At 43.7% G+C, this 144179-nt stretch overlaps 3 protein-coding genes across 3 annotated transcripts; 1 reads left to right on the top strand and 2 right to left on the bottom strand.

The window, feature by feature from the left end:
• Positions 1–28621: 28621 nt before the first annotated feature.
• Positions 28622–45776, bottom strand: LOC307238615 (sperm-associated antigen 6-like; the record flags this gene model as incomplete). The annotated part of the gene is made up of 11 exons (XM_080011676.1): positions 28622–28685; positions 29091–29236; positions 31959–32075; positions 32235–32426; positions 32921–33073; positions 33172–33345; positions 33756–33961; positions 34405–34588; positions 35035–35201; positions 45229–45324; positions 45752–45776. The coding sequence occupies 11 exons, from the start codon at positions 45774–45776 to the stop codon at positions 28622–28624; spliced, it is 1524 nt and encodes a 507-aa protein (XP_079867802.1).
• A 3280-nt stretch (positions 45777–49056) lies between these two features.
• amph (amphiphysin) lies at positions 49057–111114 on the bottom strand (the record flags this gene model as incomplete). Its single annotated transcript, XM_080010551.1, has 22 exons — positions 49057–49270; positions 54244–54345; positions 54462–54647; positions 56589–56642; positions 56993–57034; positions 57214–57249; positions 57428–57574; positions 65048–65671; positions 67098–67121; positions 84667–84693; positions 87232–87315; positions 87860–87979; positions 88819–88957; positions 90800–90882; positions 91056–91131; positions 91863–91948; positions 92281–92388; positions 92476–92571; positions 92925–93019; positions 93140–93194; positions 94162–94242; positions 111046–111114. 22 exons carry the CDS (start codon positions 111112–111114, stop codon positions 49166–49168), a joined length of 2439 nt encoding a protein of 812 aa, XP_079866677.1. The 3' UTR covers positions 49057–49165.
• Positions 111115–125954: 14840 nt separating this feature from the next.
• Positions 125955–133604, top strand: inhbab (inhibin subunit beta Ab; the record flags this gene model as incomplete). The annotated part of the gene is made up of 2 exons (XM_080010550.1): positions 125955–126396; positions 132820–133604. The coding sequence occupies 2 exons, from the start codon at positions 125955–125957 to the stop codon at positions 133602–133604; spliced, it is 1227 nt and encodes a 408-aa protein (XP_079866676.1).
• Between the last annotated feature and the right edge of the window lie 10575 nt (positions 133605–144179).

Here is a 144179-nt window from a genome sequence, read left to right as displayed (position 1 = left end):
TATTCTTTAACCCAAATGGGATAACTACAAAACATGAACCTAACACTCTACCTAACATAATACGGGATTGGAGAATCTTGATAACGTGCGACGGCCCGTGCATTACCTTTGGTCCCCTATACCAAACTGCCCATGCTGGCCAGGGGGGAACATAGGAAAAGTACTCACCAATACATACCAGGCTACCCAAACTGGGTAGACGGGATCATCAATACAGTACTCACCCAACCTAATCTAGCCTGTGCCTCGGAAAGCAGATTCTCCTTATAACCCATTATATGTATTATCTAACCAAATCTCCCTCCCCTTTCTTTCCTCCTCTTAAAGGCATTGACATGGCGCAAGATAAGGTGTACAACAACTTCCAACTATTGCTTAGAGTCTATTCTCATAAATTAACAACTATACAAAATAACTTAGCTTACAATTTTTTTTATTTTTTTTTTTTTTTTATTTTTTATTTTTTTTTTTTTTTTCATTCTTTTTCTCACTCTCTTCCCCTTCTCTCAGGAAACTGAGAGAGCTGGGACGGTAGAGAATAGCCCGAACAGGCAGGAGGAGAATTCAGTCCGAACAGACGGCTCTCCTTCCCTCTACCTCCCTTCTACATCTACTTCTCCTCCACTTCCCTCTCCTCTCCAAACCTATCCTAAAACCCTGACCCTAACCCTAACTTTAGCTCTAAACCTAACCCTAACCCTAATGTTAACCCTAAGACTTAACCCTAAACCTAACCCTAGACCTAACCCTTAGCCCAACCCTAAACCTAACCCTAGCCCTGGTTCTAAACCTAACCCTAACCCTAACGTTAACCCTAAGACCTAGCCCCAAACCTAACCCCAAACCTAACCCTAAACCTAACCCTTATCCTAACCCTAAAACCAAATCCTAACCCTAACGATTGACAAATAGAGGTCGTACCCAAACTCAACAAAATCCAAGAACAAAAATATCCCACTGACAAATAGAGGTCGTACCCAAACACTACAAAATCCAATTGAAAATGGAAGAAGTTTACCAATGACAAACAGAGATGGAACTTACCTATAGTCAACAAAATCTAAGAACATAGATATCCCACAGACAAATAGAGGTCGTACCCAAACTCAACAAAATCCAACCAACAAGAGTAGAAATATTTCCTAAAATAAACCAATTGACCGGGGGACACACACCAGGGTCTTGACGAAGCCCAGGTGGCCTGCCTCAAGGAGAGGGTGTATAGTTTGTTTAAAAGGCTGAAACACTCAATGATCCTGAGGTACACTACTGATGAATGTGTCCTAAATTTCTAAAAGTAATCATATAGAAATGCGGAGAAAGAACAAATAAGGTGTTCTTAACCACTCTTAACAACTGGAAACAAAAAAACAAACAGGGTATTCTCAACCACTCTTAACAACTGAATACAAAAAACAAATAAGGTGTTCTTAACCACTCTTAAAGAAAACAACTACGTCTACCAACGACTAATAAAGCATCTAAACAACAAATATAAGACAAATTACTCTGGACCTATACTACTAAGAGGAAACAAGCATCCTTTTAAATGTAAGTCACCTTAAACCCTGGTTAGCGGACTTCTCCTTGAAGCCAGAATATGCCTATATTCTTTAACCCAAATGGGATAACTACAAAACATGAACCTAACACTCTACCTAACATAATACGGGATTGGAGAATCTTGATAACGTGCGACGGCCCGTGCATTACCTTTGGTCCCCTATACCAAACTGCCCATGCTGGCCAGGGGGGAACATAGGAAAAGTACTCACCAATACATACCAGGCTACCCAAACTGGGTAGACGGGATCATCAATACAGTACTCACCCAACCTAATCTAGCCTGTGCCTCGGAAAGCAGATTCTCCTTATAACCCATTATATGTATTATCTAACCAAATCTCCCTCCCCTTTCTTTCCTCCTCTTAAAGGCATTGACATGGCGCAAGATAAGGTGTACAACAACTTCCAACTATTGCTTAGAGTCTATTCTCATAAATTAACAACTATACAAAATAACTTAGCTTACAATTTTTTTTATTTTTTTTTTTTTTTTATTTTTTATTTTTTTTTTTTTTTTCATTCTTTTTCTCACTCTCTTCCCCTTCTCTCAGGAAACTGAGAGAGCTGGGACGGTAGAGAATAGCCCGAACAGGCAGGAGGAGAATTCAGTCCGAACAGACGGCTCTCCTTCCCTCTACCTCCCTTCTACATCTACTTCTCCTCCACTTCCCTCTCCTCTCCAAACCTATCCTAAAACCCTGACCCTAACCCTAACTTTAGCTCTAAACCTAACCCTAACCCTAATGTTAACCCTAAGACTTAACCCTAAACCTAACCCTAGACCTAACCCTTAGCCCAACCCTAAACCTAACCCTAGCCCTGGTTCTAAACCTAACCCTAACCCTAACGTTAACCCTAAGACCTAGCCCCAAACCTAACCCCAAACCTAACCCTAAACCTAACCCTTATCCTAACCCTAAAACCAAATCCTAACCCTAACGATTGACAAATAGAGGTCGTACCCAAACTCAACAAAATCCAAGAACAAAAATATCCCACTGACAAATAGAGGTCGTACCCAAACACTACAAAATCCAATTGAAAATGGAAGAAGTTTACCAATGACAAACAGAGATGGAACTTACCTATAGTCAACAAAATCTAAGAACATAGATATCCCACAGACAAATAGAGGTCGTACCCAAACTCAACAAAATCCAACCAACAAGAGTAGAAATATTTCCTAAAATAAACCAATTGACCGGGGGACACACACCAGGGTCTTGACGAAGCCCAGGTGGCCTGCCTCAAGGAGAGGGTGTATAGTTTGTTTAAAAGGCTGAAACACTCAATGATCCTGAGGTACACTACTGATGAATGTGTCCTAAATTTCTAAAAGTAATCATATAGAAATGCGGAGAAAGAACAAATAAGGTGTTCTTAACCACTCTTAACAACTGGAAACAAAAAAACAAACAGGGTATTCTCAACCACTCTTAACAACTGAATACAAAAAACAAATAAGGTGTTCTTAACCACTCTTAAAGAAAACAACTACGTCTACCAACGACTAATAAAGCATCTAAACAACAAATATAAGACAAATTACTCTGGACCTATACTACTAAGAGGAAACAAGCATCCTTTTAAATGTAAGTCACCTTAAACCCTGGTTAGCGGACTTCTCCTTGAAGCCAGAATATGCCTATATTCTTTAACCCAAATGGGATAACTACAAAACATGAACCTAACACTCTACCTAACATAATACGGGATTGGAGAATCTTGATAACGTGCGACGGCCCGTGCATTACCTTTGGTCCCCTATACCAAACTGCCCATGCTGGCCAGGGGGGAACATAGGAAAAGTACTCACCAATACATACCAGGCTACCCAAACTGGGTAGACGGGATCATCAATACAGTACTCACCCAACCTAATCTAGCCTGTGCCTCGGAAAGCAGATTCTCCTTATAACCCATTATATGTATTATCTAACCAAATCTCCCTCCCCTTTCTTTCCTCCTCTTAAAGGCATTGACATGGCGCAAGATAAGGTGTACAACAACTTCCAACTATTGCTTAGAGTCTATTCTCATAAATTAACAACTATACAAAATAACTTAGCTTACAATTTTTTTTATTTTTTTTTTTTTTTTATTTTTTATTTTTTTTTTTTTTTTCATTCTTTTTCTCACTCTCTTCCCCTTCTCTCAGGAAACTGAGAGAGCTGGGACGGTAGAGAATAGCCCGAACAGGCAGGAGGAGAATTCAGTCCGAACAGACGGCTCTCCTTCCCTCTACCTCCCTTCTACATCTACTTCTCCTCCACTTCCCTCTCCTCTCCAAACCTATCCTAAAACCCTGACCCTAACCCTAACTTTAGCTCTAAACCTAACCCTAACCCTAATGTTAACCCTAAGACTTAACCCTAAACCTAACCCTAGACCTAACCCTTAGCCCAACCCTAAACCTAACCCTAGCCCTGGTTCTAAACCTAACCCTAACCCTAACGTTAACCCTAAGACCTAGCCCCAAACCTAACCCCAAACCTAACCCTAAACCTAACCCTTATCCTAACCCTAAAACCAAATCCTAACCCTAACGATTGACAAATAGAGGTCGTACCCAAACTCAACAAAATCCAAGAACAAAAATATCCCACTGACAAATAGAGGTCGTACCCAAACACTACAAAATCCAATTGAAAATGGAAGAAGTTTACCAATGACAAACAGAGATGGAACTTACCTATAGTCAACAAAATCTAAGAACATAGATATCCCACAGACAAATAGAGGTCGTACCCAAACTCAACAAAATCCAACCAACAAGAGTAGAAATATTTCCTAAAATAAACCAATTGACCGGGGGACACACACCAGGGTCTTGACGAAGCCCAGGTGGCCTGCCTCAAGGAGAGGGTGTATAGTTTGTTTAAAAGGCTGAAACACTCAATGATCCTGAGGTACACTACTGATGAATGTGTCCTAAATTTCTAAAAGTAATCATATAGAAATGCGGAGAAAGAACAAATAAGGTGTTCTTAACCACTCTTAACAACTGGAAACAAAAAAACAAACAGGGTATTCTCAACCACTCTTAACAACTGAATACAAAAAACAAATAAGGTGTTCTTAACCACTCTTAAAGAAAACAACTACGTCTACCAACGACTAATAAAGCATCTAAACAACAAATATAAGACAAATTACTCTGGACCTATACTACTAAGAGGAAACAAGCATCCTTTTAAATGTAAGTCACCTTAAACCCTGGTTAGCGGACTTCTCCTTGAAGCCAGAATATGCCTATATTCTTTAACCCAAATGGGATAACTACAAAACATGAACCTAACACTCTACCTAACATAATACGGGATTGGAGAATCTTGATAACGTGCGACGGCCCGTGCATTACCTTTGGTCCCCTATACCAAACTGCCCATGCTGGCCAGGGGGGAACATAGGAAAAGTACTCACCAATACATACCAGGCTACCCAAACTGGGTAGACGGGATCATCAATACAGTACTCACCCAACCTAATCTAGCCTGTGCCTCGGAAAGCAGATTCTCCTTATAACCCATTATATGTATTATCTAACCAAATCTCCCTCCCCTTTCTTTCCTCCTCTTAAAGGCATTGACATGGCGCAAGATAAGGTGTACAACAACTTCCAACTATTGCTTAGAGTCTATTCTCATAAATTAACAACTATACAAAATAACTTAGCTTACAATTTTTTTTATTTTTTTTTTTTTTTTATTTTTTATTTTTTTTTTTTTTTTCATTCTTTTTCTCACTCTCTTCCCCTTCTCTCAGGAAACTGAGAGAGCTGGGACGGTAGAGAATAGCCCGAACAGGCAGGAGGAGAATTCAGTCCGAACAGACGGCTCTCCTTCCCTCTACCTCCCTTCTACATCTACTTCTCCTCCACTTCCCTCTCCTCTCCAAACCTATCCTAAAACCCTGACCCTAACCCTAACTTTAGCTCTAAACCTAACCCTAACCCTAATGTTAACCCTAAGACTTAACCCTAAACCTAACCCTAGACCTAACCCTTAGCCCAACCCTAAACCTAACCCTAGCCCTGGTTCTAAACCTAACCCTAACCCTAACGTTAACCCTAAGACCTAGCCCCAAACCTAACCCCAAACCTAACCCTAAACCTAACCCTTATCCTAACCCTAAAACCAAATCCTAACCCTAACGATTGACAAATAGAGGTCGTACCCAAACTCAACAAAATCCAAGAACAAAAATATCCCACTGACAAATAGAGGTCGTACCCAAACACTACAAAATCCAATTGAAAATGGAAGAAGTTTACCAATGACAAACAGAGATGGAACTTACCTATAGTCAACAAAATCTAAGAACATAGATATCCCACAGACAAATAGAGGTCGTACCCAAACTCAACAAAATCCAACCAACAAGAGTAGAAATATTTCCTAAAATAAACCAATTGACCGGGGGACACACACCAGGGTCTTGACGAAGCCCAGGTGGCCTGCCTCAAGGAGAGGGTGTATAGTTTGTTTAAAAGGCTGAAACACTCAATGATCCTGAGGTACACTACTGATGAATGTGTCCTAAATTTCTAAAAGTAATCATATAGAAATGCGGAGAAAGAACAAATAAGGTGTTCTTAACCACTCTTAACAACTGGAAACAAAAAAACAAACAGGGTATTCTCAACCACTCTTAACAACTGAATACAAAAAACAAATAAGGTGTTCTTAACCACTCTTAAAGAAAACAACTACGTCTACCAACGACTAATAAAGCATCTAAACAACAAATATAAGACAAATTACTCTGGACCTATACTACTAAGAGGAAACAAGCATCCTTTTAAATGTAAGTCACCTTAAACCCTGGTTAGCGGACTTCTCCTTGAAGCCAGAATATGCCTATATTCTTTAACCCAAATGGGATAACTACAAAACATGAACCTAACACTCTACCTAACATAATACGGGATTGGAGAATCTTGATAACGTGCGACGGCCCGTGCATTACCTTTGGTCCCCTATACCAAACTGCCCATGCTGGCCAGGGGGGAACATAGGAAAAGTACTCACCAATACATACCAGGCTACCCAAACTGGGTAGACGGGATCATCAATACAGTACTCACCCAACCTAATCTAGCCTGTGCCTCGGAAAGCAGATTCTCCTTATAACCCATTATATGTATTATCTAACCAAATCTCCCTCCCCTTTCTTTCCTCCTCTTAAAGGCATTGACATGGCGCAAGATAAGGTGTACAACAACTTCCAACTATTGCTTAGAGTCTATTCTCATAAATTAACAACTATACAAAATAACTTAGCTTACAATTTTTTTTATTTTTTTTTTTTTTTTATTTTTTATTTTTTTTTTTTTTTTCATTCTTTTTCTCACTCTCTTCCCCTTCTCTCAGGAAACTGAGAGAGCTGGGACGGTAGAGAATAGCCCGAACAGGCAGGAGGAGAATTCAGTCCGAACAGACGGCTCTCCTTCCCTCTACCTCCCTTCTACATCTACTTCTCCTCCACTTCCCTCTCCTCTCCAAACCTATCCTAAAACCCTGACCCTAACCCTAACTTTAGCTCTAAACCTAACCCTAACCCTAATGTTAACCCTAAGACTTAACCCTAAACCTAACCCTAGACCTAACCCTTAGCCCAACCCTAAACCTAACCCTAGCCCTGGTTCTAAACCTAACCCTAACCCTAACGTTAACCCTAAGACCTAGCCCCAAACCTAACCCCAAACCTAACCCTAAACCTAACCCTTATCCTAACCCTAAAACCAAATCCTAACCCTAACGATTGACAAATAGAGGTCGTACCCAAACTCAACAAAATCCAAGAACAAAAATATCCCACTGACAAATAGAGGTCGTACCCAAACACTACAAAATCCAATTGAAAATGGAAGAAGTTTACCAATGACAAACAGAGATGGAACTTACCTATAGTCAACAAAATCTAAGAACATAGATATCCCACAGACAAATAGAGGTCGTACCCAAACTCAACAAAATCCAACCAACAAGAGTAGAAATATTTCCTAAAATAAACCAATTGACCGGGGGACACACACCAGGGTCTTGACGAAGCCCAGGTGGCCTGCCTCAAGGAGAGGGTGTATAGTTTGTTTAAAAGGCTGAAACACTCAATGATCCTGAGGTACACTACTGATGAATGTGTCCTAAATTTCTAAAAGTAATCATATAGAAATGCGGAGAAAGAACAAATAAGGTGTTCTTAACCACTCTTAACAACTGGAAACAAAAAAACAAACAGGGTATTCTCAACCACTCTTAACAACTGAATACAAAAAACAAATAAGGTGTTCTTAACCACTCTTAAAGAAAACAACTACGTCTACCAACGACTAATAAAGCATCTAAACAACAAATATAAGACAAATTACTCTGGACCTATACTACTAAGAGGAAACAAGCATCCTTTTAAATGTAAGTCACCTTAAACCCTGGTTAGCGGACTTCTCCTTGAAGCCAGAATATGCCTATATTCTTTAACCCAAATGGGATAACTACAAAACATGAACCTAACACTCTACCTAACATAATACGGGATTGGAGAATCTTGATAACGTGCGACGGCCCGTGCATTACCTTTGGTCCCCTATACCAAACTGCCCATGCTGGCCAGGGGGGAACATAGGAAAAGTACTCACCAATACATACCAGGCTACCCAAACTGGGTAGACGGGATCATCAATACAGTACTCACCCAACCTAATCTAGCCTGTGCCTCGGAAAGCAGATTCTCCTTATAACCCATTATATGTATTATCTAACCAAATCTCCCTCCCCTTTCTTTCCTCCTCTTAAAGGCATTGACATGGCGCAAGATAAGGTGTACAACAACTTCCAACTATTGCTTAGAGTCTATTCTCATAAATTAACAACTATACAAAATAACTTAGCTTACAATTTTTTTTATTTTTTTTTTTTTTTTATTTTTTATTTTTTTTTTTTTTTTCATTCTTTTTCTCACTCTCTTCCCCTTCTCTCAGGAAACTGAGAGAGCTGGGACGGTAGAGAATAGCCCGAACAGGCAGGAGGAGAATTCAGTCCGAACAGACGGCTCTCCTTCCCTCTACCTCCCTTCTACATCTACTTCTCCTCCACTTCCCTCTCCTCTCCAAACCTATCCTAAAACCCTGACCCTAACCCTAACTTTAGCTCTAAACCTAACCCTAACCCTAATGTTAACCCTAAGACTTAACCCTAAACCTAACCCTAGACCTAACCCTTAGCCCAACCCTAAACCTAACCCTAGCCCTGGTTCTAAACCTAACCCTAACCCTAACGTTAACCCTAAGACCTAGCCCCAAACCTAACCCCAAACCTAACCCTAAACCTAACCCTTATCCTAACCCTAAAACCAAATCCTAACCCTAACGATTGACAAATAGAGGTCGTACCCAAACTCAACAAAATCCAAGAACAAAAATATCCCACTGACAAATAGAGGTCGTACCCAAACACTACAAAATCCAATTGAAAATGGAAGAAGTTTACCAATGACAAACAGAGATGGAACTTACCTATAGTCAACAAAATCTAAGAACATAGATATCCCACAGACAAATAGAGGTCGTACCCAAACTCAACAAAATCCAACCAACAAGAGTAGAAATATTTCCTAAAATAAACCAATTGACCGGGGGACACACACCAGGGTCTTGACGAAGCCCAGGTGGCCTGCCTCAAGGAGAGGGTGTATAGTTTGTTTAAAAGGCTGAAACACTCAATGATCCTGAGGTACACTACTGATGAATGTGTCCTAAATTTCTAAAAGTAATCATATAGAAATGCGGAGAAAGAACAAATAAGGTGTTCTTAACCACTCTTAACAACTGGAAACAAAAAAACAAACAGGGTATTCTCAACCACTCTTAACAACTGAATACAAAAAACAAATAAGGTGTTCTTAACCACTCTTAAAGAAAACAACTACGTCTACCAACGACTAATAAAGCATCTAAACAACAAATATAAGACAAATTACTCTGGACCTATACTACTAAGAGGAAACAAGCATCCTTTTAAATGTAAGTCACCTTAAACCCTGGTTAGCGGACTTCTCCTTGAAGCCAGAATATGCCTATATTCTTTAACCCAAATGGGATAACTACAAAACATGAACCTAACACTCTACCTAACATAATACGGGATTGGAGAATCTTGATAACGTGCGACGGCCCGTGCATTACCTTTGGTCCCCTATACCAAACTGCCCATGCTGGCCAGGGGGGAACATAGGAAAAGTACTCACCAATACATACCAGGCTACCCAAACTGGGTAGACGGGATCATCAATACAGTACTCACCCAACATAGGAAAAGTACTCACCAATACATACCAGGCTACCCAAACTGGGTAGACGGGATCATCAATACAGTACTCACCCAACCCTAACCCTAACCCTAACCCTAACCCTAACCCTAACCCTAACCCTAACCCTAACCCTAACCCTAACCCTAACCCTAACCCTAACCCTAACCCTAACCCTAACCCTAACCCTAACCCTAACCCTAACCCTAACCCTAACCCTAACCCTAACCCTAACCCTAACCCTAACCCTAACCCTCTAACCCTAACCCTAACCCTAACCCTCTAACCCTAACCCTAACCCTAACCCTAACCCTAACCCTAACCCTAACCCTAACCCTAACCCTAACCCTAACCCTAACCCTAACCCTAACCCTAACCCCTAACCCCTAACCCCTAACCCCTAACCCTAACCCTAACCCCTAACCCTAACCCTAACCCCTAACCCTAACCCTAACCCTAACCCTAACCCTAACCCTAACCCTAACCCTAACCCCTAACCCCTAACCCCTAACCCCTAACCCTAACCCTAACCCTAACCCTAACCCTAACCCTAACCCGGAGTCTATCCCAATATACTTGGTAAACCCTCAACACATTCCTAACCCTAACCCTAACCCCTAACCCTAACCCTTAACATATTCCCAACCCTAACCCTAACCCTAACCCAAACCCTAACCCTAACCCTAACCCAAACCCTAAACCCTAACCCTAACCCTTAACACGAGTCCTTGAATCCAAACCTAACCCTAACCCTAACCCCTACCCTTAACACATTCCTAACCCTAACCCTAACCCTAACCCTATTAACCCTTACCCAATCCTGAATCCGGACCTAAACCCTAAACTTAACCCCTACCCTCAACACATTCCCAACCCTAACCCTAACCCCAACCCCAACCTTAAGCTTAACTAACCCCAACCTAACTCTGAATCTAAACCTAACCCCAACCCCTACCCTAACCATATTCCCCACCCTAACCCTAACCCTAACCCCTAACCCCTAACCCTAACCCTAACCCTAACCTAGCCCTAAACCTAACCCTAAAACTAACCCTAGCCCTGGTTCTAAACCTAACCCTAACGTTAACCCTAAGACCTAGCCCTAAACCCGACCCTAAACCTAACCCTAGCGCTTAACCTAACCCTAAACCTAACCCTAAACTTAACCCTCAATCCAACCCTAAACTTAACCCTCAATCTAACCCTAAACTTAACCCTCAATCTAACCCTAAACCTAACCCTAAACCTAACCCTAAACCTAACCCTAAACCTAGCCCTGAGCCTAACCTTAGACCTAACCCTAACCCTAACCCTAACCCTAACCCTAACCCTAACCCTAACCCTAACCCTAACCCTAACCCTAACCAACCCTAACCCTAACCCTAACCCTAACCCTAACCCTAACCCTAACCCTAACCCTTTTTCTCACTCTCTTCCCCTTCTCTCAGGAAAATGAGAGAGCTGGGACGGTAGAGAATAGCCCGAACAGGCAGGAGGAGAATGCAGTCCGAACAGACGGCTCTCCTTCCCTCTACCTCCCTTCTACATCTACTTCTCCTCCACTTCCCTCTCCTCTCCAACCCTAATCCTAAAACCCTGACCCTAACCCTAACCCTAACTCTAGCTCTAAACCTAACCCTAACCCTAACGTTAACCCTAAGACTTAACCCTAAACCTAACCCTAGACCTAACCCTTAGCCTAACCCTAAACCTAAGCCTAGCCCTGGTTCTAAACCTAACCCTAACGTTAACCCTAAGACCTAGCCCTAAACCTAACCCCAAACCTAACCCTAAACCTAACCCTTATCCTAACCCTAAAACCAAATCCTAACCCTAACCATTGACGAATAGAGGTCGTACCCAAACTCAACAAAATCCAAGAACAAAAATATCCCACTGACAAATAGAGGTCGTACCCAAACTCTACAAAATCCAATTGAAAATGGAAGAAGTTTCCCAATGACAAACAGAGACGGAACTTTCCTATACTCAACAAAATCTAAGAACATAGATATCCCACGGACAAATAGAGGTCGTACCCAAAATCAACAAAATCCAACCAACAAGAGTAGAAATATTTCCTAAAATAAACCAATTGACCGGGGGACACACACCAGGGTCTTGACGAAGCCCAGGTGGCCTGCCTCAAGGAGAGGGTGTATAGTTTGTTTAAAAGGCTGAAACACTCAATGATCCTGAGGTACACTACTGATGAATGTGTCCTAAATTTCTAAAAGTAATCATATAGAAATGCGGAGAAAGAACAAATAAGTTGTTCTTAACCACTCTTAACAGGAAACAAAAAAACAAACAGGGTATTCTCAACCACTCTTAACAACTTGAAACAAAAAACAAATAAGGTGTTCTTAACCACTCTTAAAGAAAACAACTACGTCTACCAACGACTAATAAAGCATCTAAACAACAAATATAAGACAAATTACTCTGGACCTATACTACTAAGAGGAAACAAGCATCCTTTTAAATGTAAGTCACCTTAAACCCTGGTTAGCGGACTTCTCCTTGAAGCCAGAATATGCCTATATTCTTTAACCCAAATGGGATAACTACAAAACATGAACCTAACACTCTACCTAACATAATACGGGATTGGAGAATCTTGATAACGTGCGACGGCCCGTGCATTACCTTTGGTCCCCTATACCAAACTGCCCATGCTGGCCAGGGGGGAACATAGGAAAAGTACTCACCAATACATACCAGGCTACCCAAACTGGGTAGACGGGATCATCAATACAGTACTCACCCACCCTAACCCTAACCCTAACCCTAACCCTAACCCTAACCCTAACCCTAACCCCTAACCCCTAACCCTAACCCTAACCCTAACCCTAACCCTAACCCTAACCCTAAAAAAAAAAAAACATAGATATATTGGACAATTCCTGGAGTTGTGCGGTGTACGGGACACAGGAATTGTTCCTTTAAAAGTAGAATGCTGTTTTTACAGCAATTTAAATTTTCACACCCTTATTTCCTCATCCCCTGGTCCAAACTTAGGGACCAGGCCGTGGATGCACCGGGACCTAGACCTTTTAGAACTAACTACCTATCTCCATCCTTTAACCCAACCTGTATAATAATACCTAGGAGATAACAGTAACCACTTACTCTACTAGGTCTAATTTATCCTTACTCCCAAGACATACCCGTAATCAGATCTTATTATCCATTATAACCGAAGTAACCAAACTATCATCAAACAGACGATAGCTTACCCAAGAAAATAACCAAAACCCGACCAACTTGAATAACGTTAGAACAACGGTATTTCAATTTAGCCAAACTCGACTATCTCGTCTAACAACAGCAGAAATGTACCTGGGATAAATTAAAAGGCAACGTATCCAAGCTCAACAAAGTCCAACCAATAATACCGGAGGCACCTTAAGAAAAAATAGTGATACAAACTTACCCAAACTCAACAGAATCCTAGGACAGAAATATCTTACCGACAAAGAAAGACCGTACCCAAACTCAACAAAATCCGAATGACCATAGTAAGAACTACCCAATGACAAAGACAGAACCTAACCAAAAAAAAAAAAAAAAAAAAAAAAAAAAAAAAAAAACTCAAAGTCTAAGAAAAAGAATATCCTACCAACGTATAAAGGTCGTACCCAAATGCAACGAAATCCAACGAACAAATTTTTTAAATAAAACCAATTGACCGGGGGACACACACCAGGGTCTTGATCAAACCCAGGTGGCCTGCCTCAAGGAGAGGGTGTATAGTTTGTTTAAAAGGCTGAAACACTCAATGATCCTGAGGTACACTACTGATGAATGTGTCCTAAATTCCTAAAAGTAATCATATGGAAATTCAGAGAAAGAAGAAACAGGGTGCGCTTAACCATCCGTAACAACTTGAATCAAAAAACAATAAGGTGTACCTAACCACGCTTAAACTCGTAATAAAAAACAAACAAGGTTTTCTTACCATCCGTAACAACTTTAAACAAGAAACTAACAAGGTGTACTTAACCACGCTTAAACCCGTAATAAGGAACAAACAAGGTGTTCCGAACCAATCCGTAAAAACTTGAAACAGAAACAAATAAGGTGTACCTAACCACGCTTAAACCCGTAACCAAAAAAACAAACAAGGTGATCTTAACCATCCGTAACAACTTTAAACAAGAAACTAACAAGGTGTACTTAACCACGCTTAAACCCGTAATAAGGAACAAACAAGGTGTTCTGAACCAATCCGTAAAAACTTGAAACAGAAACAAATAAGGTGTACCTAACCACGCTTAAACCCGTAACCAAAAAAACAAACAAGGTGATCTTAACCATTCGTAACAACTTGAAACAAAAACAAACAAGGTTTATTTAACCACTCTTAAACCCATAACAAATGAACACCCAAATAAAACAAATAGGGTGTTCTTAACCATCCATAAACAACTGGAAACAAAAACAAACAAGGTGTATTTAACCACGTTTACACCCAGAACAAAAAACAAACAAAACGTTCTTAACCATCCGCAACAACTTGAACAGGAACCTAACTCTCTACCTAACATAATACGGGATTGGAGAATCTTGATAACGTGCGACGGCCCGTGCATTACCTTTGGTCCCCTATACCAAACTGCCCTTGCTGGCCAGGGGGGAACATAGGAAAAGTACTCACCAATACATACCAGGCTACCCAAACTGGGTAGACGGGATCATCAATACAGTACTCAACCAACCTAATAATAAAAAACAAACAAGGTTTTCTTACCATCCGTAACAACTTTAAACAAGAAACTAACAAGGTGTACTTAACCACGCTTAAACCCGTAATAAGGAACAAACAAGGTGTTCTGAACCAATCCGTAAAAACTTGAAACAGAAACAAATAAGGTGTACCTAACCACGCTTAAACCCGTAACCAAAAAAACAAACAAGGTGATCTTAACCATCCGTAACAACTTTAAACAAGAAACTAACAAGGTGTACTTAACCACGCTTAAACCCGTAATAAGGAACAAACAAGGTGTTCTGAACCAATCCGTAAAAACTTGAAACAGAAACAAATAAGGTGTACCTAACCACGCTTAAACCCGTAACCAAAAAAACAAACAAGGTGATCTTAACCATTCGTAACAACTTGAAACAAAAACAAACAAGGTTTATTTAACCACTCTTAAACCCATAACAAATGAACACCCAAATAAAACAAATAGGGTGTTCTTAACCATCCATAAACAACTGGAAACAAAAACAAACAAGGTGTATTTAACCACGTTTACACCCAGAACAAAATACAAACAAAACGTTCTTAACCATCCGCAACAACTTGAACAGGAACCTAACTCTCTACCTAACATAATACGGGATTGGAGAATCTTGATAACGTGCGACGGCCCGTGCATTACCTTTGGTCCCCTATACCAAACTGCCCTTGCTGGCCAGGGGGGAACATAGGAAAAGTACTCACCAATACATACCAGGCTACCCAAACTGGGTAGACGGGATCATCAATACAGTACTCAACCAACCTAACCCTAACCCTAACGTTAACCCTAAGACCTAGCCCCAAACCTAACCCCAAACCTAACCCTAAACCTAACCCTTATCCTAACCCTAAAACCAAATCCTAACCCTAACGATTGACAAATAGAGGTCGTACCCAAACTCAACAAAATCCAAGAACAAAAATATCCCACTGACAAATAGAGGTCGTACCCAAACACTACAAAATCCAATTGAAAATGGAAGAAGTTTACCAATGACAAACAGAGATGGAACTTACCTATAGTCAACAAAATCTAAGAACATAGATATCCCACAGACAAATAGAGGTCGTACCCAAACTCAACAAAATCCAACCAACAAGAGTAGAAATATTTCCTAAAATAAACCAATTGACCGGGGGACACACACCAGGGTCTTGACGAAGCCCAGGTGGCCTGCCTCAAGGAGAGGGTGTATAGTTTGTTTAAAAGGCTGAAACACTCAATGATCCTGAGGTACACTACTGATGAATGTGTCCTAAATTTCTAAAAGTAATCATATAGAAATGCGGAGAAAGAACAAATAAGGTGTTCTTAACCACTCTTAACAACTGGAAACAAAAAAACAAACAGGGTATTCTCAACCACTCTTAACAACTTGAAACAAAAAACAAATAAGGTGTTCTTAACCACTCTTAAAGAAAACAACTACGTCTACCAACGACTAATAAAGCATCTAAACAACAAATATAAGACAAATTACTCTGGACCTATACTACTAAGAGGAAACAAGCATCCTTTTAAATGTAAGTCACCTTAAACCCTGGTTAGCGGACTTCTCCTTGAAGCCAGAATATGCCTATATTCTTTAACCCAAATGGGATAACTACAAAACATGAACCTAACACTCTACCTAACATAATACGGGATTGGAGAATCTTGATAACGTGCGACGGCCCGTGCATTACCTTTGGTCCCCTATACCAAACTGCCCATGCTGGCCAGGGGGGAACATAGGAAAAGTACTCACCAATACATACCAGGCTACCCAAACTGGGTAGACGGGATCATCAATACAGTACTCACCCAACCTAATCTAGCCTGTGCCTCGGAAAGCAGATTCTCCTTATAACCCATTATATGTATTATCTAACCAAATCTCCCTCCCCTTTCTTTCCTCCTCTTAAAGGCATTGACATGGCGCAAGATAAGGTGTACAACAACTTCCAACTATTGTTTAGAGTCTATTCTCATAAATTAACAACTATACAAAATAACTTAGCTTACAATTTTTTTTTTTTTTTTTTTTTTTTTTTTTTTTTTTTCTTTTTTCATTCTTTTTCTCACTCTCTTCCCCTTCTCTCAGGAAACTGAGAGAGCTGGGACGGTAGAGAATAGCCCGAACAGGCAGGAGGAGAATTCAGTCCGAACAGACGGCTCTCCTTCCCTCTACCTCCCTTCTACATCTACTTCTCCTCCACTTCCCTCTCCTCTCCAAACCTATCCTAAAACCCTGACCCTAACCCTAACTTTAGCTCTAAACCTAACCCTAACCCTAATGTTAACCCTAAGACTTAACCCTAAACCTAACCCTAGACCTAACCCTTAGCCCAACCCTAAACCTAACCCTAGCCCTGGTTCTAAACCTAACCCTAACCCTAACGTTAACCCTAAGACCTAGCCCCAAACCTAACCCCAAACCTAACCCTAAACCTAACCCTTATCCTAACCCTAAAACCAAATCCTAACCCTAACGATTGACAAATAGAGGTCGTACCCAAACTCAACAAAATCCAAGAACAAAAATATCCCACTGACAAATAGAGGTCGTACCCAAACACTACAAAATCCAATTGAAAATGGAAGAAGTTTACCAATGACAAACAGAGATGGAACTTACCTATAGTCAACAAAATCTAAGAACATAGATATCCCACAGACAAATAGAGGTCGTACCCAAACTCAACAAAATCCAACCAACAAGAGTAGAAATATTTCCTAAAATAAACCAATTGACCGGGGGACACACACCAGGGTCTTGACGAAGCCCAGGTGGCCTGCCTCAAGGAGAGGGTGTATAGTTTGTTTAAAAGGCTGAAACACTCAATGATCCTGAGGTACACTACTGATGAATGTGTCCTAAATTTCTAAAAGTAATCATATAGAAATGCGGAGAAAGAACAAATAAGGTGTTCTTAACCACTCTTAACAACTGGAAACAAAAAAACAAACAGGGTATTCTCAACCACTCTTAACAACTTGAAACAAAAAACAAATAAGGTGTTCTTAACCACTCTTAAAGAAAACAACTACGTCTACCAACGACTAATAAAGCATCTAAACAACAAATATAAGACAAATTACTCTGGACCTATACTACTAAGAGGAAACAAGCATCCTTTTAAATGTAAGTCACCTTAAACCCTGGTTAGCGGACTTCTCCTTGAAGCCAGAATATGCCTATATTCTTTAACCCAAATGGGATAACTACAAAACATGAACCTAACACTCTACCTAACATAATACGGGATTGGAGAATCTTGATAACGTGCGACGGCCCGTGCATTACCTTTGGTCCCCTATACCAAACTGCCCATGCTGGCCAGGGGGGAACATAGGAAAAGTACTCACCAATACATACCAGGCTACCCAAACTGGGTAGACGGGATCATCAATACAGTACTCACCCAACCTAATCTAGCCTGTGCCTCGGAAAGCAGATTCTCCTTATAACCCATTATATGTATTATCTAACCAAATCTCCCTCCCCTTTCTTTCCTCCTCTTAAAGGCATTGACATGGCGCAAGATAAGGTGTACAACAACTTCCAACTATTGCTTAGAGTCTATTCTCATAAATTAACAACTATACAAAATAACTTAGCTTACAATTTTTTTTATTTTTTTTTTTTTTTTTTTTTTTTTTTTTTTTTTTTTTTTTTTTTCATTCTTTTTCTCACTCTCTTCCCCTTCTCTCAGGAAACTGAGAGAGCTGGGACGGTAGAGAATAGCCCGAACAGGCAGGAGGAGAATTCAGTCCGAACAGACGGCTCTCCTTCCCTCTACCTCCCTTCTACATCTACTTCTCCTCCACTTCCCTCTCCTCTCCAAACCTATCCTAAAACCCTGACCCTAACCCTAACTTTAGCTCTAAACCTAACCCTAACCCTAATGTTAACCCTAAGACTTAACCCTAAACCTAACCCTAGACCTAACCCTTAGCCCAACCCTAAACCTAACCCTAGCCCTGGTTCTAAACCTAACCCTAACCCTAACGTTAACCCTAAGACCTAGCCCCAAACCTAACCCCAAACCTAACCCTAAACCTAACCCTTATCCTAACCCTAAAACCAAATCCTAACCCTAACGATTGACAAATAGAGGTCGTACCCAAACTCAACAAAATCCAAGAACAAAAATATCCCACTGACAAATAGAGGTCGTACCCAAACACTACAAAATCCAATTGAAAATGGAAGAAGTTTACCAATGACAAACAGAAATGGAACTTACCTATAGTCAACAAAATCTAAGAACATAGATATCCCACAGACAAATAGAGGTCGTACCCAAACTCAACAAAATCCAACCAACAAGAGTAGAAATATTTCCTAAAATAAACCAATTGACCGGGGGACACACACCAGGGTCTTGACGAAGCCCAGGTGGCCTGCCTCAAGGAGAGGGTGTATAGTTTGTTTAAAAGGCTGAAACACTCAATGATCCTGAGGTACACTACTGATGAATGTGTCCTAAATTTCTAAAAGTAATCATATAGAAATGCGGAGAAAGAACAAATAAGGTGTTCTTAACCACTCTTAACAACTGGAAACAAAAAAACAAACAGGGTATTCTCAACCACTCTTAACAACTTGAAACAAAAAACAAATAAGGTGTTCTTAACCACTCTTAAAGAAAACAACTACGTCTACCAACGACTAATAAAGCATCTAAACAACAAATATAAGACAAATTACTCTGGACCTATACTACTAAGAGGAAACAAGCATCCTTTTAAATGTAAGTCACCTTAAACCCTGGTTAGCGGACTTCTCCTTGAAGCCAGAATATGCCTATATTCTTTAACCCAAATGGGATAACTACAAAACATGAACCTAACACTCTACCTAACATAATACGGGATTGGAGAATCTTGATAACGTGCGACGGCCCGTGCATTACCTTTGGTCCCCTATACCAAACTGCCCATGCTGGCCAGGGGGGAACATAGGAAAAGTACTCACCAATACATACCAGGCTACCCAAACTGGGTAGACGGGATCATCAATACAGTACTCACCCAACCTAATCTAGCCTGTGCCTCGGAAAGCAGATTCTCCTTATAACCCATTATATGTATTATCTAACCAAATCTCCCTCCCCTTTCTTTCCTCCTCTTAAAGGCATTGACATGGCGCAAGATAAGGTGTACAACAACTTCCAACTATTGCTTAGAGTCTATTCTCATAAATTAACAACTATACAAAATAACTTAGCTTACAATTTTTTTTATTTATTTTTTTTTTTTTTTATTATTTTTTTTTTCTTTTCTTTTTTCATTCTTTTTCTCACTCTCTTCCCCTTCTCTCAGGAAACTGAGAGAGCTGGGACGGTAGAGAATAGCCCGAACAGGCAGGAGGAGAATTCAGTCCGAACAGACGGCTCTCCTTCCCTCTACCTCCCTTCTACATCTACTTCTCCTCCACTTCCCTCTCCTCTCCAAACCTATCCTAAAACCCTGACCCTAACCCTAACTTTAGCTCTAAACCTAACCCTAACCCTAATGTTAACCCTAAGACTTAACCCTAAACCTAACCCTAGACCTAACCCTTAGCCCAACCCTAAACCTAACCCTAGCCCTGGTTCTAAACCTAACCCTAACCCTAACGTTAACCCTAAGACCTAGCCCCAAACCTAACCCCAAACCTAACCCTAAACCTAACCCTTATCCTAACCCTAAAACCAAATCCTAACCCTAACGATTGACAAATAGAGGTCGTACCCAAACTCAACAAAATCCAAGAACAAAAATATCCCACTGACAAATAGAGGTCGTACCCAAACACTACAAAATCCAATTGAAAATGGAAGAAGTTTACCAATGACAAACAGAGATGGAACTTACCTATAGTCAACAAAATCTAAGAACATAGATATCCCACAGACAAATAGAGGTCGTACCCAAACTCAACAAAATCCAACCAACAAGAGTAGAAATATTTCCTAAAATAAACCAATTGACCGGGGGACACACACCAGGGTCTTGACGAAGCCCAGGTGGCCTGCCTCAAGGAGAGGGTGTATAGTTTGTTTAAAAGGCTGAAACACTCAATGATCCTGAGGTACACTACTGATGAATGTGTCCTAAATTTCTAAAAGTAATCATATAGAAATGCGGAGAAAGAACAAATAAGGTGTTCTTAACCACTCTTAACAACTGGAAACAAAAAAACAAACAGGGTATTCTCAACCACTCTTAACAACTTGAAACAAAAAACAAATAAGGTGTTCTTAACCACTCTTAAAGAAAACAACTACGTCTACCAACGACTAATAAAGCATCTAAACAACAAATATAAGACAAATTACTCTGGACCTATACTACTAAGAGGAAACAAGCATCCTTTTAAATGTAAGTCACCTTAAACCCTGGTTAGCGGACTTCTCCTTGAAGCCAGAATATGCCTATATTCTTTAACCCAAATGGGATAACTACAAAACATGAACCTAACACTCTACCTAACATAATACGGGATTGGAGAATCTTGATAACGTGCGACGGCCCGTGCATTACCTTTGGTCCCCTATACCAAACTGCCCATGCTGGCCAGGGGGGAACATAGGAAAAGTACTCACCAATACATACCAGGCTACCCAAACTGGGTAGACGGGATCATCAATACAGTACTCACCCAACCTAACCCTAACCCTAACCCTAACCCTAACCCTAACCCTAACCCTAACCCCTAACCCTAACCCTAACCCTAACCCTAACCCTAACCCTAACCCTAACCCCTAACCCTAACCCTAACCCTAACCCTAACCCTTTGTTTAAAAGGCTGAAACACTCAATGATCCTGAGGTACACTACTGATGAATGTGTCCTAAATTCCTAAAAGTAATCATATGGAAATTCAGAGAAAGAAGAAACTGGGTGCGCTTAACCATCCGTAACAACTTGAATCAAAAAAAATAAGGTGTACCTAACCACGCTTAAACCCGTAATAAAAAACAAACAAGGTTTTCTTACCATCCGTAACAACTTTAAACAAGAAACTAACAAGGTGTACTTAACCACGCTTAAACCCGTAATAAGGAACAAACAAGGTGTTCTGAACCAATCCGTAAAAACTTGAAACAGAAACAAATAAGGTGTACCTAACCACGCTTAAACCCGTAACCAAAAAAACAAACAAGGTGATCTTAACCATCCGTAACAACTTTAAACAAGAAACTAACAAGGTGTACTTAACCACGCTTAAACCCGTAATAAGGAACAAACAAGGTGTTCTGAACCAATCCGTAAAAACTTGAAACAGAAACAAATAAGGTGTACCTAACCACGCTTAAACCCGTAACCAAAAAAACAAACAAGGTGATCTTAACCATCCGTAACAACTTTAAACAAGAAACTAACAAGGTGTACTTAACCACGCTTAAACCCGTAATAAGGAACAAACAAGGTGTTCTGAACCAATCCGTAAAAACTTGAAACAGAAACAAATAAGGTGTACCTAACCACGCTTAAACCCGTAACCAAAAAAACAAACAAGGTGATCTTAACCATCCGTAACAACTTTAAACAAGAAACTAACAAGGTGTACTTAACCACGCTTAAACCCGTAATAAGGAACAAACAAGGTGTTCTGAACCAATCCGTAAAAACTTGAAACAGAAACAAATAAGGTGTACCTAACCACGCTTAAACCCGTAACCAAAAAAACAAACAAGGTGATCTTAACCATTCGTAACAACTTGAAACAAAAACAAACAAGGTTTATTTAACCACGCTTAAACCCATAACAAATGAACACCCAAATAAAACAAATAGGGTGTTCTTAACCATCCATAAACAACTGGAAACAAAAACAAACAAGGTGTATTTAACCACGTTTACACCCAGAACAAAAAACAAACAAAACGTTCTTAACCATCCGCAACAACTTGAACAGGAACCTTACTCTCTACCTAACATAATACGGGATTGGAGAATCTTGATAACGTGCGACGGCCCGTGCATTACCTTTGGTCCCCTATACCAAACTGCCCTTGCTGGCCAGGGGGGAACATAGGAAAAGTACTCACCAATACATACCAGGCTACCCAAACTGGGTAGACGGGATCATCAATACAGTACTCAACCAACCCTAACCCTAACCCTAACCCTAACCCTAACCCTAACCCTAACCCTAACGGCCCGTGCATTACCTTTGGTCCCCTATACCAAACTGCCCATGCTGGCCAGGGGGGAACATAGGAAAAGTACTCACCAATACATACCAGGCTACCCAAACTGGGTAGACGGGATCATCAATACAGTACTCACCCAACCTAATCTAGCCTGTGCCTCGGAAAGCAGATTCTCCTTATAACCCATTATATGTATTATCTAACCAAATCTCTCTCCCCTTTCTTTCCACCTCTTAAAGGCATTGACATGGCGCAAGATAAGGTGTACAACAACTTCCAACTATTGATTAGAGTCTATTCTCATAAATTAACAACTATACAAAATAACTTAGCTTACAATTTTTTTTCTTTTTTCATTCTTTTTCTCACTCTCTTCCCCTTCTCTCAGGAAACTGAGAGAGCTGGGACGGTAGAGAATAGCCCGAACAGGCAGGAGGAGAATGCAGTCCGAACAGACGGCTCTCCTTCCCTCTACCTCCCTTCTACATATACTTCTCCTCCACTTCCCTCTCCTCTCCAACCCTAATCCTAAAACCCTGACCCTAACCCTAACCCTAACTCTAGCTCTAAACCTAACCCTAACCCTAACGTTAACCCTAAGACTTAACCCTAAACCTAACCCTAGACCTAACCCTTAGCCTAACCCTAAACCTAAGCCTAGCCCTGGTTCTAAACCTAACCCTAACGTTAACCCTAAGACCTAGCCCTAAACCTAACCCCAAACCTAACCCTAAACCTAACCCTTATCCTAACCCTAAAACCAAATCCTAACCCTAACCATTGACGAATAGAGGTCGTACCCAAACTCAACAAAATCCAAGGAAAAAAAAGATCCCACTGACAAATAGAGGTCGTACCCAAACTCTACAATATCCAATTGAAGATGGAAGAAGTTTCCCAATGACAACCAGAGACGGAGCTTACCTATACTCAACAAAATCTAAGAACATAGATATCCCACGGACAAATAGAGGTCGTACCCAAACTAAACAAAATCCAACCAACAAGAGTAGAAATATTTCCTAAAATAAACCAATTGACCGGGGGACACACACCAGGGTCTTGACGAAGCCCAGGTGGCCTGCCTCAAGGAGAGGGTGTATAGTTTGTTTAAAAGGCTGAAACACTCAATGATCCTGAGGTACACTACTGATGAATGTGTCCTAAATTTCTAAAAGTAATCATATAGAAATGCGGAGAAAGAACAAATAAGGTGTTCTTAACCACTCTTAACAACAGGAAACAAAAAAACAAACAGGGTATTCTCAACCACTCTTAACAACTTGAAACAAAAAACAAATAAGGTGTTCTTAACCACTCTTAAAGAAAACAACTACGTCTACCAACGACTAATATAGCATCTAAACAACAAATATAAGACAAATTACTCTGGACCTATACTACTAAGAGGAAACAAGCATCCTTTTAAATGTAAGTCACCTTAAACCCTGGTTAGCGGACTTCTCCTTGAAGCCAGAATATGCCTATATTCTTCAACCCAAATGGGATAACTACAAAACATGAACCTAACACTCTACCTAACATAATACGGGATTGGAGAATCTTGATAACGTGCGACGGCCCGTGCATTACCTTTGGTCCCCTATACCAAACTGCCCATGCTGGCCAGGGGGGAACATAGGAAAAGTACTCACCAATACATACCAGGCTACCCAAACTGGGTAGACGGGATCATCAATACAGTACTCACCCAACCTAATCTAGCCTGTGCCTCGGAAAGCAGATTCTCCTTATAACCCATTATATGTATTATCTAACCAAATCTCTCTCCCCTTTCTTTCCACCTCTTAAAGGCATTGACATGGCGCAAGATAAGGTGTACAACAACTTCCAACTATTGATTAGAGTCTATTCTCATAAATTAACAACTATACAAAATAACTTAGCTTACAATTTTTTTTCTTTTTTCATTCTTTTTCTCACTCTCTTCCCCTTCTCTCAGGAAACTGAGAGAGCTGGGACGGTAGAGAATAGCCCGAACAGGCAGGAGGAGAATGCAGTCCGAACAGACGGCTCTCCTTCCCTCTACCTCCCTTCTACATATACTTCTCCTCCACTTCCCTCTCCTCTCCAACCCTAATCCTAAAACCCTGACCCTAACCCTAACCCTAACTCTAGCTCTAAACCTAACCCTAACCCTAACGTTAACCCTAAGACTTAACCCTAAACCTAACCCTAGACCTAACCCTTAGCCTAACCCTAAACCTAAGCCTAGCCCTGGTTCTAAACCTAACCCTAACGTTAACCCTAAGACCTAGCCCTAAACCTAACCCCAAACCTAACCCTAAACCTAACCCTTATCCTAACCCTAAAACCAAATCCTAACCCTAACCATTGACGAATAGAGGTCGTACCCAAACTCAACAAAATCCAAGAAAAAAAAAAAAAAAATATATATATATATATCCCACTGACAAATAGAGGTCGTACCCAAACTCTACAATATCCAATTGAAGATGGAAGAAGTTTCCCAATGACAAACTGAGACGGAACTTACCTATACTCAACAAAATCTAAGAACATAGATATCCCACTGACAAATCGAGGTCGTACCCAAACTCTACAAAATCCAATTGAAAATGGAAGAAGTTTCCCAATGACAACCAGAGACGGAGCTTACCTATACTCAACAAAATCTAAGAACATTGATATCCCACGGACAAATAGAGGTCGTACCCAAACTAAACAAAATCCAACCAACAAGAGTAGAAATATTTCCTAAAATAAACCAATTGACCGGGGAACACACACCAGGGTCTTGACGAAGCCCAGGTGGCCTGCCTCAAGGAGAGGGTGTATAGTTTGTTTAAAAGGCTGAAACACTCAATGATCCTGAGGTACACTACTGATGAATGTGTCCTAAATTTCTAAAAGTAATCATATAGAAATGCGGAGAAAGAACAAATAAGGTGTTCTTAACCACTCTTAACAACAGGAAACAAAAAAACAAACAGGGTATTCTCAACCACTCTTAACTTGAAACAAAAAACAAATAAGGTGTTCTTAACCACTCTTAACAACTGGAAACAAAAAAACAAACAGGGTATTCTCAACCACAAATATAAGACAAATTACTCTGGACCTATGCTACTAAGAGGAAACAAGCATCCTTTTAAATCACCTTTAACCCTCGTTAGGGGACTTCTCCTTGAAGCCAGAATATGCCAATATTCTTTAACCCAAATGGGATAACTACAAAACATGAACCTGACACTCTACCTAACATAATACGGGATTGGAGAATCTTGATAACGTGCGACGGCCCGTGCATTACCTTTGGTCCCCTATACCAAACTGACCATGCTGGCCAGGGGGGAACATAGGAAAAGTACTCACCAATACATACCAGGCTACCCAAACTGGGTAGACTGGATCATCAATACAGTACTCACCCAACCCCAACCCCAACCCCAACCCCTTACCCCTTACCCCTTACCCCTTACCCTAACCCAGTACATACCAGGCTACCCAAACTGGGTAGACGGGATCATCAATACAGTACTCACCCAACCTACCCCTAACCCCTAACCCCTAACCTCTAAACCCTAACCCCTAACCCCTAACCCCTAATCCCCAACCCCAACCCCAACCCCTAACCCTAACCCCTACCCCTAACCCTTACAATTGTACGGTCCATATCAGGAATAACAACTACGGGCGCTCCATTATGGAGCGTCCCTCGGCACCGAGCGATTGAATCCCAAATGGCTTCACGCACGGGTTATATAACGAAATATATAACAGCTTATATCACGTCTCGGGCTCATTCAAGACACTAAAATCATTTTTTTAAATATGGAAAACTTTGTAATGACAATTTCTCGCCGACTTCCTGTGGGTTGTGGACATCACATGCCCGGGAGTTGCGCCCTGCCGCCAGGTTTTCCGGGAGGCTGTGGCGGTCGGTTCGGGTTGGACATGGCCGGCGATGTTGCGATGCAGTCGGGGTTCGCCGGTCTGGAGGGGTGGCCGCGGTGGCCCCGTTGCCGGGTGCCCTCGGGCGCCGGGACCGGGGACTGCCGGGCGCTTCTCTCCGCGATGCAGATAATCAACTAAACTCTCTGGAATAAATACGACAGCCACCATCACCCTATTACACCGCATGCCACTCTCGCTCGCGTTCCTAATATATATAATTTTAAAAAACACGGAAGTCCAACTCCGACTTAACACCGTAGCGACGTAAACATTTTTGATACCAACGTTCTAGAAAATTAAAATCCTTTTGGTTTAAAATACCCATCTAAAAATAACGATTTACCAAGAATTTCACGAATCATGGGAAAATTGTTGGGGACCAACCTGTTAATCAGCGCTACGATAGATGCACCTCTGTGGAAATAGCGATCTCGCCGATTGAGAACGCTATGAACCATTGGAATTAATTTTTCCATGTCTTTTTTACGATTAATAAAGACCATTAGGGGAAAGTTCAAGCCACCACTTTATCACATAAAGGCATATGTTTGTGGGTTTATATGGGTTTGTGGTGGGCATATGTGCTTGCTCACGCGTGTGTGTGGGGGGGTTTAGACGTCTATTTACACATCTATTTGTGTGAGGTTGTGTATATTTATACATGTATGAATTTATGTTAAGGCTTTTACATGTGCACAAAGGGATAGTCGGCTATAAATACGTTTATGTTAGAATTGGGGGTTATGAATGGGTGTGACTATGGCTGGAGGTTGGTGTACATGTATGCAGGTTTTTTTCTCCATATATAGACATGTTGGAATATAGTTATAAATGGGTAGATATGAGTATGTACAAGTATCATATGTGCATGTGGATATACACATATTTTTGCAGTTAAACATGTACATGCCACCAATCCCCGAAAACTGCGGGTAAATTATTCAACACCCCGCCCACATGATTAAAATGCGTACATTTTTCTGAAACCGAGGGTACTGGGAATGACCCGAATAGTCTACTTGAGGGATTCAAATGTAAAAATAATGAAGACCATGCTGAATTAAGGTTTATCTAATATAATGTTATTTATAACTAATAACAAATATATTGAACAATTCCTGGGGTTGTGCGGTGTACGGGACACAGGAATTGTCTCTTTAAAAATAGAATGCTGTTTTTACAGCAGGTAAGGGCTGAGTCCCTGGGTCAGTAGAAGCTTCAGGGGAGATGCGTGGTCCCGGCCCATTCTCCTCCCCGCTGATCTAGTTGCCCCAGCCACTACCATAGATCCCTTTATAACCTCCAGAATTTCTATGCGATCTCCAGGCGATCTTACTTCTGACAGCATAAGAACAAGCCATACGGAATTAAAAAAAACAAAACAATAAAAACCCATCGAAAAACCCACCGAAAAAACAGTTTAAAGGCTCACCACTCTTCACAGGTCAGAATAGCACAAAAAGGGGGCCTTCACTGCAAACCCCTTGGGGTTCCTTTCTGGCTTAGCAGTTACTAAGCCAGAAATGCAATTGGCCACATTGCTTGCTTCAAGGAGGAGATAGACCACTATCTCCACAATTCCTACAGCGATGCAGTGAGGGAAGAATATTTGGGGCAATGCAGGGCCCTGACAGACCCAGGCAGTGGATTCGGGAGTGACTTATGTTCAAAAAAATAGGAGACGTCTGAATCGCTTCCCTTATGAGGCCACTTGACAATCAACCAATATCACACAAGAGAGTACATGATATCAGCAGTACAATGGCACCCTCTATAGTCATACAATATGTACAGTTTATAAATACACATACAACAGATGTACTGAATACTGGCTCAGCATTAAACAAAGGACAGTGTTTGAACATCTCTAGGTTGGAACTATTTTAATACACTGACAAGATATTCTCAATTCTACTATGAAATGTAGGCTGGCGGTCAGGATGGCTGGTATTTCTCCATCCGCTCTAGTAAGACCTCTGAGTAGCCGGGTGAGTAGTACCTGGAACCAAAGCAGAACATCTTCATGTAACACTCATTTTAATTATCTGGATGATGTAGAATGTTCTTGTCAGCTCGTTTCCAAAGATAAAACAGTTCACAAAACAATATTGTCAATCAATTAAACATTCTTTCACTTTCAGGCTCACGTCTTAGCGTTAATTGGGGTATTTCCATGTTTGTCATAAAATAATTGAACAATAATCACACACACACACACACACAATATCTACAGATCACAAAGAAATGAAACCTAATCTTGCATACATTTTAAGTGCAAGATTTATACTGTAATATAAAGGCACAAGTGGAAAATTTAGACCACATCTTCACTGATGACTATGTTCAGAAACATCCAAGCAATGTTTTCCTGATGAATCCTGTCCTAATCTGGAGTGTGTCTAACCGGACTATCTCTTCAGGGTAACAGTTGTTGATGGAGGTGATGTACTCCTGCAGTTCAGAGCCAGCTTCAGCCTGGATCTCCTGCACCTTTTTCAGCCCACCACTGGTCACAAAGAGGCGTCGTGCCTTACTATCATGGGGCAAAACCTATAGGAAGAAAGTCATGACCTCATAACCTTGTGGTTCAACAAAGAACCTTGGTAAACTAGATTGTATAAAGTAGTGCATGCCGTCAAAAGTGACGCGGTTTAATTAAATGTAAGGACAACTTCGCAATAAGTACCAAATATGAAAATCTGGGCATATTGGAACTCAGGAGGATCAGTTAGGCTCCCGGTTTCTGCTGTCAATGATTCAGTCGTGTTTATGCGGACTGTAAATCCTATCTCGTTGGCACCTTTTCATAAACATGCTGAGAAAGTAGCACTTTTGTCTCTTCATCTTGAGCAAGAATTTTGAAGCCTGCTTGATCTGCCAACCATGCTTGCCACCACGTCCTGCAGAACCAACCATGTTTAATGTAGCGGACAGTGTCTCAGAATACTGGACTTCGTACCGGTATCAAGGATTAACGCATCTCACATTTGCAAGGATGAGAAATCTGAATCACTGAGCAGCAGGATCTATATCCTTGTGGTCCCACAAACTGGCCTTCTCGGCCAACAAACAAAAAGACATGTATAAAGACAATTAACAGATAGATGTGAAACCACTCAGCTGATACCTCAACTCTATGAAAACTATACTCCTCTTCTCCGTCTCATGCTGATGAACATTCAAATACCCCATTAAAGACACCACGTTAGACACTGAGGCTGAAGACTTCCTGACACTCCCAGGCCTTTCAATTGTCTCCCACCAAAGTAGCACAAAGGTGTGAATTTTCTCGGAATTCCATGCCATAAACTGATAACACACCCAAAGGTCCTCTCTGGAATCATTGACCGATTAAATTCATAACTCAGGTTGGTACTGTTTTTGTATAAAAACAATCTGTAACCAACTATGCTTCAGCTCCAAGTGTTTCCATTCAAGTGGATTGAAGTCCTGTCCTTCTACACCAAGTAATGGCAGAGATATAGTATCTATGCCAGGACCTCAAGGGATTTCTGGGCCACATGTCATGGCAAAGCAGGATCACACTGGAGACTGCAGATGCTGGAGAGTGAATGGGAAGATGTGGGTCCAGTTTAGTCGCAACAATTCTTTCTCCTCTCGGAGTTATGCTGGTATCGTTCTGTGGAAAAGCACCAAGATAACACATCTTGGGACTACCGACACAAATGACAGTTTTCCTGGTTCCCATGAAACACAGCATCAATTGAATCATTCGATGCAGATCCTGTATGGACCAACCGACACACCAATGGAGTCCAGATTCCAGTACAGTGCGCATCGTGTCCTAAGTCAATTGTCCCCCAGAGCAACAGCCTGCACATCTATTATTGGATGATGTCACAAAGCACCCCTCTACACCACCCCCGGGTACCTTCATTTGACTGGTGCACAGAGCTGAGCAGAGTTATGCTTGTTGTTTATTAATTTGACATGTGTCGTATGTCCAAATTTCACCAAATTCGACACTGCACGTCCTTGGGTCCCCAGTGATCCAGTCACCATGTGTGAAGTAGATTGGATGAGAGGTTGTTGAGATTATCAAATGACAAAGATTCCTTCCTTAATAGTTGCATTTGATTAGCATAGATATCACTATAAGACTGTTACAATGTAGGGCCAATAATAATAATAGAGGGGTGAATTCACAAAGAATGGATTGAGGTCGCTGATAGCATCATGAATTGTAAATAATTTGTGGTAGCTATCTGCACCATCTTAGAGTCTGATGCAATGATCCATATGGAATAGTAAATAATCTGTGTGTCAACGGGGAGAGGGGCTCTCCATTAGAGAATCATTACTCATTTACACCACTGCTCTACATTAGTCTGTTTTACAGTCTTAAATCAATATGAAAGTAAAAATTGTAAGACAGTAGTTATTTTGATTTAAGTGTTGATGTCAAATCACCAGGTGTCATGACATTTCACTGCACATGTATGACCGTATGTATATGTGACAAATAATCACTTGAACTTGAAGGAAATCCATGGAGGGGCTGCATCGGTGCTGTGCCAAATCCTGATGGGGGGTATTGGAAAACAATGAAAATTGTCCGGTGCCCCGGGTATCTAACCGCGCAGGCTCCTCGGAGCTGTCCCTGGTCCAATGAGGTTTCAACTGTGGTTCAATGGCAATGTTGACCACTTTATCGAAGTATGGAACTATTTTTGTTGATATTTGTAACGCCTTACTTGTAAAATAATTCCAAGTGTCAATAAGTTGCTTTTGGAATGCATTTTAAAAACCACCACAGACTGCCCAGTTTCAAGGCATCGCTACCTTTGGATGCTGTGACAATAATAATTATAATAATGTGAAAATATTGGGCGTGGCACCACTTATAAATGCATTGCACAAGCTCTTTGAATGTTATGATTGTGCAGCGCTGCCTTTTTAAAATGTATTTTGTGGTCTGCGCAGCTACCACCAGGTCTCTACAGATGATAATTAGTTCACGCTAACTGCATGTGGCTATTAGCGCTGGTGTTTGTGAATTCGATGTGTTTTGCAACGAGGCATTTGGATAGAAAGGGGCCAATTTTGCCCCCAATTTATGAATAATACAGAATTTAAATACGAGCAAATAGCTCCGACACAGTGCTATTTGCGGGGCAATCCTTTTGTGAATTCTCACGAAAGTCTGCCTTCAATTTTGTCATTATTGTGCAGGTAATGACCACCAGAGACGCTAAAAATCACATTTCATTTTCTGTGCAGTTGATTAAAAGTTAATTAAAATGTGAGGTACCTTGCTAAACTGGCACACCACATGCTTGAGGATGTTGCTGGGAGCTTGGTAGAGGAGCGGCTCCAGGGCCAGAAGGTGGGTGCACTTCTGCAGGACACTTTTCAAGGCCCTCTTACACTGAAAGAACAGGGACATGGGGGGGAAGGGGGTTCATCAGTGGGAAGTGGTGGAACAGGTACATAGGGTACAGAGTATACACCTCTCTTTCTCTGACAGTATACTCACTATTGCCCCCCTTTCCATTACTCAATTAGGTTGAAGCTTGTTTCTACTCACCTTGACCTGCAGGTCCTCTGAACTGTTGGAATCCAGGTAGAGTTCCAGCAGCCTGGGCAGTAGGTCAGCCATGCCCACAGCTCGGGCATGCTCTGGGGTGTGGCGCCCTATCTGTCCGATTGCCCAAGCTGTTGCCGCCTTGATGTGATCCTCAGGCTCCTCAGACAGGCACAGGGCCAGCTGGGACACCCCCTGGAGGGTGCGAGTACACACAGCATGATGGCTTTAGTATAATGTGCTGTAAATGACAAGCTAGGCCTGGATGAGGGTCCTGCCCCGAGAAGACATTTTGATTTAGGCTGGTCTTTATTGAAAGAGTTAATGTCACGTTGTCTGGTGGTAGGACAACTAGGGAGGAGGTATGTGGTGTGGGCATGGTGTGGTGAGCAGCCACACCTGACCTGGATCTAGATGATTGGAATCAGGGTGGCTGCATACCTGTTGCTCGTTGGTTGGTCTAACGAGCAACAGGTTAAAGCCCCCATTCCCGCACACACTCAGGATAGGAGCCTGTGTCATGACATAATCAATCTGCTCCAGGGATAATTCCAGCTAGTCCACTCGCTACAATAAACTGGTGTTTACAACCCCCTGTCATCTGTGTCTCTGTGCCGGAGGGCCCTGAAAATGCCACTTGGATGGCGTGTGGTGGCGAAACTGCCACAACGGAATAAACACAAACATACCTTGGTTACAATAACTGCCATGGCCAGGTTCTCAGCTTGAGCTGCCACATATCCCAGCATCATGATCCCTGGCAAGCGGACATTTCCCCTGCAGTCACCTAGGTAGTCCACCACTGCCGCCAATCCACCGGAGTTTACAATCAGTTGGGCCAGCTAGTCAAACACACAGCAGTACAATGGGTAGTAGGGAACAGGGAGCGCTTCACATAAGCTGCTTCTGAATCAATTTCCATGCATCTGGCAGCAGATACCTCGGGCGAGTGTTTGACAACCTCTCGCATCAGGGTGGTGACGTTCTTCTTGACAAACTCGTCGGGGTCCCTGATGCAGGCCAGGGCGACGGGGAAGATGTCCGCCTCCACCACCATCTCCGCCAGGCTGACGGAGTGCTTGCTGATCTGGCAGAGGGCAGATAGCACCTGCCTCTGGGTTTGGAGTGTACCAAGAAAAATGTTTGGGTTATTATGTAGGGATCCAGCTCAAACTTGTTTCTAGTTATTGGCGCTTAGTAGATAGTTATTTCTATCACTATTAAAATTACTGCATTTATGATTTAGATATGAGAAATATCATTTAGTTTACCCACCTTTTAGGGGTGGATAAACCTACATCTAAACCTAGACTGGCTGAAAGAAAATAGACTGGACTATTTTAGGACTTCTTCATCCGCACATTCCTGTTTAGGTTTGAGAGGGGAAGGAGTGAATCTCGATGAAGAAGTGAACCTCGATATTTAATGAATATATTTGAGCAAGTATTAGGTTTTTCAAAGATTAAGAAGGACTGAAATTAAAATGTCAAACTTGTATAAAAATATTGCCAATTCAGGTCTTACCTTGAGCTTAGCATCGGGGTTCAGAATCATCTGGGCCAGGTGAGCGATGGCGCCAGCATCCACCACAGTATGTGCCAGCTCCGGGGTGTGCTTGGAGATGTCGCTCAGTGTGGAGGCTGCAATGCGCTTGACGGCGACCTCGGGTTCCTGGAGGCAGAGGACCAGCAGGGGAACTGCTCCAGCATCCACCACCGCCTGGGACAACTCTACAGAGATTTATAAAAACAGCAAAAACTTCACCAATGCAGCATTGGGGGTGCATGTGGTCATTAGGATTAGATTTGATTTATTAATGCATGGAGGGAAATTCAGGCATTACAGTAGCAAAAAAACAGAAAGAGTAACAAATTAAAATGAGAAAGAAATGACATGTACACTTACTATCTCACCCTAACACTATCTAACTAACTAACCTTATCAACACTAAGTTAAGATGTAGTAGCGCTGTGCTGGCAGCACTAGTGTCAGTAAGTCTACAGCAAGTACAAACCACAGTATTGCGGCAGTTACCATAATGGAAAAAGTAGCGTACAGTAATTGTAGTTAATGTGCGACATTTCTATGGAAACAGATGGGCGGACAGATAAGGAGCGAGAGAGACAGAGAGAGAGAGGGGGAGATGCAAACCCTGAACGTCTTTCATCCTTACGTGCATTGTGTCGTGCGATGTAGCCCAAAGCAAAGGTTGCTGCCTCCTTCACGCCGGGGTCCAGCTCCTCCAGGGAGAGGACCAGGGCATCCACACCCCCACAGGCCACCACTGCCTGAGCCAGGCCGGGGGAATGCTTGGCCACCGCTCGCAGCACAAATGCTGCTGCCTTCTTATAAAACCTCTGCAGTCACATGGACACAAACACAGACAGCAATATGTCAGTTCTGGTGAAGGCGGCTGGAGGGAGCTGAGCAAATATCAGGGGGGTTTTGGTGAAATTGTATCCTTAAGATTCCAGTAAAGATGACTGTTGGGAGCTTAAGGGTTGGAACTAAACTGAAAAAAACCTGACTCTGTTGTCTTATTTTAGCCTCCAGGTACTTAACCTTCTCTCAAGTGCACCTCAGGAACTCTGACACCACTGAGTGCAGTGGTAGGGACATGAGGGATGGAGTGCTTAGTTTCTGAAGTAGCCCAAAACACACCCAGTCATTCAGGAGCTGGACCCCCACGGACCCTGGTCTGACTCACCACCCTGCTCTCCACATATGACACAAGTCACTAAACTGCAGCCGGCACAAACCGTTCACTAAAATCTGACTTTAGTAACTGAACTACCAAACCCACATTCTGGGCCTCCATGGAGAACAGCAGCTGAGGAAGGAGTCCCCCCTTCACCACGGCCTCCGCCAGCTCATCACTATGGTCTGCCAGGCGGCCCAACGCAAGCGCTGCATTCTGCTGGATGGTAGGAACCACATCCAGCAGCAGGGGGCGCAGCAAGGACATCACACCTGGGAAGAGGGTGGAGAGGAGATTGGAGGATCAAATGCTGTTTTTACACAAGTCCCGATCAACAAGGTCTAAATAACCCTAACCTCTGCAATATCTGTCTGACTACCTACTAATATCTATCTAACCCCAATGCGTAACAGACATTTTGACCAGGAAGGGACCTAAGCCCATAAATCACATTGTATGGGTTCTAGTGATATTCAGACCTTAATCGAGAAGAACAGTAAATTACCAGACTAAAAACAAAAAACAAAATGTAAAAAACACCTTGTGCAAATACAAAAATATGAATGTACTGTGTCTGAAAGGGAGGAATTGGTACACACTTACACGCTGTTGAGTTAATAAATACCATAGTATATATACTGTATATAGCCAGTTCAGGTCTATATATATACAGTATATTCTAAGTCTATTGGTTGGGTCATAATATTTTACATTATTTGCTATCCAAATGGTCCTTTTCCTTAATATGTTTCATGGATGTGTATGCTTTTATATGCATTACCCTACACCTCCATGCTGTGATTCAGTTACAATAAGATAAGTGAACAATACAGAATATAGAGACCTATAAAATCCAATGAGTGCTTTTTTATTCTCATAAACTTTGATCCAACAAGGCTTACATGAGGTTTCCAACAGAATTAGTCATCTAAAATCACGCCCAAAAGATTATTTTCAAATGTAACATGAAATACAAATATATTTTGTGATTTCCAAACAGCCCAATTTTGTTTTTATTCAAATTTAGAGATGACTACTTTCATGCCTTCTGGCTCTGCCCACCTGTCCTAGCATTCTGGACCAACATCACCAAGAAGCTATCAACCCTTCTGGGTCGCAGCATTTCAGTCTCCCCTTCTGTATGTCTTCTCAGTGACCTCTCCTTAGTGGACCCACCACTGAAACACCACCAACCCACTTTGATCGCCTTAACAATGGCCAAGAAAACAATATTACTCAATTGGAAAAAGAGAGAATCTCACCACATCCCAATGGTTGCAGTTATTAATAGATTACATCTCAATGGAAAAACTATTGGCAACATCCCTAAACAATGTTGATTAATTTAATGAAATATGGGCTACTTTTATCACTGACATAACTCCTCATTTATTACTTGAGTCTTCCTAACTCAGTGCAATGTCGTGCTTTGGGGAATGTGTGGGTCCTACTGGTCTGCCGGGGCTCCGCGGTTGGGTGGATGCCTGGGCGGCTCTGGGGACATCCGTGGTGCATGGGCCTGTGTTCTTAGGGGATCCCCACAGGGGAGTTGGGTAGTCTGGGTGGTGGCGCCCGCTCCATTACCTGAGTAAAGCTGGCCTGTCTCCGGGGGGGGTGTGCTCCCGCGGAGTACCTGCAGCTGGCGTGCGTGTGTTGGTTCTGGGCGTGGTTGTGTGGGTCACTGGTTCAGGTCTCGGGCCCCGTGGTAGGTGGGTCAGCGCGCCGCTGGGGTCGCCCGCCCCATGAGTGGGATGGCTGGGCTTGTGTGTCCTTCGGGGTCCCGTGGGGGGTGGCCCGTCGTGCCGGGGCTGGTTAGGCATTCCGTCTGGTCCTGTCAACCTGAGTCCTGAACCTGGCTGGCTGTGCTAGGCACGGGGCTCACCATGTGGCTTGCTTCGTGGAACGTGGTCTCCTGTCATCATACCAGGCTGCCGGGGTACCTGCCGTCTGACGCTCTCGGTGCGCGAGGTGCTCGTAACTGGGGGGTCGGGCTGTGGGTGGGGGTGCCGTCTGCCGCCCTCTGTTCTATAGTCCACATGCTCGGCGGCTGGGGTCTGACCAGGGGCCTGATGGGGGCGCGGAGTTGCCTGACATGGCAGAGGTGCATGGCAGAGGTGCATGGCAGAGGCGCATGGCGGACGCTCTGCGCCCTTGGCTGATCGCTGTAGGTTGGCTACCACCAGGTACGGGAGGTGTTGGCCTTTTGCTTCTGCAGCGTAGCTTCTCTGCGGCGGGCGCACCGGGTGGCGGAGGGCCTGTACACCTGGCGGCATCGCTGGGGGGGATGTAACATCGAAGTGCCCTGCGCTGGGCACACGCTGCTACGTGTATGGCCACTTGGCACTCATGCTGGCCGGGGCATCTGGTCGGCTGCGTGGGGCGGGCCTCCCCCTTGTGCAGGGCATGGGTGGGCAGGGGGTGCTGCTGACTCGCCCGTGGGGTGGGTGGGTCAGACAGGGTGTCGGTCTGTTGCCGTGGGCTAGCAATCCGTGCCTTGTGCCCATGTCCGGGTTCTGTGTCGGCGGCTGCGTCTTGTGCCTGCACCCAGGGGTTGGTTGTATGTGTGCGCCCCTGGTGTGCGGGGTCTCCTCGTGCTCCCTGGGACTGGGGTTGCTCCACGGCCCTCTGGCTTCTCTGGGGGCCCCGGGGGCTTCTGTGGCCGCAGGGCAGGGTACCTGGGGCTTTCCTGCAACCATAGGGTGTCCATGGGGCTGTGGAGATCGGGGGGGGCTTCGGGGGCCCCTTCCGCTGCTTGGAGGCGCCATGACATATTACCGACCTTCTACACCAGTACCAATGGGGATAAGTCATGTACACTCACCGGTGGACATCTTACACACACACACACACACACATACACACACACACACGCACACACACACGCACACACACACGCAAACACACACACACACACACACACACTACCACACCTGCTTTAATTGTGCCCCAGCACCCTCCTGGTTGCATTCCTCTCCTTTCCTCCCTCATTTACTGCCATAATAATGACAGGAAGAGGCCACGTGACCAGTTGTAGTTCCAGTTTTCCTGGACCTAATTCATTGTTTTTTAATACACAATGTCATTCAATGTTCATGTTTTTGTGTAAATGTTGTTTTTTTTATGTTATATCCACACAAAGGTTGGTGCATATTCAATTTTGTACAAATTGGGTTAGTGTTAGGGTTAGGGTTAGGGCTAACCCTAACCCTTTCTAAATAGCTTCTTAACCAATTTAACACAACCCTTCTAAAACCGAACCTTTACATTGTCCTGAGTAATACATTGTGATCGATAGTGTCAAATTTATCAACACTCCAACTGTGTACTTATTTCTGTCAATACTATAAGGTATTTCTTCTATCAACTCCATTTGTACCAGCACTGTTGATCTGTTTGTCCTGAATCCATAGAGCGACTATAGATTCAGGACAAACAGATCTGCCAACAATTTGTGTGTATTGATAAAGTTATGTAATCTTACACCTTGGTGAACTGACAAAGTATATTGTAATTGTTAACCAGTTAGGAATGACAACTTGCAAATACTGTACAGGCAAATGGCTTTACAATAAAATCAAGACCATAATTGTCAGGTAAATTGCATTGCACTCAGTGGATGCTTTATTCTTGAAGGACCATTGAGTTTCTTTTCACAGTGCTCTCTCCCGTGCCTCCTTCTACATTTTCAAAAATCTGTCCTACGTACTCTCTATTATTTATGCTCTTATTTATGCTCTTATTGTCAACAAAGTACAGAGGCCAATTTGAGTTTCTTCAGACATTTCTCAGGATTGTGTCAAGCACCTTCTATATTCCATATGATGATGTTTTTGTGGTCCTCCAGTGTATTGTCATATTCGTTCTTACATTTCCTCAAGATAGTGAATTTGTTTTTATATCTTTTATATTTCTTGGCAGCAATCTAGCCACTGGGGGTTCACAAGCCAGTGTATCATCAGTGCTGGTCCCAAGCCCAGATGAATAGAGAGGGTTGCATCAGAAAGGGCATCGGCCATAAAAACCATGCCAAATCAAACATGTGGACAACAAATCTTATTTCTATGCCGGATTGGTGGAGGCCCGGGTTAACAACAACCGCCACTGGTGCCGTCAGCTAACAGGGTGCCAGTTGAAATTGTACTACCGTCGGCTGAGGAAGAAGAAGAGGGGGAAGGCATGTCTGGAGTCAGAGGAAGAAGGGTAGGAGAGTGGAGTTGAGAGTAGGAACTTTGAACGTTGGCACTATGAAGGGTAAAGAGAGAGAGCTGGCTGGCATGATGGAGAGAAGGAAGGTAGATGGTCTGGTCTCTTGTATACATAGTACTATACAAGAGACCAGGTGGAAGGGGATTAAGGCCAGGAGTAGCGGAGCCGGGTACAAACTGTTCTACCATGCAATGTCAATAGTGTTTTGGAGGTGATGAGCGTGTCGGACAGAGTGATGAGCATGAAGCTGGAAATTGATGGGGTGATAATGAATGTGGTCAGTGCATATGCTCCCAAAGTTGGGTGTGAGATAGAAAAGAAAGAATAATTTTTTAGGAGTTGGATGTAGTGGTGGAGAGCATCCCCAACAGAGAGAGAGTGGTTGTTGGAGCAGATCTCAATGGGCATGTTGGCAAAGGGATCAGAAACATAGGTGACGAGAAGGTGATGGGTAGGTATGGTGTCAAGGAGAGGAATGTGGAAGGACAGATGGTGGTGGATTTCACCAAAAGGATGGAATTGGCTGTTGTGAATAGGTATTTCAAGAAGAGGGAGGAACACGGTAACATTCAAGAGTGGACTACATCTTACGCAGGAGGTGCAATCTGAAAGCCTGCAAAGTGGTGGTAGGGGAATGTGTTGCTAGGCCGCATCGGATGGTGGTCTTTAAGATTACTCTGGAGGCCAAGAAGAGGAAGAGAGTGAAAGAGGAGCCAAAGATAAAATGGTGGAAGTTGAAAAAGGAGGAGTGCTGCATGAGATTTCTGGAAGAGGTAAGGCAGGCAATAGGTGGGAATGAACCGTTACCAGATGACTTGGATGAAGTTGGCGAAGAAGAAATGGGAAAGTCAGAGAGATGAAGAAAGTAGACAGGAGCACAAGCTGATGCGGCGCAATGCGAAAAGAGAAGTGACAAAGGCAAAGGAAAAGGCATACGATGAGTTGTATGAGAAGTTGGACAGTAAGAAAGGAGAAAAGGACTTTTTCCAATTGGCAAGACAAAGGCACCAAGCTGGGAAGGATGTACAGCAGGTTAGGGTGATGACGAATAATGATGAGAATGTGCTGACTAGTGAGGAGAGTGCATTGAGAAGGTGGAAGGAGTACTTTGAGGAGTTGATGAATGAAGAAAATGAGAGATAGAAGAGTGGATGATGTGGGGATAGTGGATCAAGAAGTGCAGCAAATTAGCCAGGAAAGAGTACTACAGATGCAATGTTTGCTTTAAGAATGCTGATGGAAAAGTACAGAGAAGGCCAGAGGGGGTTTCACTGCGTCTCTGTGGATTTAGAGAAAGCGTATGATAGGGTGCCGAGTGAGAAAGTGTGGTATTGCATGAGGAAGTCGGGGGTGGCAGAGAAGTACGTAAGAGCGGTACAGGATATGTGAGGGTAACATTGTGATCTGTAGTGAGAGTAGGGAGCAGGTTGAGGCGAGGCTGGAGAAGTGGAGGCATGCATTAGAGAGAAGAGGAATGAAAGTCAGCAGGAGTAAGACAGAATACATGTGCCTGAATGGGAGGGAAGGCAGCGAAAAGCTGAGAATGCAAGGGGTGGAGGTGGAGAAGGCAGATGAGTTCAAGTACATTGGGTCAACCATCCAAAGCAGCGAGAAGAGAGTACAGGCAGGGTGGAGTGGGTGGAGAAGAGTGACAGTAAGGTTCCAGCAAACGTGAAGGGGAAGGTGTACAGGACGGTAGTGAGAGCAGCTATGTTGTACGGTTTAGAGGAGGTGGCACTGACAAAAAGGCAGGTAGATGAAGTGGAGGTGGCAGAGTTGAGGATGTTGAGGTTTTCATTGGGAGTGACAAGGATGGACAGGATTAAGAATGAGGACATTAGAGGGACAGCTCAGGTTGGACAGTTTGGTGGAAAAGTGAGAGAGGCCAGATTGAGATGGTTTGGACACGTGTGTAGGAGATGAGTTACATTGGGAGAAGGATGCTGAGGATGGAGCTGCCAGGCAAGAAGAAAAGAGGAAGGCCAATGAAGACGTTTATGGATGTGGTGAGGGAGGACATGCAGGCAGTTGGTGTAAAGGAGGAAGATGCGCAGAACAGAAGTTATTAGAGGCAGATGATCCACTGTGGCGACACCGAACGGGAGCGGCTGAAGAAAGATCTTCAGCCGAAGAAAGAAATTTCTTTACAGCATCTACAGTTCTAATCTTTTAATCCTCTATGTAAAGTCCATTTTGCTTGCCACTGTACTTATTCAACAGTTTGTATCATACAGTACTTTAATTGTACTTAAAAATGTGTTATGTGCTTTGTCAATATCTTACTTAATTATGTCTTCCCAGTCTTGTGTTAGCAAGTCTCTTCTAATTGCATTAACGGTTTCTTCTGTTTGAACACAAATATATTCAGACATGACTTCCTTGAACCTCTTATAAGGGTTTGGTTAGCCCTAACCATAACACTAACCCTTAGTCATATACTACAAAAACAGGGAACTGATCGCTGATGTCATTATGTGTGTGACAGTGAGTTGTTACTCTACTTGGTCTTATAATAATTGGATAAAAAGTACAAATAGAGGAAATAACCCTAACCCAACTTGATAGGAATAGAAATATCTCAGAGAACACCTGGGAGAAGAGGAACTCCTGATTGGGATTATCAATCAATATCTGGTTCACAATTTTAACTAAAAACAGACTGAATCGACCTAGTAAACTATGATGTTGGATTGCATAAGATTCAGAATTGATTCCATTGATTCCGTATCAAGTAATGCTTGATACATATAATATGGAGAAATTGACTTTTGCTTTAAGACTAGAACAGATACATTTTACGGATGGATAGGATGGATTGAATAGAATTTGGAAAAACTGGATTGATTTATCACCAAATAGATCAGACTTTGCATGATAGAGATGATATTTAAAAGTGTAAATTAAGATTCCCAGTTCAATATTTACTACAGAATTTATGCCTAAACGGATATAATTTTCAGGTTATCAAGTTCCACCCGCCAAACACCATTTCGGCCTTTTTGAGACCCTAACCCTAACCCTCCGACAGAGACAAAGGAAGAGATGTTGCAAACATACTAGTTTATTTTTGTAGACAGATGGGAGCCAGGATGGGAGTGTAGACAGATGGGACAAGCCGGGAGCAGATGAATACTAGTTATGACAGAGGCTCCTCCCCTGTGTGTGTGGGGGGGGGGTGCAGGTTTTACCTGTTTGTTGATTTTGCTCTGACAAGCAATAGGCATACAGCGACCCCTGATCCTGGGCCCAATTGCCTAGACCCAGGACAGGTGTGGCTGCTCAAACCACACTATCCCCACACAAGAGGTCAAATGTGGATATTGATATATAACTGTAAAATGGGGAATTCAGAATGTTTTTTTGTTTTAGTTTTTTGTTTATTTTTGGATTTTTTTATTTTAATAAAAGACTTAGAATGGCTAGATATATGTATATATACATAGTTATGTATGGGGAGAAGTATGGATAGGTAAAGATGTGTAGAAAGCATATGTTGTATATATAATTGTATATGTATATATACACAAGTATTTATATATTAAGATTGGTCATTATTATTTTTATTTATAAAAAAGGTTCCACCACTATAAGTATTGCTGGAAATGTACATCGATCAGCCACAACATTAAAAGCACCACTGATAACCAACAATTCCGTTTTCACATTCATTCTGTTTGACCCAGGTTTTTTAAACCTGGGTCAATTACGCGTAAAATAGGCGATTGATGCCTTTCCATTTGCCAGTAGCAATGCGGTTGAATAAAACATTTTTCCTGGCGCAGCATGGATTCGTTACGAAGATGCCGGAAAAGGGGCATGTCATGGTGTTGGGAATAAAACAGTAGAGACAGCAACTTAAACAATGATATAAAACTGTAAAACTAGTATTTTTAAAAAGTATTTTGAGCCATTCAAAAGAATCAGATCGTTCATGAATGACCCAGTAGAAGCACCATGGATCCATGGATCATGGATTGGGGTGGTGCTGGAGTGGCTTGGAGCCCAGCATTGTGTGGGGGTTCCCAACTGTGGTCCCCATGGTGTGATGCCCACACTCACAATATTTCATGGTCCCCCATGTGGGAAAAAAATAAAGAAAAAATCTATTACTTCTGATTTTGATTTTGGATTCTAAATGGGATATGAAATGATGGAATGAGACATGGATATTCCTGTCTATTAATGTGCCAACATCCGGAACCTCAACATGCATTGCATCGCACAGGTAATGGGTCGATCCAGGTGACCTATTTTCCTCAGATCTGATCGGAGGTGGAGCCGATAAAAACCTACTGCCGGGTCATTTTTTCCTTTCCCACTGATGAAATGCTGATGGTAGTGGGTGTTACCATTTTTTGGTGTAGTTGGAAAGGGGTATAAGGCATGGACTCCACAAGACCTATGAAGGTGTCCTGTGGCATCTGGCACCAAGACGTTAGCAGCAAATCCTTTAAGTCCTGGAAGTTGGAGATGGGGCCCCCTTGGATCGGGCTTGTTGTTCTAGCACATCCAACAGATGCTCCATGGGATCGGACCCTAACCCCGGCCATCTGCACGATGTAGAAGAAAATTTCATTGTCCTTTCTTGGAGCACTTTTGGTAGGTACAAACCACTGCGTAGCGGGAACACCCACACGACCTGGCAATTTGGAGATGCTCTGACCCAGTCGTCTAGCATCACAATGTTGTCCTTGTCAAAGTGGCTCAGATCCGTTCGTTTTTAATGTTGTGGCTAGTCGGTGTATGTTTATATGCACCATATGTGTATATACACACACAATAAATACATATATACATACATATATATATACATATACACACATTTATATATATATATATATATATATATATATATATATATATATATATATATATATATATATATAAGGTTTCAATAAAAAATAATTTAGAAAAATAAATAGATAAGATAAACCTTTATTAGTCCCACATCGGGGAAAAGGGCAGGAGAGATGTCTAAAGGGAACCAACCTGAACCTTGCTTGTTTTAACAAATCAATGTCAAAGTGATCTTATTCAATTCCTCAAGTCTTATCTTATCCTCCTTTGTTCTGCCTAAGACACTAATACTGTGTTTTATACAAACAGCCATGGCCAGAGTGGGACTCATTTTCAGCCCGGGAGTTTCATGTTGCCCACCAGCCCACTTCCGGTGAGGAATTACAATATTTCATCGTTCAGCAGCAGAACCACGCCATTCCCCGCTTGGGACAGTTACATCAGTGCCTCCCTTGCTATGCTGTCCTCCATCACCTCTTTCTATATTATTTATTGAGCCATAGCATGCATCACTGGTATTTGTCCATTTCTGTTTTCTCCTTAATTACCATCACTCTCACTTTATCTGGCAACCTGTTCACCTTTATGAACACCTTGCTGTTGGTTTTCCACGTCGATTGAATCTTATTCAGCTTTCTGATAATCCGTCAACGTTGTTCTTTGTCTGGTGCCGGTTAGGGTTAGGGTTAGGGGTAGGGGTTAGGGGTTAGGGGTTAGGGTTAGGGTTAGGGCCAGGTTCCCCATAGACATCTCTCCTGCCCTTTTTGTTTTCTGTTAACAAAGAAAATTCAAATTGCAGGTTTCTGGCCGTGATGCTTTCGTGGTGTGACACACCTCCATGTCCTGACTATCCATAGTTACTCACACTGGTGAAGAATAAGACCACCTGCTGCTCCAAAATCCAATGGGTGGACTTCCGTCTGAGGAGGGTTCACTGCCGTCACTTGCTCCTACAGTGGCCCTGACAGGGCTTAAAACAGCTGACAATCCGTTCCTTGTTCCTGGAATTTTGTTACTGATCGGCCACTCTGGTCTCCAACAGACAACCCTCCTCTACTTCTCGTTGGTTGGTTTCTTCTCAGATCAGCGCCATCATCCACATCTGCTGTGTGTCAAAATAGTTTCGATTTCTTCGGACAGTTAAGATCTCCTGATGTCCTTCACCTACTTACGCAACTTTTCTTTGGTTCTTTGTGATGGTTTAATGCAATTTGTTGTCATAAAGGATTCTCCTGCGAGTCGAAAGAAAACAGTACCGCAGCAAACAAACCCAGAGGAAGACCGCCTGCTTCTTACCTGCATTCTGGAGGGTCTCTATGTTTTGAGGTTTGCTTGCCAGCTCAGCCATGGTCTGCACAAACTGCATCCTGGACTTCTGATACTGCTCGAACACTGCACAAGGTTCACATCAAACTCTTAGGGTGCTTTCACACCTTCCCTGTTTGGTGCATTCAAATAGAACCATGGTGTGTTTACTCCGTTAGTCTGGTTCGTTTGGACAAGTGAGAAAAAACGCATTCAAAGTCTGGTGCTTATCAAATAATTAAACCATGGTTCTCCTGAAAATTCGGGACTCGGTCCGGTTCCAAGTGAACGACAATCTGGTTAGTTGCATGAGACCTTAATATAGAAAGAAAACCAAAATACAATGCATTGTGGGTTGAAAACGGGTCAACATCAGTTTAGCAAGTAGCAACTTGCTCTTGAATCGGACCAAATCTAGCAAACTATAGGACCAAACTGTAGGTGTGGAAGCGCCCTTATTTCCACTCTGACACAGAGGCTCATGTGGAGAAATGTGAACAAAGCATCAGCTTACCTTGTAAAACCTGCCTCTGACTCATGAGTGCAGATTACTACTAAAACAGGAATATTGTTTCAAAAAAATAAATACAGCGATGGCTTATTTTACATCTTTGCGTCGTCGGTCAGCATGTGACAGCTGCTAGCGGGCATTAAAACCCAACCCACATATCTCTCACCCTTTATAGAGAGAGTTGTGATGTCACAAACACATGACATGATGATGCTCCGAGGGGTGGGGCAGTATAGGGAAACCCCCGTATATGTTTACACGTGTTTACATGATGACTGGGTTTGTGACAGACAGATAGATGCTGACGTATGCAATGTCAGCAATCAGTTCTCAAAAAAAAAATTGTGTCTGAAGGTCTTCAGTGTGCAAAGAAAGACGGAAGCCATTCAGCCATTGTGGCACAGGAATGAGGTGAACTTCAACAGTTATGGACACGCATGTGTTTGGGATTTCAAGATGAAATATTGTATAGAGTGTGTGATCAATCCTGCCGTGACGTTTCCTAAATATGCACCCTGCAAATGCTTGTATTGTTAGAATTTCAGCAGTGCATTCAGAAAAGTAGATAGGTTATATCTGTTAATGTTTTGACACGGAAATCACGAGTGGAAACAGCTAAAGCCACGCTTCAATCCAAATTGGTACCAGCAGGGGGCACTGTACCTCAATTCCAAGTGATATATAATTTAGATCAAGTGATAATAATAATGTGATGATTGAACATTTTGTAATCATGATATTGTAGTATCTAAAATAATCTGATAAGCGGAAATGCAACCCAGGGTTCCGGCTGGACAGGAATTTAGAGAAATATTTTTATTTCTTTTTTTATTGTATTGATCTTCTTTCTTTCTTGTATGAAAGAAGAAAAACGTTAACATAACTGATATCGTGTTCACACCAAAATGATCAGGTTGACCCTAAAAATAGGCCATTGACACCCAGGAGAAATGCTGTTTTTTTGTGGTGAGTCATGTTTGATGTCATGGACAGGTGGGGAACGGAGCGTGTCACGGTTCCACTCTGATTGGGAACAAAACAGTAGAGGAGACAGCAAATTAAACAAACAACCACCTAAAACTGGTTTGGGGTTAGTATCTGTCTAATCAGACAGTGCTAGGCCGTATGTAACCTGAAGGTTGCCGGTTCCATTCCTAGCTCCTCCTGCTAGTGTGCTGTTGTGTCCTTAAGCAATAAACTTAACCCTTAATTGCTCCTGATGGCTGCAACCATCTGTGTACGAATAAAGGTTGCACAATTTCACAACTGAGTTGATTTGTGGAACTCTATGTTTGAAGAGGGATGACTTGGGGACCAAGAGGGATTCATCCCTCTTGGTACTTGCTGATAGAGTTGAGGACTCAGTAGTGTGGCTGATGGGGGCTGGCTTTGTGTCCTTGGTTTCACACAATTTGGTTGTGTTAAGGTCAAATTTAATGTGGTCCTACATGATTTATCCACACTCCACCTCTCACCAAGCTCCTAGAGTGTCCCTGTCCAAAGACCAGTCCTGGGGAACTTGGATGATTCCAATTTGGGTTCTCAAGGTTCTTCAGTTTTTCATTTTTCAGCTACATGGAAAGGCATTGGGAATGTTAACTCTGCTGAGCTGCTTCTCTCTAGGTTCTGTTACAGAAATTAAAGGGTCGCTTTAACCTGCAGTTTTTCAGTCGATGGTTTTAAATAAAGAGGCAGACAGACGCTGATTTTTACTTGTACAAGGGTCGGGTCAGAGATGTGCTCTCAAGCAGCTCTCTGAGACGAACAGTTTATTTTTGAGGAGTCAGAGAATATATGGTCAGTTTGGCATCACAGATTCATACGTATTCAAGATAAGTTAAACTCTGTGACACACAAAGGATAATGAGGTTTTGTTCCTGCTCTTGCAGCTGCATCACGGGGAGGCCAAAAACAATGATAGCAGCAGCTAGACTCCCAAGGTTAGAATGTCTGGGAACTAACACTGCTGGAATAAAAATATGTGACTCAGGATATATGAGGTTGTGTTCTTCATTATGTGTGCGCACATATGTGGGGATGGTAGCTCAAGAGGTAGAGTTGGTCGTCTAGTAATCTAAAGGTTCGATCCCAGGCTCCTCCTGCTAGCATGCTGTAGTGTCCTTGAGCAAGACACTTAACCCCTAATTGCTCCTGATGGCTGCGTCTGTCGGTGTTTGAATAATTGTAAGTCGCTTTGGATAAAAGCGTCTGCTAAATGCAATGTAATGTAATATATATGTTTATGTGATTACATCGATTTAGATATATTGTTACAGTTCCTTATCGAGCAGGGTTAGCCCTAACCCCGAAAAATGACAACCTTTAAATTGTGAATCCTTTATTTGTCTTTAGGGAAAAATGTATGGGAATGTACATCACATAATAATGTCTTACAGTCGCAAAGTACTGAGCACTACAGGAAGTGACATCATATCCATTGATCTACTAGACAGTTGGAGAACTGAAACTGTATTCAGTCATTTGCATATCCGTCTCGTTACTCCAACGCCTTCCGTCATTACAGAATTAAAAATATAATGGTTATTCTAATTTATCGGAGCGTAGAAGTGCATTTACAAATAAATATCTTCTGCTGGTTGATTGATTATAATATTTTTGGGACAGAGGTTAAAAACATATCATGATTTATTTAAGGAAGATAGATCTTTCCATTTCCTTTTCAGACAGCTTCATAAAGGACTGTTTTGCTTTCAGTTTCATGCTAAAACAAAAAGCTCTAGATGTTCATTCCACTGCTCATTTGATTTGGATTAAATCGCAGCAAAACTTTATGAAGAATGCTGTCACCACATATGCCAAAAATAATGAGCACTACAGCCACACCATTCAGCCATGACGCTACGAGATTACACGGTTAATGGTGCAGAAGAACCGACAATGTAACACCCACAACAGCTCAATAAGTCACAGCAATAAAGAGAAACAGAGCTAATACCATAGACAGAGAGAGGGAGTAACATGTTGCTTCAATAAAGAACACAACTTTATTTTCGTTGTTTGTTACAGGTTCATTTCTCAGGAGGGTTTACTGCACTACAGCGTCATGCTTAGGATCAAAAACTATTATGTGTCATCATTTGGGGAAAACTTTTTCCTTTACCCTTAGAGAGTGCAGTGACAGTTCCAACCACAGCCATGTTTGGAGGGAGAGCCTGGAGCAAGTCCTGGAGCAGGTCCTGGAGCAGGTCCTAAAGCAGTTCCTGGAGCATGGAGCAGGACCCGGTGAAGGTTCTGGGGCATGGAGCTGGTCCAGGAGCATAGGGCAGGTCCTGAAGCATGAGACAGGTCCTGGAGCACGGAGCAGGTCCTGGCGCATGGAGCAGGACCTGGAGCAGGTCCTGGAACATGGGCAGGTCCTGGAGCATTGAGCAGGTCCTGCTCATGTCCTCCAGCTCTTCACTCTGTTCGTTGAGTGAAGTTTTCTGGGAAAAGTCCTTTTTGGGCTGAAGCGCCGAGAGCGAACCAGTCGCTCTGTTTGATCCCAGTGAGCCAGCCAGCATCCTGTGGAGACAGGAGACCCCAAACATGTTAACACAACACACTAACACAACATGTTAACACAACATGTTAACACACCATGTGAACACACCATGTGAACACACCATGTGAACACAACATGTTAACACAACACACTAACACAACATGTTAACACATCATGTTAACACAACATGTTAACACATGTTAACACAACACACAAACAACAAGTTAACAGGGGCTAACCATAACAGGGGCGGGGCTTGTTTCTAAAACGATTAACGTTTTTCCCTGCAATCTTCCCAAACCAAGACCCAGGTCCCTAACCCTAAACCCAAACCTGGGTCCCGGTCAGGTCCCTAACCCTAAACCCAAACCTGGGTCCCAGTCAGGTCCCTAACCCTAACCCCAAACCTGGGCCCCGGTCAGGTCCCTAACCCTAAACCCAAACCTGGGTCCCGGTCAGGTCCCTAACCCTAAACCCAAACGTGGGTCCCGGTCAGGTCCCTAACCCTAACCCCAGAAGCTACTCATCTGCTGGCCTTCCCTTGGACCCGACTCTAGAAACCACCTTTGGTTTTAAAAGACAAATACACTTCTCTTTGTGATCAGACCTTTCTTTTTCTCTCTCTTCCTCTCCCATTTCACCTTCTCTCCTCCTCTCACTCAGTGTCTCCCTCCTTGATGCAAGATTTGTCTGTAGGGAACACATCTTTTAATTCCTGTCTGAATCTGGAGTGACTTAAAGGAAGTCCTCCCCCTCTTCTTGTCCTCCGTCTGGCAGACGCCTCCAAAGGTGGAACCTTTAACAGGGCGAACCTTAAAAAGCTTTGCCTAATTTCCACCAACACATCACGTGTGCCACCAGGGGAGATAGAACTCTGGACCATTGCTACACACCTTACAAGAACGGATACAAGACCGTCTCACTACCTGCTTTCGGGAAATCTGACCACGCCACGATCTCGCTGGTTCCAGTTTACAGGCCTCTGAGCGTGCGAGAACTGGTGGTGACGAGGGAAGTGAAACGGTGGACGGACCAATCAGAGGCTGCGCTTCAGGACGCTTTGACTGACGTAGACTGGGACATGTTCCAAACAAGTTCAAGTGACGTCAGCGAGTTTACAGAGGTGGCAGTAAGTTTTGTGACTACGCTAGCAGATAATATCATTCCCACGGTGAAAGTTTGGATATTTCCAAACCAGAAACCGTGGGTTGATAAATCCATCCGCTGCACTCTGAATGCTCGCACGGCCACTTACAACGACGGTCTTGTATCTGGAAATATGGACAATTACAAAGCGGCGTCATACAATCTGCGGAGGGCGGTTAGGGACGCCAAACGGGCGTACAGAGAGACCGTGGAGCTACAGATGGAGCGGGGGACACGAGACGATTGTGGGAGGGGCTACGGATGAACACGAACTACAAGAGCAGCCCCTCCCCAGCCACGAGTGTGGACGCCTCCCTAGCCAACGAACTGAACTCCTTTTATGCGCGGTTCGAGTCTGGCAACAGCACCACTAGCTCGCCGGCTAATTGGAGTTACACCGCTGGGGATGAGCGTGCACTCTCAGTGTCCGTGCACAAGGTCAGGAGGGCTCTGATGCGGGTGAACACCAGTAAGCTGCGGGCCCAGACGGCATATCTGGGCGAGTTCTGAAGACCTAACCAGCTAGCCCCGGTGTTCACCACAATATTCTCCCTGGCTGAATCAGTGGTCCCGTCCTGCTTCAAGAGGTCCACCGTCGTTCCTGTCTTGAAGATCGCCTCTCCAGCCTGCCTGAATGACTACCTTCCGGTGGCCCTCACCTCGGTGGTCATGAAGTGTTTCGAGAGGTTGATTAAGGATTACATCTGCGCCTCCCTCCCCCGCACCTTGGACCCATTGCAGTTCGCGTACCAGCAGAACAGATCCACGGATGACGCGGTTTCCCAGGTACTGCACACCACGCTTAGCACCAGTCTGGTGGGGACACCATAGTCCCCACCAGACTGGCTGTCAAGCTGAAGGAGCTCGGACTGAATGCTCCGCTGTGCGCCTGGATCCTGGACTTCCTCACAGCCCGCCCCCAGGTGGTCAGGGTGGGGAAGCACACGTCAAGCATCCTCACCCTCAATACAGGATCCTCCCAGGGTTGCGTCCTCAGCCCCCTACTGTACTCCCTGTACACACATGACTGTGTGGACAGGTCCAGCTCCAACACCATCATCAAGCTGACGACACCGTTGTTGCGGGCCTGATCACTGACTGCGACGAAAAGGCCTACCGCGAGGAGGTGGCTGACCTGTCACTCTGGTGCCAGGACAACAGCCTCCACCTGAACGTCAGCAAAACTAAGGAGCTGATTGTGGACTTCAGGCGAGGAACACAATCGAGGACGCACGTGCCTTTGGTGATTAACGGGATTTCTGTTGACAGGGTGAGCAGCTTCAAATACCTGGGAGTCCACATCACAGAGGACTTAACATGGACTTTACAAACAGACACTTTGGTGAGGAAGGCGAGGCAGCGTCTTTACCACCTCAGGCAGCTGAGGAAATTCCGGGTCTCGGTGAGGATCCTCAAGTCCTTCTACTCTGGAGCAGTGGAGAGCATCCTGACAGGCAACATCACTGCCTGGTTTGGGAACTGTACTGCTCAGGACAGGAGGGCCCTGCAGAGGGTGGTGCGTTCAGCTGAACGTACCACTGGAACTACCCTCCCCCTCTTGCAGGAGTTATACACCAGGAGGTGTAGTAGCAGAGCCCGTAGGATCATGAAGGATCCTCATCACCCCAACAACGGACTGTTTCAGCTGCTGCGGTCAGGCAAGCGCCTCCGCAGTCACACAGCGAGAACAGAGAGACTAAGACTGAGTTTTTTCCCGCAAGCCATTAGAACTGTCAATGCTGACCTCACCAGGGGTCCTAACTGAGCCATGCACTAGGCTCCACTACCTACTGTACTGTATGTAGCATACTGTACCGCATACTGTATCACTGTTCAGGGTTGTTCGTGATGTATACTGTGCTGTATTAACCCAAGCACTACCTCACTTTATCCACATGCCACTTATATGCACATCTCTGTATATACATAATTACCTATTCCATATACATAAGCATATTCATTCTATCTATTCCATTTTATCTCATTTTATTTTATTGTATTTTATTTTATTCTATATATTTTTACTTTACTTTACTTTCTATAAGTATTCGACTGACTGTATTATGTTTTAGGAGTCAGTTAGTTGGTCTATTAGAAAGAAATTTTTCCTAGGACATATTGTGTGTTATCGCCAGGTGCGTTGCATTACATTTCACTGCATATATGTATGAAAGTATGTATATGTATGTGATGAATAAACCTCTTGAATCTTGAATCTTGAATCCTTCAGGAAGTCCTCCCCATCTTCTTGTCCTCCATCCTTCAGGAAGTCCTCCCTCTCTTCTTGTCTTCCATCCTCCAGGAAGTTCTCCCTCTCTTCTAGACCTCCCTCTCTTCTTGTCCTCCATCCTTCAGGAAGTCCTCCCTCTCTTCTTGTCCTCCATCCTTCAGGAAGTTCTCCCTCTCTTCTAGTCCTCCATCCTTCAGGAAGACATCCCTCTCTTCCTGTCCTCTGTCCTTCAGGAAGTCCTCCCTCTCTTTTAGTCCTCCATCCTTCAGGAAGACCTCCCTCTCTTCCTGTCCCCCATCCTTCAGGAAGACCTCCCTCTCTTCCTGTCCCCCATCCTTCAGGAAGACCTCCCTCTCTTCCTGTCCCCCATCCTTCAGGAAGTCCTCCCTCTCTTCGTGTCCTCCATCCTTCAGGAAGTCCTCCCTCTCTTCCTGTCCTCCATCCTTCAGTAAGTCCTCCCTCTCTTCTTGTCCTCTGTCCTTCAGGAAGTCCTCCCTGACTCATCATGCATTACACCAACTGAACTAAATCGAAACACCTTTTACTAAACGACCCATCAGGAACGAATCTCAAAAAATTGTTGAACATTCTATCACTACTCCATCGCTTCTTCCACCGATCAGTTCCACTCCGTGATTCATATTTATTTATGAAATTTATTATTTGAATTGTAAACATTAATTTATCCTCAAAATACTTTTGACATGTAATCAAACAATGTATTTTTTTTTCCAATGGAAACGACTCACACAAAAGCTGTTGACCTAAAAACCAAAAAAGATTTTTGCCTCATGAACGAATAATCGACTATTCGGACCCCCGGACTCACAACCTTAAACCTCTGTTGTGTACTCAGTTTTGGAATGACCACCTATTAAGCAAATTACACAAAGATCTGAGAGAGAATTAATTTGAAATGAGGTCACCCTGGATCTGTTCCCCACAGACAAACAATGGCAAAGAAACAAAAAAAGAAATTGGACGGCAATTTAGCGGAAGCAACAGGGAAATACATATAGAAAAGATTGTATCTGACATACAGTTTGGATTAGTTATAGTTTAAGTGAGTGTTAGTTACTGGTAAGTGAGGGTTAGTTTCCAGATTAGTTATAGTTCAAGTGAGTGTTAGTTACTGGTTAGTGGGGGTTAGTTTCCGGATTAGTTATAGTTTTGATTAGGTAACTTACTGGTTAGTTACAGTTGGGTTCAGTTATAGTTTATGTGACTGTTAGTTACTGGTTAGTGAGGGTTAGGTAATTGTTAGTTATAGTTGTAATGAGGGTTAGTTACTGGTTAGTTAGAGTTGTAGTGTGGGTAATTCACTGGTTAGTTAGAGTTGTAGTGAGGGTTAGTTACTAATTAGTTTTGGTTGTAGTGAGGGTTAATTACTGGTTAATTATAGTTCTAGTGTGGGTTAGTTAGTGGTTATTTATAGTTGTAGTGAGGGTAAGTTACTGGTTATTTATGGTTGTAGTGAGGGTTAATAACTGGTTAATTATAATTCCAGTGTGAGTACGTTTGTGGTAAGTTATAGTTATAGTGAGGGTAAGTTACTGGTTAGTTATAGTTGTAGTGTGAGTTAGGTACTGGTTAGTTATAGTTAGGGTATTTTCAAACCTGATCCTCTGCTAAAGCTGTGGGAACGACCAGGACAATGTCTCCTCGTTTCAGCTCCAGCTCGTCTGAGTTTGCAGCTTCAAAGTCATGCATTGTCTCCACCTGCACCAAAATATATATATATGAATAGTATTTATTTTATATGTATATACTGTATATTACATGGTTAAAATATAAAAAACATAACATTTTATGGGCTAGTTAAGATTATGGCTGACCTTGTACAGGAAGCCCTCTGGCAGGGTGGAAGCCCCTCCAGGTGGAGGATCCTTGGCCTCCTGGTTTTCTAGGATCACACCATTGTCGCTGATATTGGTTGGAGAGATGATGTCAGTGTCACGGTCGTCGTCGCCCTCATTGCTGGACGCGGGTTCAATAACCACAGAGGGAATCGCCATCTTCTCCTGGAAAACACAACAATTAATTATCAGAGAGCTGGTGCAACTGAAGCGCCAGACCGTCCAGTGATCTGTAAATAATATTTTCACATTAGTTCAAGTTCAAGTTCAAGAGATTATTTGTCACATACATATACATACGGTCATACATATATGCAGTGAAATGTCATGACACCCGGTGATATTATAATCAGTGCTTAATTTGTAAATCAGGAGGTGCCGGAATACAGAGAGGTTGCTTATCCAGCATGTTGGGGGGAGAAAAAAAGTCACGGAAAGTATGCACAAAATGCACGAGGGGGAGGTGAAGGTGCCATGCGTGATGCGGCGCGTGATGCGGCACAGAACGCACAGGTGTTTATGTTTTGTTAAATTAGGAAGCGTGAATAAAAAATAATATGGCTGCTCTCTGAAAGTTGACAAGTCGATCCATCAGCCGGAAACCCATCAGCCGACTGAGATTCTTCAAGCTGAGAAGTGGTTTTGTTTTTTTGTCAGTCAGTGTTTATTACAATAAGAGGGTAAATCAGATAAAAGCTTCCAAAGTGCATAGGGATAAGATTTCAATGAGGAATTATAAATAAGTAGTTTAAATCAGTAGTGTCAACTTGTTATACTGGTCACCAGTGTCAACTTGTTATAATGGATAGCAGTGTCAACTTGTTATAATGGATAGCAGGGTCAACTTGTTATAATGGTCAGCATTGTCAACTTATAATACTGGTCAGTAGTGTCAATTGTTATAGATTCAAGATTCAAGATTCAAGATTTTTATTTGTCACATACATATACATACTTCCATACATATATGCAGTGAAATGTAATGCAACGCACCCGGTGATAGCACACAATAAGTCCTAGGAAAAAGTACAAAAATAAAATAAAAATAAAAAGTAGAAAATTCCTTTCTAATAGACCGACTAACTGACTCCTAAAACGTAATACAGTAAGTGGAATACTTATAGAATAAGATAAAAAATATATAGAATAAAAATACAATAAAAAAATAAATTGATATAAAATGGAATAGGTTGAAGGAATATGCCTATGTATATACAGATATGTGCATTTAAAGTGGCATGTGAATTAAAGTGGCATGTGAATGTGAATAGTGTGAGGTAGTGTTGGGATAATACAGCACAGTATACAACAGTACGGCGCAGCAATACGGCATCACGAACAACCCTGAACAGTGATACAGTATGCGGTACAGTATGCTACATACAGTACAGTAGGTAGTGGAGCCTAGTGCATGGCTCAGTTAGGACCCCTGGTGAGGTCAGCATTGAGGTCAGCATATAACGGTCAGCAGTGTCATCTTGTTTTAATGGTCAGTAGTGTCAACTTGTTATAATGGTCAGCAGTGTCAACTTGCTCTATCTGTCAGCACTGTCAACTTGTTATAATGGTCAGCAGTGTCAACTTGTTATAGTGTTCAGCACTGTCAACTTGTTATACTGGTCAGTAGTGTCAACTCCTTATAATGGTCAGTCGTGTCAACTTGTTACACTGGTCAGCAGTGTCAACCTGATATAATGTTCAGCAGTTTCAACTTGTTATTATGGTCAGTAGTCTCAACTTGTTATAATGGTATATAATATACATACATAATATTAATTTCTTGCACTGCACCGTTACTTTTATGACTTGATTTTATTTATATATATATATATATATATATATATATATATATATATATATATATATATATATATATACACACACATATATATATATATATATATATATATATATATATATATATATATATATATATATATATATATATATATATATACATATATATACTTGTTTTGATTATTAGGTTTGGGGGACTTTCAGTTTCCCGACATGCTCAACTTTTCACCACACAATGTCACATATTGTATATAATATATTATTTATAGAATGTTAATGAATGGAATATTAATCATGGAGTATATTTACGGAGGTCTCATCCACAGGACTTTCTCTTTGCTCCTCTGGAGTAGTCACTGATTCCTAAGCAGAAAATAGATTTTAAATTAACGTTATTACATGTTACATGAATAATACCCAATGATTTCCAAACAGAAAGACTAATTATATTCGTATTCATAAACAAACATGTCTTGTTTGTATTAACACTATAATCATTTATATAAAATAAGGAATCATAGCTATGGCATGAAGACATGGAAACTAATTTCAAAGAAATACATTGACTTTTGCACATACGAACTAATGTAATTCCTGTATTTTTCAACTCCATATAAAACTGTAAAATCCTATAAATAGTTCATTTTATAAAGTATTCATATATAAAATAGATTATTGACGTAATGTAAAGTTGGATGTGGTATCAGCTTTACCTGTAGCACTGTTTGGCTTTTCTCTTCTTCAGCAACGTGTCTCTGCACAAAACAAGGAAAGACTTACAGACAGACAGACAGAGTACAGGCAGAGTACAGACAGACAGATTATGGACAGACAGATGGGGATACAGACAGACAGACAGACAGATGGGGTACAGACAGACAGACAGACAGACAGAGTACAGACAGATAGACAGAGAATGGACAGACAGACAGACCTCAGAGGGCTCCGGCTCTGCTCCTTCCTCTGTGAACTGAAGAACATTTGAAACTTAAGTCGTAAAAAAGTAAAAGTTGAGTTGTTGAGTTGTTTTCTTATCACATTGTGAGAAAACATTTGATGTTTCTATTGATGTAAGGGTTAATAAGTGGATTGTGTTAATATGATAGAACGTATCATATCTAATGATATGGTTTCCATGGTGATCTCACTTGGGGCTCCTCCTCCTCCGGCGTCTGCCTGGTAACAGCTGCAGTCTCAGCCTGGCCAGGAGGGGGCATCGCTGCTTCCTCCCCTATGGGCTGCCCTGGGCTACCAGGGGGGCAGGAGGCTTCCACCTCTTCAGCGCTGGTGTCCTTCTTGAGACAGATAGAAAGATACAGGACAGACAGACAGACTGTCCCTCTCCCTCTCCCACCCCTGTCTGTGTGTGTGTATGTGTGGCGGGCGTGGCTGCATTCTCTGGCTCTCTCCTGACGATGTCAGTCACCACACCTGCTCCGCCTACTCACCTGTGGTCCATCAGTTCATCACCGTGCACCAGGTCGGGGGAGCCTGGGTTTCGCTTACTTTTTTTAAGTTTATGGGCAGTGACTATAAAAGATTTTAGTAATATAAGTAAATCCATAATAAAACATACTCTTCCCACGCAGTTCATTTATTACATGAATAAAAGTGTATATATTACAATTTTTACTTAGGAAATTCTAGTTCTCACTGAATCTTAATATTATAATGTACAAATGACTTATAAAAGTTCAAAGTCAGGTACTCCTCACTTAACGAGTGAGTTGCGTTCCTACAACCAGGTCGTTAAGACAATTGGTCGACAAGCGAGGGCACACCCCATTACCGATGTTTCAGTCTTGGAGATTGTGAACACTAGTCTAGTAAATACTGACAGACTGCAGGAATGACACTGAGACTGAGAACAGTGATGAGATGAGATGTATAGAGTGTATATATGATATATAGTATTTACAGTATATATACTGTATATACTATATATAGTATATAAAGTATATATCGAATATTTAGTGTATATAGTATATATAGCATATATAGTGTATATAGTGTATCTAGTATATATAGTATATATATAGTATATATAGTGAATAGAGTATATAGTGTGTATATACAGTAAAGTGTTCTGTATATAGTATATATATTATATATATAGTATATTAATGATGATGATATGCTTGGTATTGTACACAGTGTACAATACAGACTGGTCAGAGAGCTGGTCCTAAGTCTAAACGGTCGTTAAACAGGAAGGTGGTTTAGTGAGCAGTACCTGTATTTTGCTCTACAAAGTTCGCTGCACCCAAAAGGCCGGGGCCTGCGGCTATCTTCATGGTTCTGCAGGTTCAATGCCATCTGTGGTTCAATGCTAATTTTGACCACTTTATCGCTATTCCCTATAACTTTTAGTTGTTTTTTCAATATCTCTTGAGTTTAATAGGAATTATGGAAATGTTTTTGTCAACAATTGTAACGCCTTATTTGTTCAATAAATGATTCCTTTTCAACAAGTTACTTTTGGATTGCATTTTGAAAGCCACCACAAACTGATGCGTGTTCCACAACCTACAGATTCCGTAACATAATAATAATAATAATAATAATAATAATAATAATGTCAAAATATTATTGACGGATCACTGAAAAGTCTTATAAATGCGCTTCAGTTACACCAGCTCTCTGAAGACGATGCCTTTTTGTGGTCTCGCACAGTTACCACCAGGTCTCTGCGGGCGGTAATTGCGTCACTCTAACCGCGTTGACCTTTTATCGCCGGTGTTTGTGAATTGGACGCGATTTGCAACAAGGCTGATTTGTGTAGAAGGGAGCCAATTTTACACCAAATTAATGCATAATACAGAATTAAAATATGACCAAATAGCACCGGCACAAAGCACCAAGATGCTATTTGCATCGCAGTGCAGTTGGCGGAGCATTTTACTGTTTTCTGTGCTTCGTGAATTAGACACTCCCCTTTTCTGTTATTTGGGCTTGCGTGGATTTGGATTTGGGCAAATCCACGCAATGGAATTTGCCCTTCAGTGTTTTATTCCTGAGACTTATTAAAATATTTCCCTGTTGTCCCAGTTACCAACTCTCCAGTTCCCTACCCGTCTGCCTACCAGTCCTGCCTGACCTACTTGGCCTATCTACCTGCCTGCCTGACCTTCCCTGCCTGCTTGCCTTCCAGACCTTCCCTGTCTGTATTGCGGCCAAGTTGGCCACTATTTTTCCGCCTGCCCAGTCCTCCTGATAAAATTTCCGGCTCGTCAGTAGTGGGAGAAGTACTGACGAGCCAAGAAGTCTGTTCTTCCTTCTCTTGTGCCTAGCTCGATGACACCCTCTTATGGTGCACCCAGTCCTTGCCCCTCTTGACCATTATTGACTCTGGAGCAGATGAGAGCTTCATAGACTACAGTGTGGCCATACAAATGGAGATTTAAACTGAGCCCCTAGCACATGGCGGTTCCTTTAACTCTCTTGCTTTCTGGCAACCATTAAGAGTTAATAAGCTTATGCATCATTGATTGTCCACACACACCACAGGTACGGTGTTACCCCTGGTTACAGACCCACAAACCTCAAGTGAACTGGACTTCGGGCAACATAACCTCCTAGAGCACATTCTGTCATTCCCACTGCTTGCTTTCTGCCCCTGCCAGAGCCGCCTCACCTGTCCTCTGTTCCGGAGGGTTATCATGAACTCGCCTCGGTGCAAACATCACGGCGTGTCCCTGCCACGTCACCGCCCCTATTTTTGTGCCATCGACCTCATGGATTCCTCTCTCATCCAGAATTTAAATTGGGAACATCCGACCGATCACAGACGTGTGCCAGGTGGCGCCCTCCACTTTCACCTCCTCTTCCAACTCGCCTGCAGCCAGTCTCTCTCTCTCTCTCTCTCTCCCTCTCTCTCCCATCTGTGTGTGCGTGTGTGTGTGTGCGGTGGGCATAGCTGCATTTTTCCGGCACTCTCCTTGATGACGTCATTCAGAGAGAGGCGGAGCTTGTGCTGTAGGTGGAGAGTCTGACTCCGACTGGTGGGGGTCGAACAATGAAGAATTTCACAGATTTATTTCTCTATGAGAGTATGTTCATTGCATACTGAATGAAAACTATATACAATACTGCAATCAAGTAACTTTAAAGGGACAACTTCACAATTTATAACTTTGAAGTGCTTCCTTCTGAAAAGCAGATAATAAAATAATGGAAAATAATTAATGAAGAACAAAAAATACACACTAACATTTCTTTGTTAGTGGTTAGGGTTAGGGTTTTTGTACTATTAAACATTACTATTAAACTACTTTTAAATTACTATCAAACGTTGCCTGATCTGTGGGGCAATGCCAGGGTTATTTAAATTGCTCGCATGTTGATTTGTCTTCATATAGCTTTTAACATGGGTTGATCAGTAGTTGAGCATTCATTTTGTGAAGGACAGATCATTTTCTGCAATGACCGTGCATAAACTTATTGGTGTCGGTCAAACGCAGGCAGGAGCTTTGTGACTGAGATCAAACTGATGGCGGATGAGGACTTTCTTTAGATAAAAAAGAATTCCGTTATTCTCATACCATAGGTGAAATACTGCTTTGCCTCACTGAACATGATTGTATAAACCGCATTCAAAACAAAACTCCACATGGAGTGAGTATTTCTTTTTTTTTCCCGCTCAAAAATAGTTTGTGAATCTAAAACGGCCATACACCGGTAATGAAGTGTGCTGGAGAACTTTAAGCGCTTGATTTCAACTCCCACCTCCGGAGGATCTTCTGCCACATCCAGAAGAAGGCTGAGTACATGGAGTCTGAATGGATCATGTTCAAAGCCACCATCGTGGAAGCAGCTGCAAAGAGCTGTGGTCAGAAGGTCGCTGGTGCCCGTTATGGTGGCAATTCAAGGACCCGCTTGTGGACACCAGCGGTGAGGGAGTTGCTAAAAAGGGAGTCCTTCTAGGCTTCTTTAGAATGGGGGACTGCCGATTTGGCAGACCTCAGTTGAGGTGGTTCGGGCACCTGAAAAGGAAGACCCCTGTTTGTCTCCCTTTGCAGGTGTACCAGGCACGACCAACTAAGAGGAGACCCTAGGGCCGACCCATGAGCCGCTAGAAAAATTATATCTCCCAGCTACATGGGAGCGCCTCGGAATCCCCCAAGAAGTGCTGAGGTAGTTGCTCGGGAAAAGGATGTCTGGGACACCCTGTTAAGCTGTTAAGACCCAGACCCAGATAAGCGGCTTGAAAATGGATAGATGGATGGACTGCACTGTATATACTACCGGGTAAACTCACCATTTTTTCGAAATCGGCAAAAAAAGTTGGAGCAGATGAATCCTTCAGTGCATGTTTAAGAATACAGAAAGAAAAAGAAAAGTTAGAATTGATTTACAATTTGCACAAAAATTCCAAAAGAAAGGTGGTTAACACATTGTATTATTGAGTGATATAGAAGGAAATAACTGCATTTCACATTCTAATTATTCAGCAGCAGATTGATATGAAGTGTTGCTGTATATATAATACATCATACATGTGTAATAAGGGTTAGTGAGTGAGTGGTGCTGGTATTATATAGTGCATATTATATTTGTTATATAGTGGTTGTATAGTGCATGCATGTGGGTTATATAGTGGATAGTATATAGGTTATATAGTGGATAGCATATACTGTAGGCTATATAGTGGTTATATAGTGCACAGCATATAGGTTATATAGTGTTTGTACAGTGCATAATATATAGCTTATATAGTGCATAGTATATAGGTTATATAGTGGTAATATACTGTAGTGCATAGTATATAGATTATATAGTGGTTATATGGTACATAGTATATAGTTTATATAGTATATAGTTTTAGGGTGATTATATAGTGCATAGCATTTAGGTTATGTAGTGGTTGTATAGTGCATAGCACATAGGTTATATAGTGGATAGTATATAGGTTATATAGTGGTTATACAGTGCATAGCTTGTGGGTTATATAGTGCATTGTATATAGATTATATAGTGGATAGGACAGTATATAGGTTATAGAGCGGTTATATACTGTAGTACATAGTATATAGGTTATATAGTACATAGAATATAGGTCATATAGTGGATAGTACATCGGTTATATAGTGGTTACATACTGCATAGTACTGTATAGGTTATACAGTGCATAGTATATAGGTTATATAATGGATAGTATATAGGTAATATGGTGGTTATACACTGTAGTGTATAGTATACAGATCACATAGTGGTTATATAGTACATAGTATATATGTTATATAGTGCATAGCATATAGGTTAAATAGTGGATAGTATATAGGTTATATAGTGATTGTATACTGCATAGTATATAGGTTATGAAGTGGATAGTATATCGTTTAAATGGTGGATAGTATATAGGTTATAAAGTGCACACTATATAGGTTAAATAGTGGATAGTATAAAGGTTATATAGTGATTGTATAGTGCATAGTATATAGGTTATATAGTGCATAGTATAAATGTTGTATAGTGGTTATATAGTACATAGTATATAGGTAAACTTGTGGATGGTATATAGGTTATATAGTGGTTATATAGTGCATAGTATATATGTTATATAGTGCATAGTATATAGGTTACATATTGCATAGTATACTATATATGTTATATATTGCATAGTATATAGGTTATATAGTGCAAAGTATATAGGTTATATAGTAAACTGTATATAGGTTATAAAGTGGTTATATACTGTTGTGCATATTACATAGGTTATATAGTGAATTGTATATGGGTCATACAGCGGTTATATACTGTCGTGCATAGTATATAGGTTATACAGTGCATAGTATATATGTTATATAGCGCATAGTATATAGGTTATATAGTGCATAGTGAATAGTATATAGGTCATATAGTGGTTATATACTGTCGCGCATCGTGCATAGGTTATATAGTGGATAGTACAGTATTTAGGTTTTATAGTGGTTATATAGTGCATAGTATATAGGTTATATAGTGCATAGTACATAGGTTATAAGCTGCTGATTCCACTGGAATTCTCAATTAGATAAAAGATTGATTGACACTGTATTGGATGTGATTACAAACATTGTCTTATTATCAAAGTCAATGGTCTTCAACTTTTTCCAAATAGGACCCTTGGTGGATGAAGAAACAGAGCTAGATTTGTTTTTGAATTTAAGCCTGGCCTATGACATCATCTTTATAATGCTTTATCAACCTATTAATTTACTCAGTTATGATGCAAACAGGTCCTGTCTGTTTTGATTTTAGATATAGATTTATTTAGTCACACAGCCTCAATGGTCTGTGTGAAAGAAATACAGTGAAATCCACCTTTTTCTTGTTTTCACACAAAGAATAAAGGTTTCACAAATAAAGTGGTGTTTAGGCTTTTTATTATAAACTTGTCCAGGTTTGACTACTATCAGTACAGTAATTTTTTAAATCTAGGCCTGGTCTTAAATGGCTTAAATGGGTTTTACATGGTTTGTATTATTATAGTTATGTCACAATATGTTACTGGAAAATTCTTTGGTTTTTGAACGTTACTCTAAAATCCAAGGTTTTTGAACGCACCATAACTCCAGAAGCTGCAATTCGGTTTTCAGTCGATCACTGAAATAAAAAACGCTCCTGTTCTAGTGTTAATGGAAGGAGTTTACTCAATATAATTTTTTTGTCTGAAAGGCATTTAAATCTTTTTCACAAAAATCACATTGAGAAAAATTGGTGGACCTCGTACAGTACCCACGGTTGAAGACCACTGATCTAAAGGGTTCAGAGATTATGTTTGTGGGGATAGGAAGTACCTGAGGAAATCCATTGAATGCATTGGTGGCCTAAATCAAATCAGAGACACAAATTAACAGCTGAAGGTTTTCTGTAAAAAACAATTTGATATTAATTTACATTTTACGAGCAATAATGTGAAATGAGCAAGCGTGAGGAGAGGTAAAGGAAGCGGAGGAATTGGCGGAGGAGAGGATCCAGGGAGGGGTGCAGGACAGCGTAGTTTATCTCTTCAGTCTGAGGTGGGAATAAAGGGGCGGGGTCTAACACCTTCTATTCTACTCTGTTCTAATGGAGAAAAGGGAGTGAAGTACCTCTTCCTTTTCTTTATCTAGCTCTTGGTACAACATTCCATATCGCCGATTAGCAGCCTCATCTTCGGACATGTCTGAATTTTCAGGCTCTTTATGAATTTTAGATGCGTGTCCTTTGATTGCTCCTGTCCCAGGAAAGGAGGAGCTTTGGTGGCCACTACTGGAGCCCACTTCCTCCCAGACCCCGGGCTCAATCGCAGCATCTCCAGTCTCTGGAAAACTGTTAGCAAACGGGTCAGCTGCCCACCCGGAAACTCCTTCGCTGAGATCTGAGATTCCACCAAACTGATACATTTCAAAGAAGCAACCTCCATCTTCAAGCTGTGTATTTTTAGAGAGATCTGTTTGGACTGTTCTCTCAACACTAGCCTCCCAGCTTTGCCCATGGGATAGAGAAAAAAGATTTGATGGAAATCCATCTTCTTCCTGCGTTTCAGCAAAAGGATCTGATGTAAATCCACTTTTTTCTTTATTCTGATTATCAGCAAAAGGATCTTTCTCAAAAAACTCTCCCCTTTGAATGTCCCCAAAAGATCCAAAACTAAATCCTTTGGCGGGAGTTTCTGCAACAAGACCAGATGTGAAACCCCCAATGGAAGTTTCTGTTTCAGTCAGTTGCTCTGCTGCCATCTCTTGGAGGTCCTGCTCATATGTCTGAGACCAGTTTGCTGTGAAGGCATCAATTCCAAAACCCACAGAGCTTTTACGAACTGAAGAAGTTTCTGAATGAGAAAAACTGTCTTCATATGCAAGGTCATCATCAGCACTGGCCAGGCCACCACCTTGGCCCACATCTCCCCATTCCTCAGCAGTCTCATACTCAGAGCCAGAGCCATCTGGAGATCTGGACAGAGAAGAGCCTTTCTCCTGGGTGGAGTCTTCAATCTGCTCGCCATGCTCATTGGTGAAGATCAGCCCTGGAGTAGATTGTCGCCGACCCTCCAGCTCCACCTCGCCATTCTCTAAATCTGCCTGCCCTGCGTCATCTCTCTTTACCTCTACGCCCTCATCCACCGCCCCAGATGAAAAATGGTCCTGCACCTGTTTGGCTGCATTAGTTTGGGAGCCCCAGCTGCTAACCTCTCCAGCGGCTGCTGCTGGCTGGCTGTCCTGTGGTTCCTGAACTTCCCCCTGACCTGCCGGGGCCACAGTGCCATCTCCTGCAGGGGCGACAGCGCTATCTCCTGCAGGGGCAACAGCGCTATCTCCTGCAGGGGCAACAGCGCTATCTCCTCCAGGGGCCATGGAGGGACCATCTCCATTTGCTGCTGCTGAGCCAAAGTCAGCAGACCAGTCTGCCACGAAGCCAGCATCTGAGGTCTGCTTTGAGAAATGTTGGAATAAAGGGTTAAAGATGGCCACCGCAGGAGTCAAAGTCAGACTCGGAGGACATGGATGTAAGATGAATCAAAGAGTTTAATGTGAAACAAAGAGGGCACATTGACAAGAATCACAGAAGTATAGTGAAAAAAGTATTTTAAAAGGAAGGCTTTTAATGTAACTTTTACTATGTATGTGATGTGCCCAGCTATCTTAAAGTTGAACCCCGAGCTCCTTGTCTAAATAAACACACAGTACAACACAGGTTTTACATTTACAAGCAGTAACACACCCTCACCAGAAGGGGGCGTCTTGAAGCACACTACCCTAACACCAAATCCATCTGCCTACTGTAGTTTCTTAATGAATTTGATGTGTTGATGAAGAAGGAGTGACCGCTGACGCTGACTTGAGTAAAATAATAGATTTATTACAAAAGAACAGCAGACCAGACTTGCCATGGACGGTCTGGGAGAGAACCAAGCCAGAAGGATTCTCTGTCGAATGCAACTTGGACGGGTCTTTCATACTGGCCCAAAGACAACATTAACCATTTGGTTCCCCTACATAGGTCACAGTTCACATTCACTTCCCTTATCACCAGGACCCCTGGTGATGTGCTCTCTCTCTAGGGACCCCGGCACCGTCTCTTAGTAATTATCTTATACGATGGGGCCGTCTTGGGACGCCACACATTCCAAGACACCTCATATTTCCCCCCTTCCAGACTACACAAAGTCTCGACAAAGATAAGAGTCATTGAACTTACAACGTTAATTGGCTTGATAGAAATCACCTACTAACAAACAAAATGATTATATTACACCCTTCTGAACATGCTGAGTCGTAGCAATACAATAAGTTTGTGGAGTGTGAGAGCGAAAAACCCATCTGGCAGCTTCCTTTCTTAGTTCTTTCAACAAACAATCAAGACAGGAAAATTCTGTCACGGTTCCTCTGCCCCAGGCAACCACCTATTGCACTCTAAATCAATTAACCACAAAGAAGAAGGGTTTAGACAACTATACAGGATGTTACATGTAAATGCATACACTCAGAACCTCAGAAATAAATAAAAATTCCAATGGACCTATCCCTGCCTATCATCAATGTCCCTCAAAACCTCGCAAAAAATACAAAACAACTGAGGTCCCAATATATATCCATTTCACCCTGTACCCAGAACTAACCGGAAACACACTCTCTACAACAGTATATACACAAATCTCCTTGCAACAAAGCTGTGAATCCACAGAACCACTGGAAATTTATTTGATTTTCAATTGATTATAAATCTTCGAATCGAACGTAGTGCTGATAAGACTCATAAGAAGAATGTGAAGAAGTTGATATGGAACATTCTAAATTCCAAATTAAACTGTATAAGAAACCATGTATTCTTAGATTTGGATGTTTCTGTACTTACAGATTCTGTTGGCTGCGTGTTTCCCTGCAACAAAGATCAGAAGATATTGACTTTCATCGTTTCAGTTCATATGCACACATGCATGTACACACATCATAAACACACATCATACACAGGGAGTGGAGCAGTATGTGAAGGCCCTGAAGAAGAACTGTATTGCTCCTTTAATGATTGTCTGCATTGAGCCCATCCTAGGTGCAGCAGTTCCACATTTAGATCATTTTGCTTTGTGTTATGACTCCTAATAGCCCAATATGACTCCTACCCCTTTTCCACCAAGGCATTTCAAGGGTAGATTCAGAGCCGGCACCTAATCTGGAACTGGTTCTTCGCGTTTCGACAGCAAAAGAACTGGCTCTGGAACCCGAAAACGGGTTCCAGAGCCAACCCGAAAACGGGTTCCAGAGCGACACCACTTCAAAACTGCTCATCGAGCTCCACTGGTTACCTGTAGCCGCCCGCATCAAGTTCAAGTCTCTGATGCTGGCCTACAGAGTGATTGCTGGGAATGCTCCCGCCTACTTAAATGCTCTTGTAAGAGCACATGTTGCCCCCCAGATGCTGCGCTCGTCAAATGAGCGTCGCCTGGCTCTGCCGGCCATACAGCCACGGCAATCCAGGTTATTCTCATTTGTAGTTCCACGTTGGTGGAACGAGCTGCCAAAAATGACCAGAGCAGGGACCTCCCTCTCTGTCTTTAGGAAGCACTTGAAGACCCAGCTCTTCAGTGAGTACCTCCTGTCCTAACCTACAATTACTTAGCACCACCTTGCAGTATTTATTGTTACACGAATGTTGTTGTTACACTAATCTCTGTCGCAATGTAGCTTGAATGTTATTCTCCCTTGTAAGTCGCTTTGGATAAAAGCGTCTGCTAAATGACTTAATGTAAATGTAAATGTAAAACTGGAAAAGAACCAAAAACTGCTTACGTCAGGGCTTAGGGTGGGGACAAGCAAGCTTGTGACAGCCGTTATTTTTAACCGCTTCAGCAGTGCAAAATTAATTCAACCCATCCGAAAAATGCCAATGAGAAAAGTAACAAAAATCCCAACAACAACAATAGCAACAACACCTAATTATACTTGTTTTCAGTGCTCACATAGATGTTCATCATGTTCTGCCCATCTCATTACCTAACCCAATAAAAAAAAAACTATCGGTCGCGCACGGTGTAAATACTGACATAAAAGATCATATTAAGATGGCCAAACATAAGCGATAATAAGAATAACCATAATTCTTTATTATAATAATAATAATAAATATATCTGCAGGCAGCAATACACCTGGTTCAGTTTATTAATTTTAGGTACGTATTCATTTTTTGGTTTCTGTCAAATGCATCACAAGTTACAAAAGTTACAAACATCATAGACTTACATCTGGACCAATCAACATGGACTTAGGGGCCAAGAAAGGAGCGTCCACGTCGCGGCCCTGGGAGTATTGACGAGATCGACAAGATCGACTAGATCTACAAGATACTGCTACTCCTATCACCACTACAAGCAACAGTTACAAGCCACAAGCTACGCTGAAAGCTGCAAGCTACAAGCCACAAAGCTACATAACACAAGAGAAAACATCATGCAAAGATTGTGCTGGACCCTTTTCCATCAAGCCAACACCGTCCCATTGGGATCCAAATTAATGCAGCTGTAGTCCCAACTATGTGCCCTTTAAAAGGCGTTTCAACTACAAGAAAGCAGACTGGAAAGGCTTCACCAACGAGCTGGATGAGAAAATCAAAAATATAATACCAGTTAGCAAGAACTACGACCAATTTGCCAACCTGGTGTTGAAAACTGCTCGGAAACACATCCCACGAGGCTGTAGAGTTGAATATACAGTGGGGCAAAAAAGTATTTAGTCAGCCACCAATTGTGCAAGTTCTTCCACTTAATAAGATGAGAGAGGCCTGTTATTTTCATCATAGGTTAGGGTTATGGCTTTCCCATACTGAGTATGCCTGCCCAGTATGGGAGCAAGCTGCCCATGCCAAGAAGTTGGACCCCGCCCTCAATGCTAGGTTCCTCAACTATGAGAGACAAAATGAGAAAAAAAATCCAGAAAATCACATTGTCTGATTTTTAAAGAATTTATTTGCAAATTATGGTGGAAAATAAGTATTTGGTCAATAACAAAAGTTTATCTCAATACTTTGTTATATACCCTTTGTTTGCAATGACAGAGGTCAAACGTTTTCTGTAAGTCTTCACAAGGTTTTCACACACTGTTGCTGGTATTTTGGCCCATTCCTCCATGCAGATCTCCTCTAGAGCAGTGATGTTTTGGGGCTGTCGCTCGGCAACACGGACCTTCAACTCCCTCCAAAGATTTTCTATGGGGTTGAGATCTGGAGACTGGCTAGGCCACTCCAGGACCTTGAAATGCTTCTCACGAAGCCACTCCTTCGTTGCCCGGGCCGTGTGTTTGGGATCATTGTCATGCTGAAAGACCCAGCCACGTTTCATCTTCAATGCCCTTGCTGATGGAAGGAGGCTTTCACTCAAAATCTGACGATACATGGCCCCATTCATTCTTTCCTTTACACGGATCAGTCGTCCTGGTCCCTTTGCGGAAAAACAGCCCCAAAGCATGATGTTTCCACCCCCATGCTTCACAGTAGGTATGGTGTTCTTTGGATGCAACTCAGCTTTCTTTCTCCTCCAAACAGGACAAGTTGAGTTTTTACCAAAAAGTTCTATTTTGGTTTCATCTGACCATATGACATTCTCCCAATCCTCTTCTGGATCATCCAAATGCTCTCTAGCAAACGTCAGACGGGCCTGGAGATGTACTGGCTTAAGCAGGGGGACACGTCTGGCACTGCAGGATTTGACTCCCTGGCGGCGTAGTGTGTTACTGATGGTAGCTTTTGTTACTTTGGTCCCAGCTCTCTGCAGGTCATTCACTAGGTCCCCCCGTGTGGTTCTGGGATGTTTGCTCACCGTTCTTGTGATCATTTTGACCCCACAGGTTGTGGACAGGTGTCTTTTATACTGATAACGAGTTCAAACAGGTGCCATTAATACAGGTAACGAGTGGAGGACAGAGGAGCCTCTTAAAGAAAAAGTTACAGGTCTGTGAAAGCCAGAAATCTTGCTTGTTTGTAGGTGACCAAATACTTATTTTACAGAGGAATTTACCAATTAATTCATTAAAAATCCTACAATGTGATTTCCTGGATTATTTCCCCCCATTCTTCTCTCATAGTCGAAGTGTACCTATGATGAAAATTACAGGCCTCTCTCATCTTTTTCAGTGGGAGAACTTGCACAATTGGTGGCTGACTAAATACTTTTTTGCCCCACTGTATACCTGGGCTTTCAAAGGACTGTGCAGGACTCTATGACAACTATGTCAGCATGTTTGAAGCAGATCCCTTCTCAGATGAAACATCTGCCAAAGCTGAGAAGGTGATGGAAAACATTGCCCAAGAGCGAAGCAAGACCTGGAATGCTCTTATTGAGTCCACAGACATGTCAAAAAACAGCAAGAAAGCATGGACACTTATTCACAAGCTAGGGGGTGATCCTAAAGCAGCTCCTCAACACCCAAAAGTCACTGCCAACCAAGTTGCCAACCAATTGCTCTTGAATGGAAAGAGTGGAAAGAGAGGGAAAAAGACCAAGCTGAACCGCAAGAAATACATCGAGGACCCTGCTTTTACAAGACAGCTTACTATGGAAGAGCTGGAAGGGGGAATCTCTACCCTCAAACCAGGAAAGGCAATCGGATCGGATAACATCGCAACCGAACAGATCAGGCACTTCGGTCACAAGGCAAAGACATGGCTTCTACAGCTTTACAATGAGTCCTTAACAACACACAAACTCCCTAACATCTGGAAGAAAGCCCACATTATAGCACTGCTGAAACCTGGGAAAGATCCATCCGCTCCCAAGAACTTCAGACCAATCGCACTTTTGAATCATACCTACAAGCTTTTCGCACATCTGATCCTCAACAGAATTGGCACCTTTGTTGACAAACACCTCATCCCTGAACAAGCAGGTTTCCGCCCTGGCAAGTCGACAACTAGCCAAGTACTCAACCTCACTCAGTACATCTAAGACGGCTATGAGGAAGGGATGGTAACTGGTGTGGTGTTTGTCGACCTCTCAGCTGCTTATGACACAGTTAACCACAGACGTCTCCTCAGCAAGATCCTGGAGACCACAAGGGACATCCGTCTGACAGAACTGATCGAAAGCATGCTTGAAAACAGGAACTTTTTTGTTGAGCTTGGAGGAAAGAAAAGCAGGTGGCGAAGACTCAAGAATGGCCTTCCACAGGGAAGTGTGCTTGCACCACTTCTCTTTAACATCTACACCAACGACCAACCAAAAAGTGCAGACACCCGCCGCTTCATCTATGCAGACGACCTTGGCATAGGTGCACAAGCCACTGACTTCAAAGTTGTGGAAGACAGACTCTCCAATGCTCTGGCAGAGCTAACACCTTACTATGAAGAGAGCCACCTACGTGCAAATCCATCTAAGACACAGGTGTGTGCCTTCCACCTGAGAAATCGTGAAGCCAAGCGCCAACTGAAGGTCAGGAACCTCCCTCGAACACTGTGAGCACCCGGTCTACCTAGGGGTAACCCTGGACAGATGCCTCTCTTTTAAGACCCACATTGAGAAGACCAAGTGTAAAGTGAGTGCGAGGAACATCATCATCCGCAAGCTCACTGGAACAACCTGGGGTGCTAACTCACAGACTCTGAAAGCAACTGCACTGGCTCTCTGCTACTCAGCTGCCGAGTATGCCTGCCCAGTATGGGAGCAAGCTGCCCATGCCAAGAAGTTGGACCCCGCCCTCAATGCTAGCTGCCGCCTTATCACTGGCTGCCTGAAACCAACACCTACAGACCGGCTATACATCCTACATCACTCCCCTGTACATTAAAGTGGATTCGACTCAACATGGTCATGAGTTTTTGTGGATTGTTATTTAATTAATCCGGCAAAGTAATGTGGACCAAAGAGATACAATATCAATCAAACGGATCCACAGACATCTACCAGGTAAGAAAGTACTTAAAATATACACATGAACATATAGTTTTAAATGTCTAACCACTGCATAGCGAGAGTCAGAGTCAGAGTCTACACCACAGACTGGACAGGGTCCAATGTACATTCTCAATCAGAATCTGTACATTTATAGTAAATAGTATGATGACTCCACAAACAGTCTTACTGTAAATCTAATTTGGTTCATTTTGTTTAAGAATGGTGGTGTGTCAGTCAAGCACGACATGCTGAATACTTGGGATCAAATATGGTCGGTCCTTCACTAATTTTTGCTCCGTATGTGGATCGATTTGGATGAAAGTTGGACTACGAGATGTTTGTGACATACCAATCAAATAAGACGTCAACCATGTTCATAGCTTCTGCCGTTCTTCCATTTCAAATAGTTTGAGATTTTAAAATTCTGAGAATTTTTCACAAACAATAATGGAACGTAGCATTAGTTTGTGCTCCTCTTTATATCAGCATTACGTATAAAATGAGTAAAAATCTTCAGTTTCCTTTGGAGCATCGGCTGATGTAATGACGTGGAGACTCGAGTTTTCTGAGTCCTGGTGACATGCAGAATTGCAAATATAAGGATCCACTTGTTGCTTTATGACTTCATCCTAAAAATTAGTAGGTGGCTGTGTACCACCTGTAAGGCAAGGTAAGGCAAGTTTATTTGTATAGCACATTTCAACAACAGGCAATTGAAAGTGCTTTACATAAAACATCAAAAGCCTTACGACAAAGTGCAAAGAAACACATTATAAAAGCACATAGAATGCATAAAGTTGAAGAATAGAATACATAGAATGCATAAAAGTTACAGTGCAGTGCAAGAAATGAATCAAAGAAACCTTGTTTTACTCTTTGTTCACAGTTATTTTGCCTATTCCCAGAATAGCGTTTTTCCTCGTTAAGGTGACATCCAACCCCAGAGAACTAGTCTGGAGATATTTAAGTTATCATAGAACGCATAGAATTAAGTCATTAATCTGACAGTGCAATGCAAGAAATTAATATTTGGTATAGTAAAAGGCAGCTGCAAACAGAACATCTTCATCCTTGATTTGATTTGAATTACTCTGTTGCTCTAGTTTTGTTGCCCTGTGCTCTGGTTGAGTAACTCTGTGCTCTAGTTAAGTAACTCTGGTGGAGCGACTCAGCTGCTCTAGTTGAGTTGCTCTGTGCTCTTGTTGAGTTGCTGTGTGCTCTAGTCAATTTGCTCTATTTGAGTTGCTCTATGCTTTCGTTGAGTTGCTCTGTTGCTCTAGTTTAGTTGCTCCATTTCTCTAGTTTAGCTGCCCTGTGCTCTAGTTGAGGTGTTCTGTTGATCTAGTTGAGTTGCTTTGTTGCAGAAGACTTGAAGTTTTCTGGGATTTTGTTCAAGATATGTGGTGCATTAAAAGTAAGCGCTGTTTCTCTATGTTTAGTTTTGACTCTGGAGACAGCAAACAGACCTGTCCCAGACGACCTGAGAGCTCTGGATGCTTCAAAATATAACAGAAGATCAGAAATGTATTTTGGCCCTAAACCATTCATTGCTTTATAACCCAACAAAGAATTTCAAAATTAATTATTTGACGGACAGGAAGCCAGTGTAAAGACGTGAGAACTGGAGTGATATGATCCACTTTCTTGGTCTTAGTGAGGACTTGAGCAGCAGCGTTCTGAATCAACTGCAGCTGTCTGATCCGTCTTTTACGGAGACCTGTAAAGACACCGTTACAGTAGTCTAGTCTACTAAAGACAAATGCATGGACAAGTTTTTCAAAATTCTGCTGAAGACATAAGTCCTTTAATTCTGATATATTGTTAAGGTGATAATAGGCCGACATGTAATTGTTTTAATGTGGCTGTTGAAATTTTAGTCCGAGTCCATGACAGCACCAAGATTTCTGTATTGGTTTGTGCTTATTAACATAAACCATTGAAGCTGATCGCTGACTTTTAGTCGCTCTTCCTTTTAGTCATTCTTCCTTTTAGTCGTTCTTCCTTTTTTTGTTTTTGTTTGACTGGAGAAAATTCTGGCACATCCCATCATTGATTTGTTCAATGCACTTGCTCAGTGATTGTATTGGACCATAGTCCCCTGGTGATATGGTAACGGTACGAGCCACTTGAAGTGGTCACTTCCAGGTGGCTGACAGCCGAATTGCAGCCAAGTTCCAGCCGGTTTTCCAGCCAACCACCATGCGCTTCCCAGTCGGTTGCTATTTGGCTGCATCCCCCCCTCCTTCTCATGTGTCTTAACAGGGCGTGTTTTAATTTGACTGTAAACAGGCCCATTTTTTCAATTGCAGTGTGTCACCATGAGATAGCGCTAACTTGAAAAAAAACACAATCACATTCCAGGGAGAGATTTCAGATTTTCACCCCTAACCCTGACTCATTACCTGAGATATTGTCTAATGGGGGCTGTGTTTGTTTTTACATTTTTTAAACTACGAAGTTCAATTGCTTTGAAATGAGATCACTCAAACTTGGTCTATGTAATTATAGTTTAAATTTATTGTCAAATACTTGATAACAATGCAAGCATCATTACCAGTAATGACATTCTTAGTCTCAGACCCAACTCAACTTTACAAAATATATAAAATAAGGGCATAGTATTTATTAAAATAAAACAATATTCAATTATTAAGAGTTCAATTCATTCATTAAGAGTATTTAAACAGGTTTTTTTTAAACAACATTTTGAAATCTAAAATGGAAAGAAGTGAAGTAAAAGAAATATAAAAGTATTTATCTAAAATAAAGACAAAATAAAATGCAGACAATAATGACTTGTATCCAGAAATATGGACAACTACAAAGCGGCGTCGTACAATCTGCGGGGGCAGTGAAGGACGCTAAACGGACGTACAGAGAGACTGTGGAGCTACAGATGGAGCAATGGGACATCAGACGGCTATGGCAGGGGCTGCGGACTATTACAAACTATAAGAGCAGCTCCTCCCCAGCCACGAGTGTGGACGACTCCCTAGTCAACGAACTGAACTCCTTTTATGCGCGGTTTGAGTCTGGCAACACCACTGCTAGCTCGCCGGCTAAATGGAGTTACACCGTTGGGGATGAGCGCACACTCTCAGGGATTGAGCCTGACATCAGGAGGGCTCTGATGCGGGTGAACACCAGGAAAGCTTCGAGCCCAGATGGCATATCTGGGCGAGTACTGAAGACCTGTGCTAACCAGCTAGCCCCAGTGCTCACTACAATATTCAATATCTCCCTGGCCGAATCAGTGGTCCTGTCCTGCTTCAAGAGGTCCACCATCATTCCTGTCCCGAAGATCGCCTCTCCTGCCTGCCTGAATGACTACCGTCCGGTGGCCCTCCCCTCAGTGGTCATGAAGTGTTTCGAGAGGCTGATTAAGGATTACATCTGCGCCTCCCTCCCCCGCGCCTTGGACCCGTTGCAGCCCGCCCCCAGGTGGTCAGGGTGGGGAAGCACACGTCAAGCTCCCTCACTCTGAACACAGGATCCCCCCAGGGCTGCATCCTCAGCCCCCTACTGTACTCCCTGCACACACATGACTGTGTGGCCAGGTCCAGCTCCAACACCATCATCAAGTTTGCTGACGACACCACTGTGGTGGGCCTGATCACCGCCGGCGATGAGAAGGCCTACCGCGAGGAGGTGATGGACCTGTCACTCTGGTGCCAGGACAATAGCCTCCACCTGAACATCAGCAAAACTAAGGAGCTGATTGTGGACTTTAGGCGTGGATTACAACCGAGGATGCACGTGCCTTTGGTGATTAATGGGACTTCTGTTGACAGGGTGAGCAGCTTCAAGTACCTGGGAGTCCACATCACAGAGGATTTAACATGGACTTTACAAACAGACCCTCTGGTGAGTAAGGCGAGGCAGCGTCTTTACCACCTCAGGCAGCTGAGGAAATTGCGGGTCTCGGTGAGGATCCTCAAGTCCTTCTACTCTCGAGCAGTGGAGAGCATCCTGACAGGCAACATCATGGCCTGGTTTGGAAACTGTACTGTTCAGGACAGGCGGGCCTTGCAGAGGGTGGTGCGTTCAGATGAACGTACCACTGGAACTATCCTCCCCTCCCTGCAGGACTTATACACCAGGAAGTGTAGTAGCAGAGCCCGTACAATCATGAAGGATCCTCACCACCCCAACAACAGACTGTTCCAGCTGCTGCGGTCAGGCAAGCGCCTCCGCAGTCACACAGCGAGAACAGAGAGACTGAGACGGAGTATCTTCCCGAAGCCATAAGAACTGTCAATGCTGTTTTAAGGAAGCTATTGTGTTCAGTCTAGAAGATTCAAGATTCATAGTTCCAGTGGTACGTTCAGCTGAACGCACCACCCTCTGCAGGGCCCGCCTGTCCTGGGCAGTACAGTTCCCAAACCAGGCAGTGATGTTGCCTGTCAGGATGCTCTCCACTGCTCCAGAGTAGAAGGACTTGAGGATCCTCACCGAGACCCGGAATTTCCTCAGCTGCCTGAGGTGGTAGAGACGCTGCCATACTGTGTGTAATCACCAGGTGCGTTGCATTGACATTTGACTGCATATATGTATGAAAGTATGTATATGTATGTGACGAATACACCTCTTGAGTCTTGAATCTTGAATCTTGACAGTGAGTCAACTTGATAGTGGACATCTTAAATAACTGTGGGCCACAACAATGCAGTGTGATACTGAATGGTTAGATAGACGGTGTTGTAACATCACTCCATATAACTATATAACTATGTTACTTAAAATAATTGTGAAATATCACAACTAATTTCTGCATTTGAGCCTCTCTGTCGGCAAAACGGTTCCACAATCACCCCACCCCCATTCTAATAGATTGAATTTCCAAACTCCAAAAAACAGAATGGCACAATAAAATGTTAGAAATCAATCAGTCGATCTAATAAAATCAACAACAGGGATATAATAATAATTTGTCCAAACGTTAAAGAGACTAAAGAGTATATGGGTCCTTTTAAACATCCAAGATTGTTTTGCTGTTGATACAGTTTAAACTCCATGGTTTACTTCATGGATTAGTTGCCAAATATTAAATGAATCGCCATACAATAGGAAACTGGATATTTGATTCCCCTCTATAGAGAGGAATTGTCATCTCTCAGTGAGAAAGGGGTGGATTGCTCCATTGGAGTATGGAGATTTTGGCCAATCGGTCTGCATTTGCATATGTACGGATTCAGTGTCTGCGGTCTGCTTCATAGTCACTCAAAAAGTGTACTGCGGCATTTAGAGACAAGTACTGTTATCCTTGTGTAAAGGTTGAAGACTGTAAGGCTATGATACAAATGATTATAAAAATGAAAACAGAAAGTAGGTAGCAATAGGTAAAACATTTGACAAACAATAAAGGGTGATGCAACAATACAGATAAAAATCTCATACAATCAACAGTCATAATGCACAGATGGTCCGTTACACTTGTGTGTGTGCATTAGTTGTCATTATAGAAAGCAACAGGGATCGATAAATACTAATAATATACTTCAAACGAGTAGTGGTAATAAGTAAAAACACTGTAGGACAAAAAAAACCTGCTCCAATTCTCAGAGTTAGGTTCACCTCTCACACAATGAGTTGAAGACAACAAAGTGTTGAAGGTAGCATGATTGTATTCACGAGTTGATCAATTTACAGTAAAGCAGCGGAAATGTACATTATGCTTAACCGGCATACTGTACACATGCTGTGTAACAGGCATCAGTAGTTTATCCTTGGAATTTCCCCTAACCCTGGTCTTAATCTGAGGTAGGCTTTAGGACTTTGTTTTTGTTGACCACACCCCTGGCATTTATTAGAGGCACGGTTTTTATTTGAGTAACTGTTTATATTTGAGGAAATAATGTAACTCAAATACATGAATTACCATATCGTCTAAAGCTTACACTGCTATTATGTACATTATCACCATTATCACACTTACCCTGCTATTTGTTTTTGTTTTTATGTTGTGAGGGAAAAATGATTACGATCAACTATTTTGAATGAGGACAAAGGCCTCTACCTCCAAAAGGGGGTTTGAAAACATGTGTCTGTCTTCCCAGGAACCCCCCCCCCCCCCCCCCCCAGAGTTATGTAAAGAGAAATGTTTTGCTCCTACAATGTCAATTCCAATATGATAGGAATCCGATCACACGTGGCCTGTTTACCTTCGATGGAGATGAGGGACACTCCTGGTGAACTACATTGTCATGCAACCCCCATTTTGCCAGGTCAAGGTTGCAAGTACCTGTTATTTACATTCTAGGAAGGGGGGGCACCCAGGAAGACAGTTAGGGGAGGAAGCACCCAGGAAGACAGTTAAGGGGGGAAAGGCAGACTTTTTGGAGACCTCTAACCCAAACCACACCCTGTTTCTTCTGTATAAAGCCTCCTGTTTTCTCTGTGATAGCAGATTGATCCGAGCGCTGCTTTGTAGCAGTACTGAATCTCTCTCTTTATTCTGCAGAATAAATGTCTTGAATATTCTCGGATGTTGTTTTCTTGTAGCGGGCAGATTAACCTCACTGATCTTTGCAGAAGAATTTTTCCTTCACAGTGTCATTGTCTCAAGCCCATTCAATTGTCCCAGAGAACACAGAGGAATCTTTTTATGAAAGTTTTGTTCATTTTTATTTGAGTACAGTATTGAACCAGTCGAAAATGGCACACTACTATTTTATATATGTGTGTGTGGGTGTGTATGTATATATATATATATATATATATATATATATATATACAGTATATATATATGTGTGTGTGTGTGTGTGTGAGTGTGTGTGTGTGTATGTATGAATATATGTATGTGCATTCAAGATTCAAGATTCAAGAGGTTTATTCGTCACATACATACAGTATACATACTTTCATACATACGTATATGCAGTGAAATGTAATGCAACGCTCCTGGTGATTACACACCATATGTCCTAGGAAAATTTCTTTCCACTAGACCAACTAAATGATTCCTAAAATGTATTACAGTTAGTCGAATACTTATAGAATAAAGTAAAAATATATAGAATAAAATAAAATTGAATTAAATTAAATGGAATAGATAAAGGGAATAGGCTTACGTATATGGGATAGACTTATGTATGTATATGGGATAGGCTATTTATGTATATACAGATATGTGCATTAAAGTGGCATGTGAATAAAGTGAGGTAGTGTTTGTGTGATAATACAGCACAGTATACAACAGTACAGCGCAGCAATACGGTTACACTGAACACCCGAGAACAGTGACACAGTATGCGGTACATTATGCTAAACACAGTACAGTAAGGTAGTGGAGCCTATGTGTGTGGCTCAGTGAGGACCCCTGGTGAGGTCAGCATTGACAGTTCTTATGGCTTGCGGGAAAAAACTCACATCACGTGGCACGGTGGCACAGTGCATTGCACTGCTGGCTCACAGCAAGAAGGTCCTGGGTTCGATTCCCGCCTGGGGCGCTGTTGGCTCCGTGTTCCGTCGGGTTATCTCCCAAATAGGAGCCTTTCTGTGTGGAGTTTGCATGTTCTCTCCGTGCTCACATGGGGTTTCCTCCACCTCATGTCAGTAAGGACCCCCACCAAAAACATGCACCCATTATCGTCTGACCAGCGATGGACACTTATCACCTGGTCCCCGGGCTCAGTCCGATCTCCTTCAGCTTGACAGCTAGTGTGGTGGGGACTATGGTGTTGCAAGCTGAACTGTAATCGATGAACAGCATTCTCACATAGGCCCCCTTCCGGCCATCCAGGTGTGTGAGCGTGGTGTGCAGTACCTGCGAGACCGCGTCATCCCTGGATCTGTTCTGCCGGCACGCAAACTGCAACGGGTCCAAGGTGCGGGGGAGGGAGGCGCAGATATAATCCTTAATCAGCCTCTCAAAATACTTCATGACCACCGAGATGAGGGCCACCGGATGGTTGTCATCCAGGCAGGCAGGAGAGGCGATCTTCGGGACAGGAACGATGGTGGACCTCTTGAAGCAGGACAGGACCACTGATTCTGTCAGGGTTCGCCCGGGTCCTACCGGCATCGGCCACTAGATGCCGCCAGTACTGCCTTTTCAAGGTTGCTCTGCTTCACCTATTTCTGTTCCTGATTACCCTGCCTCATTAGGTTATATGTTTCACCTGTGTCTCGTTTGGTCGTCCCTATTTAGACCCTGTCGTTTGTGTCCTCGGGCGCTCAGTCTTGAGTTTGTCTAACCTCATGACAACGCTCTTGTTCCAAGCTCCCGAGACTTCTTATTTGTTTTTGCCCAGTTTTTTGTACTTGTTTTGAGTAAACCTCTATTTTTGCCACCTCGCCTCTGCCTTGTTCTCTGCACCTGGGTTCACTCAGCACACCTCCTAACAGATTCAGCCAGGGAGATGTTGAATATTGTAGTGAACACCGGAGCTAGCTGGTTAGCACAGGTTTTCAGTACTCACCGAGATATGCCGTCTGGGCTAGCAACTTTCCTGGTGTTCACCCGCCTCAGAGCCCTCCTGACCTCCTGCACGGACACTGAGAGTGCGCGCTCATCCCTAGCGGTGTAACTCCAATTATCCGGCGAGCTAGCGGTGGTGTTGCCAGACTCAAACCGCGCATAAAAGGAATTCAGTGCGTTGGCTAGGGAGGCGTCCACACTCGTGGCTGGGGAGGAGCTCTCTTGTAGTATGTTATCGTCCGCAGCCCCTGCGACAGGTGTCTTGCGTCCCCCTACTCCATCTGTAGCTCCACAGTCTCCCTGTACGTCCGTTTATCGTCCTTCACCACGCTTTGTAATTGTTAATATTTCCGGATACAAGACCGTCGTTGTAAGCGGCCGTGCGAGCATTCAGAGCGCAGCGGATGGAGTTATCAACCCACGGTTTCTGGTTTGGTATCCGAACTTTCACCGTGGCAACGATGCTATCTGCTACCGTAGCCGTAAAGCTCACCGCTACCTACGTAAACTCGCTGACGTCACTTGAACTTGATTGGAACATGTCCAGTCTATGTCATCGAGTGCGTCCTGAAGCGCAGCCTCTGATTGGTCCGTCCACCGCTTCACTTCCCTCGTCACCACCAGTTCTCGCTCGATCAGAGGCCTGTAAACGGGAACTAGCGAGATCGTGGCGTGGTCAGATTTCCCGAAAGCAGGGAGCGAGACGGTCTTGTATCCGTTCATGTAAGCTCGTAGCAATGGTCCAAAGTTCTATCTCCCCTGGTGGCACACTTGATGTGTTGGTGGAAATTAGGCAGAACTCTTTTAAGGTTCGCCCTGTTAAAGTCCCCAGTCACCACCACAGCCGCATCAGGATGTTTGTTTTGAAATCCGCACAACAAATCATACAGGTCCGACAGTGCTGTGTCAGTATCCGCTTGTGTTGGAATATAAACGGCTGTAATAATGACCGTACTGAATTCTCGGGGGAGATAAAATGGACGGCATAAGATGGTCAGCTGTTCCAGGTTTGGCGAGCAGGAGCGGGAGAGAGACAAGGTGTTGTTGGGGTTACACCAGCGGTTGTTTACCATTAGACAGACGCCTCCACCTTTGGATTTCCCCGACTCCCCCGATCTGTCGCCGCGAAACACGGAGAAGGACTCGGCTGGACGGATCGCTTCATCCGGCACCAGTGGGTTTAACCATGTTTCCGTCAGGCAGAGGATGTAAGAGTTCCTCGTGTCTCGTTGGAATTTAATCCTCGCTCGAAGTTCATCCATCTTGTTCTCCAGAAACTGAACATTGGCAAGAAGGATGCTTGGCAGAGGTGGACGGTAAGGTCCATCCTCATTCTGGGCCCGCTCGTGAAACAGCGGCTCCATTTTTGTTGTTGTTGTTGAGCGTCTTCCGCGTAGAATTTCAGTCGGCCACTCTGCTTCCACGGATAAAAAGTCCCAAAGTTGTTAGTTTAGGGAAGTTTTTATATCCATGAGTGCATCGCGACCGGAAGAGGTAACTGCCGATGCTTTTTTGGTGGACATTATGATAAAAAACGGAAAAAAATACTAAAATGTGCAAAAGTCGACTGGAGCGCCGGCGCAAGCGACCGCAAGGGGTATCGCTCACATATATATATATATATATATATATATATATATATGTGTGTGTGTGTGTTGTGTGTTGAACATGAGGGAACACCGCAAGGGGCACTAGGACCTGGGGGAGATCCTCGAGAACCTGGCACCAGAGACCTGGGTGTGACATCATCATCCAGCAGGGCTTCAGCACTAATCCTTGTTTGCTCCGTAGCTCTCAATTATTTCATCTTATCAATCCACTAAAATTTGTTTCTAAACAAATTTGAGGTGATTAATAATAAACCCAGTTGCTGAATCTTCACTCATATTAGATTTACAAGATGTAATTTAAAACATTGTTCCCACTTTGGTAAAGCACGGGCTCGCTCACTCAGAGATTTTCTGTTTCATTCAATTCACCTCGTCAAATTAAACAAGTACAGCAACAATAAAAATACTATTTTTATTTTATGATTTGATCAGCGGCACAACCATCACTGAAGGTTTGGTCCCTGTCCTGGAGCAGGAGCTGAATGAGTTTCTCTAAGTACGATCGTCCTACAGTCGTTCCTGCAGCGAGGACACAATGAAACGGACGGTTCTTCCAAAAGCGTCCTTAGAACGATGAAAAGTTCCTGCGGCGCGAAAAAGAACGCTCTGGCAACTTACTTTTGGGATACATTAAGTATTGCAATTAAATTTATTGCAATATTTCAAATTTATTTTAGGTAAATTATAACACCTTTTACACACGGTTACGCAGTGTTTTCATTAGTTTCATTCAATTAAATACATCTACAAATAAAAAAGACATGGATTCATTCATTCTTTCAAACCATTCGTTCTTTAAAATCAGATATGTATATATTGATTGTATTAGATGTACAGAACATATTTTCTGTTCCAAAAAATGTATATTTTTCATCAAATAAACGCAGGAATATCCCGTATGCGAGTTGCTTTACGTTTTGAACCACTGCTCACCCGTTGGACAGATAAAGAATTGCAACTGTTTTTCCACAAATGCAGCCTGGGGGCGTTCCCAGGCGCCGCTGCAAAATGACATCATCGAGGGGGATATAATTACAGCCAGGGTCCAAGCATGAACCTGTCACAGTTCTTGCATGGGTCAGCCACCCCCCAATCACTGGTTTCCCTAGGCTCTGTCATGCACCAGCTGCCCTCTCCAAGTGGCTCCTACTGTATGTAGTCCACAGAGTCCTGCCTCACAGTGTCTCTGTGGGAGGAAATCACTCCGTGTGGAAGTTCCATTCAAACGGAATCAACACTGCATGTCCCTCACTGACATTTTAGACAACTTTGTAAACTTTTGGTACTAAAATTAAAGGGACACGATTCGGACCCGTTGTTCTGGAGCTGCAAGCCAACTTTATGTGTGAGATCAGAAACAGGGAATATGTTTTGGACTGTTTTCCACTCCTACAGCTTGTGTTACGACTGGATCCAATGCTGCAAAATAAGGACAAGGCACCAGGCTCGATGGAATAGAATGAGTTTATATTTAGAAAAAGGGAAAAAGAATAAAATATCAAACCAAACTCCCCACCCTTGTCAAGCAGGTAAGATATTACACACACACACACACACACACACACACACACACACACACAGACACACACACACACACAGTTTGTAACCACTACAGAGTGATGGAGTCTACACTATGCAGTGTGCACGATGTGAATGGAAGTTTGTAGCCACAACCTGCACATTTATAAGGAATAAGATGACGATGTCACAAAGCGTCTCACTCCACAAACTCATCTCGCTGCACCACCAGACCGCAACTTTTACAACCTCGGCGTGTTGGTGACGCACGGACGTTCGGCTACTTCCAGTAAAATTTGACGGTTTTGACTAATTCCAACCCCGTATGTGGATCGATTTGTATGAAACTTGAACAAAGAGATGTCTGCCACGTCCCGGTTCTAACAACACCCCAACCATGTCCATAGCTGCAGCGGCTGTCATGTTCCAGACACTTTTAACCCGAAAAGTGCCAAGTAGAATAATTATGATAATAATCCAAACCATAACAATTACGGGATGGAACCCGAAATATAAAACGCATATGGTACGTGCAAAAGCGCACACATGTGGGCGTGCATGAATCTGCATGACGACGTACGTGCATTGATGTAATGACGTGGCTCTTGGGTCCGTTTTTCCTGTGGAAAAGCAAACCAGTTCTTAGAAGGTTCTCAAGTTGAACCAACTGCGAACCGGTACCAGCCCCAGCACAGAACCAAAACTACGTTTGTGTTGGTGGAAAAAGGGTACTAGTAACCTGAACTAGTAATCTCCAAATAGCGAGATATGATTTGTAACAGCCGAATATGAAACCTAATAACCTGACATGACTTGTAATAGTTGCCAGACATGTCTCCTTATGACATATTTTCATGTTTCTGTCATTTTGTCCACACTTTCTGGATTAAGTGGCTGGATGAAAAACATCAAACATTTCAGAAGGAAATATAATATGGTAAGTATTATATGTATAACATTTATCCATTTCTTTATCCAAAATATTGAGCTTTACTTACCGCCCACATATCCCAAGGCAGCGCTGTCTGCAGGAACAAGGAAATATTGGTAAAAAAAACACATTTTAATAACCTAAATTAAATCTTTATTAAATATAAAGATAACAAATCAACTTTACGAAATGTAATAAATACTAGTTTCATATACTACTTTATTACTAACATTCTATAGACTATATAAAAACTAACTTTGAATTAATGAAAAAAACAAAATGTTCATATTAACAATCTGATCAATAAATAACACCAGATCAATGTTCTCCCTAAACAGTGTGTCCTGTTAGTGAACACTGTTTACTGTTAGCGCACATTGTTTCTTGATAGCAAACCCTGTTTACTGTTAATGAGCATGGTGTTTCCTATTAGTGAACACCGTTTCCTGTTAGTGAACACTGTTTCCTGGTCGTAAACACTGTTTCCTTATGGTGAACAATGTTTCCTGTTAGTAAGCATTGTGTTTCCAGGTAGTGACCACTGTTTCCTGGTAGGTAACAGTGTTTCCTGGTTGTGAACACTGTTTCTTGGTAGTGAACACTGTTTCCTGGTCGTGAACACGGTTTCCTGGTAGTGAAAAATGTTTCCTGGTAGTGGAAATATTTCCTGGTGGTGAACACTATTTCCTTGTAGTGAAAACTGTGTGTCCTGTTGGTGAACACTATTTCCTATTAGTAAGCATTGTGCTTCCTGTTAGTCAGCATTGTGTTCCCTGGTAGTGAACACTTTTTCCTGGTAGTGAATGCTGTTTCCTGGTAGTTAACAGTATTTCCTGAAATGAACAACGGTTTTCTGGTCGTGAACGTTTCCTGGTCATGTACACTGTCTCCTGGTGGTGAACACTGTTTCCTGATGGCGAACACTGTTTCCTGTTAGTAAGCATTGTGTTTCCTGTTAGTGAACACTGTTTCCATGGTAGTGACAACGTTTCCTGGTCGTAAACAACGTTTCCTGGTCATGTACACTGTCACCTGGTGGTGAACTGTTTCCTGATGGCGAACACTGTTTCCTGTTAGTTAGCATTGTGTTTCCTGTTCATGAACACTGTTTCCTGATAGAAAGGACTGTGTTTCCTGATAGTGAACAATGTTTCGAGTAGTGAACACTGTTTCCTGTTGGCGAACACTGCTTCCTGTAAGTGAACACAGTGTTTCCTGGTACTGAACACTGTTATTTCCTGGTCGTGAAAAATGTTTCCTCGTAGTGGAAAATGTTTCCTGGTCGTGAACACTGTTTCCTTGAGTGAATACTGTGTGTCCTGTTGGTGAACACAGTTTAATGTTAGTAAGCATTGTGTTTCCTGTTAGTGAACACTATTTCCTAATAGTAAGCACTGTGCTTTCTGTTAGCAAGCATTGTGTTCTTTGGTAGTGAACACGTTTTCCTGGTAGTGAAAGCTGTTTTCTGGTAGTTAACAGTGTTTCCTGAAATGAACAACGTTTCCTGGTCATGTACACGGTCTCCTGGTGGTGAACACTGTTTCATGATGGCGAACACTGTTTCCTGTTAGTAAGCATTGTGTTTCCTGTTAGTGAACACTGTTTCCTGGTAGTGACAATGTTTCCTGGCTGTAAACAATGTTTCCTGGTCATGTACACTGTCACCTGGTGTTGAACACTGTTTCCTGATGGCTAACACTGTTTCCTTTTAGTAAGCATTGTGTTTCCTGTTAGTGAACACTGTTTCCTGTAAGTAAAGACTGTGTTTCCTGGTAGTGAATAATGTTTCCGAGTTGTGAACACTGTGTTACCTGTAAGTGAACACTGTTTCATCTAGGTGAATACTGTGTTTCCTGGTAGTGAACACTGTTTCCTGGTAGTGAACACTGTGTTTCCTGGTAGTGAACACTGTTTCCTGGTAGTGAACACTGTTTTCTGGTAGTGTACCCCGTTTCCTGTTAGTGGGCACTGTGTTTCCTGTTAGTGAACACTGTATTTCCTGGTAGTGAACACTGACCTTGTAGTAAACACTTTTTCCTTGGAGTTAACACTGTGTTTCCTGTTAGTGAACACTGCCTCCTGGTAGTGAACACTGTTTCCTCATAGTGAACACTGTTTCCTCGTAGTGAACGATGTTTCCTCTTCGTGAACACTGTTTCCTGTGTGTGAAAACACTGTTTTCTGGTAGTGAACACTGTTTCCTGGTAGTGAACACTGTTGCCTGGTAGTGAACACTGTTTTCTGGTAGTGAACCCCGTTTCCTGTTAGTGAGCACTGTGTTTCCTGTTAGTGAACACTATGTTTCCTCTTAGTGAACACTGTTTCCTGTTTGTGAACACTGTTTTCTGGTAGTGAACACTGTTTCCTGGTAGTGAACCCCGTTTCCTGTTAGTGAGCACTGCGTTTCCTGTTAGTGAACACAGTGTGTTTCCCTGGTAGTGAACACTGTGTTTCCCTGGTAGTGAACACTGTGTTTCCCTGGTAGTGAACACTGTGTTTCCCTGGTAGTGAACACTGTGTTTCCTAGTAGTGAACCCCGTTTCCTGTTAGTGAGCACTGTGTTTCCTGTTAGTGAACACTATGTTTCCTCTTAGTGAACACTGTTTCTTGTTCGGGAACATGGTGAACTGACCTGTGGAATGGGTGACACACTTTCATCTGGTTGGAAAGTATCGAAGTCCAGATCCAGGAGGGATTCACCCGGTCTTTCATTGGGCTGGAGATAAAAAATAATTAAGAATTAGAAAAATGTGATTAAAAAAGTAGGAAAGCCAAAAATAGTTATAAAATGCCCAGTTTCAACAGCATCTAAATGTTTGAAATAACATTTAGACATTTAGCAGACGCTTTTATCCAAAGCGACTTACAATTATTCAAACACCGACGGACGCAGCCATCAGGAGCAATTAGGGGTTAAGTGTCTTGCTCAAGGACACTACAGCATGCAAGCAGGAGGAGCCTGGGATCGAACCAGCAACCTTTGGATCACTAGACCACCAGCTCTACCTCCTGAGCTACCATCCCCTACGTAACTTAATAATGCACTGAAATAGATGGCATTAGGAAACAAACTGGTTCAAACTTTCCCTAGATACAGTTATACGTTATATATATTTGGTAGTTGTATGTTATATGTGCTTCTGTGAGTGAAATCAATATTTAGAACATTCCAAACTTAATGCAATGCATTCTGGACCAGCCAGATTCATTCCAGACATGGCTATAGTAAGTATAGTATAGAAATGACTTCTTCTCCAAACCTGTGATGGTGAAGGTGCTGGAAGGAATTCTCCTCCAAACAGGTCAATGATCTGCTCCTGAGCCACCTCCTTGGTGGGTGTCACCTTAGGGGGGGGGGGCACCGGAGGTCCCTTTTTCAGCTGCGATAAAAACAGCGTTCTGATTAGAAGGTTCACACGAGTGAACAAGACTGGAGGAAGAAGAGAGCAGGTAACACCCAACCAAAAAGGGGCTGATGGGTAATGGCTTAATGGTGTGGACATCAGTTCTATCACGAAGAGAAGCTCCACTTACCATTGGAAACAAGACAAGGAGCAGAATGGAAGAAAACAGAAGTGAGATGAGAAGAACATGCTAGGAGGTAAGAAATGGATCTTCATGAAAACAGGGAATGAAGATGGAGTGACAACACACCCACTGTATTTAGACAAACAAATACATCAGAGAAATTTAGGAAATAAATGTAAATCTAATGACAAACCCCAAAGTGATAGTTGTCTCAGAACTATGCACTTTGCTAAGCTCCATGATCTAAGTACAGAAAGTATTGTCAAATTTAAAAGTCATTTTATATTCACTCACCAAACAAAGAGAAAGGTTTGCAGCAGGAAAGGCATTAGAGGTAAAGTGAGTTCAAAGGTTACACTCTGCCCCCACCCCCCTCGCCCCCCAACCACTTACAACACGAATAGAAATAGAAAAAAATGTATTTATAGTAAGAAAAGTAATAATGATAAAATAGTACGCCCCCCAAAACACATACACAAAGACACTACTAGACACATGTTAAATGACAATGTATTGTCTGACACCAGGTATATTCTTATTTAGGGCCAGATTCAGGTCCTTGGGGTAAAGGTTAGGACCGGTTCCAGGTCTTTGGGGTGAAAGTTACTGCCAGAACCAGGTCCTTGGGGTAAGAGTTAGGACCAGATCCAGGTCTTTAGGGTGAGACTAGGACCTTACCTCCAGAGCTTACCTGGTTTGGAGACTTAGGCCGTGGTGGACCTGGCGACACCGGTCGAAGCATGTGGTTTGGAGCAGCGTCTGGACTCTCAGGAGGACTCTCATCTTCTGAAGGGGATGGTGTTCTCGCGAGACGCAGTGGCCCCGAGTCACTGAGGGGAACCAGGACAAACATGTTTGCATCAAATGTTTAAACTATTAATCTTTACTGTTGTTTGTGGGGCTGTATCTGACTCAGAATTCTGTCAGCCTAATGGGAGTCGGCTGTTCAATGCAAATATTAGACTATTTGGTGCGCGTGGGGTGGGGGGGGATGTATGGGGCATGGAGGGACGCGACATGGGTGGAATGGTATTGGAGAAATTAAGAAAAGTGATTTTCTATTTATGTAGGCAAACCCATTTCTAACTTTCAATACGATTAATATATTAGTCTAAGAAAAAACATATATATTTATGATTCCCCTTGTTCATAATTCCTCATTGAAATGGTATCTCTGTGCATTTTGTAGGCTTCTGTCTGTTTCATCCTGTTATTGTAATGCACACTGACTGACACAAAACGAAACACGACTGCTGGACTTGAAGAATCTCAGTCGACTGACGGGATTCCAACTGAGGATTGGGCTCGTCAACTTTCAGAGAGCATCCCTAGTTGTTTGATGATCAGGAACAAAATAATATTTCAGTGTCTTGGGTCAAACGGTGACAAAAGCTCATCTGGTGCCACCGTTATATATGTAGAAAAGTCCTTTTTTGGCAGTGTACAGTTTTCCTCGAGAAGACAAGGCAATTCAACTCTGACATTATGAAAAAACCCATTACAAATGAGCCAATCATGGTTTTAGGGTTGTATACAGCAGGTTAATCCAGTGGAAGCTATATCTACAGGCTAAAGTCTGGCTAACCACGTTTTGCTTGGTCCTGTCAGAAGTAGACAGAGTAAACAGTAAAAAAGTAAAAGCAAATAATGAAAATTTTTAATGCTGACATAAACTTCCATTATAATCATCAGCTTTGTGGTGGAAATATTTCTACAGTATATCACGTCATGTCATTGATCAGATGTGTTTGTCCAAGCGACTTAAAATCCGTAATTTTTTTGTCTCAGTATGAAACCACTGGATATCCCATTCCCAGAAAATCATTCTATAGGAATAAGTAACACTAGCACAGTTACAGAGATGAGCTTAAATGTCCCAACTTGCTGATGCTGTTGAAGTGCATTGTGGGAACGGCATGAATTGAAGTGAAACAGACCAGTTGCATATGACCAGAGGGGCGGCGCCAAATGATGCTGATGAGCTTAGAATTAAAAATAGAAAAACTATGAATTTACTGCATTTAGAATATAGTTCTGTTGCTTCTTTCTTGAATTTGGCTTTCATGTAAAACAGAATGAGGTGAAAATGTCCTGACATGCTCAGTTCTGAAACTATCTAAATAAGCTACATGCAGAAGCTAAATGCCAAAATTCTAAAAGTTGAATTTCTTGACTGTCCCAGTTTCGCCTACCACACGCCACTTAAGTGGCGTATACAGGGACCACTGGCACAGAGACACAGAAGACAGGGTTGTAGACACTCCAGTTTATTGCAGAGAGAAGGCTAATTGGAATAAGCCTCAATATGGACATGTGTTATGACAAGGGCTCCTCTCCTGAGTGAGTGTGGCGATGGGGGTTTTACCTTCTGCTCGTTAGACCAATCAATGAGCAACAGCTATGCAGCCACTCTGATCCTGGGTCCCGAATAACCTAGATTCAGATCAGGTGTGGCTGCTCAAACCACACCACCCCCATACCACATAGACATTTAAAATTCTTCATTACAGTTGATATGGTCTATGCTGCACCTAATATAGTTTTTAGAATTTGATGTGACTTATTTAAATCTTGAATTGATGGATTGTTATATGAGGCACTCTTCAGGTCCTCTTTTCCTCCCCTCATGTTTTAAAGTGCTATCTGATGTGCGCTGGTGGTGAGGAACTGACCTTGGAGCTCCTTGGATGGTAAACATCTTGTCAGAATGCTGCTCCCCCAGCTTGGTCATCACTTCATAGAGCTGCTTGCAGAGCTGTGGGCAAACAACAAATGCATGTGGAAATGATTCAATTGTATTAACTTGGTTCATTTAATAATGCAAGAGGCTAAGGAGGTCAATAATAAGAAAGGTCTGAACCATTTCTAAACATGTGGTGGTTTGGTTCCATATTGGAAGATCTTTGGCAGTATTCCCTCCAGACTCACCAGAGAAATCTCACGATGGAACTTGGCTTCCAGACCCGTCACATTCTTGAAGGTGTTGACGTAAAAACCTACTCGGCTGCAAAGATAGGAGAGAAAGTTGGAAGCTCACACTTCTCTAGAAGGTCATTGTTTGTTGTACCATTAGGATCTTCATCCACTGGAATGAAGGAGCGGCTCCCAAACCATGAAGAACAGCCCAGACCATTACTTTTCCACCACCAAACTTTACAGTTGGCACTCTGCACTAAGGCAGGAAGTGTTCTCCTGGTATCGCCAAACCCAGACTGGTCCGTCAGACACCAGAGGGTGAAGATTTATTCAATACTCAAGAGAACTCTCCACTGCTCCAGAGTCCAATGGTGCTATGATTTACACCACTCCGCCGACACTCGGCCTCACACATGGTAGTCTTAGGCTTATGTGCAGCTGCTCGGCAGTAGAAACCCAGTTCATAAAGCTCACGACTTATGCTTACGTTGCTTCCAGAGAACGTTTGGACCTCACTTGTGAGTGTTGCAACTGAGGACAGACAGTTTTTACAGGCAACACACATCAGCACTCAGCGGTCCAGTTCTGTGAACTTGTGTGGCGTACCGCTTGGGGGTTGAGCTGTTGTTTCTCCGAGACGTTTTCACTTCACAATAACAGAACGTACAGTTGACCGGAGCATAAACTCCATTATAAACTATAATCATAATTACTCCATTATAAACTCCTTCGTTGGAAAGTTGGCATCCTATGCCCGTGCCATGTTGAAAGTCACTTAGCTCTTAGTACGATCCATTGTACCGCAAAAGGGTTACTCACTTGTCCCAAAGGCTCGGCAGCTCATCCTGGAGGCCGAGATCCAGTTCATCAAAAACCTTTTGAGCCTTCTTCAGCTCTTCTTCTGCCTTTACACAAGAAAACAGATACTTGTTTAAAGCACATGGACCAGATCTGTCCTTTCTCAGTGTGTAGGTGTCCACAATATGGGACCTCAGTGAAGTTCGGGTGAGGACATTTCAGAGAAATGTGATACAACTGCTTTTGATTTCTCCAAACAGTCTTAGTCTGTGGTTCAGCATCATCACCCCATCTCCTCAAACAGCAAAGAACTAAGAATTAATATGCAATTGATCTGATTAAACCCCAACTCTGGAACCAAATCAAACTCATGTCAAAGTATATATTTAATGTTAAATTGTTAATTTTTATTATTTTCAATGAATCAAGGGATTCTGACCTTCATCGTCTTGCGGTCATTTCTGATTCCTGACGCCTGCAGAGTCTCCATGTGATGGCGAGCGCTGTCGTAGTCAATTAGCTTTCTGCTTCTCTTTGCCACCCGGGTCTGGCAAAGAACCAGTTCACCAAACAAATAAACATCCCAGAATAATCATTTAGCATGAGAAGACTCTCGGTAGTGGTGAACTTGTACCTTAAGGTCTGGAAACTGCTGTAGATAAGCGTCCAGATTGAGGAGCGTAGAGTCCACCAGTTTGTTATGGAAGTCTTCCCACAAAGCATCGCAATCCTACAGACACAGAAAAGAAAGAGAGAAGTTGTTAGACAGGGAGACAGACAGAAAAACAGACAGACATAGAGAAACAGACATACAAAGACAGAAAGACAGAGAGACAGGCAGACAAATATTCTACCCTTACCTGCAGCTGTTTGTTTCTAATAAAAACCTTGGAACTGTTCTGGGATCAACAGCTACTGGCTGACAGACTGAGGGGAGGTGACTTTGGATGAAAGACATTCATTCCATTGAAGTTTGTGAGTTAAGTTGATGAGTTAGATTGTCTAACGTGTGGAGGAGGGACTGACCTTTGGATAACAGACTGACCAGTTAGTCTAGAGTTAGTCTAGTAAGTAGGCAATGACCTTTCCGATGATCATGACGTCGTCCTTGCCGTGCCAGTCTGGTTCATAGACCTCGTGGAGAGACTCCGTCAGGTTGATGGAGGCCTGCTGCATTCCTGGACACAGAACTCTACCTTTAGCCTCAGTAGGTTAACTTCACTTTAACGGTTCAATATAAGTCGGTTTCTGTCTGCCTTTCGAGCTGAATCCAAGACATTGTGTAGGGTTAGGGTTACCTTTAATGGCTGCCATGTAGGCCTTCATCTCCCTCTGCAGCCTGGAGCCCTCCGACTTTGGAGCAAAACAAGAGTTTCATTATCTAATATTATCTAGAACTGTACAAGTAATGTACTAGTGATAAGAGAGAAGGGAAAACTTCAATAAATATGGAGATAACAAGGCAAAAATTTAGCCATTGATATTTTATCTCTTTAGTCGTCATTACTTTGACAGATTAATGAAAAATTAGAAAAAAAAAGTAGTCTACAAAAATTTTTGACCACTTCGAGTCGAATCCACAACGTACAAGTGAGTGATACATTCAAGATCCAGCGTGGTGTTAGAAAAATAAAAGCCGTGCAATGGTAATTACTCACAGAAATACCCCAACGTCTTTGGTATTTCATGGAAACGTAACTTATTGAAAATGTAATCCAAGGAAAAAAAGTAATTCAATAAAAGTCCATACAATTATGTAAATTAGATTACCTTCCTAAACCTCCATAAATACATAAACCTCTGTAAATACGTTCCTTCAAACACGTGACACAAACAGCCAATCGTACAGCAGGAGCTACGGTGCTTCCTCCACTCAACAGCAGGCAGTGGGGATGAGGGCCCCCCTTCCTAAAACACCCCGTGTATTGGGCCTGCAGCTATATTTTCTATTACTATTATTAGCATTTATTATTTCATAACTAGTGAATATCTGCCTCACTACGCCTCACTGAGCTGCTGTAACGTCGGTATTCCCCTATGGGATCAATAAAGTACCATCTTATCTTATAAAGGATTAAACACACATTTACATATTATATATAATTTTCATATTTTTAGGCCAAAATCAGTTGGAAGCGGCCAGGTTTTTATAAAGATCATTCATTCATTTATACATTTTATTGACCAAATGTTGAGATAGACCTGGAAGCCTAATCCCCTGGAAAATTGTAAATAAATATTTTTACTCCCAAATGGAGCGTTGTGGGCGGGGCCACCGACAGCATGACACATTGTGTCTGTGGGAAATATTGCCGCCTACCTCCTGTCTCTTGAAGTTGATCACAACTTGTTCAAATTGTTCATCCTTGGTTTCATCCGCCTTCCCAAGCTTCTGCAGAACCTGCAAAATAGGTGGAGATGAATCATCAAACTGTGCTGATGAAAACACATCCAATCCCATTTAGTGTGTGTATATATATATATATATATATATATATATATATATTAAGCAGACGCTTTATCCAAAGCCACTTACAATTGTTCAAACACCGACGGACGCAGCCATCAGGAGCAATTAGGGGTTAAGTGTCTTGCTCAAGGACACTACAGCATGCTAGCAGGAGGAGCCTGGGATTGAACCAGCAACCTTTGGATTACTAGACCACCAGCTCTACCTCCTGAGCCACCATCCCCCATATATATATATATATAAACATATATAGTATGTGTGTGTGTATATATATATATGTACGTATGTATGTATATACATATATTAGAAACACACACACACACACATATATACACATGGATTAGGGTCATATATATATAACCCATGTGCATATATATATAAACACATGTATATGTGTGTGTGTGTGTGTGTGTGTGTGTATATATATACAATTCCATGTCAACATGTAGGTTCAGGGAAATGATCTATGAGCTGGAACTCCTGGTAGGACGAGCCAGTTAACACCCAGCACCCCCCTCTCTCTTCCCCCTCCCTCTCTCTCCCTCCCTCTCTAATCTTCTAGGACAGATGGCTTCTAGCCAAAAGGTCCAATCAGCTTAGCGGCGTCTCAGTCTGGAGAAGATCTTTAACTGACACACAGTGACATGTTCCTCCACCTTCACATTCCTCACCTCTACTTTCCACCACTTTTACATCCCTCCACCTTTACATCCTTTACTATATTCTAGGCTTGGTCGATCGTGCGACGATAAAGCGATAAAGGATTGTCTGGGGGCGTGGCTCATAGAACATCATGTGGTGTTCAACACAGTTTTTTATTTACAGGGAACAGGGCAGAGTCAGGTGTTCAACACAGTTTGTTATTTACAGCTAACAGGGTGAAGTCAGGACTTGGAGCCTGTTTAAAAATGTTGTTTCATACATGGAGGAAATAAAGGTAAATAAAAAGACAGAGAAACTAAAATAAAACTAATTCTCTGAGTTTTTCATGTTCCATACAAGTAAGAAAGTAAGGAGATGAAATCCATCGTAGCCTTTCTCTATGACATAACACTATGACATCATACTACATCACAGCATTTGCATATTGAGCTGTGGGTATGGCGGGGGAGCTGGGGGGGGGGACTTTTTTATTAATATTTGAAATGAATGGGTATGGAGGTAGAGGATTGTCTGGGCAGAATTAATTCATGACGAACACCTGACGGAGCGTCTCCACCCAGTGATCTACGTATGCCTGCAATGTGCTGCAACATGTAGAAGCAGAGCTGCAACATGTAGAAGCAGAGCAGCAACATGTAGAAGCAGAGCTGCAACATGTAGAAGCAGAGCTGCAACATGTAGAAGCTGAGCTGCAACATGTGAAGCAGAGATGCAACATGAAGAAGCAGAGCTGCAACATGTAGAAGCAGAGATGCAACATGTGAAGCAGAGCTGCAACATGTAGAAGCACAGCTGCAACATGTAGAAGCAGAGCTGGCTCCATGTGCCTTTTCTTTTCTGGACCAGTCCCTAAAAGTCTCTGTACGGGACTGTAGAGAGGGGAAGTGACACCCCATCACCAGTGCTTAATGGACTGCTTCCTCTGCCCTCCCTCTCTCCCTCTTTCCCTCTTCCCCCCTCTCTTTTCCGCCCTCTCTCCCTCTTCCTCCCTATTTCCATCTCCCCCTCTCTTCCTCCCTCTCTCTCTCTCCCTCTTCCTCCCTCTCTACCTCCCCTCCCTCCCTCATCCTCCCTCTCTTCCTCCCTCTCTCTTCCACCCTCTCTCTCTAATCCTCCCTCTCTCCCTCATCCTCTATCTCCCCCTCTTTCCCTTCCTCCCTCTTCCTGCCTCTCTCCCTCTTCCCTCTTCCTCCCTCTCTCCCTCTTGCCCTCTCTCTTCCTCCCTCTCCCCCTTCCTCCCTCTCCCTCTCTCCCTCTTCCTCTCATCTTTCATAACAAGGTAAACTACACATACACTGCTTCAAGGCTCCATTTTCCTGGCGGATAAAAAAACAATAAAATAGTCGTCAATGTCGACACCACCACCTTTACTACATTCCACCACCTTTTGTCATGAACCCTCACTGAGATCCAGCATTCTTTGGTCTACTCTCCTGTCATTTCAGATCCGGCAAATCCGCTACCCTGCTGTGGCAGAAGCGAGATGGCAATCTGGTCTGCTCAAAGGAGGTGCTAGATCTGCACATTCAGAACACCTACAGTGACCCCAACAGACAGATGGAGCTGGGCCAGTGTGACATCTTTGTAGACCCACCACCTCCTACCAAGGACTTTGTCACAAGGGAACCACTTCTGAAGAAAGTCCAGGAGATTGTGAGGAAGGCAAGATCTAGCTCAGCGCCTGGACCAAGTGGGGTCTCATACAAGGTCTACAAGTACTGCCCATTGCTACTCAAGCGACTCTGGAAAATCCTAAGAGTCATCTGGAGGAGAGGGAAGGTGGCGCAGCAGTGGAGATGTGCTGAAGGTGTCTGGATCCCTAAAGAGGCGGATTCAAAGAAGATTGACCAGTTCAGAATCATTTCACTGCTGAGCGTAGAAGGAAAGATCTTCTTCAGAATCGTAGCAAGGCGGCTGTCTGACTTCCTTTCCAACAACAAATACATAGACACCACGGTGCAAAAGGGAGGGATCTCTGGAGTGCCGAGGTGTCTAGAACACACTGGAGTTGTGACAGAGCTCATCCGGGAAGCCCGCGAGAACAAGGGAGACCTCACAGTGCTGTGGTCAGACCTAGCCAATGCGTATAGCTCCACCCCCACAAACTGGTCGAGACCACCATGACCAAACATCATGTGCCACACCATGTTGCAGACCTGATCCTGGATTATTACGACCAGTTCAGGAAGAGAGTCTCAGCAGGAGCAGTTACATCAGAGTGGCACAAGCTGGAGGTTGGGATAATCACAGGCTGCACCATCTCGGTAACCTTGTTTGCCCCTGCAATGAACATGCTTGTCAAGTCAGCTGAGCCAGAGTGCCTGGGCCCCCGGACCCAATCAGGAATCCACCAGCCACCAATCAAGGCCTTCATGGATGACCTGACAGTCACCACAGAATCTGTGCCAGGAAGCAGATGGATCCTGCAAGGGCTGGAAAAGCTTATCCGGTGGGCGCGTATGAGCTTCAAACTAGCCAAGTCCAGATCACTAGTGGTGAAGACATCAAAGAGAAGCAAATACCAACCATCTCTGAGAAGCCGGTGAAGAGCTTGGGCAAGGTGTTCTTCAGCAGCCTCAAGGACTCCTCATCTGTGAAGTCCACCTGCCAGTAACTGGATAGCTGGCTAAGATCAGTCGACAAATCCGGGTTTCCAGGCAAGTTCAAAGCGTGGATATATCAACATGGTATTCTGCCAAGGATACTATGGTAGCTCCGCTACTTGTCTACGAGGTCCCCATGTCCACCGTGGAGACCTTGGAGAGGAAGGTCAGCAGCTGTCTCAGGAGATGGTTGGGGTTGCCTAGAAGCCTCAGCAACATCGCCCTCCACGGGAACAACACAAAACTCTGGTTTCCCCTGAAGTCTCTGGAAGAAGAGTTCAAGGTTACAGGGACTCTAGAGGTGCTGATGTACAGAGACTCTAGAGACCCAAAGGTGGCTCAGGCTGGAGTGGTGGTGAAGACTGGAAGGTAATGGAGTGCCCAGGCTGCTGTGCTGTATGCTGAGTCCCGGCTGCGCCACAAAGATTTGGTGGGCGCGGTGGCCCATGGTAGAGCAAGCTTGGGACTGTTCCCAACACCTCGGCATAAGGAGTACAAGGGGAAGGAGAAGCGGAGGCAGATTCAGGAGGAGGTGATGGCTGCAGTGGAGGAAGGAAGATCCAGCAGAGCAGCTCACTTGAGGCAGCAGGGGGCCTGGACAAGGTGGGAGCAGGCTGTGGACCAGAAAGTCACTTGGATGGACCTCTGGCAGGCTGAGCCACACCGCATCACCTTCCTGATTCGGGCAGTGTATGATGTCCTGCATATATTATTTATGGAGTACTGTTTATAGAGTATAATTCATGGAGTATTGTTCATAGAATATTATTTATGGAGTATTGTTTATAGAGTATTATTCATTGAGTATTGTTTATAGAGTATTATTTATGGAGTATTGTTTATAGAATATTATTTATGGAGTACTGTTTATAGAGTATTATTTATGGAGTATTGTTTATAAAGTATTTATGGAGTACTGTTTATAGAGTATTATTTATGGAGCATTATTTATGGAGTATTGTCTATACTGGGTTAGGGTTGACCCTAACAAACAGTTCGAATATCTGATGGGGGAGGAGGAACCACGGGGAAGGAGATTCTTCCTTCTCCCAAAAATTCACAAACCAAAAGCAGCTGGCCAGTACCGGAAGAAGTTCTGTCTGGAAGACCCATTGTGTCAGATTTGGCAGTGACAGCTCCAGGGTAATAACTGACTACAGGTACTCCTCACTTAACCCGCCACTTCCATTCCTAGGATCAGGTCGTTAAGCCAATTGGTCGATAAGCGAGAAGCGTGTTATTTCACGGTAAGGGGGCGTGGCTGGAATATACAGTGTATATGGTGTATATTGTATATATTGTGTATATAGTGTATAGTTGTAGTGAAACATCTTCTGATGCCTAGCTAGGTCACATCATCACCCACCCACAACTCCCATCTTGTCGAGGCACCTTGCTGCCTCATTCCCACTGCTCTGCTGGACCTCTCCTGGACTGCTGCTCTCACCTCGTTCTGGACTTGTTGCCTCCATTCCTTTCCCCAAACTTTGTCATAACTGGGGGTTACGACGGTTCCTAGTCCAGCTCTTCCCCAGGCTACTGCTCCCACCAGTACTCCATAGCGAAGTCAGGACTCTGCCTGCTCCACTGCAGCGTCCACTCTCCACTTCCTGCCGGTCTTGACCACTACCTCCGCTCCAGAGACTTTTGGGTCGCACTACTCTCTGTACTGCAGCACCTCCCTTGCACGCAAGGCCTTGAACTCCTCCTCGTTAGATTCGAGGGGGAGTGTCAGTTTGCAGGTGTTTCCATAGAGGGTGATGCTGCTCAAGCTCCTCGGCAGACCAAGCCATCTCCTCAGGTAGCGGCTGACTCTCCTTTCCAGTTCTGAGATGGTGGAGATTGGAAATTCGTAGAGGAGCACCAGCCATAGGATCCTAGGAAGAATCCCGTGCTGGTACAGCCACGCCTTGAATTTGCCTAGCAGGTCCGTTTTGTCGATGTCTTTCAGCCATCCCTCTAACTCTTCACAGGTGTTCTTGACAGATGTTGCATCCTTGAGGCTGCTGTCAAAGAACTTTCCCAGGCTTTTCAACGGCTTCTCAGAGATAGTAGGGATCAGTGTTATTGAGATAGAAGGGATCAGTGTTACTGAGATAAAGAAGCGGAACTTGTCCTCAACTCTGCCCCTCTTCAAAACCAAGGATCTAGATTTTGCTGGTTGAATGACATCCTGGCCCATCCCACCAGCCTCTCTAACCCCTTCAGGATCTGCTCTCAGGCACAGATTCAGTAGTCACTGTCAAGTCATCCATGAAGGCACAGATTGCTGGTAGTTGGATACCTGACTTGGATTTGGGGCCCCTGCACTGTGGTTCAGCAGATTTCAACAACATGTTCATCGCCAGAGCAAACAGGATCACTGAGATGGTGCAGCCTGTGATGATTCCCACCTCCAATCTGTGCCACTCAGATGTTGTTGACCCTGCTGAGACTCTGAAACTGAAATCGCTGTAATAATCCATGATAAGGTCTCTTACTGCGGCTGGAACGTGGTGCCTCTCCAGCGTCTCAATCACCAGCTTCTGAGGCATTGAGCCATTGGCGTTGGCCAGATCTAGCCACAGGGCCACCAGATCACCTTGTTCTCCTTTGTTTCTCTGAGGAGCTGAGTGACCACGCCTGTGTGCTCTACGTAGCCTGATACTCCAGGGATGCCGCCTTTCTGAACTGAAGTGTCTGTGTATGCGTTCCTGAGGAAGAAAAGAGCCAGTCGCTTAGCTACAATGCTGAAGAAAATCTTCCCTTCAACCCTGAGCAACGAGATGATTCTGAACTGGGTGATGTTCTTTGAGTCTTCCTCTTTCGGAATCCACACTCCCTCCGCAGAACGCTACTGCTGTGCTGTTTTCCCCCTTCACCAGATGACCTTCAAGATCCCCTAAAGTCAGTGTAGCAGCTTGGGGCAGTGCTTGTACACCTTGTACGTTGTCCCGCTGGGTCCTGGTGCTGACCTTGACCTTTGTTTCCTCACCACCTCCAGCGCTTCATTCAAGAGTGGTTCCCTCAGGTCAAATGCCTCAGCCAGCTCAGGAGGTCTTCTCACAGCCTTGCACTGCCCTAATTCGTGGTCTCTGCAAGATGGTGTGCAGGTGTTGGTCGATTTCCTCCTTTGAACAGATAAGGCGTCTACTGTGTCTCTGCCCGAGGAGCTGCTTTGTGAAGCCAAAGTGGTTGTTGATGAAGGCAGCCCCCTTCCTAGCCCGCTCCCTTCGCTGCCTCCTGCGTAGCTCAACTCTGCTCAGGGTTAGGAGCTTTGCCTGAGCATGAGACAAAGCTCTGCCAGTGGTGGCTGCCTCTTCACTGGCCTCCTTATGTTGTTTCTTCAGGGACTTCAGCTCTTTCCTGATGTTGTGGATTTTTACTGCCCTCTGGTTCTTGGCATATGCTTGTCTAGCTCCCTTTCCTTCTTCAACACAAAACCTCTCAGCAGCCATGCTCACTATGATGGTTGTCATAGTCCGCAGCCTCTTCTCTGCATCCCCTTTTGCCGTTTCTTCCAGCAGTGTGTTTACATCCTCATCAAACTTCTGCCACTCTGATGTTTTACAGGCTAGTGGCCACTTGATCCTCCTTTTCTCGGAGTCCCTGCTCAAAGAGACTGCTTGACCTGTGCATTGTGATGCTTGCAGTTGCTCCTTGCATTTCTTGCGAATCTTTAGCCCTCTCTCATTCTTGCAGATTTTGCCGCAAAAGCACTCTTTGCTTATCGTCGTTTGTCCGTCGCCGTTTGTCATTACTCTTGCATCTGTCCGAATGGGGTTCTCACCCCCCCTCTCCCTGGGGGTATAACTCTTTTGCTTGATCCGTCATAACTTGCTTTGGGTCCTCCTTCACAGAAGGTGGGGGTAAGAGATGCTAGCCGATGTCGCCCTGGTTGCCGTCTTTCCGAGCTGTCGTCTGTCCCTCCAGCTGTCACCAAACTCTTCTTGGTTGTCACCCAGCCTGTTCCTGGTAGTTCCTGGTAGTCACTGGTTCCTCCAGTCTGGCAGTTGTAGTGAAACATCTTCTGATGCATAGCTAGGGCACATAATCAGTTATGTATATAGTATATATAGTATATAAAGTGTATACAATGTATCTAGTATATATAGTGTATATATAGTGTAGATAGTGTATATATAGAGTATAAAGTATATATATAGCGTATATAGTATATATAGTGTATATAATGAATATAGTGTATATTACATTACATTACATTGCATTTAGCAGACGCTTTTATCCAAAGCGACGTACAATTATTCAAACACCGACGGACGCAGCCATCAGGAGCAATTAGGGGTTAAGTGTCTTGCTCAAGGACACTACAGCATGCTAGCAGGAGGACCCTGGGATCGAACCAGCGACCTTTAGATCACTAGACCACCAGCTCTACCGCCTGAGCTACCATCCCCTATATAGTGTATATATTATATATTGTGTATATAGTGTTATTTCTCGGTAAGGGGGCGTGGCTATTGCAAAGGCCAGTGTAGTAAATACTGAGAGACTATGGGAACTTCCTGAACCCACTCTCCACCAAACATTCAAACTACATGAAGAACACCTACGGCTTCATCTCAAGGATCAAAGGAACACAGGTAGATAAGCAGTAGTTTCTTTTCACAGCAGATATATTCAACCTCTACACCAACATTGAACCCATACCGGGTCTCCAAGCAGTTGGGAGGGTCTTTAACAAGTTCCCAGAGCCACAACCACCAGATAATGCCATTCTGGAACTATTGCAAATCAAACTAAAAAAATACTAAAAATGACTTTGAATTCAACCAAGACTAGTTCCTTTAAACAAAGGATGTGGCGATGGGCGAAAAATTTGCTCCAAACTAGGCAAATCTATACCTGGCAATTGAGAGGAAACAGCGATGCAAGCCTGTGGACTAAAACCCAACAATTACTTAAGATACTTGGATGACATCTGGGGGACCTGGGCTCACCCAAATGAGGTTTTTAAATCCCTCATCTCCTTAACAGACATTTTCAAAGATCATTGGATCATCTCAGCCTACAGAAGGAACAAAAATCTTCAGGACTATTTGGTCAGCGCCAAACTCAAACTACTTCAAATAGTACTTCAAGAAGATTTTTTTTTTCACCAGAGAGGAGAAGAATGACAGGATTTTCACAACAACTTACAGCATCCAATCCACTGACCGGAGCTGCATATTATGTCACAGTAAGAGGAGCATCACACAACACCAAAAACTGTGTTTATTGGATCAAGTGTGACAGATGCGGAATAAGCACTACGTGGGCGAAACAAGAAACTCCCTATGGCAACACATTAGCCACCACAAATCCAATGAAGGGCACCACGAGACAACAGCCAACCCTCTAGCAAGCTCTTTTGTGCAACACGGGATGTACCAAATGTGGTTCTCATTTCTACAATACGAAACTCAATTGTCTAGCACATAAAGAAGAACAGCAGAAACTAGATGGATCACCCTATTGCCAACTATAACACTATAACACCAGGTGATCTGAATATCAGACTATAGGGGCCCCAAAACAAGATGTGCCCTTCTGACCCCCAACCTATTGTTTTTTGGCAATTTGATTCAATTGTGCAGAGGGAACACCTGTTAAGAGCGGAACATCCAGTATAGCAGCGGTGAGTGCATTCTCCACCCAGCGATGGGTAGGCTTATTAAACAACCTAACCCCAACCCCAGTAATATTCATGGAGTATTGTTTATGTGGAATTGTTTATGGAGTATTGTTTGGCTGGTATGGACAACAAGCAGCAGTAGAACAGGAAATGATTGTATTTAATTTTTAACGAGTAACTAAGTTAGAAAGTAAGGGGAAATTGATCACTATGAGGAAGGCAGACAGGTAAACAGACAGACAGACGGATGTTAAATAAATAAATAAATAAATAAATAAATGTTAAACTAGACAGTATGAGGGTCTATTTTGCTGGTTTCAGTCTACAAACCCAAACCACTTCCACCTCACTTCCCCATCGAGTCTCAGTCTACTAACGAAGCAGAAACTGGAGGGGATGTAATTTAATGAAGAAACTCAGAAACTCAATCCCTAATTATATTAAATATTGTAACAGTGACACTGAAACCTTCAAGTCAAGATGTTGTTTCTGGCTCTGCAGAACTGGTTGGAAAGGCCCATACTGTGCTTATTTTTTACAAATTTATTAAACAAGGGAAATGTAGTCTTCTTTGCCCATACAGTTAAATGTGCATGAAGTTGCTCAGAGGCTCTTATTGGTTTCCAGTCCAACTAGTGACTTTACTGATAAAACATTTTGTTTCACTCATGTGGAAAATGGAAACTGGTAAACTGGTAACCTCATTATCAATTCAGGCACTTTATTGGGAGCCCCACTCAGCCCTTCCAAGAACAACCAACCTAACTAGCATCTGACTCCCTGTTCACATGGTGCTGTGAACACCAGCAGCACAACACCAGAACCGGGAAGATCCAGAAGGTCCAGAGAGAACAGCCCACAGGCTGGTTAGCACAGCACTGACACTACATGAGCTGATCTGGTCCATCCCCATGATCAAGACTAGGATGGGGGAAATTATCTAAGGAGGAGCAGATCTAAGGGGGAGCGGATCTGAGGAGGAGGGGATCTCTGGCCCTGTTTACACTGTGATTAACATGAATCTCTGGTGATCCAATCACAAGATCCGATCACTAATGCCAGGTGGAAACGCACGCAATGTGCCCTCAATGCGTTTTGAGACTCAATCGCTCTGCCCCACTGAGAGGTGGTCTAGGCCACATATGGCCACATTCTTTTAGCAGTGGTAACACAATGTGTTACCACTGCTTGCCACATTGAAAGACTGTCTACTCAACTGACGTCATATTAAATACTGGTCAGGAAATAGAGAAAGTCTCCCTGTTACAGAAGTGCAGGATTTATAATTAAAAAGTAAAGTATTTAAACAAAAACATCCAGTTTTTACAAAATTAAGTCCCATTGCAACGGAAAGCATGCGTGCATGACGTGGCACGGAACACACAGGTGTTTTTGTGTTGTTCATTCCATTAAGCAGTGATCGGGATAGTCTCTTAATTTCATACAAGTAGGAAATAAATACATCTAAAATAAAAATACTGTTTTATTTGTTTTGGCCGAGGACACAGGAACCGAAGTGTGCAGTGGACCAGAGATGCTCCCATTATGTGGTGATCGGGACAGTCCCTTAACTTAAAAAAAATTATTTCATACAAGTACGAAACAACAAAAATAAGTATATCTGTCTAGACTGCTGTCTAGAGTCCAGACAGAGCAGTGGACCCCTCTCATAGTACACACGGCAACAACATTTCAGTCTGTATTGTTTTTATTTGGCCGCGTGACAAGGCCTTTGCATTTGGTCTTTGCAAACGGAAATAATGTACGTGTTTCTTTGTGTATAGAGCAGGAAGTAAGATCTGATCACAAGTGTTACTGATTCCCCTTTCCCACTTTCTGCACTAAAAAGCTGGGTAACACTGGCTAACATCCGGCATTTGTCATCAGTGGGAAAGGAAAAACCCGCGTTTCAGTCCCAGGACAAATGACCCGGCAATAGACAGGTTTTTATCGGCTCCACCTCCAATCGGCCATATCCATGTGCAATGCAACATGCGTTGAAGTTCGGGACGTTGGCACATTAATAGACAGGAATAGCTGTGTATTCCATAATTTCTTTATCCCATTTAGAACCCAAAATCAGAAGTTATTGACATTTTTCTCACATGGGGGACCATGAAATGTTTTGAGTGAGAGGGTCGCTCCGTGGGGGGCCACATCGGAGAACCCCCACGCTTCCCGCTGGGCTCCGAGGGACTCCACAGCACTGCCCCAATGCGGTCTCCAAACCCGAGCAGCCCCTTTTGCTCCCCGCGGCTGAAGGACCGGTGCACCAGCATGGATACTCCATGCTGCTTCTACTGTAGTGTTAGGTCGTTCACAAACCGACCGATTCTTTTGAAAGGCTCAAAACACTTTTTTTTCCAAGTTTTACAGTTTTATGTCATTGTTTGTTGAAGTTACTGTCTCCTCTATTGTTTTATTCCTAATCACACTGGAACCATGACACGCGCCTTTTCTAGTGTGTTTGTGACATTGAACGTGACACAACACAAGAAAACAAAACAAAACAGCATTTCTCCTGGCAATGGGAAAGGCGTCAATAACCTTAAATAAGCAGGTTTACCTGCGTTGAAAAAACCCAGATAAAGCCAGTGTAAAAACAGTATGAGATGCATTCTAATGCCAGGTGTGAACAGACGTACTTATAGTTGTCCACTTGTGATCGGATCACCCAAACGCAGGGTAATGCCAGGTGTAAACAGGGCCTTAGGAGGAGCTGATCTGTTCGATGGAGGAGCTGATCTAAGGAGGCGCTGATTTATGAGCTGATCTAAGGAGGATCCAGAGCTACCTCCACTCCCTCACAATGCCTGGACATTTTTGACTGTAAACTTTATGATGAAATCTAACTGTAAATGTTTTGTGAATTGGAGTGGAGTTAAAGCTAGGAGGGATGTCTCAGTTCTGCATCTTCAACATCTACAATAAATATCTCATTCTACAAACAAGACTTTATTCTGATTTGGGAAACTAGTGTCGTGAAGCGTTCTGAGTGCAGAACCACACTTTAATCAGAAATAAAGCAGAATGGCGAAAGGCGAGGCAGCGTCTGAAAGGCGAGGCAGCGTCCGAAAGGCGAGGCAGCGTCCGAAAGGCGAGGCAGCGTCTTGAAAGGCGAAGCAGCGTCTCTACCACCTCAGGCAGCTGGGGAAATTCCGGGTCTCGGTGAGGATCCTCAAGTCCTTCTACTCTGGAGCAGTGGAGAGCATCCTGACAGGCAACATCACTGCCTGGTTTGGGAACTGTACTGCCCAGGACAGGCGGGCCCTGCAGAGGGTGGTGCGTTCAGCTGAACGTACCACTGGAACTACCCTCCCCCCCTTGCAGGAGTTATACACCAGGAGGTGTAGTAGCAGAGCCCGTAGGATCATGAAGGATCCTCATCACCCCAACAACGGACTGTTTCAGCTGCTGCGGTCAGGCAAGCGCCTCCGCAGTCACGCAGCGAGAACAGAGAGACTGAGACGGAGTTTTTTCCCTCAAGCCATTAGAACTGTCAATGCTGACCTCACCAGGGGTCCTAACTGAGCCATGCACTAGGCTCCACTACCTACTGTACTGTATGTAGCATACTGTACCGCATACTGTATCACTGTTCAGGGTTGTTCGTGATGCCGTATTGCTGCGCCGTACTGTTGTATACTGTGCTGTATTATCCCAAACACTACCTCACACTATTCACATTCACATGCCACTTTAATTCACATGCCACTTTAAATGCACATATCTGTATATACATAGGCATATTACTTCAACCTATTCCATTTTATTTCGATTTATTTTTTATTGTATTTTATTCTATATATTTTTTATCTTATTCTATAAGTATTCCACTTACTGTATTACGTTTTAGGAATCAGTTAGTCGGTCTATTAGAAAGGAATTTTCTACTTTTTATTTTTATTTTATTTTTGTACTTTTTCCTAGGACTTATTGTGTGCTATCACCGGGTGCGTTGCATTACATTTCACTGCATATATGTATGGAAGTATGTATATGTATGTGACAAATAAAAAATCTTGAATCTTGAATCTTGAATCTTGAATGTGTACTTTCGGGTGTTATTATTACTATTATTATTGGCAATTCTCATGCTAAAAGTATCTGAAACACGGCAACCGCAGTACGCACAGACAAAGGGGCAGTCCCATTGGAAGTCTTGTTGTTGAAGTTTGATCAATATTGAGGTACATTATAGCAGAATTTAGTGAAAAGCTGCTGCAAATTTACAGGAAGTTGAAGAAAGTTGGCGTATCTTTATTAGTTTGAGGACCGGGACGCTTTGTGACATTATTACAAGTCACACATGTTATATTAAGTTCAGGGGGGGTTTCTGGGTGGTCATCCGCATCCAGCGACTTGCATGTTGTTAACCGCATAGTGGTTGTTCCATATATTTACGCTTGTTCGAAACAAGAGACAGCAGGAGCCGATGCTGTATTTAATAGGAACTCAGAAAATTGTAACTCATACTGTTTCACAGAACCCTGAAAACTGTAATCAGTCATAGAAGGCGTTTTTGCACCGCAGGAACTTTATCACAGTTCTAAGAACTTTTGGAGGAACCGTCTCTTTCTTTTATGTTCACATTGCAACATCCAGGAACAGTCATAGTGCTTAAAATGCCCTTCATGAGGACCAAGGACTAACACAACCTTCATTAACCTAAGTCCATGGTGATTGGTCCAGACGTAAGTCCACGTGATTGGTTGAACAAACAAGCCAATGCAGCACTGGCAACCACCAAACTTAAAAACCACTATAAAACTTTATTAAAAAAAAAAATAATAATAATCATAATAATAATAATAATACACTTGTGAATTGTGTTGATTATGACTTTATAACTCTGTTTTCACTGCATTTACAACAAAACACTCATACAACAATAGATTTGTGAAAGTCGGGAATTGTATAATTGTCGAATAGTGGAAATTCTGAGTCAGAATTACCCATAATAACCATAATAACCCTTAATAATCTTTAATAACAATAGCCACAATAACCCATAATAACCCTTAATAACCATAACAACCCTTCAAAACCATAATAACCATAACAACCCTTAATAACCATAATAACCATAACAAACCTTAATAACATAACAATTCTTAATAACCATAACAACCCTAAATAACCATAAAAACCCTAAATAACCATAATAACCATAACAACCCTTAATAACCATAATAACCATAACAACCCTAAAAAAACATAATAGCCATAACAATAATATAAAATATATATATAATATATATATATAATATAATATAGTATAATATATACACTGCTGCCTCACGGCAAGAAGGTCCTGGGTTTGATTCCCGCCTGGGGCGCTGTTGGCACCGTGCTCTGGTGGGTTATCTCCCAAACAGGAGCCTTTCTGTGTGGAGTTTGTATGTTCTCCCTGTGCTCACATGGGGTTTCCTCCACCTCACGTCAGTAAGGACCCCCCCCAAAAACATGCACCATCATGGTCTGACCAGCGATGGACACTCATCACCTGGTCCCCGGGCGCGTCCAGGAATGCTGCCCACTCTCCTGGCTGTGTCCCCAGAGGAAGGACAAGCCAGGATGGTTAAACGCAGAGGCCTCATTTCACCGGCCACATCCAAAGCATGTGCGTGTGTGTGTGTGTGTGTGTGTGCATGTGTTATAGTGTGGTGTGCTGTGTGACGATTTAAGATTGTTCTTCTTCTTCTTCTTTTTCAACAACCCATAATAACAATAACAACCATAATAACTCTTAATAACCATAATAACAATAACAACCATAATAACCCTTAATAAGCATAATAACCATAACCCTTAAAAACCATAATAACCATAACAACCCTTAATAACCATAATAACCCTAACAAACCTTAATAACCATAATAGCCATAACAACCCTTAATAACCATAACAACCCTAAATAGCCATAATAACCATAACGACCCTTAATAACCATAACGACCCTTAATAGCCATAACAACCGTAAATAACCATAATAACCATAACGACCCTTAATAACCATAACCCTAAATAGCCATAATAACCATAACAATCCTAAATAACCATAACAACCCTTAATAACCATAATGATCATAACGACCCTAAATAACCATAACAACCCTAAATAACCATATTAACCATAACAACCCTTAATAACCATAATAACCATAACAACCCTGAATAACAATAATAACAAAGGCTTGGTTGTAGTGAACAGGACTCCCCGTGACAACCCCCCCCTCCTCCCCTCTGTTGTTCTCAGGATTATTATGGTCTGTATCAGATGCTCCATTAGGGTGTTCTCTTTCAGGTCCTCAGTCCGCTGACACCCCGCCCTCCCTCCACCCCCCTGTATTTCTCCTTCCATCCCCCTTTCTCTCCCTTCACCCCCCCTCTCTCCCTCCATCATCCACCCTCTCTCTCCCTTCACCCCATCGCTCTCTCTCACTCTACCCCACTCTCTCCCCCTCCATTCCCCTCTCTCCCTCCATCCCTCTCTCCCTCATCCCTCTCCCTCTACTTATCTCTCTTCCTCCATCCCTCTCTCTCTCTCTCTCTCCCTCTACTCCTCTCTCTCACACCACCCCCTCTCTCCCTCCATCTCCCCTCTCTCTCCCTCTCCTCCCCTCTCTCTCATTCCACCTCCTCCCTCTACTCATCTCTCTCCCTCCATCCCACCTCTCTCCCTCCATCCCTCTCTCTACTCCTCTCTCTTCCTCCCTCCATCCCCCTGGGTCTCTCCCTCCACCCCTCTCTCTCCCTCTATCCCTCTCTCTCCTTCATCCCACCCTCTCTCCCTCCCCCATCCCACACTCTCTCCCTCAACCCCCCACTCTCTCCCTCCACCCCCCCTCTCTCTGCCTCCATCCCCCTCTCTCCCTCCTTTTACCCCTCTCTCCCTCCCCCTCTCCCCGTCACTCCCTCGATCTCCCTCCATCCCACTCTCTCTCTCTCCCTCTACCCCTCTCTCCCTCCATCCATCCACCCTCTCTCTCCCTTCACCCCATCTCTCTCACTCTACCCCACTCTCCCCCCCTCCATTCCCCTCACTCTCTCCCTCCATCCCTCTCTCTCTCTCATCCCTCTCTCCCTCTACTCATCTCTCTCCCTCCATCTCTCTCTCTCTCTCCCTCTACTCTCTCACACCACCCCCTCTCTCCCTCCATCTCCCCTCTCTCCTTCTACTCCCCTCTCTCTCATTCCACCTCCTCCCTCTCCCTCCACCCCCTTCTCTCTCTCCTTCTACTCCCCTCTCTCTCATTCCACCTCCTCCCTCTCCCTCCACCCCCTCTCTCTCCCTCTACTCTTCTCTCTCCCTCCATCCTGCCTCTCTCCCTCCATCCCTCTCTCTCTACTCCTCTCTCTCCCTCCCTCCATCCCCCTGGGTCTCTCCCTCCACCCCCTCTCTCTCCCTCTATCCCTCTCTCTCCTTCATCCCACCCTCTCTTTCCCTCCATCGCACTCTCTCCCTCCACCCCCCACTCTCTCCGCCTCCATCCCCCTCTCTCTCCCTTTACCCCCTTCCTCTTCCTCCACCCCCCTCTCTCCCTCTACTCATCTCTCTCCCTCCATCCCGCCTCTCTCCCTCCATCCCTCTCCCTCCACCCCCTCTCCCTCTCCCTCTCCCTCTACTCATCTCTCTCCCTCCATCCCCCTCTATCTCCCTCCCTGTACGCCCCTGTGTCTCTCCCTCCATCCCCTCTCTCTCCTCCATCCCTCTCTCTTCCTCTACCCCTCTCTCCCGCCTCCTTTGCACCTGCAGGTCCTGCTGCGGCATATTATTACAACAAATAGGAGCATTTAAATACTACATCTTAGATACTACACCCTAAATACTACATCCTAAACTCCCCTGACCTTCTCCTGCGCGCGGTTCAGCCGCTTCTGGACGTTTTTGGCGAAGATTCCGCTTTTGATTTCCGCCATGACGCTACTGCTGCTGCTGCTGCTGCTGCTGCGGACCGACAAGAAGCCACCCGGCGAGCTGCGGATCAGGGGGGGCGGGGCTTAAAGCTGCAGGACACACAAATACTACTACAACTACCACACAAATACGACCATACTACCATACAAATACTACTACAACCACCACACAAATACTACCATACTACCACACAAATACTACTACAAATACCACACAAATACTAATATAACTACCACACAACTACTACCATACTTCCACACCAATACTACTACAACTACCACACAAATACTACCATACTACCATACAAATACTACTACAACCACCACACAAATACTACCATACTACCATACAAATACTACTACAACCACCACACAAATACTACCATACTACCACACAAATACTACTACAAATACCACACAAATACTACTACAACTACCACACAAATACGACCATACTACCATACAAATACTACTACAACCACCACACAAATACGACCATACTACCATACAAATACTACTACAACCACCACACAAATACTACCATACTACCACACAAATACTACTACAACCACCACACAAATACTACCATACTACCACACAAATACTACTACAAATACCACACAAATACGACCATACTACCATACAAATACTACTACAAGCACCACACAAATACTACCATACTACCATACAAATACTACTACAACCACCACACAAATACTACCATACTACCACACAAATACTACTACAACCACCACACAAATACTACCATACTACCATACAAATACTACTACAACCACCACACAAATACTACCATACTACCACACAAATACTACTACAACCACCACACAAATACTACCATACTACCACACAAATACTACTACAACTACCACACAAATACGACCATACTACCATACAAATACTACTACAACCACCACACAAATACTACCATACTACCACACAAATACTACTACAAATACCACACAAATACTAATATAACTACCACACAACTACTACCATACTTCCACACCAATACTACTACAACTACCACACAAATACTACTACAACTACCACACAAATACGAACATACTACCACACAAATTCTACGACAACTACCACACAAACACTACCAAACGACCACACAAATACTACTTTATATAGTACTGACACCAAACGTTATTAATATTGGATTTTACAAATGTATTCTTGCTTTAATTTGAAATAAATATTCCGATAGAACGCAGCAGTTATGCCGTCTTTTCCATTTGTGAAGGAAAAGCCTGTTGTAAACTCCATTTGTGAAGGAAAGCCTGTTGTAAACTCCATTTGTGAAGGAAAAGCCTGTTGTAAACCCCATTTGTGAAGGAAAAGCCTGTTGTAAACTCCATTTGTGAAGGAAAAGCCTGTTGTAAACTCCATTTGTGAAGGAAAGCCTGTTGTAAACCCCATTTGTGAAGGAAAAGCCTGTTGTAAACCCCATTTGTGAAGGAAAAGCTTGTAAACTGTTGTAAAAATGTTGTAAACTCCATTTCCAACAAGTCTTTGCGAAATCCTGAGCCGTGTGCGTCCCTGGTGGTCACCACGCGCACTGCTGCAGTCTGAGGTGGAAAATCAAGCAGAATTCTGCTTCCGGTTTCAGAATCATTTAAAATGTATTAATTTCATGTATTCGCTTTTAATCATCTGAATTATAACGGAATCTAAATATAAATATTTCCAGTCTCACATTTGGTTCATTATTGTTAGAATGTGTGTTTTTATTTTCATATAACAGCTTATGGTTGGAATAGAATATAGGGTAACGCAGCTTCTAATCCACTGAGGCAACAGTTCTATAGCAGAAATTATTTTGATGGAGAATATTATTTTAAAATGAAAATGAATTCAATGCTATTTTGAATAATTGGAATATTTTCGTAGAATATTTAAAAATAATATGTGGATTTAATTATGAATTAATATTATTCATTCATTCCAGGTTGGAAGCATCTCCACCCAAAGGTTAGGTGGACCTGAGACCTCAACACACTGCAACTTAAGAAAATACATGCAAATTGACAAAACACAACCAAATTACAAATAACACAACCGTAATAACAGAAAACACAACCGCATTATCAGAAAACACCAACGTATGAACAGAAAACATAAGCAAATTATAAAAAAAACACAACCGCAATTACAGAAAACACAATCACATTAACAGGGAACACTAATGCATGAACATGAAACCCAACCGCATTAACAGAAAAGACAACCGCATTAACAGGAAAGACAACCGCATTAATTTAAAACACAACCGCATTAACAGAAAACACAACCACATTAACAGAAAACACAAATGGATAAACAGAAAAGACAACCGCATTAAAAGAAAAAACAAACGCGTTATCAGAAAACACAACCGCATTAACAGAAAACACAACCACATTAACAGAAAACACAAATGCATTAACAGAAAACACAAACACATTCACAGAAAACACAAACCCATAAAGAGAAAACCCAACAACATCAACAGAAAACATGAATATAGTTCCGTTGATATCAGTAGAGGTCAGTAGAGAACAGAAGAGGAGAGTAGAGGTCGGTATAAGACAGTAGAGGTCAGTAGAAGTAGAGTGTCTTCACACTCAACGACAGTAGAGGACAGTAGAGAACAGTAGAGATCAGTAGAGGTCAGTGCAGAACAGTAGAGGTGAGAAGAGGACAGTAGAGGTCAGTTAAAGGACAGAAAAGGACAGTAGCGGTCAGTAGAGGACAGTAGAGGACAGTAGAGGTCAGTAAAAGACAGTGGAAGTCAGTAGAGGACAGTAGAGGACATTTAGGGTCAGTCGAGGACAGTAGAGATCATGAGGTCAGTAGAGGTCAGTAGAAGTCAATAGAAGACACGCAACGACAGTAGAGGTGAGTAGAGGAGAGTAGAGGTCAGTTAAAGGACAGATGAGGACAGTAGAGGTCAGTAGAGGACAATAGAGGGCAGTAGAGGACAGTAGAGGTCAATAGAAGTCAGTAGAGGATGGTCAAGGACAGTAGGGGTCAGTAGAGCACAGTAGAGAACAGTAGAGGACAGTTAACTTAAGTAGAAGATAGTAGAGGACAATATTGGTCAGTAGCCTAATTCTGCCTTATTTCTATTAACATCTCTCCACCAGGGGAGATAGAACTTTGGACCATTGTTACACACCTTACAACGGACACGAGACCGTCTTGCTCCCTGCTTTCGGGAAATCGGATCACGCCACACGCTCGCTGGTTCCCGTTTACAGGCCTCTGATCATGCGAGAACTGGTGGTGACGAGGGAAGTGAAGCGGTGGACGGACCAATCAGAGGCTGCGCTTCAGGACGCACTTGCTGACGTAGACTGGGACATGTTCCACTGAAGTTCAAGTGACATCAGCGAGTTTTGGGACGTAGCGGTGAGCTTCATGGCTACGTTAGCGGACAGCATCGTTGCCACGGTGAAAGTTCGGATATTTCCAAATCAGAAGCCGTGGGTTGGCAAATCCATCCGCTGCGCTCTGAATGCTCACACGGCTGCTTACAACAACGGTCTTGTATCCAGAAATATGGATAATTACAAAGCGGCGTCTTACAATCTGCGGAGGCTGGTGAAGGATCCTAAACGGATGTACAGAGAGACTGTGGAGCTACAGATGGAGCAGGGGGACACAAGTAGTTTGTGGGAGGGGCTGCAGATGATAACAAACTACAAGAGCAGCTCTTCCCCAGCCACAATTGTGGATGCCTCCCTAGCCAAAGAACTGAACTCCTTTTATGCGCAGTTTGAGTCTGGCAACAGCACTAATTGGAGTTACACCGCTGGGCATGAGCGCGCACTCTCAGTGTCAGTGTATGACGTCAGGAAGGCTCTAATGCAGGTGAACACCAGGAAAGCTGCGGGCCCAGATGGCATATCTGGGCGAGTACTGAAGACCTGTGCTAACCAGCTAGCTCAGGTGTTCATTACAGTCCCATTAATGGTGATTAATGGGACTTCTGTTGACAGGGTGAGCAGCTTCAAGTACCTGGGAGTCCACATCACAGACGATTTAACATGGACTTTACAAACAGAAACTCTGATGAGAACCGCGAGGCAGCGTATTTACCACCTCAGGCAGCTGAGGAAATTCGGGTCTCGGTGAGGATCCTCAAGTCCTTCTACTGTGGAGCGGTGGAGAGCATCCTGACAGGCAACATCACTGCCTGGTTTGGGAACTGTACTGCTCAGGACAGGCGGGCCCTGCAGAGGGTGGTGCATTCAGCTGAACGTACCTCTGGAACTACCCTCCCCTCCCTGCAGGACTTATACACCAGGAGGTGTAGTAGCAGAGCCTGCAGGATCATGAAGGATCCTCACCACCCCAACAACGGACTGTTCCAGCTGCTGCGGTCAGCGCCTCCGCAGTCAAACAGCGAGAACAGAGAGACTGCTGCTGACCTCACCAGGGGTCCTCACTATGCCACACACATAGGCTCCACTACCTTCTATACTGTATGTAGCATACTGTACCGCAACTGTTCTGGGTTGTTCAGTGTTACTGTATTGCTGCGCCGTACTGTTGTATACTGTGCTGTACTATCCCACAAACACTACCTCTCTTTATTCACATGCCACTTTAATGCACATATCTGTATTTACATAATTGCCCATACCATATACATAAGTCTATCCCATATACATAAGCCTATTCCCTTCATCTATTCCATTTTATTTTATTTTATTTTATTTTATTCTATATATTTTTATGTTATTCTATAAGTATTCGACTTACCGTATTACGTTTTAGGAATCAGTTTGTTGGTCTAGTAGAAAGAAATTTTCTTAGGTAGCTACTGTGTTCAGTCTAGGACGTATTGTGTGTGTAGGCAGACTTCATTTCTGGTCATGCCAACTACCCCTCCTTGGAGCTCCTTGCTCTCACTGAGACATGGATTAAACCTTTAACCTGCCTTTAAACAACTTTGCCTCCTTTGAATATCACGCCGTCTTGGTGACTGCTCCGAAAGACTATGTGGTCGTCATCTACCGTCCACCAGGACAACTAGGTGACTTCCTACATGAGCATGACACCCTGCTGTCATCAATTCCTGAGCATGAGTTCGATCCCAATCAAGTAGAAAACTATCGGCCGGTCTCTCTCCTCCCATTCCTTTCCAAAACCTTAGAGAGGGCGGTCTCTAGACAGGTTACAGAGTACCTGTCAAGAAACAACCTTCTTGATACACTTCAATCTGGCTTCAAAAGTGGTCACTCCACCGAAACAGCCCTGTTGTCTGTGACAGAGGCCTTAAAAACTGCTAGAGCTGCTGCCAAATCCTCAGTTCTCATTCTGCTAGACTTATCAGCTGCTTTTGACACTGTCAATCACAGCACTCCTGTCCATACTCTCAAGTATGGGCATATCGGACAGTGCACTTTCCTGGTTCGAATCTTACCTTACTGGGCGCTCGTTCAGTGTGACATGGCGAGGCCAGCTGTCTGTGCCTCACCACCTCACCACAGGGGTGCCCCAAGGCTCGGTGCTAGGACCCCTCCTCTTTGCCATATACACCACCTCACTGGGCCCGATCATCCGCTCACATGGCTTTTCATATCACTGCTATGCCGATGATACTCAACTCTATCTGTCCTTCCCGCCCGACGACCCCACTGTCTCGACGCGGATCTCAGATTGTCTCGCTGACATATCCACATGGATAAAGGGTTATGATCTTCAACTAAATCTGGCAAAAACGGAACTGCTGGTCTTCCCAGCCAAACAAGGTATTTATCACAACATTGATATTAAAATCGACTCTCTATCTCTTGTTCCTACCAAGGCTGCAATGAATCTTGGTGTCATTATTGATGACCAACTGACATTCTTGGACCATGTTGCCGCCGTCTCCCGGTCCTGCCGCTTCGCACTACTCAACATCCAAAATGTCAGGCCATACCTGACCCAATATGCCACTCAACTGCTGGTACAAACCTTGGTGATGTCCCGTCTCGACTACTGCAACGCTCTCTTAACAGGCTTGCCGGCCTGTGCGGTGAAGCCACTACAGATGATACAGAATGCGGCGGCGCGACTGGTGTTCAACCAGCCAAAGAGGGCACATGTCACTCCGCTGCTCATCGAGCTCCACTGGTTACCTGTAGCCGCCCGCATCAAGTTCAAGTCTCTGATGCTGGCCTACAGAGTGATTGCTGGGAATGCTCTCGCCTACTTAAATGCTCTTGTAAGAGCACATGTTGCCCCCCGGATGCTACGCTCGTCAAATGAGCGTCGCCTGGCTCTGCCGGCCATACAGCCATGGCAATCCAGGCTATTCTCATTTGTAGTTCTACGTTGGTGGAACGAGCTGCCAAAAATGACCAGAGCAGGGACCTCCCTCTCTGTCTTTAAGAAGCACTTGAAGACCCAGCTCTTCAGTGAGTACCTCCTGTCCTAATCTACAATTACTTAGCACCACCTTGCAGTATTTATTGTTACACTAATGTTGTTGTTACACTAATCTCTGTCGCAATGTAGCTTGAATGTTATTCTCCCTTGTAAGTCGCTTTGGATAAAAGCGTCTGCTAAATGACTAAATGTAAATGTAAATGTAAATGTAAATGTGTGTAATCACCAGGTGCGTTGCATTACATTTCACTGCATACATGTATGAAAGTATGTATATGTATGTGACGAATAAACCTCTTGAATCTTGAATCTAGCAGTCAGTCGATTCCAATAGAGGTCAGTAGAGGACAGTAGAGGTCAGGATAGGTCAGTGGGGCCAGGAGAGCCCAGTAGAGGACAGTAGATAACAGTAGAGAACTGTAGATGTCAGTAGAAGACAGTGGAGAACATGAGAGGTCAGTAGAGGACAGTAGAGGACAGAACGGGTCAGAAGGGAACAGTAGATGACCATAGAGGACAGTAGAGGTCAGAAGAAGACAGTAGAGCACAGTATCAGTCAGTAGAGTTTAGTAGAGGACAGTAGATGTCAGTAGGTCAGTAGAGGTCAGTAGAGGAAAGAAGAGTTCAGTAGGTCAGTAGAGGTCAGTAAAACACAGTAGTAGAGTAGAGTTCATTATACGTAAGTGGAGGACAGTACAGGTCAGTCGAAGTCAGTAGAGGATAGTGGAGGACAGTCGGGGTCAGTAAAAGTCACTAGAGGACATTAAAGGACAGTTGGAGTCAGTAGAGGACAGGAGAGGATGGTAGAGAACAGTAGGGGTCAATAGTGGTCAGTAGAGGACGGAAGAGGATTGTAGAGGACAGAAGAGGTCAGTAGAAATCAGTCGAGGACAGTGGGGGGGTAGTAGGGGGTAGGGGCCAGTAGAAGGCAATAGAGGACACTAGAGGTCAGTTGAAGTCAGAAGAGGACAGTGGAGGACAGTTGTGGTCAGTAGAGGGCAGTAGAGGTCAGTAAAGTAGGGTAGAGGAAGGTAGAGGACAGAAAATGAAGGTAGAGGACAGTAGAGGACAGTAGGGGACAATAGTGGTCAATAGAAGTCAGTAGAGGATGGTCGAGGACAGTAGGGGTCCGTAGAGCACAGTACAGGACAGTAGAGTCAATCAAGAACAGTAGAGCACATTAAAGGTCAGCAGAAGACAGTAGATGACAGTCTTGGTCAGTAGAAGTCAGTAGAGTCCAGTAGAGGACAGTAGATGACAGTAGATGTCAGTACATGTCAGTAGATAACAGTAGAGGACAGTAGATGTTAGTAGAAGACAGTGGTGGACAGTAGGGGTCAGTAGAGGTCAGTAAGGCAGTACAGGACCGTAGAGGTCAATAGGGAACAGAAGTTGACTGTAGAGGTCAGAAGAGGTCAGTAGAGGACAGAACTGGTCAGTAGAAGTCAGTAGAGGATAGTGGATAGGGGTTAGTAGAGGACAGTAGAGGACGGTAGAGAACAGTTGGGGTCAGTAGAGGACAATTTAGGACGTTCAAGGATGGTAGAGGACAGTAGGAGTCAGTAGAGGACATAAGCGGTCAGGAGATGTCAGAAGAGTACAGTGGAGGACAGTTAGGGTAAGTAGAGGACTGTAGAGGACAGTAGCAGTCAGTAGAGGACAGTAGAGGACAGTTGAAGTCAGAAGAGGACAGTGGAGGACAGTTGTGGTTAGTAGAGGGCAGTAGAGGTCAGTAGAGGACAGAAAAGGAAGGTAGAGGACAGTAGAGGACAATAGTGGTCAATAGAAGTCAGTAGAGGATGGTCGAGGACAGAAGGGGTCCGTAGAGCACAGTACAGGACAGTGGAGGACATTTGGGGTCAGAAGACTACAGTACAGGACGAGAGAGGTCAGTAGAGGTCAGTAGAGAACAGTAGAGCACAATAAAGTTCAGTAGAAGACAGTAGAGGATAGTGGATAACAGTAGGGTTGAGTAGAGGTCAGTAAGGCAGTACAGGACCGTAGAGGTCAATAGGGAACAGTAGTTGACTGTAGAGGTCAGAAGAGGTCAGTAGAGAACAGTAGAGGACAGCACTAGTCAGTAGAAGTCAGTAGAGGATAGTGGATAACAGTAGGGTTTAGTAGCGGACAGTAGAGGACAGTGGAGAACAGTTGGAGTCAGTAGAGGACAATTTAGGACATTTAAGGATGGTAGAGGACATAAGCGGTCAGGAGAAGTCAGAAGAGTACAGTGGAGGACAGTTGGGGTAAGTAGAGGACTGTAGAGGACAGTAGAGGTCAGTACAGAGCAGTCAAGGACAGTAGTGGAGGTCAGTAGAGTTCAGAAGTGTACAGCAGCAGTCAGTAGAGGACAGTAGAGGACAGTAGATGTCAGCAGAGGTCAGGAGAGAACAGTAGAAGGCAGTAGATGTCAGTAGAAGAGAGTGGAGAACAGTCAGGGTCAGAGGAGGTCAGTAGTGACCAGTAGATGACAGTAGATATCAGTAGAAGACAGTGGAGGACATTTGGGGTTAGAAGAGGTCAGTAGAGAACAGTGGATGACGGTAAGGGTCAGTAGAGGACAGTAGAGGAAGGTAGAGAACCGTTGGGGCCAGTAGAGGATAATTGAGCTCAGTAGAAGTCCAAAGAGGACAGTGCAGGACAGTTGGGGTCAGTAGAGGACTGTAGAGGACAGTAGATGTCAGTAGAAGAAAGTGCAGGGCAGTAGAGGTCAGTAGAGTTCAGTAGAGTATAGTAGAGGTCAGTAGAGGACAGTAGAGGACAGTAGATGTCAGCAGAGGTCAGTAGTGACCAGAAGATGACAGTAGATATCAGTAGAAGACAGTGGAGGACATTTGGGGTTTGAAGAGGTCAGTAGAGAACAGTAGAGCACATTAAAGGTCAGTAGAAGACATTTGAGGACAGTATTGGTCAGTAGAAGTAAGTAGAGTCCAGTAGAGGACTGTATAGGTCAGTTGGGAACACTAGATGACTGTAGAGGACAGTAGAGGTCAGTAGAGAACAGGAGATGACAGTAGAGGACATAGAGGATGGTAGAGGACAGAAGAAGTCAGTAGAAATCAGTAGAGGACATTGGAGGACAGTAGGGGTCAGTAGAGGTCAGTAAGGCACTACAGGACCGTAGAGGTCAATAGGGATCAGTTGTTGACTGTAGAGAACAGTAGAGGTCAGTAGAGAACAGTAGATGACAGTACAGGTCAGTAGAAGTCAGTAGAGGACAGTGGATGACTGTAGGGGTCAGTAAAGCCATTAGAGGATGGTAGAGAACAGTTGCGGTCAGTAGAGGACATTAGAGGTCAGCAGAAGTCAGAAGACTACAGTTGAGGACAGTTGGGGTCAGTAGAGGACTGTAGAGTACAGTCAAGGTCAGTAGAGAACAGTAGAGGACAGTAGAGGTCAGTAGAGGACAGTAGATGTCAGCAGAGGTCAGTAGTGAACAATAGGGGACAGTAGATGTCAGAAGAGGACATTGGAGGGCAGTAGAGGTCAGTAGAGGACAGTAGAGGACAGTAGATGTCAGCAGACGTCAGTAGAGAACAGGAGAGCACAATATAGTTCAGTAGAAGACAGTAGAGGACAGTATTGGTCACTAGAAGTCAGTAGTGTCCAGTAGAGGTCAGTAGAGGGCAGTGGAGGACAGTAGATGTCAGTTGACAACAGTAGAGGACAGTAGATGGCAGCAGAGGTCAGTAGAGAACAGTAGAGAGCTGTAGATGTCAGCAGAAGACAGTAGAGGACAGTTGGGGTCAGAAGAGGTCAGTAGGTCAGTACAGGACCGTAGAGTTCAGTTGGTGAGTAAAGGTCAGTAGAGGAAAGTAGAGGACTGTATAGGTCAGTTGGGAACATTAGATGACAGTAGATGACAGTAGAGTTCAGAAGAGGTCCTTAGAGGTCAGTTAGGTAGTACAGGACCGTAGAGGTCAATAGGGAACAGTTGTTGACTGTAGAGGACAGTAGAGGTCAGTAGAGAACAGCAGATGACAGTAGACGACAGAAGAGTTCAGAAGAGGTCAGTAGAGAACAGTAGAGGACTGTACAGGTCAGTAGAAGTCAGTAGAGGACAGTGGAAGGCCGTAGCGGTCAGTAGAGGACATTAGAGAAGGGCAGAGAACACTTGGGGTCAGTAGAGGACAGTAGAGGTCAGTAGAAGTCAGAAGAGTAAAGTGGAGGACAGTTGGGGTCGGTAGAGGACTGTAGAGGACAGTAGAGGTCAGTAGAGAAGAGTAGAGGGCAGTAGATGTCAGTGGAAGACAGTGGAGGGCTGTAGAGGTCAGTAGAGGGCAGTAGATGTCAGTGGAAGACAGTGGAGGGCTGTAGAGGTCAGTAGAGTTCAGTAGAGTACAGTAGAGGTCAGTAGAGGACAGAAGATGTCAGCAGAGGTCAGTAGTGAACAGTAGAGGACAGTAGATGTCAGTAGAAGACAGTGGTGGGCAGTAGGGGTCAGTAGAGGTCAATTGGGAACAGTAGTTGACTGTCGAGGACAGTAGAGGTCAGTAGAGAACAGTAGATGACAGTAGAGGACGGCAGCACCTGGGAAGTCCGCTGGAAGACCGAGGGAGAAGCAGTGCAGCAACCACCACAGGTAACCACTGGTAGCTAGCTTCTCCACCCAGCAGCCACCCCAAGGACCAAGCAGCCCATGCAGCAGCCAAATCCGGCCACGCCGTCACCAGCACAGCAGCACCCCGAGGCCCCACGGAAGGAAGGAATGGGCAGTCTTTCGGCGCCATGGTGAAGGAGGCCGGTTGACCGTGCTGCTCCGGGAAACTCAGGTCCTCTGGGAGGTGCCTGTTAACTTTTTTTGGATATGTTTTTGTATGAGGTATGGGAACCCTGTTTCAGAGTCTGGTGTTTTATTAATTTAAGGTATAGGAACCCTGGGTCGGAGTCTGTAGGTTCAGGTATAGTAACCCTGTATCAGAATCTGTTTTGAACATTATTTTTCGTTTTTGTTCTTTGCTTGGTGGACGGGGGGGGGGGGGGGAGTAGTCTTCTGCCAGGAACTCCTGGCCCAAATTTGGTGTTGGGGGTATGTGGTGGATGGGCTGGCTTGAGTAGCCACACCTGATGCTCGTTGGTTGGGCTAACAAGCATCAGGGTTAAAAACCCCATCCACACATTCAGTTAGGATGGGAGCCCTCTGTCATGACATGTTCCATCTGCTCCTGGTTAATTCCATCTACCCTCATCTCTACAATAAACTAGTCTTCACAACCCCCGTCGCCTGTGTCTCTGTGCCGGAGGTCCCTGAAAACGCCATTTGGGTGGCGTATGGTGGAGAATCTGCCACAAGAGGGCAGTAGAGGTCTGTAGAGGAGGGTAGAGGACAGTAGAGGTCAGTTCAAAGTTCAAAGTGTACTTTATTGTCAATCGAACCATGCAACACATAATTACACAGAGGATCAAAATTGCGTTTCCCCATACCCAAAATGTGCAAGTAATATTTGTAACACACAACATATGACATGAAAGTGCAAAAAGACAACAACAATAGACACAACAACACAACAAGACTAAGGATAGTCTTAAGATACTCAAGAAGTCAAACGAGGTATGTAATTAAGGTAATAAGGTGCAGTACAAAGCTAGCAGCAAGAGGATACATATGTATACCAGGGGGATACATATATATTGTCAAAACGTAAATATTGTGCAGTCAGTTGGTCTTTGTGGGTGTCATGTTCATGTCGTGTTTGGTGAGTTTAGTAGTCTGATGGCCTTTGGAAAAAAGCTGTTCCTGAATCTGGTGGTATTGCACCTCATGCTGCGGTACCGCTTGCTAGAAGGTAGGAGGGTGAACAGTTTGTGTGCTGGGTGGGTGTGGTCCTTGATGATATTAGTGGCTCTCTTGCGGCAGTGAGACGGGTACAGGTCCTGGATGGATGGTTGTGTTGTTTTGGTGATCTTCTCTGCTGTCCTCACCACTCTTTGTAGGGCTTTCTGGTCAGCAGCAGAGCAGCTGCCATACCAGACTGAGAGGCTGCTGGTAAGAATGCTCTCAATAGCTCCCCTGTAGAAGGTGGTGAGGGCAGAAGGGGGGAGGTCAGCTCTCCTCATCCGGCGAAGGAAGTAGAGGTTGTGCATTCTTTACTAGGGAGCTGGTGTTGATTGACCATGTCAGGTCGTCTATGATGTGCACCCCCAGGAACTTGGTGCTCTTCACAGACTCCACTGCACTGCCATTGATGGTGAGTGGGATGTGTGGCGTGTGTTTCTTTCTGAAGTCCACAGTTACTTCTTTTGTCTTGTTTGCATTGAGATGTAGATTATTGTTGTCACACCAGTTGATAAGTTGATGTACCTCCTCGTTGTCATCACTGATGAGGCCCACAACTGTTGTGTCATCTGCAAACTTAATGAAGTGGTTCGAGTTGTATCTGGCACTTCAGTCATGCGTCGCCAGTGTGGTCAGTAGAGGACAGTAGAGGACAGTTTTGGTCAGTAGAGGACAGTAGTTTTAGTTGAAGACAGTGGTGGACAGTAGAGGTCAGTAGAGATCAGTAAGGCAGTACAGGACCATAGAGATCAGTAGGGAACAGTAGTTGACAGTAGAGGTCAGTAGAGGTCAGGAGAGAAAAGTAGAGGACAATAGAGGACGGTCGAGGATGATAGAGGACAGTAGGAGTCAGTAGAGACCAGTAGTGGACAGTAGATTTCAATAGAAGACAGTGGAGGTCAGTAGAGTATAGTAGAGGTCAGTCGAGGACAGTAGATGTCAGCAGAGGACTGTAGATGTTAGAATACAGTAGGGGTCAGTAGAGGTCAGTAAGGCAGGACAGGACTGTAGAGGTCAGTAGATGATAGTAGAGGTGAGAAGAGGTCACTAGAGAACAGTAAAGGACGGTACAGGTCAGTAGAGGACAATTGAGGACGTTCGAGGATGGTAGAGAACAGTAGGAGACAGAAGAGGACAGTTGGGGTCAGTAGAGCACTGAAGAGGACAGTAGAGGTCAGTAGAGGACAGTCGATGTCAGTAGGGAACAGTAGATGACCATAGATGACAGTAGAGGTAAAATGAGAACAGGAGATGACAGTAGAGGGCAGAAGAGGACAGTAGAGGTCAGAAGAGGTCGGCAGAATACAGTAGAGGACAATATAGGTCAGTAGAGGACAGTAGACGACAGTAGAGATCGATAGAGGCTGACCACACCGCAGTAGTGGTCAGTAAGTCAATAGAGGACGGTAGAGGTCAGTAGGTCAGTGGAAGTCAGTATTGGCGGGTAGAGGAAGGAGGACGTGGAGGACAGGAGGGGTCAGTAGAGGACAGTTGAGATCAGTAGAGGTCAGTAGGGGACAGTAGAGGTCAGGAGAGGCCAGTAGAGGTCGGAAGAGGACAGTAGAGGACTGTAGATGTCAGTAGAAGACAGTTCGTCAGTAGAGGACAGTAGAGGTCAGTAGGTCAGTCGAGGTCAGTATAGGAGGGTAAAGGAAGGTAGAGGACAGTAAAGGAAGGTAGAGGACAGTAGAGGACAATAGGGGTCAGTAGAGCACAGTATAGGTCAGTAGAGAACAGTAAAGCACAGTAGAGGTCAGTAGAGGACAGTAGAGAACAGTATAGGTCAGTAGAGGAGAGTGTCTATGTTTGATATGGTCAGTAGAGAACAGTAGAGGTCAGTAGAGTAGAGTACCCTAACCCTAACCAAAACTTTAACAAGGGCATGCTGGAACTCTCCCAAATAAACATTTTGTTTATTTTGTGTGTGAGTTAAGCGGATCAATGACATCCAAAGACTACTGATGTCGGTTTTTCAATATTATTACATGTGTTTTTATTAATTATTATTATTATTATTATTATTAATAATAATAATAATGTTCAAATTGTATCATTTTCATTATTATAGATAGAATATATTAATCTTAAATATAAAGTCAACCCTGATTCTTCCTCTTGACAATTAAAGTTTATTGAAAATCTGCTCTCACTGCTTTAAACCAAATAAATCAAAATTGATTCCAAACCAAATGAATCTCAGATGAAGCTGAGTCGTCGTTAAGAAGTCACACTGTGTGCGTGTGTGTGTGTGTGTGTGTGCTGCCTCTTCGTCGTCCCCCTCTTCCTCTGCCATGACATCCATCCTTCACACACTCAGTGTGAGGGAGTGACTTTCATGTTGATGCGTGAGTGAGGGAAACCCCGCAAGGGAGTTGAACCAGGGACAGAGGGGGAGGGAGAGATTTCTCTGACTCTGCCCTCTTGTACAAATCCACAGAGTTTGTCCCGATCGCTCAGAGCGTCTGTGGCTCCCCCTGAGGACCTGACGGAGGACAGGACGCTGCACTCACTTGCTGTGGACTCTTCTTCTGCTGGACTTCCAGGAAGACTTCTTCACCTCCTCCTGACAACAACAGGGACATTACTTAATCGGAAAACTGTTGCGAGTGTGAGGACAGGATTCCTGCTGCCTTGCTCACTGGCTGGCTGCCCTTCCTTGCATCCCCCCAGGATGTCCCCCATGTCCCCGTTACTCCCGGTGCTTCCGGTGCTCCTGGTACTCCTGGTGCTCCTAGTGCCAGCCCTGCCAAGTGACTCTGCTCCCCCCTCGGCTGCCCCTCCAGCCTGCAGCTCCTGCTACCTTGAGCCACAGAAGAAGAACTCCTTTTCCTCTCCTTCTTCTTCTTCTTCTTCTTCACCTCCTCCTACTTCTGTGACCCTGTCGGGGCAAATGGACATGGTGGAGGCGGTAAAGAGGCACATCCTCCACATGCTGCACCTCAGCGCTCGGCCCAACCTCACCCACCCAGTACCTCGTGCCGCGCTGCTCAACGCGCTTCAGAAGCTGCAGGTGGGACGCGTGGCGGAGGACGGCAGCGTGGAGATCCAGGAGGACGGGGGGGCGACGAGGGGAGATGCACCTCCCGAGCCCCCCGCTGAGGTCATCTCCTTCGCTGAACCAGGTCAGGATAACAGTGATCTTACCTGATCTGATCTTACAGTAACTTAAGTTACCTCAACCTCCTGTTGAACTAATAGACAATATCTCAATATCTCTCATATCTTTGTTTGGACATGTGAGCTGGAATGTTTTTAGTTGGAGGAGTTCTCATTGTCCTCAAGTTTAAATGAGATTTCACTTTACAAATGGCTGAGAAGTTACGAATTGAATCTTGAATCTTGAATTTGTCATGCAGTAGTGTATTCAATATCACTTCAAACACTGTTTTTATACTGTGCTCTGGGAAATGTACACACTCTGCTCGGGTTCAGGTTTGATGTGGTTGATGAATAAACCAGTCTACTGGACTGGGACTACTGGTCCTGTCACCAGTTTCCCAGTCTCATCAACAGCTCATGTTGGAGTTATTAGTTATTACACCTTTTGTAAAATCAACACAATAACAGCTCCTTGCTTATTAACCCTTTGAGGGAAAATAGGTTAAATACCTCTCCATGAACCAGGTGTTGGTACACACCAGGGATGAAGCACGACTGTTATTCACCTTTTGGAGTACAAAGGGGAGAGGACTTCAGAGGGGAGATAGGGTGAGGGTTTCAGGGAAGAGATTAGGGTCAGGACCTCAGGGGGAGGTTGGGGTGAGGACTTCAGGGAGGAGGTTGGGGTGAGGACTTCAAGGGAAGGGTTAGAATGAGGACTTCAATGAGGAGATTGGGGTGAGGACTTCAGGGGGAGGTTGGGGTGAGGGTTTAGGGGAGAATGTTGGGGTGAGGACTTCAGGGGGAGGTTAGGATGAGGACTTCAGGTGAAGTTCGGGTGAGGACTTTAGAAGGAGGTTGAGGTGAGGGATTCAGGGAGGAGGTTGGGTTGAGGACTTCTGGGGGAGGTTTGGGTGAGGACTTCAGGGGGAGGTTGGGGTGCGGACTTCAGGGGGAGTTTGGGATGAGGACTTCAGAGGGATTTTGCGGTGAGGACTTCAGAGAGAAGTTGGAGTGAGGACTTGCGGGGGAGCTTGGGGAGAGGACTTCACGGGGAGGTTTATGTGAGGACTTCAGATGTAGGTTAGCGTGAGGGTTTCAGGGAAGAGGTTGGGCTGAGGACTTCAGGGGGAGGTTAGGGTGAGGACTTTATGGGGGGGTTGGGGTGAAAACTTCAGGCGGAGGTTGGGGTGAGGGATTTAGGAAGGAGATTGGGGTGAAGACTTCACAGGGAGGTTAGGTTGAGGACTTCGGGGGCGGGAGGGTTAGGGTGAGGACTTCAGGGGGATATTGGGGTGAGGGATTCAGGGAGGAGGTTGGGGTGAGGACTTCAAGGGAAGGGTTAGAGTGCAGACTTCAGGGGGAGGTTGGGGTAAGGAATTCAGGGAAGAGGTTTGGTTGAGGACTTCAGGAGGAGGTTGAGGTGAGGGATTTAGTGAGGAGATTGGGGTGAGTACTTCAGGGGGAGGTTGGGGTGAAAGTTTAGGGGAGGATGCTGGAGTGAGGACTTCAGGGGGAGGTTAGGATGAGGACTTCAAGGGAAGGGTTAGAGTGCAGACTTCAGGGGAAGGTTGGGGTAAGGAATTCAGCGGGAGGAAAGGGGGAGGGTTTCAGGGAGGAGGTTGTGGTGAGGACTTCAGGAGGAGGTTGGGGTGAGGGATTCAGTGAGGAGGTTAGGATGAGGACTTCAGTAGGAGGTTGGGGTGAGGGTTTGTGGAAGGAGGTTGGGGTGAGGACTTCAGGGGGGGGTTGGGGTGAAAACCTCAGGCGGAGGTTGGGGTGAGGGATTTAGGAAGGAGATTGGGGTGAAGACTTCACAGGGAGGTTAGGTTGAGGACTTCGGGGGCGGGGGGGTTAGGGTGAGGACTTCAGGGGGATATTGGAGTGAGGGATTCAGGGAGGAGGTTGGGGTGAGGACTTCAAGGGAAGGGTTAGAGTGAAGACTTCAGGGGGAGGTTGGGGTAAGGAATTCAGGGGGAGGTTAGGGTGAGGATTTCAGGGAGGAGGTTGGGGTGAGGACTTCAGGAGGAGGTTGGGGTGAGGGATTCAGTGAGGAGGTTAGGATGAGGATTTCAGGTGAGGTTTGGATGAGGACTTCAGTAGGAGGTTGGGGTGAGGGTTTGTGGAAGGAGGTTGGGGTGAGGACTTCAGGGGGAGGTTGGGGTGAGGACTTCAGGGGGAGTTTGGGATGAGGACTTCAGTGGGATGTTGCGGTCAGGACTTCAGGGAAAAGTTGGGGCGAGGACTTCACAGGGAGGTTAGGATGACGATTTCAGCTGGAGAATGGGGTGAGGGTTTCAGGGGTAAGTTAGGGTGAGGGTTTCAGGAAGGAGGTTGGGGTGAGTGTTTCAGGGGGAGTTTGGCGTGAGGATTTTAGGGGGAGCTTGGGGTGAGGACTTAATGGGGACGTTTATGTGTGGACTTCAGCAGGAGGTTACGGTGAGAGTGTTAGAGGGAAGTTCGGATGAGGACTTCAGGGGGACATTAGGATGAGGACTTCCCGTGAGGTTGGAGTGAGGGTTTCAGGGGGAGGTTAGGGTGAGGGTTTCAGGGAAGAGGTTGGGGTGAGGACTTCAGGGGAAGTTATGGTGAAGACTTCCGGGGAGGTTTGGGTCAGGGTTTCACAGGGAGGAAATGGTGAGGGTTTCAGGGAAGAGGTTTGGGTGAGGACCTCAGGGAATGGTTTGGGTGATGACTTCAGGGGGAGATTGAGGTGAGGACTTCAGGGGCAGGCTAGGGTGAGGACTTCAGGAGAAGGTTCGGTTGAAGACTTCAGGAGGAGGTTTGGGTGAGGACTTCAGGCAGGAGGGTGGGTTGAGGACTTCACAGGGAAGTTAGTGTGAGGACTTCCGGGGGAGATTGGGGTGAGTGTTTCAGGGGGAGTTTGGCATTCAAGATTCAAGATTCAAGATTCAAGATTCAAGATTTTTATTTGTCACATACATATACATACTTCCATACATATATGCAGTGAAATGTAATGCAACGCACCCGGTGATAGCACACAATAAGTCCTAAAAAAGTACAAAAATAAAATAAAATAAAAAGTAGAAAATTCCTTTCTAATGGACCGACAAACTGACTCCTAAAACGTAATACAGTAAGTGGAATACTTATAGAATAAGATAAAAAATATATAGAATAAAATACAATAAAAAATAAATTGAAATAAAATGGAATAGGTTGAAGGAATATGCCTATGTATATACAGATATGTGCATTTAAAGTGGCATGTGAATTAAAGTGGCATGTGAATGTGAATAGTGTGAGGTAGTGTTTGGGATAATACAGCACAGTATACAACAGTAGGACTTCTGGCATGAGGATTTCAGGGGGAGCTTGAGGTGAGGACTTAATGGGGAGCTTAATGTGTGGACTTCAGCAGGAGGTTACGGTGAGAGTGTCAGAGGGAAGTTAGGATGAGGACTTCAGGGGGAGGTGGGATGAGGACTTCAGGGGGACGTTAGGATGAGGACTTCCCGGGAGGTTGGAGTGAGGGTTTCAGGGGGAGGTTGGGGTGAGGGTTTCAGGGAAGACGTAGGGGTGAGAACTTCAGGGGGAGCGTTTTGGGGAAGAGGTTTGGGTGAGGACCTCAGGGAAAGGTTTGGGTGATGACTTCAGGGGGAGATTGGGGTGAGGACTTCAGGGGCAGGTTCGGTTGAGGACTTCAGGAGGAGGTTGGGGTGAGGACTTTAGGCAGGAGGTTGGGGTGAGGACTTCACAGGAAGGTAAGTGTGAGGACTTCAGGGGATATAGGGGTGAGGACTTCAGGAGGAGGTTGTGGCGAAGACCTCAGGGAGGAGTTTGGGGTGAGGGATTCAGGAGGAGGTTGGGGGGAGGAATTCAGGGGCGGTTAGGGTGAGGGTTTTAGGGAAGAGGTTGGGGTGAGGACTTCAGGGGAAGGTTTGGGTCAGGGTTTCACAGGGAGGAAAGGGTAAGGGGGATGGTATGGGGATGGTAGCTCAGGAGGTAGAGCTGGTGGTCTAGTGATCCAAAGGTTGCTGGTTCAATCCCAGGCTCCTCCTGCTAGCATGCTGTAGTGTCCTTGAGCAAGACACTTAACCCCTCATTGCTCCTGATGGCTGCGTCCGTCGGTCTTTGAACAATTGTAAGTCGCTTTGGATAAAAGCGTCTGCTAAATGACTAAATGTAAAATGTAATGTAATGTAAGGTTTTTAGGGGGGAGTTTGGGGTGTGGACTTCAGGGGGAGGTTGGTGTGAGGGATTCAGGGAGGAGGTCAGGTGAGGACTTCAGGGGGAGGTTACGGTGAGGGTTTCAGAGGGAAGTTAGGGTGAGGACTTCAGGGGAAGTTGAGATGAGGATTTCAGGGGGACGTTAGGATGAGGACTTCCCGGGAGGTTGGAGTGAGGGCTTCAGGGGGAGGTTAGGGTGAGGGTTTCAGAGAAGACGTAGGGGTGAGGGCTTCAGGGGGAGCTAAGGGTGAGGGTTTTGGGGAAGAGGTTTGGGTGAGGACCTCAGGGAGAGGTTTGGGTGATGACTTCAGGGGGAGATTGAGGTGAGGACTTCAGGGGCAGGTTAGGGTGAGGACTTCATGCAAGAGGTTGGGTTGAGGACTTCACAGGGAGGTTAGTGTGAGGACTTCAGTGGGAGGTTAGGGTGAGGGTTTCAGGAAGGAGGTTGGGGTGAGGACTTCAGGGAGAGGTAAGGGTGAGGACTTCAGGAGGATGTTGGGGTGAGGGCTTCAGGGGATATACGGGTGAGGACTTCAGGAGGAGGTTGTGGCGAAGACTTCAGGGAGGAGGTTGGGGTGAGGGAATCAAGGGGAGGTTAGGGTGAGGGTTTCAGGCAAGAGTTTGGGGTGAGGACCTCAGGGAGGGGAGGATGAGTGGAGGGATCTAGTAACTGGTGGACTAGATTTGATTTCAGGAGTGGAGTGGTACAGGGGTGGAGGTTTCCAGTAACTGATTGATTAGGGTCCATGCATTGAGGGATACAGGGTTGGAGGGGTGGGGGATCCAGGGTGCGTTATTGATCAATCATCTAGGTAGGAAATCGGTCCAAACTGCCGAGATCTGTTCCTGGTTTTGATCAACTTATTGATCAACTTATTAAAGGAAATGGTTTAATGGAGATGGAATCATCTCTCTCTGGCGTAAACAGGAAGTGATTCAGCAGAAGATCTGATCACTTCCTATAGAAAATCAAGAAACCGAAACCCTAACCCTCACCCCTAAACCAAAAACTAACCCTAACCCTAAGAAACAGTGAGGATGCAATATTGCAACAGCCAACATTGACTGCCTGTACCCCCAACTCCTCCAACCCTGGGTTCTGGTTAATCCTAACCATAACCCTAACCTCCATCACATTTAGCTCCATCACATTTAACTCCATCACATTTACATTACATTTAGCAGACGGTTTTATCCAAAGCGACTTACAATTATTCAAACACCGACGGACGCAGCCATCAGAAGCAATTAGGGGTTAAGTGTCTTGCTCAAGGACACTACAGCATGCTAGCAAGAGGAGCCTGGGATCGAACCAGCAACCTTTAGATTACTAAAGGTTACAATTACAATTATTTCACAGATTTAATAATTTAATTCATGTGGGGTTAATGTTACAGTTAATCCCTGGTTCTTTAATACCTGGTACTTTAATCCCTGGTTCTTTAATCCCTCACTATTTAATCCCTCCATTTTAAGATGCTTATTTTCTCTGGAGGGTGAAGGTTCTCAACGTGTCACAGGGACATTCTTTTTCTTGTTTTCTTACATAAATGTGCACAATGGCTCTGTGCTATAAATAGGGGGTGGAGGGGGCGGTGAAAAGGGCCCTCAAAGGGCCGCTGGAGCCAGTGGGACGGTAATGATGTGGGGCCACATACCCAACGGGCTCCAGGCCGTGAATAATCACTTGATTCAGAATGTGGGGCCCAGTAATTACCGGGGTGGGGGGGTGTCTATGCTTTGTGAAGAGATGGCTGCGCGTTAATGAGCAGAACCCGGACTTCAGACCCGGTTCTTTTTATAGCTGCTCAATATATTTAGCACCATTCAACTTTTCTGATCAGAAGGTTTGTGCATTTCACCCGAACAGGAAGTGTAGTTGTTGTTGTTGTTGATGTTGTTGTCATGGATAGGGACAACAACATCAACAACAACAACAACTGCTTCTTTAGCAACTTCCATATTGAGAGCTCAGCGGTACAAGCAGAAGGCATCATGTCTGCGTTCGGGTACCATCACAGAAGTTCTTCTATAAGAAATCAGTCAAGAGCTTTCTGAGCCTAAACCAACAGATGACTTTGTTTCTTCCTGTATTATTTTCTTTTGTCACTTCAGTAACCGCCATGATGAAAGAATGCTAGTCATGCTAATGTAGCGGAGGTAGAGTTCTCTGTCCGAGTCCGGGCAGGACCAACTGCAAAGTGCTAAAGCCTGTTACGCTAACATGCTAACATCTGTTTTTCCTGCTGCAGGCGACTCTCCAACCACGGTGACGTTTGATATTTCCAAGGAGGGAAGCAGCTCCACTGTCGTGGAACAAGCCAATGTTTGGATTTTCCTAAAGCTTGCCAAGGGAAGCCGAGCTAAAGGCAAAGTGGTGCTGCAGCTCCTGCAGGCCAGTCCAGGAATTGCCGATGAGCAGGAGGCCGTATCGGAGAAGATGCTGGACACCCGTCGCAGCGGGTGGCACACCCTCCCGGTGCCCAGCCCGGTCCAGGCTCTCCTGGGCAACGGCCGAAGCCTCCTGAGCCTCAGGGTGTCCTGCCCGCTGTGTACCCAGGCCGGGGCCACGCCCATCTTGGCTCCTGCAGACGGGGAGCCAGCTAAGGAGCGGGAGCGGTCCCACCGGCCCTTTCTGATGCTGGTGCTCCGTGCGGCAGAGGAGGCACATCACAGAACCAAGCGTGGACTGGAATGCGACGGCAAGATCCGCATCTGCTGCAAACACCAGTTCTACGTCAACTTCAAGGACATCGGATGGAACGACTGGATTATTGCCCCGTCCGGTTACCATGCCAACTACTGCGAGGGCGAGTGTCCGAGTCACATGAGCGGTATCACAGGCTCGGCACTGTCCTTCCATTCCACGGTGATCAACCACTACCGCATGAGGGGCTTCGGGCCCTTCCAGGGTGTCCGGTCCTGCTGCGTCCCCACTCGGCTACGGGCTATGTCCATGCTCTACTACAACGAGGAGCAGAAGATCATCAAGAAGGACGTTCAGAACATGATCGTAGAGGAGTGCGGCTGTTCCTAGGGACCCAGTCCATGGATGCTCCGTGTTGTCCCGACAGACTAATAAATTAAATTTTGTTTAGGGTTGAATGGAACAGGACATTCTTTCACTGAGAACATTTCAAAACTTGATTCTATTCAACAGCAGAGTTCTGATCTATGTTTTGATTTGATGGTCAATCCTTTTTGATACAGAATATTGTGTTTTAATGGTTAAAGTGTATAAAGTCTCTATTAATAAGAGACATAAAGAAATATGTTTGATCAGCTACTGGAGCCAAACACCCATGACATGTATTATTATTATTATTATTATTATTATTATTATTATTATTATTATTATTATTATTTTGAAGATACATAATTAATGGTTACATTTGCACTCTATTTCAACTGTTAATTTGTCATAAATGTAGTCCGCACTTGTAAAAAGTTGAAATCAATTGATTCTCCAACGCCAAAGACGATTGGCTGTTTCTGCTCATTGTTTATAATTTATTTTCTTCTTTATTAAACTTTCTGTCAAAACGCTGCAATATTATGTACTTTTATGTAATATTAAGCATCAACACAACACTCAAACAAAGACAGCGAGACAGATGGACGGATTGACAGGTGAGGGGGGATGGTGGACTTCCCTTCACATCCTGTAGACCCCTCAAATTCTGGAGCACCCCTTCCATCCTATACAACCCCACCCATCCCGTAGAACCCCAGCCATCCTGTAGAACCCCTCACATCCTTGTAGAACCCCTCCCATCCTATGGAACCCCGCACATCCTAGAGAACCCCTCCCATCCTGTAGAACCCCTCTAATCCTGTAAAACCCATCACATTCTGGAGAACCCTCACATCCTGTAGAACCCCTCCCATCCTGTAGCACCCCTCACATCCTTGTAGAACCCCTCCCATCCTATAGAACCCCGCCCATCCTGGAGAACCCCTCCCATCCTGTAGAACCCCTCCCATCCCGGAGAACCACTCACATCCTTTAGAACCGCTCCCATCATGAAGAACCCCTCACATTCTGGAGAACCCTTCCCATCCTGAGGAACCCCTCACATCCTGTAGAACCCCTCAAATCCTGTAGAACCCCTCACATTCTGGAGAACCCCTCCCACCCTGTAGAACCCCTCACATCCTGTAGAATCGCTGCTACCATGTAGAACACCTCCTATCCTGGAGAACCCCTCCCATTCTGTGGACGCACTCCCATCCTGGAGAACCCGTCACATTCTGTAAAATCATTCCGACCCTGTAGAACCCCTCCCATCCTGTAGAACCCTGCCCATTCTGGAGAATCCCTCACATTTTGGAAAACCCCTCCCATCCTGTAGGACCCCTCACATCCTGTAGAAGACCTCCCATCCTGTAGAACCCCTCACATTCAGGAGAACCCTTCCACCCTGTAGAACCCCTCACACCCTGTAGAACCCCTCACATCCTTTAGAACCGCTCCCTTCCTGTAGAACCCCTGACATTCTGGAAAACCCTTCCAACCCTGTAGAACCCCTCACATTCTGGAGAACCCCTCCGACCCTGTAGAACCCCTTCCATCCTCTAGAACCCCTCCCACCCTGTAGAACCCCTCACATCCTGTAGAACCCCTTCACATCCTGTAGACCCCTCAAATTCTGGAGAACCCCTTCCATCCTATACAACCCCACCCATCCGGTAGAACCCCAGCCATCCTGTAGAACCCCTCACATCCTTGTAGAACCCCTCCCATCCTATGGAACCCCGCACATCCTAGAGAACCCCTCCCATCTTGTAGAACCCCTCTAATCCTGTAAAACCCATCACATTCTGGAGAACCCTCACATCCTGTAGAACCCCTCCCACCCTGTAGCACCCCTCACATCCTTGTAGAACCCCTCCCATCCTATAGAACCCCGCCCATCCTGGAGAACCCCTCCCATCCTGTAGAACCCCTCCCATCCCGGAGAACCACTCACATCCTTTAGAACCGCTCCCATCATGAAGAACCCCTCACATTCTGGAGAACCCTTCCCATCCTGAGGAACCCCTCACATCCTGTAGAACCCCTCAAATCCTGTAGAACCCCTCACATTCTGGAGAACCCCTCCCACCCTGTAGAACCCCTCACATCCTGTAGAATCGCTGCTACAATGTAGAACACCTCCTATCCTGGAGAACCCCTCCCATTCTGTAGACGCACTCCCATCCTGGAGAACCCGTCACATCCTGTAAAATCACTCCGACCCTGTAGAACCCCTCCCATCCTGTAGAACCCCGCCCATTCTGGAGAATCCCTCACATTTTGGAAAACCCCTCCATCCTGTAGGACCCCTCACATCCTGTAGAAGACCTCCCATCCTGTAGAACCCCTCACATTCAGGAGAACCCTTCCACCCTGTAGAACCCCTCACACCCTGTAGAACCCCTCACATCCTGTAGAACCGCTCCCTTCCTGTAGAACCCCTGACATTCTGGAAAACCCTTCCAACCCTGTAGAACCCCTCACATTCTGTAGAACCCCTTCCATCCTCTAGAACCCCTCCCACACTGTAGAACCCCTCACATCCTGTAGAACCCCTCCCATTCTGGAGATTTCCTCACATTCTGGAGAACCCTCCCACCCTGTAGAACCCCTCACATTCTGGAGATTTCCTCACATTCTGGAGAACCCTCCCACCCTGTAGAACCCCTCACATTCTGTAGGACCACGCCCATTCTGGAGAACCCCTCATATTCTGAAGAACCTCTCCCATCCTGCAGAAGCCCTCCCATCCTGTAGAACCACTCCCCTCCTGTAGAACCCCTCACACCCTGTAGAACCCCTCACATCCTGTAGAACGGCTCCCTTCCTGTAGAACCCCTGACATTCTGGAAAACCCTTTCAACCCTGTAGAACCCCTCACATTCTGGAGAACCCCTCCGACCCTGTAGAACCCCTTCCATCCTCTAGAACCCCTCCCACCCTGTAGAACCCCTCACATCCTGTAGAACCCCTCCCATTCTGGAGATTTCCTCACATTCTGGAGAACCCTCCCACCCTGTAGAACCCCTCACATTCTGGAGATTTCCTCACATTCTGGAGAACCCTCCCACCCTGTAGAACCCCTCACATTCTGTAGGACCACGCCCATTCTGGAGAACCCCTCATATTCTGGAGAACCTCTCCCATCCTGCAGAAGCCCTCCCATCCTGCAGAACCACTCCCCTCCTGTAGAACCCCTCACATTCTGGAGAAGCCCTTCAACCCTGTAGGGCCCCTACCACCCCCCTCCCACCCTGTAGAACCCCTCACATCCTGTAGAACCCCTCCAATCATCTCTATGAGGAACTGAGGATGATGAGCAGCACGCTCTTCCTCCGTGGCCCAGGACAGAACGTTTCAGGGCCATCAGAACATCCAGCAGTGCCAGTGACCTGAAGCTCCGGTGAACGGAGGTAACCCCTGGAGTTTGGAGCACTACAAACAGCAAGAGTGCTATTCCAGGATAGACAGAGAGTTCCAGGCATATTCCAGGTCGGAGGTTATGCTAATTAAGTAAATAAGGAAGGATAGTACAAACAGTCAAAGTACATGAACCCTGCAGAGCGGCCATACTGGCTAATATTTATCGGATTTATCTTATCTTGTATCTTATATTTATAAAGGAGAATGACACAAATCATTAACTATCACAAATAGTTATGTAACAGCCAACAAGCTTTTCATCTGTAACCAGATTTTTTATTTTTCAGTTTAACAATGTTATTATATACATATATATATATATATATATATACATATATATATATATATATATATATATATATATATATATATATATATATACACACATATATATATATATATTATATGATATCAAAAATGTATGAACAGGAAGCAATGCAATAGTACTAAACAGACCCCTGCCCACCCACACCCCTTGTGCGGGGTGTGGGTGGGCATGGGGGTCCTGCCAGCTTGCCCATGGGGCGGGCGGCCTGGGCAGGGTGTCAGTCTATCGCCGTGGGGCCATGATCTGGGCCCGTGGTCCGTGCCTTGTGCCCATGGCCTGGGTTCTGTGCCGGCGGCTGCGTCTTGTTCCTGCACCCGGGGGTTTAGTTGTATGTGTGCGCCCCTGGGGTGCGGGGTCTCCTCGTGCTCCCTGGGACTGGGTCATGCTCCTCGGGGCTGGGCGTGGGGGTTGCTCCACGGCCCTCTGGCTTCTCTGGGGGCCCGGGAGTCTTCTGTGGCTGCAGGGCAGGGTACCCGGGGATTTCCTGCAGCCGAGGGGTGTCCACGGGGATGTGGAGTTCCGGGGGACTTTGGAGCCCCTCCCGCTGCTTGGAGGCGCCGCGACATAATACCGACCTTCTACACCAGTACCAATGGGGATAAGTCATGTACACTCACTGGTGGACACACACACACACACACACACACACACACACACACACACACACACACACACACACACACCTGCTTCAAGCACACACAAGCACCCTCCTGGTTGCATTCCTCTCCTTTCCTCCCTCATTTGCTGCCATAATTATGACAGGAGGAGGCCACGTGACCAGTTGTAGTTCCAGTTTTCCTGGACCGATTTCACTGTTTTTCAATACATGTCATCCAGTGTTCATGTTTTTGTGTAAATGTTGTTTGTTTCTATGTTTATTTGTCTCACCGTGGTGATCCTCCCCCTCTTGGAGTAGTGATCAGTTGTTTAAAGACCCAAACATGATAAATAGTTCTCCAAAGAGGGGGGTTGGTGGTGGCTCTCCATAACCAAAAACTGTGCTTTTGTCATTCTACAGGACATCCACAGGACAGAGTTTTGCAGCAGTTCTTGATGATTTAAGAATTAATAAAGAGTTGCATTGCAGGTTGAGAACTTGAACTCCACTTGCAGACTAACTCTGTCCTGAATGCAATGGCAAACAAATACTCTGTGTTGTATGCCCAGCATGCTGACAGCACACGTTGAAAAAAAAAAAAAAGCAATAGTACTGAACAGGAAGTGATGCAATAGTACTGAATAGGAAGTGATGGAATAGTGCTTAACAGGAAGTGATGCAACAGTACTGAACAGGAAGTGATGTAATAGTACTGAACAGGCAGTAATGGAATAGTGCTGAACAGGAAATTATGGAATAGTACTGAACAGGAAGTGATGGAATAGTACTAAACAGGAAGTGATGGAATAATTTTTGGTCCTGTGTTCAGCAGCAAACAGTCAAAGTTTACAGATGTCAATAAATGGGTTAGGGTTAGGGTTAGGGTTGTATGTATGTATGTATTCTCTATTGAGGTCAGTCTTTCAGTTTTGCTAAAACTTCACAAATTGCTGTGGTCCATTTAGTTTTTATTAATTTTAGGGATTCCCAGTAAAGTTGGATAGCGTTTTGGAAATGTTTAATTTTGGGCAGGAAATAATAATCTTGCCTTTATGAATAAAACATGTTGCTGGAATGAATAGAACATTTATCATCTAAATAAATAAGTAAAAATAATTAAAAAAAATATGCTGTGGTGCTTGCACTTTACTCAAATCCCAATCCAGGTTTTGAAAACTGTTGGTGGGTAGATGTCATTCAGTTTCAGAACCCTAACCCTAAGCCTTACCCAAATCCAAATCCAAGTTTTGAAAACTACAACCTCTGCTAAAACAGGAAGTACTACTAAACCTACAGTATGATGAACAATTCCATCTACTTCAATCAAGAATTCTATGAAATTTTCGTCTGACACCACACACAAAACAGAAACACCCTAGGAGGCCATCCCACCTCTCCAAGAGTGGAGACCACCATGAAGAGACTTACCAGGAGTATCAACCACCAGACCACAGGACCACAGGAAGCGGGAATAATCCTGGGAGACGGCAAAAATGGCACACTCTTTAAGGACCATGGCAACACCAACGAAAAATGCAGCACCCGGTAACTCCAACCGGAACATCCAATCCTGATCATAGGCGACTCCAACTTACATCACCTCACAGAAAACAGCAAGAAGATTGGCATCCCACAAGTGTCCTGTTTCTCTGGGGCTTAGTTTGAACACGCAGCCCACCTCCTCCAGAGGAAAATCCCCAACAACAATGATGTCAAGGAAGTAATCCTAGCCTTTGGAATCAACGAATGACAACAGACTGACAGCAACATGAAGAAAGGCTACAAAACCATGATGGAGGCGACCAAAACAACCTTCCCTTCAGCACGCAACAGAATCCCACTACTGAATGCTACAGACACCCTTCCAGAACTGGAACGCCAACAGGTAAGAAAAATTAACATTTCCTTCAACAGCAAGGACACACACTTCCCCTGATTCCCCAAAACAAATTCACGACTACCGATGGGGTCCACAGGGACTCAGCAACCAGGAGTAACATCTGGACACACTGGCAGACTTTTTAGAGAGCTGATGTCCCCACCAAACACAAATACAATGCTGGAAGGGAAATCATCATTTTTAAAGCTATCAAAGGTTTTTACACCTACCCCAGCCCAGACCTCCTAGGGGGCCTATTTTTTATATATCCACACTGGGTACTACCAAGTGGGCCATCCCCCGAACAAGAGCAGACGTGGAACAATACCACAGAAGATTACGACTGGCATCTATCTTTTATGTAACCACCCAAGGACAATGTGTGGGAAGCAAACAATTACATCTTTCGGAATACTACACACGTCTGGAGAGCCCCGTCTTCAAAGAAACACGACAGGAGAGCCGGGAAATCCTATCCAGAATGATGGAGGAGGGCTCCATAACAAACAAACAATTTCAATACCTAATGGGAGAAGAAGAACCACGGGAAAAAAGATTCTATCTCCTAAAATCCACAAACCAAGAAACAACGGGTCGTCACTGGGTAAAATTCCATTTGGAAGACCCATAGTGTCAGACTGCGGCAGTGAGAGTGACAGCGTGGCAGAGTTCATCGACTGTTTCTTAAACCCACTCTCCACGAAACATGCCAGCTACATCAAAGACACCTATGACTTCATTTCCAGAATAAAGAAAACAAGGGTGAGTCAAGAAGATTTTCTATTCTCCATAGACATAGTGAATCTCTACACCAACATCGAACTGGGACCTGGCCTACAAGCAATCAGGAGAATCAGGAAACTCAAACAAAACTTCAATTCCATCCTCTCCCCGACTGAATTTTTCAACACCCACAGGATCATCTCAGCCTACAGGAGAAATTTAAATGTGAAGGATTACCTGGTCAGCACCAAGCTTAAACCTCTCCTTTCACAAAGGAGAAGAAAAACGACTGGCTTCAAACAAGAACGAACGGCGACCAGCACACAAAAAGGAGCAGCATACATCAACACAAGATGAACATCACATAACACCAAAAACTGTGACTATTGAATTAAATGTAGCCCCTGCAGAATCAGCCATGTGGGAGAAATCAAAAACTCTCGATGGCAACGCATCAGCCACCACAAAACCAACATGAGACACAACAGGATGATCAATAACCTATTTGGCAAGCCATTTTGAAGAACACCAATGAACCCAAATGCGGTTTTGATTCTAGAACACAACACCCAATGGACCACTCCGTAAAGAATAAGGGCTGAAGCCAAATGGATTACCCGGCTAGGTACAATTACACCTGGAGGCCTTAACAACAGATTACGAGAGCCCCCTATTAAACCCTCGGACCCTAATTTCCAAAAAATAACCCTCCCCCGTTTTTTTGGTAAATCTTTATTCCACCAATTTTAACAGAGTGGAGGACCCTCCAGCCTAGCAGTGGTGAGTGCAATTTCCACCCACTACTAGGTAGGCTCCTTTTCTCAACCAACCTAACCCCTAACCCAAATTCCAATCCAGGTTTTGAAAACCGTTGCTGGGTAGATGTCATTCAGTGTTAGTACCCTAAAACCTAACCCTAACTTAATTCAATGTTAGAACCATAAACCTAACCCTAACCTCATTCCGTATTAGAACCCTAACCGTAACCCTAACCCTAACCTCATTCAGTGTTAGAACCCTAACCTCATTCAGTGTTAGAACCCTAACCCTAACCTCATTCAGTGTTAGAACCCTAAAACCTAACCCTAACCTCATTCAGTGTTAGAACCCTAAAACCTAACCCTAACCTCATTCAGTGTTAGAACCCTAACCCTAACCTCATTCAGTGTTAGAACCTTAACCCTAACCCTAACCTCAATCAGTATTAGAACCCTAACCCTATCCTCATTCAGTGTAAGAACCTTAACCCTAACCTCATTCAGTGTTAGAACCCTAACCCTAACCCGGGTAGAAGGCTCGTTCTAAGTGTCATTGCAGTGTTTTGGACCTTTCTCCTCCAGTGGTGGGCTACTGGAGGAGTTTCTCTTTTTTACCATTATATGGAATGGCCTTTTCCACATTCCAAAACATCTTCTCCAGCCTCTCACACATCCATCACTCTCCATCAGAAAACATGTTTATTCCACAGTGGGTGGAGTTAAGTTTGGGAGTCTCAAACTGTTTCAGTTTGAATATTTTCTTACTTTATACTTGAATTAACTTTCTGAGTAATTTAAACATTCATTATTCATGTTGTTGAAGTTTTCACAATCAGCTTCGTTATTTAGCAGCTTTGAGTTAAATTTCCAAAAACCTTTATTACATTTTTGGTTATGCCTTAATTCTAAATGTATTATGCTGTAGTCTGCTAGCGGTGCTGCATCTATTGATACCTCCGAAATGACGGGAACCAAAAGTCATTTCTAGATTTGGACGTTCCATCTGGTTTAAACCAAATGTGTTGAAATATATTCAGACTCTTTATTTCTCCAGATATCCTCTACGTGTGAGATGTTGCAGGAATCCAGTGGAATGATCGACGTGATGAGTGTGACAGCATCTGAGGTCCCACGATCATCCCCTCTGACAGCTACAAACATCAACTGTGGCTTTTGTTACTTGTTATTTAAGCCATCACGATTACAGAAAATAAATATTATTTTTAATTATTATTAAAAAAGCGTCTTACATGTGTATGTAATGGCAACCACGCCTGACACTCAAGTTCCACCACTGAATTTGGCATCTTCTTCAGTTGAGAAATATAAAATTATCTTTCAATCCATTGAAAATACAATGATTTCCTCTTTTGATGTTGTTTTGGAGGCCTCACACATTTCAACTGGAAAATTTAATTTTAGATTTTTGCTATTTTACTGCATTTTAATATTTTCTCAATAGTATTAATAGTGATATTTATTCTATTATATCTATGACTAATTTGATCTTATTGCATCGTATTTCATCTTATTTCAACTAATTTCATCTTATTTCATTTGATTCAATCTTATTCCATGTTATTTCATCAATTTCATCTCATTTCTTTTATTTCATCTTATGAAATAGAAGAAATTATTTCATTTATTATTTCATTTTATTTCCTCATATTTCATCCTATTGCATCGTATTTCATCTTATTTCAACCAATTTCATCTTATTTCATCTTATTTCATCTTATTTCATCTTGTTTCATTTATTTCATTTAATTTCTTCTGTTTCATCTAATTTTATCTTATTTCATCTTCTCTCAACTTATTTCTTGTTGTTTCATCTTATTTCATCATATGTCATCATATTTCAACTTATTTTATCTTATTTCATCATATTTCATCAGAATTTATCTTATTTCACCTTATTTCATCTTATTTAAAATTATTTCAACTTATTTCATCTTATTTCATCGTATTTCATCTTAACTTATTTCATCTAATTTCATCTTATTTCATTTAATTTTATCTTATTTCTTCTTATTTAATCACATTTCATCTTATTTCAAGTTATTTCATCTTATTTCATCTTATTTCAACTAATTTCATCTATCTTATTTCATCGAATTTCATCTTATTTAATCTTATTTGAACGTATTTCCTTTTATTAAATCTTATTTCAACTTATTTAATCTTATTTCCTTTTATTTAATCTTATTTCAACTTATTTAATCTTATTTCAAATTATTCAATTTATTTCATCTTATTTCAACTTATTTCATCGTATTTCATCTAATTTCAACTTATCTCATCTTATTTTATCTTATTTCAACGTATTTCATTTTATTTTATCTTATTTCATCTTATTTCACCGTAATTCATCATATTTCATCTTATTTCAACTTATTTCATCTTATTTCATCCTATTTTATCGTATTTCATTTTATTTCATTGTATTTCATCCTATTTCATTTTATTTCAACTTATTTCATCGTATTTCATCTTAATTTATCTTATTTCATCTTATTTCATCGTATTTCTTCTTATTTCAACTTATTTCAACTTATTTAATCTTATTTCATCGTATTTCATCTTGTCTTATTTAATCAAATTCCATCTTATCTTGTTTCATCTTATTTCAACTTATTTCATCTTATTTCATCATATTTCATCTTACTTTATATTATTTTATCTTATTTCAACTTATTTCATCTTATTTCATCTTAATTTATATTATTTCATATTTTTTCATCTTATTTCATATTACTGTTTATTATTTCATCTTATTTCATCTTATTTCAACTTATATCATCTTATTTCATTGTATTTCATCTTATTTCATCGTATTTCATCTTAATTTATCTTAATTTATCTTATTTCATCTTACTTTATATTATTT

The sequence above is a fragment of the Zeus faber genome (assembly GCF_960531495.2).
Source record: "Zeus faber genome assembly, chromosome: 12".
NCBI classification, from domain to species: Eukaryota; Metazoa; Chordata; class Actinopteri; order Zeiformes; family Zeidae; genus Zeus; species Zeus faber.
Note: the sequence above shows the minus strand (reverse complement) of the source record. Positions and strands in the feature narration are given on the sequence as shown.